Source organism: Colius striatus, chromosome 13, assembly GCF_028858725.1.
Source record: "Colius striatus isolate bColStr4 chromosome 13, bColStr4.1.hap1, whole genome shotgun sequence".
Taxonomy (NCBI): Eukaryota; Metazoa; Chordata; class Aves; order Coliiformes; family Coliidae; genus Colius; species Colius striatus.
The window spans coordinates 7,606,424-7,743,964 of NC_084771.1; the positions used below are offsets into that span (position 1 = coordinate 7,606,424).

At 57.3% G+C, this 137,541-nt stretch overlaps 1 protein-coding gene across 1 annotated transcript; it reads right to left on the reverse strand.

Annotated features, from left to right (window-relative positions):
- Positions 1-40,307: 40,307 nt before the first annotated feature.
- On the reverse strand, positions 40,308-91,733 carry EFNB1 (ephrin B1). The gene is made up of 5 exons (XM_062006321.1): positions 91,473-91,733; positions 62,283-62,560; positions 46,557-46,649; positions 45,524-45,652; positions 40,308-44,683 (listed from the first exon to the last, which is right to left on the reverse strand). The coding sequence occupies exons 1-5, from the start codon at positions 91,586-91,588 to the stop codon at positions 44,295-44,297; spliced, it is 1,005 nt and encodes a 334-aa protein (XP_061862305.1). The 5' UTR covers positions 91,589-91,733; the 3' UTR covers positions 40,308-44,294.
- Positions 91,734-137,541: the final 45,808 nt, after the last annotated feature.

The window sequence follows — 137,541 nt, forward strand, 5'->3', positions numbered from 1 at the left end:
ATGAGAAGGGAGGAATGCAGGAAAGGTTAAGTGGCTTTGATGAGCCGTGAATGGGAGTCCACAGGCTGTACTAAGGGCAGAGGCTGGTGCATGTGGGACAGCAGCCCTGGGCAGAGCTCTTCACTAGGGAGAAGCTGGTAGTCTCTGGGGCAGCAACAGTGGGTCGAACCCCAGGCACAGGCTCCACTCCCCATAGCATTCCTGCCCACAGGATGATTTTCCCCTCATCCTTTCCCTCCCCCAAGGAAAAGCTGTCCCTTCATCTCCAAAAACCTGCTTCTTGCAGCTGCAGTTCCCTGGCCAAGGCTCTCAGCAAAGCCTGGGGCTTGATGTGGCCATGGTGGGGTTTCACCCTCTCTGGTGCATGAAGGAGTTAATGTGCTGAAAGCCCCACATCCTCCTCAGAGGGGTTTCCAGGGATGCAGACCAAATCCTATTACAGCAACACTTACCTGGGGAGCAGTGGGGAGGGCAGCCATGCAGCAAACCTCAGTGGTTTGCTACTTGATTTGTTCCTCACAAGCAGAGAGTTGATGGCAGAGCAGCCCAAGAGCAGCTGCAGAAAAACCCTTGAAGCACAGGAGCTGCTTTTCTGCTCTAAATACCATAATAGGGGCCTTGGAGGTGGCACCCCTGAGAGCACATCGAGCCAGGGTGCTGCAGAGAGTGAGGGGCTATCCCTCCTGGTACTCATGAGCATCCTTCTGCTTTGATTTTGGAAAGCTCTGGACCATCAAATTCACAGCTGGGGCTGGCATTGGTTTGGACCCGCCTGAGGTGCAGCCGGCCTCATGGGGGAGGCACATCTCAACCCCAGCTCAGCAGGGAGGGGATGAAAATAGGGGAAAAAACAAGAAAAATGAGACCAATGGCCCCGAGTGGAGGAAGGGGAAGGTGAAAGCAGCCATCTGCCACATCCATAGCCCGGAGAGACCGGCCAACAGCCAGCGCGTGGGAAAGGGGCTTGGTGAGGCCACGCCGGCCGGGCTGCGGGAGCTCAGGACGGGCTCACAGAGAGCTGTCGGAGTAACTGTCGAGAGCAGAGCGGGGACACAGGCCCCTTCTGGAGAACCAGGCCCTCCTAATGGGAGCCAGGTGGCAATGTCCCCCCGGCCCTGACCCTGGGGCTTGCCAGAGCGAAGCCGCGAGCGTGACCCTGTCTTGTGGGATGAAAGCGGCCGCTCGCACCCTCCCCAATGCCGCAGCGACTCAGACAGGTGGGGGATGGCTCCGTCCCACCCCGGCGCACACTCCCGCACAGACGGACTCCGGCACAAGCAGCAGCTGTGTCCCCGGGCCGTGGCTCGGCTCCTCACGGGCTGAGGGACAAGGGGAACTGCCGGACAGCGGCTGAAGGCTGTGCCGGAATGCCAAGGCCGGAGGGGACAGATGGTCCGTGTCTGTCAGGGAGCAGAGCGGGCCTCGGCCCTGTCCCCTGCTGCCTGCTGGGATTGGGTCTCTGCTCCGGGGCAGCTGCTGGCGAGCGGCAGCAATGGGATCTGGGGACGAGCCGCCCACCACGGCCGTTGCTGCCTCCTGCCCGGTGCAGCACCACAACCCAGCTGCAGCCAGCAAGGTCTTTTGTCCAGAAGGAAGGGTCCTGGGATCAGGCTCACTGTATGGAGACTGGGACCAACCCCCCTGGCAAGGATGCTCGGGAGCTCCCTCCTGGCACCAAAGCCTATGAGATGGCACCAAACCAGATCCCGTTCTGCTCCCCAGCCCTGGGAGCAGTGGGTGACTGGAAAGCAGTATTTTTTTTTGTTAACAACTATTTCTGGAGGTACAGTGATCCAAGAATAGAGTTTATGCATAAAATTGGACTCCTCAGTCAGGGTATATAACACCAGCACAGCAACCAGTCCCATAAATCATGCCTCATAAATCTCTGATAATGCATAACCTGCGTGCTGGCTGCAGATCAGCTCCAGGTAACTCGGCTAGGAGAGGAAGCAAACTTGGCAGCAATGTGGAAATCAGAGACAGGACAGACGTATCCAGCCCACTCCTCTGCCCCAGCACGCTCTGCACGGCAGCATCCCAGCCTGCTGCGAGCTACCCTCACTGCAGCATGTGGGGAGAGGGACAGTGCAGGGATAAACAGACCACAGGCTGCATGGCGAGTGAGCATCCAAAAGCACCAGCACTTGCCCTGTGCATGAAGGCTGGGTGCAGTTTGATTGAGGGCTGTGTTTTATGACATGTGGGCACAGGGGAGAGCAGGATGGTCACCCTGGGCAGGACAGCTCCTGGCTCCAGGAGGGTTCCAGTGTCCGGCAGCAGCTGGTAGGGCTGTGGGGTTGCCTGCAGATCCAGTGCCACAATACATCAGGAAGCAGAAAGAGAACTATTTCTGGGCAGAAAGGACACATTTATAGTCCTCCACCCAGGACCACCATTCTCAGTCAATGAGCATCTTTGGATGCTTCCTTAAAGCACCCACGTGCAGCAGTTTTCATCCAAATCTTCTTCTAAACCCATTTAAGCTTTCCAGCTGAGCTGGAAATCTTGTGAGATTCCCGTTACACCAGATTCCCGGGAGCACACTCTCCCCCACAAGCATTTCCAGTTCTGCTTGTGCCACCACACTGCCTGGGAACACAAAGTAGCCAGGTTATCCCTCTGTTTGGGACAACCAAGATTCCTCTCCCATTTTAGGGTTACAAAGAGAACATCTGTCCCTTTACACACCTTGCACAGTGGTCCGGCGCCACATCCAGGCAGGTTTCCTGCCAGAACCCTCCTGGAATTGCTCTGACCGATGCGTGTGAGGAGTGCAGGACAGGCAGGATTTCCATGGGCATCAGTTGTTGTTTCTGCTCCGTTTCCAGTAGCTCAGCAGAGTACTTGCACTTCCCATCCCACAGTGTCCTCCCACGCTCAGCAGCATGAGAGAAGGCATCACCATTTTCCAGCCCAAGCTACCTTATGTATTGCTCCAAAAAATTGATGTACCTTTGGCTGTCCAGGGCAGGCAGGTCTCGGTTCCTCTCCATGGGGCTCATCCTGCCCTGATCAGCTTCACATCCCACCTGACGTCGCAGCCATACTGCAGAGCTGGAGATCAGAGCTCACCACACTGAAAACCCAGATGGAATTTCCTTACCCCTCTGCCTTGTGTGGGTTTGTTGGGTTTTTTGTACCACGAGGTTAGACTGTTTCCATCCTGGCTTCCAAAATAAATCCCATTAGCATCAGTTGCATCATAGCCGGGACAAGCAGAGCGGCGAGGCTGGCGAGCGGCTGCATGGGAGCTCCCCAAGGCTGGAGGGCCTGCAAGCATGCAGGGCTGCTGGCTCTGCCCTAGCCCTGGGCCCTGAGCAGAGGGCTTGTGCCAGCCAGGCATCATTTTAGATGCAACACGGTGCTGTCAGCACAGCAACCGCTCTAAAGTGGGAACCTGCTGTCACAGGGTGCACCGGCAGCAAAGAAAGGGACATTGGGAGTGCAAAGCTCGTGGCTGCTTTGCCAGATGTGTCCCGTTGCTGTTATCAAGGAATATTAATCAGAAAGGCCTGTGTGTAATTTCAGAGTTTTGATTAGAGAAATCTCCCTTACAATAATAATCACGCTGGGGCCTGTATAAATACCAATGGCTCCAGGTTTGTTGGCTGGATAAAGTGGCACGTTGATTGCTCAGCTCGCCTGTTCATCAATCATCCAGCCTTGCCCCCACCTTAGCTGTCCTCCTGGAAAGTCAAGTTCGTCCTGACTCCCTCCAGTGCCTGTCCTGTCATTAATAGCTGCCTTCCTCCTCCCCTTCCACCTCTGTCCCCGCCACCGTCCCCTGCGCTCGCCCTCGGCCCCCTTCCTCCTCGCCTGCTCCCTGATCCCTGCATTCATCTCAGATTATATAAAGTTTGGCTGCCTTGAGTAAAATAAATTGCAGGCTTTTGAAGGGCTGGGGCTCTGTATATTTTTACGGTTAATGAATCTTCCTGTTTGAGTTTAGGAGATGGGAACTTTGCTTTCCAGCTGCCATGTGCAGCTCTGGCCAATTAAATCAACGGGGGCTGGAAACATCACCCCAGCGTGGGAGAGTGTTGGGTTGGAGAGGGTTGGATGGGAGAGCAGTGGTGAGAGAGCACTGGGTGCATCTTCTGTCTCTCTTCCCACGGGTCCCTTGACAGGCATTCCCCGAGCACTGCCCAATCTGGAGCCACAACAACCCATCGCTGTGAGCTGCACCAGGACAAAACAAGATCAGCCAAGAAAGGTGGGAGGAGGAGAATGAGAGCAGCATCATTCCTGCTGCCTACGGCTCCAGCGCTGCTGCCAGGGTGGGCAGCCACCCGAGGGGCTCTGCGAGGGCTGCTGAAGCACAAACTGCTTTTTTCCACTCATCCAAAGTCCCAGTGAGGAAGCATGCAGCTTGCCCCAGCCTCTAGGCCACGAGGGGAAGGTTTGCTAGGAGGAAAAGTGAGCTCTGGGCAAATAACTGGCAGTGAGTGGTGTGTGTGTGCTGGGTTTTTCTTCCTCATCCTCTCCGAGCTGCCTATGGGCAAACTGTTCCAGCCCCTAATTTATTCATCATTGCAACTGATTCATCATCTACTTTTTATGTCTGGTTTCTTGGCCTGTAGATTATCCGCCAGCAGTTTGTTGAGCATATTTGACATGTGAAACTCAAGCTGTGTTTACTTGTAGTTCATGTACCATGGCGTTTGGGTTGGCCGGCTGCCATCAGCCACGTGGTGCCTGCGCCGTGCCCGGGTTGGCGGTACGCGGCACAGCTCGGCTCAGTTCGACTCTGCTCAGCTCAGCTCAGCTCAGCTCGGCTCAGCTCAGCTCGGCTCAGCTCGCCTCAGCTCAGCTCGGCTTGGCTCAGCTCAGCTCTGCTCAGTTCTGCTCAGCTCAGCTTGCGTGCCACAGCCTGTCCACACTTCCCGCTGCTGGTAGCACTCTCCTCGCTCCTCCTTCCTCTCCTCTGAGTGAGGAAAAGCTGTTCCTGTGAGTGCTGCCTTGCAGGGGATCCCGTGGAAGCCAAGGGCAGCACTGGAAGGGGGCTGGGGAGGACTTGCCAACCCCGCACGCCACAACAGCTTTCTGCCTCCAAGTTTTACAAGCTACACCGAGCAGGAGGGAGTCTCTGAAGGTGAATTTCCACTCTCGCTGCATATCCATGACCTCAAGTAAAATAAAGGAAACCTTTCCCAGTCCTGGGTCCCAAGAAGAGCCGGAGGGGTGCCTTGCCCTGGTTGTGAACCCATCAGTGAATCACTGGCAGCAGGGGGGAAGCGGAAGGACTCCAGCCCTCGCCATGCAGCACAAGGCTGACCCCGCCGGGGAAAGGCAGCTCTGGCACCGGTGTCACACCCTGACAACAACCACCTCACCAACGTGCACACACATCAGAGACAGGCACACGCCGAGGGAGAGGCGAGGGGGTGAGGGAAAAGAGCCCTTTCCGTCTGATAGGCTTCAAAAATATGTATTTGATTTTCAGATGTTAAGCTCGAATTGTATCCAGATGGACTCGGGGTCACACTCCCTGACATTGGCTTCCCATTACACTGATACCAAAGGCAGATATGTTTTATATAGATAGCTTACAAATACAGCACAGTGTCGTTTCGGGTGAGTTTTGTTAAGCCATTTCCCACCTCAGGTCCCTGCAGACATTCCCATGTCTCCAGTACCTTGTTGCAGCCCGCTCATGGTTCCTGGCTGGCCCCAAACCCATCCCGCCATGACAGAGGCATTTTGGGAACAATTCTCCCTACCTTGGGCTGTGGCAGCTCTCGTGGTCTGTTTCCAGCACTGGGTGTATTCCCCTCCATCACCACCAGAGATGGGATGTGATTCTTGGAGGTGAAGCAAACTTCCACGTCCGCCAGCATCATCCACCCACAGAACAGCAAACAAACACAAACAAAACTGAAGCAGGATGAAAAGCAGCGTTTAATAACACGGCAAGATTTGTGGGGCTTAATGTATGGTATTAAATGTGGCAATACAAATATCCAGCTATTAACTGTGTCATCCCAACGCTGAGGGCCTTGAGCGCTTTCAAGCCTTACTCTTCTGTTTTATGGTGGCACCATGATCTGTTGGTGGAATTACTGCCACATTATAATAGGAATAGTAATGATAATAACAACAACAATAACAATAATGATATATTTAGTTGCCATACTACTCCTCCAGACTCTCCCTGGGAATTCTGCAATTGGATACTTGGAGAAGCCACAACAAATATCCATCTCTTCAGCCTGATTCACTCAGGAAAGGAATAGCTATTTCTTCAGGGGAACAGCAGGATTTGGCTTCATCCTGTCTTTTTTCACAACCTGCCTTTCTCAAGAACCCTGGGGAAGGGGATGCAGGAGGCCAAGTCAGCGTTGTCCTTCTGGGAGGTGTCCTGTGCTTGTCACAGAATAACAGGATGGCAGGGGTGGGAAGGGCTCTGTAGAGATGCTCCAACCCCAGCCCCTGCTAAAGCAGGTTCCCCTCACTCAGGGGGCACTGGAACATGTCCAGGTGGGTTTGGAAACCTCCCAAGAAGGAGCCTCCACACCCTCCCTGGGCAGCCTGGGCCAGGGCTCCCTCACCTCAGCACCAAAAGAGTTTCTCCTCCAGTTCCAGTGGAGCTTCCTGTGTTCCAGCTTGTGCCTGTTACCCATTGTCCTGTCACTGGTCACCATGGAACAAAGACTGGCCCCAGCCTCCTGATACCCACCCTTTAGGGACTGATCAGCATTGATGAGATCCCCTCTCAAGCCTTCTCTTCTCCAGCCTTTCCTCCTCGTAGAGATGTTCCATCCTCTGATCATCTTGGTGGCCCTGCACTGGCCTCTCTCCAGCAGTTCTCTGTCCCTCTTGAGCTGGGGAGCCCAGAACTGGACACAAGACTCCAGATGAGGTCTCACCAGGGCAGAGCAGAGGGGCAGCAGAACCTCCTTAAAACTGCTTTGCACACACTTCTTGATGCTCCCCAGGATGCCATTGGCTTCTTGCCCACGAGGGCATGTTGCAGGCTCATGTTCAATTTATTATCAACCAGGTCTCTCTCCCAGAGCTGCTCTCTAGTAGGTCACCCCCAGCCTGTGCTGGTGCAGGGAGGTGTTTATCCCTAGCTGCAGGACTCTGCATTTGCCCTTGCTGAACCTCCTGAGGTTCCTTTGCCCAAGTCTCAGCCTGCCCAGATCTTGCTGAATGACAGCAGAGTCTCTGTTGAATCAGCCACTCAATAAGGATGGTCCCCATCCCTGAGAGCTGTGGATGTGGGGAAAGGGACTTTGTGCATCCTACAGCTCCCAACACACCTCCCGCTGCTGGGGAGGAGCAGATGCAGCTGGGGGTGAGAGCTGCTCAGCCGGTTATTTACAGCCCGTGACTTTGCTCAGCACAGTTTGCTGCTTTTCCTTCTGCTTGTTGAGTTATCCGGGAAAGGATCGCTGTTTTCTCAAATGTATTCATTATCCAAAATTATTTGGGGCCTAACATGGGGGGGATCTTTCCACTGACTTAGCTGGGTTTTGGCCCTTAATGAATAATTTCTGCAAATAATTCTTGGCCTGTGTCTTGTTCACAGGCAGTTTACTGCAAGAATTCAAAAGTCAAGCTGCTTTATTGGCTGTATGGGTCATCTGGGATTATTTCCGTTCCCTGAGTAGATGACTCTTAGCACTGAGTCTTCAGTGCACACATTTTGTATTAATTCAAAATTTGCTTTCTATGAATATTTTACAAGAGTGCCTTAAAATTCACTGTTTCCATGGACATTCCTCCTCGTAACTCACTCTGTTTGCTTAAATATTAACTGAAGGCAAACAGAGCAGGGGCGTGCGGGGAGCCCAGCTGAGTGCACTGGAGGAATGGGTGAGGAGACCAGGGAGGGAAATGCCACTGAGGAGCCCTCCACAAATGTCAGTGCAGGTGAAATAAATATCCACATGCTCCAGGCCCTGGTCTCTGCCCCCTCCTGCCCCTGTGACCTGTCAGCTGCCAGCATTTGCTCCAGAAGAAAGGAGAGCGATCTATTTTCACCTGGTAATCTGGGCTGTGCTTCCTCACCAGAATGGAAGGAGTTGTGGTTTGAAACATTAATAAGGTGTGGAGAATGAGTTCCTGGGGAGCAGTGCTCGGACTTACCTTGCAAAGCCTTTGCCAGCAACCTCATCTACTTCACCTGCCCTGGAGGACCCTCAGCCCTGGGGCACGTGGGCTGCCTGAGGATGGCCAGGATGACCTGCCCAGCACCTTCTGCTGCAGGACAGTGATCTCCAGCAATCTCCAGCAATCTCCAGCTCTAACAGGTTACCCAGAGATGTGGCAGATGAGGCTCGGAGCAAGCTGATCCAGCTAAAGATGTCCCTGCTCATTGCGGGAGGTTGGATGAGATGACACTTCAAGGTCCCTTCCAACCCATACCATACTATGAGCCTATTCTGTGTGTTACTGGGAGGCAATGGGGAGAGGAGCCCCTGCCAAAGCCATCGACACTCCTGCCTCAGGGTCACCTCTCCTTTGAGCCATTTCTGCAGTCTCAAAAGCTTCCCTGGACCTGAGTTCCCTACACCAAGCACTGATGGTGGAAGACCAGTGAGAAGGGAGTCTGCTGGTGCAGGCTGGAGGGGACAGGGAGGACTTGACGCAGGTCCAGACCCTGGAGCATCACATTGCAGGACCAGATTTGCTTCCTCTACAGGACCAGAGCTGGAGGGTCAGCTTCAGCTCCCAGCTAAAGCAAGGGAAAACAGAACCTCCCAGTTGACCCCAGCCCCTTCAGTGTCTATTTCCACCAACATGCACCAAAGAGGAATCTGGCCCGCAGCTTCCAGGCTGTCAAATCCATCACCTTCCCAAGAAGCCCAGACAAGAAAGCACATGTTTCCTGGCTGTCATGCAGCAAGGGGCTGAGTAACGGGGCGGGCTCTGCCTGCTGAAATGTGGATTGCATTTGGGCTGAGATTCTAATAGATTCTGATGCGATTTTTTTCCTGATTTGTACCAGGCCATCTGGATTTGTTTCTGTGAGATGCTGGTTTAATACACTTAAAATTTCCCATTGAGTCTCATGCACCAAAGAGAGGGGGAGGGTGGGGGGACCGAAAAGCAAATTTAATAACAGAAAGACCTGAAATCTATTAAATATACATTAAAATACATTTGGTTTCCCAGTGGGTGCAAAGTGCCATAACGTTTTACTGGGTTTATGACGCTGGCAGAGGCTCTGAATGAAAATGGAGGAGAGAGTCCAGGGTCCCTGCTCAGTAGTTCACGGTGGAGAGAAAGAGTCGTCTGCAGTTTGCTAACGCAGCAGAAACGGAAAAGGCTTCTCGGGTAGGTCCACAGAGAGAGCGTTTCACATGTGTTTCCGTTAAGGATGTTCACAAAACCTGAGCAGCAAGAGATGTTCAGGTTCTCAAATTATTCGGGATTCTCGTTTTCCCTTTCGTGCTACAGCTTTGGCAGGGCCCCTCCACACAGCCTCCCCCTGGCCCCCTCCCCCTGCGCGGCTCCTCCGTGGGACACCGATCCAGAGAGCCCTGCAGACAGGCTCTGTGGCTCCCGCTGCTGCTTGGCCCAGCAAAGGTGCCACGTCCAGAGGCAGGGCTGGCTCTGGGAGACTGGGCTTTCTTGTCCCTGTCAGGAGCAGGGGAGTGCACTGAGATTCCTGCAGCCTGTGCCCACTGTGTACCACCGGGCAAAGAGCATCCCGCACCCCTGCCAGACAGCTATCTCCAGTCCCAGGAGCATTGCAGCTATGTGCAGCAGCTTACATTTTCAGCAGATGACATTCCCCCTGTGTATTGCAGCAGGGAGAGCAATGAACCACCCTGCACAGCCGATACCCTTCAGTTCCATCCCCACAACTCCCCATTCCCAGGGGTACAACACTGCTCCTGCTCCCATCTGTCCTCAGCAGCGGCTGTGCCCAGAGGCATTGCTGGTTTATCCAGACCTTCTGGTCTGGCTGCTCTGTGTCCCAGTCCAGGCTGCGGCTCACTGGCCAAGACCTGCTCAGGGGCTTAATTCTTCCCATATCTTATTCAAGCTCTGGCACCTTTGTCCAGAGAGCACCAGTCCTCTCTGAGCAGACTCCTGACAAGGGGGTGAGATAAAATCCTGGGTCCTTCCAGACGAGACGAAGTAGATGTTGCAGGTGAGTGACCTGCCCCTTGGCAAAGGCCACTCGCTATTTCTGTACAGACTCAGCCCCTCTGCATGTCGGGAATCTGCATTGAGCAGAAAGGGCTTTTCTTGGCATAATTCTACTTTTCTCAGCCTAGTCCAAGTCCACACATGGTGGAGCAAGTCATGAGAAAGTAACAGGAGTAAATACGTGCACCCATAACCACCAAGGGCTTCAAAACAAGAGCTTGTTTGCACTTATTCAAGGCTCCGGCTGTTCCTGCTTTGATGTAGAGCAGTTTGTGTGCCCAGAGACCAACTCTGCTCTGCAGCAGCATGTGTGCGTGACCAGTGAGGAGTGCATGTATGCACAGCTGTGTGAGTGTGACCACTGAGGAGTGTGTGTGTGCACGGCTGCTTGTGTGCATGTCACACTACAGCATGACGTGGCTCAGCACAGCACACCATAGCATAGCATGGCATGGCATGGCATAGCACACCACAGCATGCTACAGCACAGCACAGCATAACATGGCACAACACAGCCCACTACAGCATGACACGGCACACCATGGCACGGCACAACACACCACATCACACCACACCATGGCACAGCATGGGACAACATGACATGGCATGGCACAGCACGGTATATCACAACACATCGCAACACAGCACACCGTGGCACGTCACGGCACAACACAGCACAAGACACTGGCATGGCACAGCATGGCACACCACAGCACAGCATGGCACAACATGGCACAGCATGGCACACCATGGTACAGCATGGCACAGCATGGCACACCAGGGCACAGCTGGGCCACGTGTGTTGCTTTACCTCCGTGCCAGCAGCCCCTCTCCCCGCTGAGCCGGCAGCAGATGTTCAGGGCAGAGCGAGCCAGCGCCCGGCCAACTTTCCATGCTGGGAGGGAGACTCATTCCTCTGCCAAAGCCAGGACGAAGCTTCCCTCAGGATCGGGTCAGCCAGCGGGACGGAGATAATGGGAAGCTGTTGAGGCAGCACAGCTGTCAGCCATCAGCACGCTGCTGTGTGCCGGCCCGGCCGCCCGCGTCCCTCTCTGCAGCAGGGACGGCAGCACACGGCTCCGGCCGGCGTCAGGGCCAGGTCTGCTCGCTGGGCAGGGAGCAGCAACAGGACAGGCCTCAGAAAGGAGACCAAAACACAGCCCGGAGGGGTCACAGATGATTAATCTCACAGGGAGCTGCTCTCACAGCTCCAACAGCTCCAAGAGACCCGGCACTAATGAGCCGGTGGGTGAATCCCACTACGCTGACTTTTAACGAGGAGCTGGATGGCAGCCAGCCCTCCCTCTCCCCCTCTCTGTTCCCACAGCCACCCAAACCCCACTGAGCTGTGCTTGGCCCCTGTAAATCCCACCTCATTTCAGCACCAAACTTGGGAAACTAGGTGAAAGAGGAGAGAGTTAGGAGGGAGTTAGGGGGTTGGATGCGGGTGGCTGGGTTCCGTCTCCTTCTTCCCTCTTGAGCAGCCCTCCATGCAGCCAAGCCTCAAGCAGAGCTGGTGGTGCAGCCCAGCCTGGCCTGAGCATTCCTGTCTTCAGCTCAACAGACCCAAAACAGTCAGATCCCATGGATGTGGGAGGTGCAGGTGCATCCACAGACACAAGCCCCTCCTGCTCATGCCTCCTACCCCAGGAGGCAATGCCACAGAGCAGCAGCACAGCCCCTCAGCCCGAGCAGTACACACAGGCTTGGGAGACGAGCCTCATCCTTGGCTGCATCCACAAAGGAGGGGGGAGAAACATTGTTACCCAGCCACATGGCACAAGGAGCCCACTGCAAGGATGCTGCCTTCAATGCTCTCATCTGAGCTTCCAACCAGAGCAGGAGAACTTGGAACGAGTTCAGAAAAGAGCTGGGAGTGAGTCAAGGCAGTGGAAAATATGCATTACTGTGACAGAGTGAAGAAGCTCCGGCTGTTTAGTTTATTGAGGAGACCAAGAGGTGGCTTGCTCACGGCCTACAAGCATATGCATGGGGAAGAGATTTCTGATAGCAGACGGCTCTTTAATCTAGCAGGAAAAGGCATTACAACATCCCTAGTTGGAAGCCGAAACAAGACAAATCCAGATTAGAAATAAGAAGCACATTTTTAGCAGTCAGAGCAATTAAACGTTGGAACGGATCCCCAGGGACAGAGTGGGATCTCCATCACTTGAAGTCTTTTAATGGAGACCGAGTATCTTTCTAAAAAATATGTTTCAGCCTGAGCATAAGTGATGGGTTTTCTGCCAAGGCAGCGGGCTGTGGAATGCAGGAGGTCAGCCTGGCTGGTCACAGTTGTCCCTCCTGGACCAAAAATCCATCAGTTGTGCTGTAATTTTCTGAAATTGGGCAAAAAAAGAACCCAGGACCAGTCTGGCACATTTATTGCCCTGTGCATTGGGTTTTGAATGCAAAACCCTGGTCCTGCTGCCCAGGGCAGAGCTGCCTGTGTTGGGACGGGGAGGACAAGCCAGGGCTGAAGCAGCTGCTGCTCCTGGCTGGTGTGATGCTCCTGGGCCACCACAGCAGATCCCTTCTGCTCCACTGTGTCCCCATGGCCAGCATCCATGGGGATAGACACTAACCCCCAGGCAGACATCCCTATCCACTGTGCTCTGCAGGGAGCGGGCACAGAAACCTCCCAGGCAGGGCTGAGAGGTGGGAGCTCATGCCCAGCCTGCCTAAGGTGAGACAAGCCCAGATAGAAACCCTGCCAGGGTTAGAGCAACGCCAGTTCCCTTTTCAGCTAAATTAATTTCATTTTTAATGATTAGTTTAAGGCTTTTAGTCCCTAACAAAAGGAGCTTTAAAGTCTCAGGGAGTGGTGACCATTCTAAAGGGGCAGGGGAAGATAGGAAGCCCACGGGACTTCGTTAGAAGGCTGCTGCTGGCCGTAAGCTCAGCGCTCAGCACGCCTCATGCATCAGCCTGGCAATTAGTACAGGCTCACCAAAACACTCTCCTTTCCCAGCCTTGCCCCCTGGTAAGGCTGAAGGATCAGATGCAGGCGACAGGGCACGGGCAGACACAGAGGCACTGTGCCCAGAGGCAGCACTGCCCTGCTCAGCAGCTGCCCAGTCATGGTGGGATGTGGCAAACACCAGTCCCAGCACCATTCGGGGCCACCAGCATTTGCCTCTGTGGTGTTGTCACTGGCCACCACAGCTCTAGCAGTGCCCTGGGCATCTTTGGCTCTTCCATCTCTTCCAGGACCCAGATGTTTGGCCACTGGTACCATCTCAGCCCTGTGGGCTGATACAGGTGTGCTATGAAGACCCCATCCAGCAAACCCCTGGGGCTTCCCATTGTGGGATGATGTCTGCAGCCAGTTACCGGAACGTCCCATCACCAGCTGGGACAAGGCTCAGCCTGGTGGGGACAGCAGTGAGGTCACACGCACCAAAATCCCCCTCCCCAGCAGGGTGTGATGCTGGGGGACGTGGGGCTGCCTGGTGCTGTGTCTCTGTGCTCACTGTAGGTGTGCCCCAAGGTCAGGATTAGTCCACCTACACAGCAGCAGGACAGGCTGGCAGCTCCACAGGTGGAAGACAACCCAGCAACACCCGCCCCTTGCCTATAGAAACCCAAGAGATGGTTGTGACCCCATCAGCTAAGAATTTCCAAGCTTTTATTTAATTTAATGCTCCTCTCCCTCATCCTTAATTGCATTTATCGTCATTAAAACATCAACAGAAGAACTTGGCTCTGGCCCAGGCTCACTGGTGCTCGCAGGAAATTCCCCATTTATTTGATGGATTTAGCCACTGCCCTGCTCTCAGCTCTGCCCTGCTCTGTTTGCAGAGGGCAGAACTTACTCAGGGGTGAAGTAATGCCAAGATATAGAAGCAAATCCCATGGGCACAGGAGTTCAGCCACTCTGGTCCAGCTGGAGCAGGATGCAATCCAGTATTCACAAACCCCATCCTCACCAGGTGAGGGATCTCTGGCCCCATCAGTCCATCTCTGCAAGCTACTCATGTTCAGTATTTGTGGAGCTGGTTTTGTCCTTCAAAAGGAGTGATAAATATGAACTAAAGGCAGAGCAGAAAGGAGTTGATGGTGCTGCTGAGTAAGGAGGGGGCTGAAGGAGAGGCAGGTTAACATCAGCATCCCCCTGATGCTGCTCCCAGGCAGAACTGAGACACAGCCTTCACCTCCTCTCCTCTACAGCCTTCCTTCAGCTGCTTGCCCCACTTTGAAAGCTGACAAAAGGGCAGAGAGGATCCTCCTCTGCCCAGAAGCCAGAGGGTGATGGGAAACAGCTGCCTCGCTCTCCCTCTGGACCCCAGGAGCTGCCTCTGGGGGTGCCTTCGTGGTCCCTGAGCTTTGTCTTACAGTCTGTTCCATCTCCAGTGGAGGGGAAGAAGTTGCTTAATCATTAGCAAAGTTCCAACCAACAGTAAAGGAAGAGGAACTGAGAGGAGTAGTAACCAATATAAAACGAAAGGATCCCATGGATTCACAATGAGGGGATGCCAAAGGCCTGGGAAGTTTGGGAAGGCTGATGTGAATCTGCCTGGGTGTCCATCAGCAGGAGGACACGAGGCAGCTCTGCCAGCCCAAGGACATGCTGCACTACATCAGTGAAGTTACACCCTCAGATTGAGGCATCATATCTCCAAGGACAGGAATCAGCCAGCCAACATGTGCCTAGCTGCAGGGAGACTGGCAGGGGCCCTGGAAACTCCAGTGTCTCGTCTGGGGATGTCTGCAGGGCCTCACATCCAGGGGATGAGACAGCGAGATAATGCAGAGATTGATAGAAGGATGGCACAGCTCTCCCCTTCCCTTCAGGGAGGGCTCTGACTTCCTCTGTGGTACAACTCAGCTGCTCCCTTCTGTCCTCTTCCCAGAAGTCAGACAACACACGTCTTCAGATCAAGCCTCTGCCCAGGGCGGGTCTGTTAACCAGAAAATAGGAGGCATGAAGCTACTTTAGGCTCCAGAATGGGATGCAAAAACCAGATGCACTTGCATTTGAACATTTTGGCTGTCTCTGGAGCAGCAGAAAGGCCTCTCCCTAGACTTCTGTGGTTTCCTTCTGGGTTTGTGATGAAATATGTGGTATGGGCAGAAGTTCATTAGCAAAGCCCCTGGAAGGTCTTGCAAAGCCCTCAAATCCTCCAGCGTGCTCTCACCACAGTGAGAGCTAAAGCAAACTCCCTGGCCCCAGTTCAGAACTGCCTTTATCACAGCAGGCCTTGAAACTGGGCAGGGAGGGCCAGAGCTCCCCAGCACTGCAGAAACACAGAGCTCTGCCAGCATTGAGTCCTGCCCCTGTGGGTGAGGGGACACCCACAGCAAAACCTCCCCAGTGTCTACCAAGGCTGGGGAAGGACAAACTGATGCTCTCAGGATCCAGCCTCTGAAAGAGCCAGTCAGACAAGCCACAGCTTTCCTAAAGCCCTCACCCCTACTCCCTGGCCAGAGGTGACCCCTCCTGCGCCACCATCCCCTGCTCACAGGTCACATCTGCAGCCTCAGTGCTGCAGGGTGGGATGTGGGCTGCACCTGGTAACTCACCAGCTCTTGCAGATGGTGCTTGTCTTCATTGTGTCTCCAGAGCCCTTTTATTCTTCCTCCTAAAAGGAAAGCTTTCAGGTTTTTGTACTGGTGATGTTTGTCAGAGAAATCCCCTCCAGAGAAGTCCCCTGAGGGAAATCACTCTGGTTGCTGGCTCACCTCCCTGCTGCCCGGGTGCTCTCACGCATGCCATGACTGCTCATGTGTGTGGAAACAACACAGCTCGGGTCAGAGGCGAGCCCAGCATCCCCCCCTGAGCTCTCCCAGGAGGCTGCCAGGAGCTGGGACCTTCTCCCAGCCTGGGGAGGGGGCACAGAGAAGCTGGGGCCATGCAAGTCACATGCCCAATGGCACCTCTGAAGCATACAGAAACCAGAGCATTGCAAACACATGTCACGAGAGCAGAGGAGCCTGTGAACAGAGGGCAGCGAAGGGGAGGGCTCCCAGCTTCTGCCTCTTCTCTTGCCACCTCACCTTATAAATAAAGCAGCTTGCTGGTTCAAACTGAGGAGGATGAAAATTTAACAGTCTGGCTCTGGTACAGGTGAATGCTTCTTTGGGGAAGAGGCTGAGCATCAGCTGTTCCAGCTTCAAGTCGAAGATGCACATGTGCTCTCCAAGAACCAAGGCCACCTTGCACAAAGGATGAGTCCCCAAAAGAGCTCTCCCTTCACAGCCTGGCAGAATAAATCCAGGCCATAGGAGCTGAAGCAGCAAGTGCCTCCGTGTCTCCTCCTGCAGCCCAGAGAACAGGAGGTGCCCAAAGCAGTGATACAGGAGATCTGAGCTCTGCTGAGGGCCTCACACCAGTGGCACAGGGCAGGGGAGCAATGGGGCTGGCACAGGGCAGCCTGGGTGGTGGGGGACCCCCAGCAGACAGCCGCCTGCCTCACAAGCAGATTCAGCCCTCCAGATGGCAGGGAGATAACTAATTATCCACTAATTATTAATCAATTCCCTGTGATTTTATCTTAATTGGGCTCTTTCCTACACAGCCTTCTACAGCATCTCCCTCGCTGCAGTCCCCTTGCTGCTGTGCCTTGGCTGTGCCCACCTGATGTGTGGTGCTGGGGGTGAGGGGTGGGGACAGAGCTGTGGGAGTCATTGGTGGGAGCACAGCACCTTGGGCCATCCCCCACCCCCAGCTCTGCCTGTAAAACATCTGAGCATTTATGTTGCAGCACAAATAACAAATAGATCAGAGTTATGGGTAACGGGGAGGGGGGCACACAGCTCAGCTTGATGTGCACAGCGTCAGCGTCCTGCCTCTCCTCCCTTCCAGGCTTTTGACCCCTGCCAAGGAAAGGCAAGACATTGCCTCCCTGTCCACTCCACCACCCTGTGTCTGTTTGCAGCCTCCCCCTTGCCAGACTTCAGACCCCCTCCCCAGACCCAGCTGTCCCCCAGAGTCCCAGCAGGACCAGCTGAGCCGAGCAGCCCCTCACCAGCCCACAGCCATCCCAGCAGACCCCTTGCCCTCGTTGGCATCACTGCCCTCACTCCTCCATCCTCACCTGGGAAGCTCAACTGCATCCACACCCAGTGCACCAGGAAGAGAAACAAACCATGGGCTCTCACTCCTTTCCTGCTAGGAAAGGAATTATTGCCACAATTAACACACACAGACTCTAATCATCCCTTGCAATAATTGTAGATGGGAAAGAGGTGTGTGAAGGCAGTAGATGCTGAGAGCACTGGGCTGGGGTGCTGCCCTGGTCCAGGAGGGTTTGTCCCAGTAGCCCTAGACAGCAGCAGCTGGAGAGAATGGGGGGGTGGAAAAAGACAGAGCCACACAGTTTGTGCTCAGTCCTTTTGCCTCCTCCAGGCACAACCGAGTGGCAAAGCAGGTGAAGCATCACACAACAGCATCTGGGGCTGGGAAAGGGGGGCACGTTTTCCTCTAGGTCCTCCCTAGCAAACACATCCCTGCACTGCTGGCACCCTGCAGGCAACAGCAGCCCCACTGCTGCTGGGATCTGCCCAGCCTGGGCTCTGCCTTAGGGGCAAGACCCCCACCAAGGTGTGCAGGCACACACGGGGCTGAGCTGGGGTGGGGAGAGCTCAGGGACAGCGGGAATCCCTGGGAAAATCTTGTACATGATTTATTCACGTTACAGGTATTTCGGTGCGTTGGCTGTAATTAAAGTTCAACATCTGAGGCAAAATAAGAGCAAAAATCTTCCAACCACTTTAAAGAGAGACTTTGAGAGAGGAAAGCAATAAGACATGCCGTGCTTAAACAAATCCTTTCTACCTTTCATCATTTCCCTTCACAGTCCTGGCTAATTATCAAAGCTATCTGTGTTTTGGGAATGAGCCCCACTCTTAGGCCCCTTCCCCTGCTCCACCCTGCCTTGCAGTCCCTGTCTTTCCTCCAGTGCGTCCCAGTCCTTCCCAGTAAAGCCCCCACAATGCCAAGCCCTCATCCCAGCACCAAGGGCACAGCCTGGAGCCCTCTGGCAGCACAGGGGAGGGGACAGCAGCCCCCAGGGGTGGGGGGATGAGCCTTTCTCCAGCATCCCGCTTTGCCTGTGGCTGAACCTCAGAAGGAAGCCCTTACAGTCCCTGCACGGGCAGGCTGGCATTGTTGGCTGGCATTGTTCACTGGCATTGTTGGCTGGCATGAAATTTACCCTCATAATGATTTATTTTAAAAAATGTGAGCAAAGGCGGGTCCTGACTTGGCTGCGGGACACAGCAGGGAGGGAGGGCAAAGGAGGGCTGAAAGCTCGCATTGAGCTGGGGCTGAGGGCCATGGGGAAGCACTGGGCCCATCCCTGCCCTGGCGAGTTCCAGGCTGGCTCCTTCCCAGGCTGGAGGGCTGGGGGGCTGAGGGGCTGCCTGCCAACCCCACAGCTGCCTTTTCCCAGGACAGCAGCATCCAGACCACGTGGCATCCCACAGCATCCCTCGGAGCAGAGCCTGCTGCTCCCACCTGCTGCAGGACAACAGGCACAGAATCACAGAATCCTTTTGATTGGCAAAGCCCTTGAAGCTACTGCAGTCCCAGCCCTACCCTCACCCTGCCAAGCCACCACTACCCCATGGCCCTCAGCACCTCAGCTCCACGGCTTTGGGATCCCTCCAGGGCTGGGCACTCCCCCAGCTCCCTGGGCAGCCTGGCACAGGGGCTGACACCCCTCTCAGGGGAAAAGATCTTCCCCATCTCCTAATATAAACTTCCCCTGGGGCAACTTGAGACTGTTTCCTCTTGTCCCTTGTTATCTGGGAGAAGAGACCGACCCCTACGTCACTCCAGCCTCCTGCCAGGGAGTTGCAGAGAGTGACCATGTCTCCCCTCAGCCTCCTCTTCTCCAGGCTAAATAACCTCAGCTTCCTCAGCCCCTGCTGCAAACCCCAGCTTGGGACAGACAGACGATGTGGCAGCCACCTGCCTGGCCCCACAGCAGGAGCTCAGCCCCCATCCCCTATCCCACTCTGGCTGGATGTGGCCATGGCAGCTCAGAACACACATCGTGCTGCAGGCTAGAGCAGCAGGAAAACAGCTCTTGGAGTGACAAAGGTGGCTGCTGGGCAGAGGGAATGCATGTGCCTCCAAGGGTCCCTGCAGGTGTTGCTGGATCCAGTGGTCTGTGTTTCAAAGCATCCACCAGACTCCCAGCAGCATGGGAAAAGCTATCTATCTCCCACACCTGCTCCCAGCACTGATTTATCTATTTAGGTTTCCCCTAAAGCCTGGCAGGAAAACAAAGAGGGGGAAATATGAGCACGATCACTAAAATAACAATCACTTTAATGCATTATCAAGCAAAACGATTTCCTACTGGCAAAAAGGATGATGGAGTGAAGCCGTCAGGGCTTGTGGGAAGGAGGGATGAAGCATCCCCGGAGAGGCAGCGGCAGGGCTGGAGCAGCCCCAGGGCTGCAGGGAGCTGCCTTGAGAAGACTCGGTGCTACAGGAGGGGCTGGGCCAGATTTTGGGAAGAAAACACTAGTAGAGGCAGTGGAGTGAATTAACTCTTCCATTTGGGGAGCGAGGACACAGGCAGAGAGGGAGAGCTGCTCTCTTCGTGGTAGGAAAGCACCCTTCCTATTCATGCAGAAGGGCTCCCAGAGCCAGCTGTGCCCCCTGGAGCAGCGGCTGCTCACCAGCAGATGAAGGGAGAAATATGGAAAGAAGAGAAAATTATATGAAAGCCCTGGAGTGCAGAGTTCAGAGCACCTCAGCAGCGTCTGCAGCCACCTGCCACAGTCTGGGGATTCCCCTTCCCCTCTCCAAGCAGCTCCTGAAATAGCTGATCCCTGCAGAAACGTCTGCGCCCTGGGAAGGGCTGGATGCACTCTGCCCAGGTGCTGGTTGGCAAGAGGGATGCACAGCACGGCAAGGGCAGTGCATGTGGAAAGGGGAGACCTGCAGCTCTCTGCCCCCTCCTTCCTGGGACCAGCAAAGCAGAGGGAGCTGAGGATGGAGCTGTCAGAGCTGCAGGCACGTGTGTGTGTGAGCTGCTTTGGATGCAGCAGCACTGTCATCATCATCCCACCCACGGGCACCGAGGCAGCACCAGGAAACCCTCCAGCAGCTCATGGTGGGCGTGCAAGTGGGATCAGAGAATCACAGAACTCTGGAATGGTGGGTGCTGGAATGGTGGGCCCTGCAGAGCTGCTCCAGCCCCAGCCCCTGCTAAAGCAGGTTGACTCAGGGGGCACAGGAACGTGTCCAGGAGGGTTTGGAAACCTGAGCAGGAGCCTCCACACCCTCCCTGAGCAGCCTGGGCCAGAGCTCTCACCTCACTGTTGGCCCATCCTCCTGACACCCACCCTTTATGTACTTATAAGTGTTGCTGAGATCCCTCCTCAGCCTTCTCTTCTCCAGGCTGAACAGCCCAAGGTCCCACAGCCTTTCCTCATGAGAAAGATGTTCAAGTCTCTCACTCTCCATCCGACCACTGGCCTCCAGGGCTCTGACAGGGTGTGTGCAGGTAGCCCCAGGGCTGAGAATCTGGCTTGCCCCTCTGTGACCCTCATCCAGCACCCATCACCTTCCCACCCCAAAACCCACCCAACCAGCCAGCTCTGTGTCCTTGTCCCTGGAACACACACCGAGCTCACTGCCCCAGGGCCACCTGCACCGAGCAGAAAGTGATGCTGTTCTCCAAGTCAGCATGGGTTTTGGTCTGGGTTTCTTTTTTCTCTTTTCACCCAGCTCTGAGAGGCTGTTGGCAGGTCAGTCCTGTGGCCATGCCAGCACGGCAGGCTGCTTGCCAGCTGCCTGCTTGCCACTGGCTGACTTCTGGTTTGAGTTACCCAGGCTGGTCACATTCCAGCGTAAAGTGCATTTTTTCCCCCTCTCTTCCCCCCGCTGCCCCTTCCCCCTTCCAGGAGCCCCCTTTGATTTAGTGCTTGTGAGAAGCTGCAGGACACGGCCCTGAGCTGCAGTTCAGGTATAGAGCAGAGCAGCAGAGCACAAATTGCTCTGGATTAACCTGCACATGGGGCTCAAGCATCTCTGCCATGCCAGGCTCTGCTTGTGCCCTGGAATCTGATGGTGAGCTGGGCTGGGAGCAAGAGCACGCACTTCAAACCCCCCAGACAGGGGTCAGACAGCCCCAGTGCCATCTGAGACGTGAGCAGTGTGGACAAAGGGACTGGCAAAGGATGTGCCAGGGAGGAGAAAGGCTGCTCTAGCCCTGGGGCTGCTGTTGAGGCCAGACCACAAGAGCCAGGAGACCTTTTCCCAGTTGCACATCTCTTCTTTTCAAGTTCTGAGAGTTTTCTGGTTGTTGAAAAACTTCATAGTCCCCACACAAATGCAGAAAGCCACTACAAATAAACCAGCTACACCTGCAGAGAGGGAGGAGGGGACCAACACAGCATCCTTTGGAACATGCAAATTGGTATTAAACAGGAGCAGTTCTGGATTTGCAAATAAAGGTAGGAAAAGTGAAGCATCAGGCTGAGAACTATTGCTCTCAGCGTGTCCCCATGCAGCCAGGAGCTGCCAGTGCTGTCAGGATGGATGGGCAGCAGAGGAGAGGAGGATGCAGTGCAGGAGCATCCCTGTAGCTCCATCCATGCAGCTCCATCCCTGCATCTCCCAAACAAGTCGGTTCCTGTGCAATCTCCAGCCCAGCTCTGCGGCTCCAAGGGCTCAGGACTCTCCTGAGGTGCAGCCACACGTCGGGATGATGCTTTGGAGCGTTTGAAATTTGACCACCACTAAGGAAAAGATGAGGAAGCTGAACAAAAAGAAAAGAAGGGCTAATGTGAAAATAATAAATTGCAAACATTCCTGTGGTGGAAGTGGATTCTCTGCCTCCTTTTATCCTGCATATTGTCTTCGCAGCAGCCGTCTGTGAAATTGCGCTGTTATTGAAGTAATTCTGGGGGTAATTAGAGTTAATAATTCAGTATTTTATTTCTATTCTCCAGTTACTGCAGGGGGAAAAACACACAGATATATATAATCTGGGGAGCAAAGGCGGAGTTTTTCCTTCTCATGGTGAAAAACAGCTTTGTCTGCATCCAATCCTTCCCTGTGCCCACCCACTGCCAGCAGCACCCACCTCCCGCCCACCCCAGGGGCTCTTTCACCCCAGCCTTTGGGGTATCCCTGGGTGAGATGTGGGCTACTGGAGCAGGAAAGGCAGGGTGCCCACCCAGACCCCGTCCCCCAGTGTGTCACGGTGTGTGCCAGGGGCTGCCCGAGGCAGGGGACACAGGCAGCCAGGCAGAGGCACCGCTGACCCCACGGGCCGATCCCCAGCTCGTGGCTTCTGCCCCTCTGAAACAGCAAAGAGCGTTTCTGTTCGAGGCTCTGCAATGAAGTTTGGCAGCGGAGCCCTCGGGGAGGGATCGGGTTGATTTCCTCAGTGAAATGAGTTTGGAGAGGACTCAGGCTGGTTCCTCGCGCTAATTACCCCGCACAATAATTAAGCCGTCAGCAGTTTGGGAGATGGAGCTTTGGCTGGGGAGGGGAGGGGAAGGTGAGCCCACCCCGGGGGCTCTGCTCCGGCCCAGCACCACGCTCAGCCTCCCCAAACAGGATTAGGGCAAGAGACAGGAGTTATTAGAGCAGGAAATTTCAAATTATATGGAAATAATCTTCTGAGTGAGAGTTTATTTTGGAACTTTAGACTTAATAATTCAGCACTTCTGGGGTTTGACAGGCGAAGTGACAGAGATTAAAGGCTGGCTGTCAGGTTGGCGACTCGCTGTGTTCCAACAAGGCCGGTCCTTCCCTGGGGCACAGACACGGGGGCACTGGCTCTGCCCCGCGCCGAGTCCCACGTGGAAGGTCCCTCTGCTCCCGCTGAGCCACGGGGATTTCACAGCCTGGACAGTGCTGGAGCGAGGGCTCGGATTACTGAAGCTAAAGTATTCCTCAGAACATGTGCTAGCACATTATGGAGTATAATCATAAATAATTAAAACTTAGCTACACTTGTCAAATAAATGAACAAAGTACATTTCGGGATGTATTATCCTCGTCTTCCCTCCGCTGTGTTTGTCACCAGCTCTCCAAACCGGGCAAACTATTTATAGCAAACAACTTATTCAAAGCATTTTGCCCTTTTTCTTTCTTTCTTTCTTTCTTCCTGCTTGTGGATTGTTCACGAACAGACTCTGATTCTTTACTAATTTGTTCACTCTTCATAATTGCTCACAATACGTTTCATGTGCATCGACTCCAGCGTGCAGGCTGATTGCAAACAGCTTCCATGACATCCACTCGCTATTTTTGCTGCTTACAGACATGGGATTGTCGCTTCAGCACCATTTCACCCTCGGTGCAAGACAAAGGGAGCAGGGCCCAACGTTCTCCCGGCAGCCTGAGTGTGCCGGAGGTGGGGCAGCCAAGGACCCAACTTCAATTGCAAATCCCCCTTCCAGCAGCACGAAGTTCAGCTTCTCCATGAGAAGAAGAGTTTTCCCTGGCCTCCACAGACAGATCCCGTTGCCCACTGGCCAGGAGGTTGAAGGGGCAGTGAGCCACAGGGCTCAGCTTCTCCTCCTCACTCCCCATCTCTCTGGGCAGCACTGGGCTCAGGCACAAGTGCCTGGTAGGTCCAGCCTGAGATGTGCCTTGGGAAGCTGAGGCATCTGTGGTAAAGTGGCTCAGGGGTATCTCTGCCTTGGGCTCTGGCCACTTCAGCAGGATTTTACGTGATCCAACAGTTGTGCTTTGTGGCTCTGTTCATGGCAAACGTGCAGAACAAGCTACACAGGGGAGAAAAAAACAGGAGTTGAGAGCAAGCTTTTAGCATTCAGGTGGTTCTCCTTTCATGGCTCAGGCTATTTTCATACAGAACTACGTTGCTTTGTTTGGGTTTTTTTAATAAAGGAGAAATCACCTTCAAAGCAACATTTCCGTTAAGTCCTCACGGTCTGGGAGCCCCAGCACTGTGGGCAGCTCCGGTGCGCAGCAAGGCAGGGGTGGGGGCTTTTGGCAGGCAAAGGTGAGAAGAAAGACCAGAAGTCCCTCACTTCCTAAAATTCAAGGGAACCCCAAGTCTCCACATTGGCTTCTGCTGCCAGTGGAATCACTGGAGCAGCCAACACACAGACAGGGAGCGTCTTGGCCGCACAGGACGAGGTGGGTGCCGTGAGTGAGCCCCTGGAGACCTGCTGCAGAAAAAAACCCAAACCAAAAGCCCAGCCCCGACTTGTAAGACAGATTTTGTAAAAGAAAAGAACTAAATTCAACCGGGATGTTTCTGAGACGTCGAGAGAGGAGCTGAGAGAATCACAGAATCGTTACCGTTGGAGAAGACCTTGTGCTCATTGAGTCCAACCACTCACCTCACACTGCCAAGCCCATCACTGAACCAGCCCACATCCCTCAGCACCAGTGGCCAGGGAGGGAACATCTGTGTTGCCCAGGCACAAGACAGCAGTCCTTGCTTCCAGATGTGCCCCATTCCCATACTGGCAGGAGCAGCCCGTGCCAGCACGGTGCCGCTGCCAGCTCTGCCCTTGCTGCTGCCAGGCGGGGGGTGACTCAGGAGATATGAGCCAGCCGGGCTCACCTTGGCCCGGGGGGGAATGTCTGGCATCTCACCTCCTCCGAGGCTGTGGCAGGAGGTGTCGAGCCCATCAACCCACCCACCAGCGGCCATGAGAGCGTAGCTGGGGGTGGATGAGATGAAAGCGGGTTGTCGGGGGAAGGCACCGCAGACAGCGGGGTGCGGCACGCCCCGTGCCTCGCTTCCCGACTCGGGTCCGCACCCAGGGCAAGACAAAGAGGCTGAGCAGGAATTTGACTGCAGGCTGCTGTCTCATCAAGGCATCGTCACGCCGGCCTCGTCTGGGATGTGCACAGCTCACGGGAAACTTCCAGCCGCATCAGCGGCAGCCCCACACCTTCCCCACCCCATGAGGATCCTCCGTGACGGCCTCTGCATCCGCACTCCCTCCTCACCAGCAGCTTTCCCAACACTTTCCCCTCTGCCCCACTCCAGACAGCCAGCTCCCAACACAGCCAGAACATTCCAGGTATTCCTGACACACCTTGGTCCCGAGACCTTCCCCTCCTCCCGTTCCCTGTGGAGCCAGGTAGGAAACGCAGCCCTGAGCCCAGCCACAACCCTCCTCCCAGCACTGCTGAGGGCTACAGTGATGCTGAGGGATTTGGGAGGATTTGAGGCTTTTCTGTGTCTTTCCTAAACGCAGAAAATGAAGAGGTACTTAAGAATCTGCTGTTTATACTGAAAGCTGAAATCCCTTTAGAATTTAATCTCCTGGTGATGGATTTAAAACTCTCGCAGGCAGGCGAGTTCTTTTTTTATCACAGGAGTTGTGGCAACATTCTGAAGTGGGATTTTATTGCAAACAGGGGGTTTTTGTCCCTGAGGCCCCATCAGGGTGATGTCCATACCTGGCTGTGTGTGACAGAGGTGGCTGGGGACTGGGGGTCCCACAGAGGACACCCCTGTGCTGTGACATGTAGGGGTGCAGCTGGGGATGTGTGCAGCAAGACCAGCCCTGCCAGCACCAGACCTTTGCTTTGCCCAAGACCCCGTGCCAGACCTGTTCTCCAGGGAGCCAGCGATGCTCTGGGCTCAGGGGAATACAGCAGCCAGCTTTAAATGGGTATAAAACCAAAAGAACCCCACACATACCTTTCTTTCTAACAAGAAGGGAATGGCTCAAAATGCAGGCAGCACCCCTAGCCTGGCTGAATCAGTCCCAGCCCCGCTGAATCAGCCGCCCAGCACTCGCCCACCGCAGCTGCCCCACTTCCCGGGCAGATTATCCACCCATGCCCGCAGGGGAGGAACGACTGAGATCATGTCGATGTGATGCAGAGGAAGAAGGATGAGGACAGACCCACAGGGGTGGGTCAGGCCTTGCTGCACCCACCGTGGTATCCCACACTGCCCTGGGCAATGGGTGCTGCCTGCCACAGCCATGGTGCCCCATCTCTCTGCCACGAGCTGTAGGGTGGAGAAAAGCACAGGAAGACAGATGGATGGAGGGGAGTAAACGTTTACCCAGCCCTCCATCCCAAATCAACCCATCTCCTTGCAAGGAAGCACTGCTCTCCCTCACCCTATCAGCACCCCGCAAGCTGGGGAGGTGCAGATGCTCCTGTAGCATCCCTGAGAGCATCCCTGCCAGCACTGACAGCTGAGCCTGGAGACGAGCTCTCACCCCTCCTCGGCAATAAACGTACCGGCAGGAGCCGCTGACCTTGTCCCCATCTTTCAGCTGCTGTTTCAGGAGACTGAGAGGGGAGACACAAGGTCACTGTCTCTCGCCCAGCAGCGGCTGAGTGGCCGTTTCATCACCGAGGAATAGGCTGGTGCTGAAGAACGCCTTGGCCAGGGCAGAGGAGCTGACAGACGGGCAGGGAGCTGCGAGGAAGGGGGGGCTGCAGGGAGCTGCGGGAAAGCTGAGACCCTTTGTCTCCATCCAAAGACCCCTTTTCAATTCCTACCTCACAGGTGGCCCCGGAGCAGCCCTCTCAGATCATGGGGTGCAGCAGATCCATCTCCTCACAGCTCCTTCCCCGCTTTGAAACAGCAGCTCTGCCCTCAAACCCCTCTTGACGTTTTCCTCAGCGCTGGAGCTTCCCACCGGGGAGCTGCCTCGCTATCATGCATCGGCTCGCTGGAAACTTGCTGGAATGACGTGCTCGAGAGACCTGTCAGATTTGGTTAAAATGAGCCAGTGGCCTGAGAGTGTTCCCAGGGGACAGGCTGGTGCTCACGTGCCCAGCAGCTCTTGGGAAGGCAGGTTCCAATAACCCCGGCGAGCCCACGCTCGGAGAGGACAGGGGACCAGAGGCTGAGCAGGGACTGAGACGTGCCAGGGTGGGTTTGGGAGATGGAGTCTGTGGCAGAGGGGCTAGAAACGGGACTAAAACCTGTGCTGGGGAGGAAGCTGGCCCCAAGCCATCCTGATGGCACATTGTGCCGCTGCTTTCCCCAGCCAGAGGAGCCGAGGGTCGGCTCTACACAACACAGGAGATGCTCCTGAAACCCTTGCTAAAGGAGCAGGAGAGAGCAAGCAGCCCCACCACAGCCTGGCAGCCTTTTAGCAGCCCTCATTAAGGAGAGAAAGAAACACTCAGCAGAAAAGCCTGTCATTTGATAACAGCTGTGAGAGATAAGAACCTCCTCCTGTTTCCCCATGGCCAGCTGCAGGACCAGGAAGGACAAAAGCCCGTCTCTGGCCAGGAAGCATGCCCTGACCGTCCTCCTCTCCAGAGGCTGAGAAGAGCTGTTTGGAAAGCATACGGGAAGAAGGAGTGGAGAGACAGGACAGACAACCCACTCCAGGCCTGTGCAAGCTGGAAAACCCTCTTTCTGCAGGGCTCTGCAGTGAAAGGGGCTGCTGAAAACCCCAACCATCCTCTCAGCAAGGAGGATCCACATGGGACACACGTCAGGCTCCTGCATCAGCTGGTGAATTCCCTCCTGTGGCATGTCCCTCAGGCTGCACCCATCCCTGAGAGCATCCCCTGCCCCAGCACAGGCACCCGCTGCCGCCGGAGCCCATCAGCCAGAGCTGCTCTCCCGCTGGGTCTCACACCCCGATACCTGGCAGGCAGATAATTACAGTCTCCTAGATTGGGCCCTAATGAGCCCAGGTGCTCATTTCCCATCCAAGCAATTTACTTGGCAGATCCTCCAGCAGAAGGAGACCCATCAAAGGGCCTGGGAGAACGGCTCTGCCTGTGATGGATGTGTGGGACCTCTGGGCAGAATTACCTCCCCAAGGCAGGGAGTGGAACGACAGATAAGCAAAAAGGCTGGAGAGCAAGGGGAAGGGGGAAGGAAGAGACAAAGAAAATAAAGTGGAAAATGCAGCCTGGGTAGTGAAGGAAAGGGAAAGCAGGAGAGACTCTGAAGGGTGTTATTCCGCGGTTCCCTATGCCCGAGCCCTCCAGCACCTCAGCAAATACAGTCCAAAGCAGCATCCTGTAATCATCAGCCACGTGCCTGTAGGAATACCAGCAACCAGTGAGCTACAAATGGTGTCAAAGCACAAAGAGGGACCTCAAAGGAAACACTTTAGACACTCAAATTCCTCTTGAACTTCCCCATGTTTGGTGGGTTAAATGTTCACCCACAAACTTGCTGAGCTCCCTCCTGGATCCAGGCAGGGCCCTGGTCCCCAGGCAGCACATTCTCCTCCCCAGAGACTGCTCCAGGCTTTCACCTCTCAGCTTTTCCTCATTTTGAGCCTAAATTAATTCTTCTCTGATTTACAACCATTAGATCTTGTGCTGATGCTACGACTTAAGGTAAACGGTTTGTCTCCCTCCTCGGTGTTTCCTCCCCTAATCCCTCCCTTTGGTGGGGCTGGACAAAGCACCCTCTTTCCATCTCTTGCCCTGCAGCAGATGCAGTGGGTACAGAGCTTGAAATCAGCTCTTTCAGCCACAGGCATCAGCCTTCAGCAGCCAAGTCTGAGCAAGGCCAGATCCAGAGCTGCTCTGCACATCACACTGCCCTAGTTCTTCAGATTCATCTCATTTGGAAGTGGACATTCAATCCAAACGTGAGCAGACCCAGAACAACCAGTTCATTGCCCCCAGTCCCCCAAAACGGGTCTTTTCCTCATGACTGGGTTGCAGAATTGAGGCTCAGGGGTTAACAGGGGAGGGAGCAGTAGCTGGGGAGGCCCAGGCAGAGATAAAACACCATTAAAAAAAAAAATCAAATTATCTGAAATGTTGAGGGAGGAAAAACTTAATAAATTAAATGTAAATCTATTTTTGTTACATCTGTTCGGATCCTTTAAGGAGCTTTAGGACAGATGTTTCTATATCCCATTTAATCTTGATGTTATTGTAATGAGCTAAGGCTTGGGGTCTGAGCTGATTGTCTCTCCAGGCAAGTTCTCCAGCACTACTGAAAATGCTGCTGCCAGCTTCCTTAGCTCCCTGCCTTGGTGAGGTGATCCTCCATGTTCCTGGACAGCCCTGAGGCTGGGGTCATGGCAAACACTGGCACTGAGTCTCCCTGGCAGCTTGGCCCTTGGAGGATGGTACATCCTGGGCACAGAGTCAGGGACCAGCAGCTCCCCAAAACTGGGGTTCAGAGGGGACGCACCACACGGCTGATGGAAGGAGGGAGAAGAAGTGCAGCACTGGGGTCCCCATGGTGCTGGAAGGGCTAAAGGAAACGGGCTCAAGTTGTCCCAGGGCAGGTTGAGATGGAAGCTGAGGAAGAGCTTTTTCCCTGAGAGGGGTGTCAGCCCCTGTGCCAGGCTGCCCAGGGAGTGCCCAGCCCTGAAGTGATCCTAAAGCTGTGGAGCTGGGGGCCATGGGTTAGTTCTGGGCTGGGCAGGGTGAGGGGAGGGCTCACCCCGGGACTTCAGCAGCTTTAAGGACTTTTCCAACTGAAACGATTCTGTGACTCCATGAAAAGCAGCACCAGCCCCCACCAGGAGCTGAGGCTGGGCCACAGCCCTACCACCAGCCAGGTACCCACTGCTCTCAGGCAGGGGGGCAGAGGCAAGGGCTGCCCCAGCCTGTGTGTGCCCAGCACACCCAGGAGCCCCCAGGGCTGAGCCCCAGCCAAGCCTAGCTTCCTTCTCTCCCCCTGCTCCTCGATCCCTCCTCCTGGCTCTGAGCACTGGCTATTCCACAGATTCCCTTGTCCCAGGTTGTCCCATCCCCCTTGGCTCCTCAGCTCTTCCCCTTGTTTGCTGGCATAGTTATTACTCCAACATTAGAGGCTTTGTTTTTAATTTCCTAAATTACAGCATAATTTAGGCTAATTATTGCTTTGTCCCTCTGATCTTATTAAACCTTTAATCCCTCGGTGATTCCCCACCCAGAGCAAAGTCTGCTTTTCTCACATTCATTCCTGCACTGGGTCTGCTCTTGCCTCTCGCCTGAGGCAGCCTCACCTCCAAACAGGCTGCACATGCCCTGGATTCTCCCTCCCCAGCTCCCCATTCCTCCAGCACCATACAAAAACCTTCTCCAGGCAGACAGGGGCTTAGCACCAGTACACAGGCACCCCAAGAAGGATGTGCCATCCTGCTGGCCTGGCCACCATTTCTGTCACTGCAGTCATAAACCTTCCTGGCTTGTATTTTTTCCAGGTACCTTTCTATCCTGGGCTCTTTAGCAGCCACAGCAGCTCCACTCCTCCCTTCTCCAGCCATGTCCTGCAACGATGGGTAACCACTGACAAAGATCCTCCTCACTCCACCTACTGATTGCTTTTAATTACCCCCTCCTGCCTCTCACCCAACTGCTAACAACCTGCAGCCCTGAGGCCTGGAAGGCTCCTGTAGCCCCTGCAGAGCCCAGCACAGGAGTCAGGACCTCACCTCAGCAGCTGGGGAACCCATGCTCTCCCAAACCAACACACCTGGAGATAGGGAAGAACTTACTCCCTGAGAGGGTTGTCAGCCCCTGTGCCAGGCTGCCCAGGGAGCTGGGGGAGACCCCAGCCCTGGAGGGATCCCAAAGCCGTGGAGCTGAGGTGCTGAGGGCTGTGGGTTAGTGGTGGGCTGGGCAGAGTGAGGTTAATCTTCATGGTCTTTTCGAACCAAAACATTTCTATGCTTCTGTGGTTCTGTGTCCGGGGTCTTTGGGTGCCCTCAGCATCCCAGGGACACTGAGCAGCAGAGATGGAGCAAACTGCTGGGCAATAAGTGGGGACTGGTGCAGGGGTGACTGTGTCCTCAGTGTTCCCCCATACACCTTCTCCCTACTCACTCAAAGTGTTTCCTCAGGACCCAGCAGGGACAGAGCTGAGGCAGAGGGAAGTTCCCAGGGCCATGCTGTGAGAGCATCCTGGGAACAGGGCAACGTGGCCCAGGGGATCCCCAGGCCCCTGCAGCCGAGGTGCCAGCCACGAAACAGTCACGTCCATGTGCCTGGGCAGAACTGATTATAGAAACTTGCTTTTTATAGCTACAAAGTTGAAGGATTTTCTGACCATAGGCTGCAAAAATCCCCTTAATGAAGCCCCACAGATCTCCAGGGCTTTAGGAAGAGCTCTGGCCCTCACCCCCCCTTCTCCACTTGAAGTATTGTTTCTGTCTTCAGTCTCCTGCCAAGAATCTCTTCAGCTCTGCAGCTGGATTTGATACACGGGTGGGGAGAGGAGCTTAATCACAGCAATAAAGAGATGGAGAGAAGCTGTTCTGGGGGAGCCTTTCAAGGAGCAGGGTTTAAAGAGCCCCCGAGAGCGAAGGGAGCTCCCAGATGCACTGCCCAAGCTGGAGGAAAAACACCCAGAAAGGCCAAACAAACCTCTCCCAGGCCCTTGCTGCCTCTGATTTACCTCAGTCCCTGCATTAAAAGTAGGTCACTAAAGCGGCCGCGGGCCCGAGGGTGAGGGCAGTGCTGCTCGTGCCGGTTACACGATGGCAAATCATGGCCCATGGTAAGTCACACGGTCCCTGGCCTCAGCAGAGGCTCCTGCTGCCTGGAACGGAGCTGAACCCACACCCCAGCGCCACAGGCACCGCAGCAGCACCGAGCCAGGGGCACGGGCTGATGGGGACAGCATGGATGCCCAGAGCCACCATCCCAGTGTCAGCAGAGCCACCATCCCAGCATGACCAGAGCCACCATCCCTCCGTGAGGGCTGCCTGCTGCTGGCAGCCACACAGGCAGGCACAGGCCTCGCTGGCTCTGAGCAAGGGAAGAAGGAATAAGGATGGTGGGACCTGTTTTTGGGGACTGAATCGGTGGCAGAGCTCCAGGGACAGCCGCAGCCATCGCTGGTGTCACACACTCGTGTGCTTTGCTGCTTTTATTTCACGATTGTCCCGATTTGTGCAAATTAAAGGTGTCAGGGATGAGAACCCTCCATGCTGAGGTGTAAGTCAGCAGGGGAAGGCGCCAGCTCTGCCACCAGCCCAGGTTCCTGCCTCTTCCCCTTCGCCGGGCACAATGCACCCGCATCCAGCGGGCACAGCGGCTCCAGGCCTGGGGGACAGCAGAGCTCGTGTTGCTCCCGACTCAGCACAAAGAAGCTCTTACATCAGCTCAGCAGCCAACGTGCACTGCAGAGGGGAACAATTGTATTTTTATTCTCTTGTCTCAGCACTTGTGAACGTTCCCTCACACAGCAGCCAAGGGCCAGGCCAGAGCCGGCGGGAGCTGCAGTAACAATGTACATCCAAGATGACAGGAGAGAAGGGATCCAACCTGCTCCAAACCAGGCTGACTCCTGTCGCCTTCCAGGTGGCCGAGCTGCCAGCCAAGGAGGCTGCTGAGAGCTGCAGGAGCTCCTGCTCCTCCTGGAAGGAACTGCAGCCTCACCCCAGGTGTGAGCATTTGGAGGCCAGGGATGAGGAGATCCGTGGGGACATCCAGCACCCCCATCCCCTTCTCTCTGCATTTCTGTCCCCTGACAGCTGATGGCTTGTCCCTGGGCCAGCAGGATGGAGCTGTGCTGCTCCCTCCAATTAATATTTTATGCCTGCAGCTCAGACAGCTCTGTCCAGGTGTTGGAGATCTTCAGCTGGCCGTGAGCACCTCATGCCCTGCTCCAGCTCCTGCATCACCCGCTCAGCCCCCGCCGGCAGCCTGGGGCTAGGGGAGAGCAGAAGGGGGTGCAGGGAGGATGGGAAGGGCTGTACACGCTCTCCTGCACCTGGGGTGACTCGGAGGCATCTCTGCCCTGTACCCAGGCACCCCAATCCAAGGGGCTGATCTCTGGCTACGGGGCCTCTTGGGACGGTCCCGGTGCACTGTCAGCGCTAACAATAGCGAGGAAAAGCTGGTTCCCGCTGGCGCCGCGGAGCCTGGGCAGCTGGGCTTGCCACACACAGCACAAAAGCAATTAAAAGTTGCACACAGAGGCCACTGTGAAGAATGAGGGCACGTAGCCATGTCCCTGCTCCAGCGTTCACGCCTGTCACACCAGCGGAGCCGGTCCCAGGGGATGCAGCCGGCCCGGAGATGCTGGGAAGTGCCGCGGAGGTGCTGGGCTGATGAGGCTGTTGGGAGCGGGTGCAAAGGGGCTTGTGTAAGCCAGACATAGGCAGAGCTTCCTCCTCCACCATCCTCTTCATCAGTCATGGCTCAGGTACTCCCAGTCCGCAAGGGCAGTGACCGGCAGAGCATCCTTCAGTGCCCATCACTGCATCCTCATGGAAACCCCCAGGGAGAGGAGCAGAAAGCGAAGCAGCAGCTCGGGAGGATGCACAGCCCTTGGTGACCTGTCTGTGGGAAGCCCTCCCGTGTGCCTCCATCATGTAGCACCCACGCAGGAGAGGGCAGTGGGTTCAGCTCACACAGGAGCCCCTCATTCGCTCTCCATGGAGCGTCACCCAGCACCTGCCCTGCCACCTTCCAGGCCCCAGGGCACCAGGGTGGGAAGGGGGGCGCTGGGGAGCTCCCCAGGGAGAGGGACTGAGTTGTCAGGGTAGCGGAACACATCCCCAGGGACCCTCATCCCCATCACCCCCATCACCTCCCTTGCCAGCTTCACTGCCAGGGGGTTTCACATATGGTGGGGGCAAAATGCTGCGCACCCCAAGCCCCCTGATCACCCTGGGGGGTGAGGGCAGGCTCCCACTGCTTCTCCAGAGGGGCTGGGAGCTCTACCACCACAGAGGACAAGAGTCCCACGACCCACTAAAAACCAACCAAGCACCCCAAGAAGGAGCTGTCTGCAGGAACCCTCACGGGAGGAAAACCCACTGCAGCAGTAACTGGGAAAAGAACCACTTTGGGGTTTCCTTCAGCAACCAAATAATAACAAGACCCAAATCGTTTTGAGCAAACAAGAAACACCACAAAAGCAAACGCCATCGTCTCCACGAGGGTAAACAAACAAAGTGTGCATTAAATACAGCCCAAGGAGAAGCAAAGTTTATCTGGGGGAGAGCTACCTTTCAAACAGCAACCCACAGAGCTCAAGCTGATGTCCCAGCTCCGGCTCCAAATGACAAAGCAAAACACTTTAAAAATGCCAAAGTAAGACGTTTTGTAGTTTTAAAAAACCCCCAATTTTGGCCAGGAACCCAGAATGTATGAATAGCCCAGGCCAGTCCAACTCTGCATATTTCTGTCGAGCAAAGCGCCCGTCGGAAATGTTTCACCCCGCTCTGCCAGGAACAAAAGCGGCTGCAGCGAAACCGCTTCCATCATCCCCCATGCGAGAGGGGAACGGGGTGAGGGAGCCCCAGCACCAGCCCAGGGTGGGCTCCTCACAGGAGGGAGCATGGCAGGGTGGGGGGGGGGCTGGTGGGGAGCTGTGATAGGTGGGATTTATACAGCAAAGTGTTCCTCTGAAAACCCACTGGCTGGAGAGGGAAAAGTAGGAGGCAGAAGGATCCTTTCACCCACAGTTGCTTTGCAGGTGTGGAGGGTGAATCCAGGGCCCACAGAGACACTCCCGCTGCCTCAGCACCTCTGGGATGATGGGGAGATGCTGGGGCCAGTCCTGGATGCCTGGTCCTGGCTCTGGAGACCGGGTGAAGCGAAGCTCATCTGGACAAGCACCAGCATCTCACCCACAGCATGTGATGCTGCAGCACTGGGGGGGGGTCCCCAAAGTGCTCAGCCTTGGTGGCTTTTTCAATGGGTTTTGGGCACCTTTGTGCCACTGCTAGAGCCAGGAGGAGGCTGAGAAGCAGCGATGCTGCAGGAGGATGCAGCAGGGCCACCTCACAGCCCTGGTGCTGATGGATGCTGCAAAGCACTCGTCTGTCCTGTGGCAGCTGCAGGTCATGGGCCTCCATCTTCCCTCGCCCTGCACATCTCATTCCTCCTGGGGCTCACAGACCCCCCTCTCTGTGCATCCAGCCACAGCGCAGGGGTGGGGGGGCATGGGCCAGTGCCCACCTCGCTGCCCGCGCCGCTCGGGGCCCCGGCCGCACTGCCTGCATGGCTGCACTCCCTGAAAGGCCCTTTCTCTCCTATTCACAGCCGCCACGGCAGCATTCGGTGTGGGTCCTCAGCCCCTCCCCGCCCTGCAGCACCGGAAGGAGGAGCAGGAGCAGCGTGGGGCACGGGCAAAAGCATCTCACTGTGAAACCCACCACACTTCCTGGAAGCTCTTTATGGCTGCTGCTGAGCCCCCCACCCCATCCCCAGCTGAATAATGGGGCTGCCAGGACCCAAACTGCACCTCTGGGAGGGTGAACAGCCCTGCAGCCCCTCTCAGCCTGCACGGGGTCCTGCTCCCACAAACCCACCTTCAGAAGCTGGGACCACGGGGGAAGATGCAAAATTGACTCTGGTAGCACATAAACCCCACAGATGGGAACAAACCCATCTTCCAGCCCCTCAGGCTTCGCTGCCTTTGCTTGAGCTGCAAACAAGATGCTCAGTACTTGGGTGTTTCCTCGGGGTGCAGGATGAGGCCCAGCTCTCGGCTGCTCTGGGCACCACACACCCCACAGACACCGGTCCCTTGGCCCCGCTCAACATTGCTGCCAGGGACAGCAGGGCTCATCTTCCCCTTTTATTAAGAGCTAATTATCACTCTTATTAGTTTGGGTAAGGAGAGTGGTGATGTTTGCAAGAATCAGCATTCATTAACCCTTTCAGCCCAGCCTGGGATTGGTTTCCCGCTGCCCGGTGCTGGGCAGCGCGGCCGCCGCACACAGTGGGGCTTTGTTGGGCCGTGGCTGTGGCAGAGGATCGCCTTTCCAGCCCCACTGCCGGCCTCCACCAGCGGCAAAGCCCAGCAGGCACCCGGGTCATTGTTGGAAGTCTGGGAAGGATGAGGAGAGGCGTCAGGCTTTGGTGAGGCTGTGGCCGTGGGCTGGCGGGAGGTGGGAGCGGCTGGAATGGGGAGGGGGATGGGCAGAGCCAGGGGGCAGCAGCAGGACCCACACAGCCCTCTGCCTGCCCAGAGCTGCCTTGTGCCACTGGGATGAGGCTCAGCCCTTCCCATCCATCCCCTGGAAAACCTCTTCCCTCATTGCACAGCTCCAGCTTCATGGCTCAGCCCCCTCCGTGCTCCAGTCTCGAGGTTCCTCCACAGCCGCTTAAGGACGTAATTCACAGCTGACACCTTGTTCCATTCAGCAGCAGGATGCCAGAGCTGGTCACACATCTCCCTTACGAGCTGCTTTTTCATTTAGACCCAGCAAAAAGCAACACAGGGAGAGGAGCTGCGATCCTGCAAAGTCCCACAGCCCTGGCACAGCCCCGGCATGTGCAGCGAGTGGGGCATCGGCCGAGGCCACACCAGGGCGACTTGGGGCTGCCCACAGGTAATGGCCCAAACCCTCTGCTGGGTGCTGTGGGCACACCATGAGACGTCTCTTCTTGGGAGAGCAAAGCCCACGGCTTCCAGCACTGTTCTGCCCCATGCTGTGCCCTCGGCTCCCCACCACGGCTGCTGCCACGTGTGGGCGGGACTGTGGGGTCCCAGGCTGGCAGAGGCAGCAGCCCTCCAGCTCAGGGGTGGCCCAGCACCCACGTTTCACGTTTTACCCCCCATCCTCCCTCAAGGCGAGAAAAAGCAAAAGCCACTCCACTTCCCCTCAGCCCCTGCAGCAGCCAGGGAGCCTGGCCAAGGGTTGTGTTTCAGGAACATTAAAACCTTGCACCTAATTAATTCACGTTTGCTGGAGTGATACTTGTATTTGTTCCTTTCTAACGAATGAAAACCTGCTGGGTTTGTCCCAAAGCTCCCGTTTCGCCCAGCCTCATCCTGCTGGAAGAAAACCCTCTCCCTCCTCTCCCCCCAGCTTTCCAGCACCCTTCTGAATGTGTGCTGCCTTGCTCAGCCCTGCTGCACCTCTCCTTGCTGCCAATCCGGGGGGCTGATGCTGGCCCCCCTGCCTGGCTCTGCCCTCCCCACTGGGCTGTGCCCAGGGAAGGGCTGTTCTGGGCTGCTGGAAGCTCTGCCAGGGGAACATGGCTGCAGCCATCATCCTGGCTCTGGGCCTGCCAGCGGAGAGCAGAAATCCTTGGCAGCACGTGAAGCCTTTCTGAGAGCACTTGAGATCAGCTGCTCTGAGGTACAGAAAGCTGCCGGCCCTTTGTGTGCAGCCTGGGCTGTTGCTGCTGCTGCCCCAGATTCGCTCTGCCTGGGGCACAGGCGGCTGTGCTGCCAGGAAGGATGGTGCTGCGCGTGAACACGGAGCAAGCGCTGCACCCCAACACGCTGCCTTGGCATCCCCAGCCACAGGGAAAACAAGGGTAAACCTCCCAATCCTCATTGCAGCAGCTGCCCCAGACGAGGTTCATTCAAAGGGATTGCTGTTGCACGGGCTCCTGCAGGAGGGGCTTTTCGGGTGCTCCCGTTGGAGGAGGCTGAGCGAGCTGGGAAGGGCGGCTGTGTCTGGAAGGGGCTGTGGCAAAGGAGGACCATGAGGTGAGATAACACAGAGGGAACTTGGAGCAGCCATGAGAACTGGGGCTGTGCTGCCCTGCTGACCCTCGGTGCAGCCCAGACCCAAGGCAATGGGGGCTGGAGGCACCAGTTGCTCAGGGCCTTGCAGGAAGGTGGAAGATCCAGGGCTCCAATGGAGGTGAAATTGCAGGTTGAAGATGAGCTGGGAGGGCAGGTGCAGCTGTGAGGGCACCCTGCAAAGCCCCAGTGCTGCCTCTCCCCCTTGCTTGCACCCCCGCTCGCCAGGATGAGTTGGGCCATCCTCGGGAGGCACCTACACAAATGGAGGGATCAGAATACACCAAACACATCTGAAAAGCATCAAGCCTCACTCTGCGGTCTGCTTCCCATTCAGGGAGGCTGCTGCCAGGTTACATGGGCCCGCTGGTATGTGAGCCTGTGGCCACGAGGCCAGAGGTGGCCCGGGAAGCCTTTGCTCTCACATCACTGTGTGTTATGAGCCTGCTGAGCTCAGGCTCAGCACAGGCTGCTGGGGCTGTGTGGAGGGAGAGCGGATGCTGCAGGAGTGGCAGAGGGGATGCTGCAGCCCCAGTGCTGAGCTGTGCCCTGAGCACGCAGCTCTCCCACAGCTGACAGCCCCTGGACACCTCTCCACTCTGCCCCAGCTGCTCCTGCCCTGCACTCCCTGCGCCAGGGCTCAGCCCGGGCCCCACAGCAGCCCTGTGTCCCCTCTCCACTCAGGCCTCATCTGTAAACAGCACTGGGAGCGCTGCAGGTCTGTCATTGATCACCCAGTGCCACGGTGAGTTGAGCTTCCCAGAGTTTAAGTGGGTTATACTGGTGCTGCTCCTCCCATGGCACAGGTGGCTGCTGCCCTGGCCACGCTGCTGGCCCGTGGTGCCACCAGCACTCAGCCATCCCAAAGCCACCGGCTCAGCCGACTGGCAGCCGCCTCACACCCCAGTGCGTGAGTTAATAAACTTGACAGAAGCCTCTCCTCTTGCTAAACAATTAACATCATTTCTCCAGTCCTGATGGGCATCCAAGAGCATCAGCAGCTTCACACCTTTCATGAACTTTCCAGACCTGGAGGCTCCTGGCTGAGATCCCACCAACCCCTTTGGAGCAGAGACACGGCTGCCATCGGCTCCTGTGTCCCCATGGACACTGCTCCCCATGGGCACTGCTCCCCGTGGGCACTGCTCCCCACAGCTCCATGTCCCCTCCCCACCACAGTTGAGCCCAGGGATGCTCACAAGCACCAGCCATGGGTGCCTGTGCAGGGCCATGCATCAGAATGTGAGCAGGAGGGAGGGGGATGATGCGGCTCTGTGGTACCCATGGGACCCCCTCGGCACACAGGGGCAGGGGCAGATCTCCAGGGCCCTGCCAGGCCCTGCTGTGGGGGTCCCTGAGCCTGTGCCGGGTCCCTGAGCAGCCCCAGGGCTGGGGGAACCTGCCAGGCCCCCGCTCCCCAGCCGGGTGCTGTTACAGGAACCTGCTGAAGCACTTTTCTCTCTCTCTGGCAGGTCCGAGCAAGTTTGGCACTTACAGTTTTACCCTTTGGGCATCAGGGACCAGCAAAGCTGTTTAAAATTAAAAGCATTATTTAATTCACACTGGGATCAAAGCATGCAGAGGAGAAGGATTTTCAAACCAGCAAACCACATATAAGCACGTCTGTCACACCCCAAGGCCCACTCCCCCCCCGACCCCGATCCCAAGCAGCCCCTGCTTGCTCCTGCAGACGTCTTGGCACGGTCCCTGCGGCTCAGGCTGTGCCCCAGCACCCCCGAAGCAGCCCGCTGCATTTCATCTCCTCAGCCCACCTTGTCTCTCACTCCTGATGTTGGCCAAGCAGCAGCTCATCCTCCACCCTCTCCTGGTGCCTCGGCCTCATTTTCCCTCTGAGATCCCACAAACCAGAGCCACCCCTTCACAGACCCCTGCAGTGACCCAGCACCCACCACGCTGGATGGCCCTCAGCACCTCAGCTCCACAGCTTTCCCAGCTTCAGTGATTCTATGATTCCAAGGTCAGAAACAGGGCTTCAGGCTGAGCGCCGTGTCCCAGCACCCAGCCAGCGCTTCCCACCCGCCCCCCTCTCCTCAGCGCTCGGCAGGAGCCGCGGTGCACACAGGGACAGCTGGTCCTGAGAGGCAGGCGCAGGACCGGTGCAGCCCAGTTTGGAACTGGTGAAAGCACCACCTGTTAAGGATTTATCACCACCCCCTTTCCTAAAATGGCTTTTTAATAACTCACCAAAGGAAGGTACGCTGAGGAATGAGGAAACGAGCGCCAGTCGTGAGATGGGCTGAACGGGGCTGTCCTGTGCCATCCAGAACCAGCTCCCGCCAGGCTCTGCCGTTCCCCTGTGCAGCAGCAGCCCCGTGAGCTCCCCATGGGCCAGCAGCTCTGCTCCCAGGAGCCCAGGGGGGCTGGTGGCCTCTGGGGAGCCTCCAGCTGCCAGGACAGCACCACGGCACCGTTTAGGTTGGAAAAGAGCTTGAGGATCACTGAGCCCGACCATACCCACCCGTGCCCAGGTCAAAGCCCACTGAGTCGCTGGGGCTGTGGGGAGGCTGCAAGTATTGGACAAACGTTCCACACTGACCAAACCAAACCAAACCCAACCAAACCAAACCTAACCAAACCCAACCAAACCCAACCAAATCAAACCAAACTTAACCAAACCCAACTAAACCCAACCAAACCAAATCAAATCAAACCAAACCAAACCAAACCCAACCCAACCAAACCAAACCCAACCAAATCAAACCAAACCAAACCAAACCTAACCAAACCCAACCAAACCAAACCCAACCAAAGCAAACCAAGCCAAACCCAAGCAAACTCAACACAGTAGCTCTCTCCGGCAGGGAAACCTGTGAGCCAGCTTCTCCCAGATCCCTTTGGACCAGGCTGCGGTTTCAAGAGACAACCTGTGGCAGCAAAAAAGCACACGGGAGACAGCCAGGCTTCCATAGGAAAAAAACCCTTTTATTTAACAATATATCAGGTTCCATCACGGCTCCATGGAGTTCAGCTGCCACAGAGCTGGTTACCGATGCCGATGATATGCTACTGGGCGGGAGAGCTGGGGAGAAGGCGAAAGGAAGCAAAAAGAGGAACATGACACAAAGAAACGAAAGTCTGCGGCACCGGGAAGCGCGGCCGAGGGGACCCCGGTGCCCGGCACCGCCGGAGCCCCAGCGGGAGCCGGGGATGATCAACCAGCGCGGGACCGCCGAGCCCCGGGGCGGGACGTGCCCTGCAGCAGCCTCCCCGGAGCTCCTGGCACGGAGGGAACCAGCACCTTCTGTGCCATGGCCGGAGCCCCGCATCCCCCGGCAGCTCCTGGCCCTCGGGCCCTGCGCTGGGCTCCGGGTCCAAACCCGCCTCTGGGCTAATGGCAGTGCAGGATGGGCAGGGAGGATCTGGCAGCCCTGGGGAGGGTAGCGGGCAGGGGCAGCAGCCCCGCGGCTGGTTGATCGCACAGGGATTTCCCACCCTCATCCACCTCTCCGGGGACGTGGGACCGTGGCGAGGGTGCGGACGCAGGCCGTGGGATGGAGACGTGGTCACGGCTCTGAAATGTGGGTGTGCTGGCGTGCAGCAGGGCTCCGAGCCAGGAGCCAAGGAGGGAGGGAGGAGCAGCCTCACTCCAGCACCTCCAAACCCCCCCAGGGCAGCCCCCCTCACCCTCTGCTGATATAATGCAGATTCACCGACAACCACCCTGCTCCTGTGAGCAACTGGGAGCACAAGGCGGTCCCAGCTGCCTCCCGAGGAAGTGCCAGGTGCTGGTGATACCGGAGATGGCTTTGATGGGCATGGCCCCCGGCACTGCCCACGGGCACTGCGGAACAGCAGCCATCCCCAGCCCCGGCACCAAGCAGAGAACGGGCTACAGAGCGCCTGTGGCTGGCAACTGGGAAATGGGGACAGCTGGGGAAAGGGAATTGCGAGAGGAGCAGCTCCCCAGGGCTGGGAAAGCACATCGGGGGCTCGGGATGCTGCTTGGAGTTCTGCATCCTGAGGTTTGGGGTTTTTTTGGTTCAACGTAGCAAAGGAGATCAATTTGATGCTCCTTCCGCTCACCTTGTGTTACCAAGTCTCTTGCCCGTGCTCAGGCCGGGGCTGAAAGCTCTGCCCAGACCCAGCACAGCCAGAACGTCACCGGGAAGGAGCCGGGTCTGACCGTGCCGGGAGCGCCGGGGCTGTGCCAGCAGCGAGGGGCATCACCAGCCCCGCTCCCGGCCTTGCTCTCTGCTTGGGGCCTGGCTCACTCTGCATTACACAGCCCCGGCTGCCCCGGGGGGCCACCCGCAGCATCCCTCCCCCCTTCCTGCATGCCAGCACAGCCCCGGGGGCAGCTCGGGGCCGAGCCTCTGTGACAATGGTTCACACCCGTTCTCCTCGTTACAATTTCGTCTTTTTTCCTTTTTTTTTTTCTTTTTTTTTTTAGTTCTCATTTGTTTTTTTTTTTCTAAGAAAAAGCAACCAGAAAATAATTCAGAGTTTATACAAAACATCTTTACATTATTTCTTCCAAAAAAGACTAGTATTTACACAAACAAAACCCAAAAAAGAGGGGAAAAGCCAAAAAAAAAAAAAAGAGGAAAAAAAACCAACCAAACTTCAATGTTTCAGTGACAGAGCCGAAGGGACACGCTCTGCTCCGGGAGGGACACGCTCTGCTCCGGGACCCAGCAGCCCCAGGCGCTCAGCAAAACCCAAGAGTCCAGATTTCACCCTTTCTTCACGTATTTACAAGGTTTCTCAGCCGCCCCCAGCAGCGGGAGGGGAGCTGAGGAGGCCACCCAGCACCCTCGCCCTGCTGGTGGTACGACCCACGCACAGGCTCCTTCCCAGAACCGAGCCCCCCATCGTCCCCGGCCGTGAGCCGCCTTCGCTGCCACCTCGCCGTCGGAGCCCTGGGTTTGCAGATGGCAGGAAGAGGGCACTGGTGAGGGAAAGGGGGATTTCCTTTAAGACACAACTTTCTGTGAGTTCTGCGAGCAGACCCCAGCAGGGATGGGGGGTCCCGGCCCGCCAACAGCAGCCCGGGGTGGGCAGTGCTGGCACGATGCCATGGGGGAAAGGGGGACTGAAAGGTGCTTCCAGAGGCCAGGCGAGCGGAGAGAAGGGCTGGGCTGGGGGCAGCAGCCACTGTGTCTCTTCTCTCCCCAGGGCAGTAGCCCATTGAGGGCCCTGGAAGCCCTCCTCACCTCGGGATGCTGAGGGCAGGGGCAGAGCTGGCTCAGCCCAAACTCCTGCCTCCGAAAAAAACCCAACCAGCAACGTGACACAGCGGGACAGGCCCGCTGCTCCTGCTCTGCCCCTCCTGCCCCCCTGCCCGCTCCTCCTCAAGGCACTTCTGCAGAGCAGCTCTCTCGCTCTTTGGGCACTTCCTAATGTGAGTTTTGGGGCCCTGGGGACAGGCGAGGACGAACCAGGCCAGGCAGCCTCGTGCCACCCCAAACTGCTCAGCCCACGCTTGCTCCCTGAGCAAAAGCAGCTACTTCTGAAAGGAAAAGAAAGCGAGGAAGGAGAGGGACAGCCCGAGGAAGGAGGGGGACAGCCCCAGGACAGGCGAGTGGCAAAGCACCACTGGCCCCACTGCGCTCACCAGCATCAGCCGCCGGGCTGGCGGGTGCTCTCGGGAGGAGGAAGCTGGTCAAGATCCCACCAGAAGAGCCCAAGGCTCAACCCCTTCCAGTTTTGGGAAGGAGATCAGGGCAGAGCAAGGTTGGGGGCTCAGCAGAGGAGCCCTGGGCCATCCCCATGAGCCAGGTGGGAGGCCAGGCTTTGGTCTCTGCTCCCAGCCCAGCCAAGGACGGTGAGGGCTGCCAGCCCCAGCACTGCCCTTCTCCCAGCACCCCCAGCTGCCCCCGGCACTGGCTGCGGAGCGCTTGTTTTCCACTTTTCCTCTCCAAGGACAGCCTCCCGCAGCATCACTGGCCGGAGGCAGGGACCAGGGGGACTGCAGCCACCCCCCTGGCCTCCTGCCCTCTCCCACTGCCCCCTGCTTCCCTTCCAGCAGGCTCAGCCCCAGCCCGATGGAAATCCTCAGCAAAGGCTCTTCCCTGCACCCTCGGGGGTGTTGGGGAGTGGGGCAGGGGGAGGAGTGCCCGCACCGAACACTGCACACGTGCTACACACAGCAATACCCGCGGGGTGTGGGGTTGTTTTCTTTCTTTCTTTTTATAAAGAGACTAAAACAAGAGTCAACAGCTACGAACACAAAAGTTCCCAAGGGCAGCGCTGGGAGCGGGGGCTGTGCCCCGCGGCCGGTGGGACGGGCGCCGGGGGGGGAGGCGAGGGGCGAGCAGCGGGTCCCTCCCGCCAGCCCCACAAACCAAAACGGTACAAAAACATTAAAATAATTATAATAATAATAATAGTAGTAGTAGTAAATGGGGTTTGGCAGCTTCCTCCCCGCACAGTCGTCTGCATCTTGGCACCCAGGCAGCAGCATCCTCCTCCTCCCGCCGCGGCTGCTTGCTGCTCCCCGGCGCTTGGGCACACGGGCACCTGGCGCGAGGCCGCAGGTGGGGACGGCACAGGGGAACCCCCAAAAACCAAAACGGGAGGTGGAGTGTCCGGGTTTGCCGGCGGTGTCCGAGCCGGCATGGAAAGGCACGGCGCCCACCCCCCCAGCCGGCCGCAGTCTGCCGAAGAAGAGGAGGAGGACGCTGAAGGCTCACCCTTGAGTCTCGGGATTACAAAAGCTGAGAACTACAAAACTAAATACAAAGGGGAGGGGGGAGGGAGCGTGCGAGTGAGCCATCCATCCGCCCCGCTCTCCGGCGCCGGACCCTGGCGCTCCCCGCGCCGCGCCGGGGGGGTCGTTTCGCTTCCTCCCGGCGCCGGGGCACCCGTGGGGACAAGCCGGGGGTGGCCGTTCCCCCCGCGCTCGGCGCTCCCCTGCTCCTGCATCGGCGGCTTTGCCCAGGCTGCTCCTCACACCTTGTAGTAAATGTTGGCTGGGCTCTGGGGGGGCATCTCCTGGACGATGTAGACGGGGTGCCCGTAGTCCCCGCTCACCTTCTCATAGTGCGGGCAGTAGTTGTTCTCTGTAGTCCGTAAGGGGATGATGATGTCGCTGGGCTCCGAGCCCGCGTTCCCGCTGCATTTCGGGCTGGCCAAGGTGCTGAGGGACAAGGCTGCAGCTCGCTGCTGCGTGTGCTTCCGGTGCCGCTTGCGGATCTTGATCAGGAGGACGACGAGGAAGATGATGATGAGGATGAAGATGACGCAGCCGGCGCCGATGGCCGCGAAAACGGCCACCTTGGAGCTCAAGAAGCCGTCGCTGGGGCCTTGGGTCTCCTGGCCATCCTGGTTGACGGAGCCTGCAACACAAGGTTGGGGAGAGGGGTGTCAGACCCCGGCATCAGAGCCCTTCCCACCCCAGTCTGCCCCACACATCCCTCTCAGCCCTGCCTGCAGGCACTGGGACAGGGCAAGCAGGAACCCTGGGCAGCTGCAGAGGAGGAACCACAGGCCCTCCCCCTACTCCACACCCAGCTCCTGGTCAATGGAGCAGAGCACTGCTCACGTCCTAGAGCAGCCCAGCCCAGACCCCATCAGCCCTCGCTCTCTGCAACAGACTGGGATGCTCTGATACCTGGAGCCCCACGATATCTGATTACTGACCCCCCACCTCCTCCTGACCCATGGCCGGGGCAGCCCCAGCCCCCCAAGGGGAGAGTGCTTGGCCGGCCATTCCGGGCAAGAAGAAAAGAGCAACTCTTCCCCGCTTCATCTGATTTCACTTTTCTCTCAGCAGGGTCAGGAACTCAGGAAACCACCTTCAAAGGGCTTTCACACTGGCTCAGCTCAAAAACCCAAGGACCTCACCTCCGCCAAGCCCTCTCAGATGTACTGCGAGGAACAGATGGGCAGTGAGGAGGAGGAGGAGAGTGCTGAAACAGCACTTCCCTGCAAAGCTCCTGCCAGAACATACCAGAGCTGGAAAAAAAACCCGAGCTGCTCTGCAGCCTGGCTGTCTGCACCCTGCCCAGAGACAGGGGGCTGGGGCAAGGAGGTGCTGCAGGATGTGCTGCAAGGAACCTCAGTTGGATCCTTGCTGCAGAGCACCCCTGGGATCTGGGCAAGGAGCCTGGCTGGGAGTTGCCCTGCCTGTCCAGAGCCCCAGGCTCTGTCTGAGCTGTCCCTCTGGCAAAACCCACCCGGCTTGCCGGGCTCCTCCACAGCCGGGATCCTGCTGCGTGGGCTCTGCGTGACGATCTTCACCGTGTTGTCGGCCTCCTTGCTCGGCCGACTCGTCGTCAGCTGCTCGGGGATCACAGCATTAGGATCTGTGGAGGAGAGAAGCGGATCAGAAACTCCCAACTCAAACTCACTCCCCTGCCTAAAGAACAACCGCCCCCAAAATCCCACCCAGGACACAAGAGAGACACCGAGAGCAGCAGAGCAGGGCCGAGCTGCCCCAGGGCTTGTGGGAAGCAGCTTCCCCACTCTAATCCCCCCGCCCCAGCTCTCGTGTTCTGAGCTGCCGTGCGTGGGCTGGGGCAAGTTTCTCGCCTGGGCAGCAGGAGGAACGGGAAGGGAAGGAGCCTGCCAGGGCTGCAGCACTGCTTCTTCTGTTTATTATAAATACTGTCCTCAAAGGGAAAACACAATAATGAAAAGCAGCCACTCGGAGCTGTGCAATCGAGTCAGGCTGAAAAGAGCCCAGAGCATGGCTGGGGATGAGGATGGGGGTCTTTGGGGAGCTCCCTCGGGGCTGCGAGCATGCTCTGCCACAAGCAGTAACACTCTCAGTGTCCCACTGCCACCATGGGCTTCCTTGTCCCCATACCATGGTAGTCATTAGTGCTGAGATCTGCTGGGACCCAAGCACTGGTGTGTGTGTCCAGCTCAAACTGTCTGTGCCAGCTCCCAGGGGCACCACCTGTGCCAAGCGAGGCCCTTGCACTGCTCAGGGGTACCGTGCTGAGCTGGCTTCCCACCAGGACATCAACCACAAGGCAACACTGAACAACTAACTCCACTTCAATCCCAAAGAACCAAACATGTGCAAGTGTTGGCAAAAGAAATGAGAGGGAAAAAAACAAAGATCCTAAAAATGGAATTCTGCTGAAGTAGTGCAGGAGGTCTCCTGGGCTCCAGGGATCAGCTGGCCTGGCCTCAGTTTCCCCACCACAGCAGGACAGGGGCCCGAGGCTTTGCTGGGAGGTGTCTGGGTGCAGCAGGACTCACCCTGCCCCACTTTCATGACAATCTTCATGGAGCGTGTCTGGCAGACCCCTCCTTCCCGGTTCTCCAGGCCATCCAGCGTCCCGTTGGAAGTGGCTGAAAAGCAAACAGAGGAAACGTGAGGCCGGGATCACTGGGCAGGTCCCTGCTCTCCCCTGGCACCACGAGGGACGTGGCAGGGGCTCAGCATCTCCTGCCACAGAAGCTCAGTCCCGTCCCCTCACCACGGCCACCTCCTGCCCCATCCCTCAGTGCACCCTCAGCGAGTAACACATGGAGCTCTCGGTTTCTGCACCTCCCAGAGCTGGCTGCAGCGCTGAGGACGTGATGCCTCTGGCTTCCCCTCGCTGCCACATCCACACAAGCGAGCCATTCTCTGCGCCTGCAACCTCCTCCCCCTTTAATTCCTGGATAATTTCCTTTGCTCCTTGGTGTATAATGGGAGCACATGCATATGCACAGCTTAAATTATACATATATAATTACACACTGTGCCTCAGTAAAGAATGTAAACTCAGAGCCCCAGTGGGGTTGAGTGGCTTTAATTGCAGGGCAGAAGTCGGTTCCATTCACATTCAATTTCTGCTTTAGCCGGCACAGATCTTTAAGCCTTTGGCTCCTGGAGGAGCAGGGGGAGCTGCACATCTCCCCCCAGCACCACACAGGATCCCCCCCACCACGCACCCACCGGCACTCTGCCACGGCAGGGTTGGCTCTGGGTGAGGGGGCTACACGGGAAGGGAAAAAAAACAAACCAGAGGATTACAGGATTAAGCACCCAAATGGCAGATTCTGCTAAACATACTCGAAACACTGCCTTCTGACCCCAAAATGGGCCTCATGGGAGGCAGCAGCGGGCGCAGGGTGGATGCTGTGCTGAGTGGGGTGCGGGGGGCTCCGGCGCACAGCCGTCCTCCCCGTGACAGGGAGGTGACAGGGATGGCTCTCCAGTCAGCACCTCCATCCCTCACAGCCAACACAAATCACCCCAGTGCTCCAACTAATCCAGGCCCCAGGATTTGTTCAGCCAGGGAAGCAACAAGGAGCACAGCAGCAGCACAGGGCACGAGTGGGGCTTTGGAAAGGCGATGATACACAATCGTGTGAGGCTCCAGGGATAGTCTTCCAGAGGCAAGGCAGTGCAGCAGGGTTTGGCCAAGCACAGCACAGCAACTCCTACCCCAAGCCTCAACGTCAGAGCTCAGTCCCAGGGTTTCAGGTTCCCTGTGGAGCCCAATTCCTGCCTCTGCCCTGCAAAAACTCAGGTCTGAGGAGCGTGACTGGTGGTCAGTGGGGAAGAACCCATCAGATCCCACCGAGGGTTGAGGAGGAGGTGATGGGAAGAGGCTGGGTTGCACCCTCTGCACCTCCCTTCCCACAGCAGGACCCTTGGGTGCCTCGATGAGGACCTGAGGCTGAGCTGCTGGAAAGCGAGTCTGGCTTGCATGGGGATGCAGGCTTAAAGGCCATCAGCTCCATCCAAACGCCTCTGTGCAATTAAGGCTCCCGTGTGAAACACCAGCAAATGTTTTCCTAATCAGAGAGTGGTTGGGCTGTTTGCTGAGCTGCGGCCTCTCCCCCTGCGGGCTCTCGCCTGCCAGCAGCTTCCTGGCCGGAGCTGCACATGCACGCAGCTGGGACGGCTTTGACAGGAGCACTGTCAGCACAAACCCCGGCAAAAATGCCTGGGAAACAGGAGAAACGCCCTCCTGCAGTCTGTACAAGCTCTTCCCACTGTGAACCCGAGTCAGGGGCCTGAGCAAAACCCCCCAGACAGACAGAGGGAGCTAACTCTGGCAGGAGGCACAGCAGCCCGCTGCTCCCAGGCCACAGGCGCTGGCCTGGGGCTGAAATAAGACGATACCTTCCAGCTCAGGGTCCCAAAGCCCTTCCATGAATAGCTTCCCAGCACCACTGCTCCATCTCAAAGAGACCTCACCCCTTCACACTGCAACACAGCAGGCAGGGGGAAACACAGCAGGCTGTAAAAACCAGCCTCTGCCAGACCTCAGAAGGGCCCATTTAAAAGGGAATCATGTAATTGTACCAAAATGATCACAGAATCATAGAATCCCAGCATGGTGGGGAGTGGAAGGGACCTTTAGAGATAATCCAGTCTAACCCCCTGCCAAAGCAGGTCCCACTTAGATAAGGTCACGCAGGAACTTGTCCAGGTGGGTTTGGAAACCTCCCGAGAGGAGCCTCCACACCCTCCCTGGGCAGCGTGGGCCAGGGCTCCCTCACCTCACACTGAAATAGTTTTTCCTTGTTTAAATGGAACCTTTTGTGTCCCAGTTTCTTCCCATCACCCCCTGTCCTGTCACTGGATACAGAGATCTACAGAGGAAGTACATGAGGAAGCAGGAGAGCGTGCAAAGGTAGAGCACATGGCAGTAACAGGAGACAGCAGCTCCTCCGGAGTAACTACACAGATGTTGCATTTGCATATGACAAAAAGGTGCAAATAAGACAGAGGAATGGCAGCTGAGATCAGGGGAGGGGACACAGCCGAGTACCCTTCCTCCCATGCCATGGTCTTTGCTCAAGAAGCCTCTTCTTGTTCTGATCATAACAATGACAAGAGGAGAAGGTGGCTTTGAAAGGGAGCTGCATAAAAACAAATGAAGCAGCTACTTGAGGGAACACAAAAAGAGTGAAACGTTTGCCAAAGCCATGTGATGCTCTCCGGGACAGCCTCTGGAGACGAGGACATGCTGCACACTGTACAGATCCAAAACGGGCCACAGCGAAGAAAGGTGCTCCACACAGCCAGGCAGGCTTCCCCAGGTCAAAATCCCATGCAGAGGGCTCCAAGAGCACAGGCCCTGCCGAGTTCTGTATAGACAGGCAGCAGGGACGGAGGTGGCGCTGAGCAGCAGGTCCGGAGGCAGCAGGGGGCTGCAGCCGGGGGTCCCCACTGACCCACGGCAGGGGCTGCGATGGTGGCACTGCAGAGCTCAGGGATGGAGAGCTGATCCTTGCTTGTCCAGAAGAAAGCCAGAGGATGAGGCTGGCAGAAGGGCAGAGCATGAGGCTGGCATCGCTGTGGCAGCCGTCTGATGCAGGAGGCACCGAAGCCCCAAGCGACGTTGGCTGCTGAGCTCAGGGAGGCACCACGAGCATCACAATCCAGCCTCAAACGCAGGGTAAGGCAGGGGAGGTACAGGTTAAATCCCCAGGCACAGCAGTGGGCTGCGAGGAGAGGCGAGAGGCAGCCCTGGAGCCTCGGAGCACGAGGCAGAGCCGGAGAGGATGAGGGCAGGGAGCTGGGGAGCCAGGGGAATGGGACATGGACTGAAACCACGGCTGCCATACCACACGCTGCACTTGCCACGTGCAGCCCTGTCACATCAGCAAGGCTGGCTGCAGTCAGCCCCAGCGGCTACAGCTGCATTTTCTTGCCCTCTTTCCATTTTGGAGGGACTTACGGTTTGGTGGTTGGGCTGGGAGAGCAAAAGCAGCCTCTGGACAGATGACTTCTACTCAGGCTTATAGAAAAGGCAGCTCCCAGCCTGGAGAGCTATTAGATGCCTTTGCCCTAATGAAGCATTAAGCCTCAGGCTGCTGAGTGATGAGGATTTAACATTGATACCATTAACCATGTAATTGCTTGTCAATTTAGAAGAGATGCTCAGCCTGCACCAAGGCACAGGCAGGCCCTCTGCTTGCTGGCACAACCCAGCCCGGGGCTTCAAGCAGTGAAACACCATGTCCCAGCCCAGTGACACCCAGCATCCAACTGGGACAGACGCTGCTGAGAGCCCCAGCAACCCCCCAGCTCCCACCTCCAGCAGCAAGCGGTGCAGCGTGCTGTGCCCGGGGCAGCAGGCTCTGCACTTCGAGTGTCACTGTGGCTTTTCTTCCTCCCATACAAACATTTCAAACGAGAGCTCAGGCTCTGGCAGATGGGAGGCTCTGGAAGCAATCCCTGGCAGGAGATGAAGGCAAGGCTCTCTTAAACGGTCAGCTTTGGACAAGGCGAGACGTTTGGTTTCTCTTCTGGATTCCCTCTAGCAGGACTGTGTTACGATTCGGGCCCCAAAGCACCATTAATGTGCTGAGGCTGTAGTGAATCCAAGCCTCTTTCCTTTTATTATTCTTAATTACTCTTCCATCTGTGCAGCACAGCCCTGCTCCAGGCCCAGCCAGGCGCTGTGTGGATGCAGTCCCACCGCCATCCCCCTCACCGTCCCCCCCTGCCTCCTCGTCCCAGAGTCCTGTTTCCACCACACAGCTTCAGGTGGAGGATGCAGGATCCCACCAGCACCCACTGCTGCTCACTGCCAGGGCTTTGGGGTGTCCCACAGCCTGACTCCATCCCACCAGAGCAAAAAGGGTGGTGGGAAGGCACCAACCAGCCCTGTTGAGGGGCAGTTGGTGCACAGCAGCCTCAGATCAGGATGCCCACACCATGTTAAAAGCCTCTCTTGGCACACATGACCCTACGTGTTGCCCTGCAGATGCACCCCACACACCTCGGGCACACTCACACCCTGTGCCAGCAGATCCTTGCATGAATCCACAGGCATACTCCACAGAAAAGAAGAATCTCTCTCATCCCCCTTCCCTCTCTGACCAGACCTTCAAGCTGCTTTGTGTCCTCTCAGCACCGAGGTGCAGGTGCTGCTACATCAGCAGAGCTGTTGCAGGGCTGCCCAGCCCTGGCACAGCAAGGCTGGGGGGCTGCACAGACAGCATGGCTGGGCTGCAGCCCCTTCTGCCTCTGCCCAGCCACACAGGGCATGCAGCCCCCTGCCCACCCAGCTCCCTGCTCACAGCCCACACTATCACCACTGTTTTGATTACCATGATGATTATTTCCTGGCTGGGTGGTGCTGAGGGGGGCTGAGCCTGCTGCACCCCCCCACCCCTCCATCAGCTCCACACGCTGCCTGGGGCAGCTGCCAGGGCAGGGGCTGCAGGGGGGCTGAGCCCCTCGCTGTCATACTGCCAGTGAAGCCAGCAGCAGCCTTCCAGCCCAGAGGCAGCTGCACTGGGAAGGGGCCCTACAGCCCCAGAAATGCGTGTGCAAGCCAGCCCAGCCCTGTCCTGTCCCTAAATGGCTGCAGGAGGTGCAAGGCTAAGGTTTCACACACCCTCCCTCCAGCTCAGGAGCTGCTCCAGTCTTCCATGGAAAGAGAAGAGCTGAGCAGCCTGTTCCACCTGCAACCCTAACCCCGAGGGTGCCCTGGGGTGCCAGGTCACACCCCATGGTCCCAACTGGGATTCCTCTGTCCCCCACACCTAACTGGGCATGCCCAAGAGCCTGTTCCTGCAGGTCAGCCTGCAGACAGCCCATACAGCCCATGTCCCTTCTCCCCACCATCCCCCATGGGCATCAGGAGATGAGCTACCACAGGCAGGGATGCTCAGCCTGCCTGCCTCCTGCCACCATCACCACAAAGTCCCTTCTGGCAGGAAAAAGCTCTGTTCTGGGCTGCTCCATGCACAGCGAGGGCTGTTGCCATGGGGTGGGAAACACAGAGCTCCTCAGAGCTGGGGACATCCACCACAACCTTCCTGCTCTGTCCTGCCAGCTTCCAAAGCCCCAAACCCAAGTTTCACAGGCACAGAGCTGGTGTGGCACAGGGCAAACACAGCTGCTGGCTGGCAGAAAGGGCCCGCTCATGGCCCTGGTGCCACAGGGTTTCAGCTCTCCCAAGTCCCATGTCCTCCTGGGATGCCCTGGAGCACCTGAGCAGGAGGGGAGGGCAATGCTAACACCCACCAGCACTATGTGCCCAGCCCTGCAATTGCCTGGCTAAATAAATACACCTGATATATAAACCCAGGCCACTGTCCTGCCTCAAGCCTCCCCACCACAACCTCAGACTGAATACTCCTGCAGAGGGGGAGCGAGCAGGTATGGCCAAGCACTGGTGGGTCTGCAAGCAAGACATGAGGAAACCACCTCATGGTGCTGATTCGGGCTGAACAGGTTATGGTAATCACTCTGTGTTGTTGCAAAACTCTACCAACTTTTGCTGCTGAAGGGAGAGCCTGGCCAGCTGCTCCAACCAGCTCACAGCAGCTGGGGAGGAACCTGAGGCTTCACCTCCATCCTCCCCAGGCACACGGCAAGCAGGGGCCAGCCAGGGTGACTGCAGAGGATGGACCACTCACCACATGCCCTGGGGAGCCCAAGAATCCCACCCAGCCATCCCAGCCCATGCTTTGCTCCAGCAAACACACTGCAATGTGACAATCAGCAGGTCTAAATAGGCTTCTGGAAACAGGAACAAAAACCAGAGCACTGGGTCTGGCTGGGATGGAGTTCACCTCCTCCTGCCAGGGCCTGCCTCCAACCAAGACAAACACCACTGTTAAATTAGCCCCATCCCTTAGAGAGAGCAGCAGGTGTGGGAGGACATCATCACCCACACTCATTCCCCCAGACCTTGGGACTGTGTAGGGTGCTTTCCTGGGGCCAAGGGAGAACAACAGGCACATTGAAGTACTGCACAGACTGACACAAATAGCACCTCAGTGAAAAACCTCATTTCCCATTAAAATGGCTTTCTCATGTTAAATCTACAACAGCCCCAATTAGCATTGTAATCATGAGTCACAGCTACTTCACAGGTAATCTCATCAAGGACAGAAAGCACTTCTTGCTCAAAAGACCTCTGCTTGCAAGCCCCTTTGCACCTCTGCTGGGAGATGCCCATGCAAAGCCCTGCGAGCTCCCCACAGCCCTGTCCCAGGGAGCACAGGAGGCATTGCCTCTCACACAGCTCAGGGGGACCAGGGCACGAAAAAAAGCCTCTATCTTCACATTGTCCACCCCTTCCCCCAAAAAGGGAACGTCAGTGGAAGAGAAAGGTTGCTTGCCCAGCCTCTGTGGCAGCCCCAAGCAGCTGGCTGTGGGTCAGGGAAAGTGCCCTGTAATTCCCCACCTGATGCTCTGCAGAGCCATTTGTGGGTCCTGCTGGGAGCAGGGGCGAGGAAAAGCACTTAGGACATTTTAACAGGGTGTAAATCCTTCAGTTAGGCAGCAAAACATCTGAGCCTGACTGAGAAATCTGTTGTGAATGGGATGGAGAGGGGACCATCGTGGTGCCAAGGTCCGTGGGGCCAGAGCTGCCCACGTGCCAGGTTGGAGACAGCTCAGAGAAAGACCAAAGTTTTCAGGGGCCAGAGAGGCTGATTTATGTGCAAATCTGCCTGGGAGATGATGAGGTGCAGGGCAGCAGGGAGGGACAGGAGCTCAAGATGTGCTGTGGGACAGGCAGGAGGAAACCCCACTGCAATTAAACTTTGCATAAGCAGCAGGAATCTGCTGGCAGCAGGGAAATTCACCCTGGTGCAGCTCCTGGCCTAGAGTTGCAAATAAGCCCAGGGCTGTGCCAGGAGTCAGCTAAGGCACCACTTTGCAGGGGGAGCAGCCACTGATGCTGTGCACCCACACAGAGCCCAGAGCCCATCCTGGAGCAGGACCACCCCTGGCTCACAAGGCCCAGGGCAGTGGAGCAGGAGCTCATGACCCCTCTGCAGAGCTGTGCTAAGGGCTCACTGTGGGGAAGGATGGCAGCACTCACACTGCCCCAGCAAGAGGCTGCAGGTATGATGTGTGGCCCTGGGGTCCAGCAGGACCCCAGGAGGCGGCCTCAGCCCTCTGTTCCAGGAGGACACCAGCACACAGACCTAATGGGCTCCAGCAACACCCCGAGTTATAGGATTTGGGTATGTCCAGTACAGGGCTAAATAAGCCCTTGGCTACCCAGCCCAGGACTCGTCCCCTTGCTGAGGATGGAGGAAGGAGCCCCTGTGCCCCCCACATTGGGCTGAGCCCCATTGCAGAGGGCTCTGCTGCCCCCCATTAGCTGTGTGAACACCCGCTCTGTGCTGCCAGGTGGGATCAAAGAGCACAGTCATTACACAGCAGCATCAGCAAAACCATCACTCCTAGGGCAGACACTTCAAATGGTGAGTAAAACCAATTCTCCCCAGGCAGACAAGCTGTTAAAGGTGCCACACACAGCCTGAACAGCCCTCCCTAGCACAGCCCGCCCAGTGAGAGCCCACCACAACACAGAACATCAGAACTCAGGCATGGAAAAGCACTGTGCATTGTGATGCCAAACCCGCTTCCACTTTGCCTGTCTCATGCTCCAAGCACCCATGGTTGCCCACAGCACCCGTGGCATCCCAGCTGGCAGCTGAAGCTACCACACGCAGCCTTTCATGCATGGGGGCTGTGGTGGTGCCTGGAAGCCTCTTCCCTGGCAGCCAGAAAGCACTGTAGGTACACGAGCAGTGGAGTGCAATGGGGATCCCAGGGGAAAAAGGTCTTGATGAAGAAGTGGCAATTCAAAATAGATATGCAAAGGAAGTAGTTGGCTGCACTTATCTGCTGCACTCCCCTCCCAGCCACTCCTGTGTGCTGGCATTGCTTTCACGTCTTCATCAAGCTGAAGGCTTCTTCTGCCTTCCAAGTCTCTTACTGCAAGTTTAGTCCAAAAAGGGCCAAGGTTGAATCTCTCCCAGTGCCATGGAGGAAGCCCTTGAGGTGACATGGCTGAGGAGCAGGGTCCATCGGGGTCCAGAACCTGCAGCTCCAGAGGACTCCACGGGGTGCCCATGTCCTGCTGCTGCAGACCTGCCAGGGAGGAGGACGATGGGGCCACAGCATCCACCACCAAACACCTTCAGCACTGACCCTTCAGCACAGCTGCTGTGGGAGCGCCTTGTAGGGGATGCAGGAGGAGTGGCAGTGCCCCAGCAGCACAGGGTGTGCAGAGCAGGGCCAGGCAGGCGATGCAGGGCTGCCAGCTGGATGTCCTTGCCGCCATCTCCCAGGCCGCATGTCACCACTGCACATCGTCACCTCAGCTGTCTGCAGTGCTGAGGAGTGAGATGCATTTCATTTCCCACTAACAGGTCGTGTCAGTGTTCCAGAAATGCTCCTGGAAACTGCTTCTCCTGGGGAAGAGCCTCCTGGTGTGTGGGCAGCCGGATGCTGGGGCTGGCACAGCGTGGTGCCCAGCTCCCACGGCGGGGACAGCCCTTGGCCACTGAAGCTGCAGGTAGATCCCTGCTGGGTGCAGCCAGGGGCCCAGCAGCCAGAGAGTTAAGTGGGCACCAGCACCCCTGCCTGGGGTCTTTGTTGCAGGCAGGGCCTCCCTTTCCCAGCCCAGGAGCAGATCAAAGCGCTGGGTATTTACCTCCTGGCTGGGTGCAGGACACTGGCCCTTTCTGATAGGGCTTTTCATCCCTGTTAGGGCCGTGAAAGGCTGAGCTATGAGATCAGCTGCCAGGGGCTGTTCGGGGACAGCACTGAGCCGAAAAGGTCAGGAGGGAGGAGGAGAAGAGAAAAGAGGCAGAGGCTTAAGGGACAGGGCTCAACAAAATCACATTTACGTGGTCACGGTCTTCAGACAAGCCTCCAAGACAAGGAACCGCATGTTGTCTAAGGGCCATTATTTGGGTTTGACACGTCCAGAGCCTGGGCTTTGAAGTTGGGAGAGGGGCACTGTTAGAGACCCGTTTGTCTCCGGCACAAGCCCGCCAGCTCCCACGCAGCATCTCCTGTGGGGACAGGCTCTCACCCACCCTCTGCCACCAGCTCCCGGCAGCACAGGGACAGAGGAGGAAAGCCAGTGCCCCAAACCAGTTTGGCTTTGCTTCACCCAGGTATGTCACAAGGCATGGGGACCAGGACGTGCTGCACCCGCAGAGCATGCAGAGCACCCGGCCCCATTTGAGTGAGGAATGAGGAAGTGGGTTAATTGGGGTTTTATCAGCAGAAGTTCACAGCTCTCCTCACAGCATCAAACGGGGCACTTTTGCTTTCAACTCATCTTCACCAAACAAGTTGTGGGATGGAAGATGAGGAGCACATGAAAGTGGCCACATTTAAATGCAATCAGCAAAGAAAGCCAGCAAAGAGCTGGCAGGCTGACAAACCCCCCCGGGGAGGAGCTGCACCCGCCCCCCCCTCCCCAGCACAGCACCCATCACAGAAGGAACCAGGGAGGAAACCATTACATACTCAAAGGCTGCACACAGAAGCTCAAGTGGCTCTGCAGACACTCTCACCCCGTGCTGGCAAGGGCTAAAGGCTTCCCAAACGAACGGTAGCTCTTTCGGAAGCTAGAGGAGCACAGCCAGAAAAACAAGCATGGCAACGTGTCCCCAGCAAAAGAAACCAAAGGAAGGAAGGGTGATCCTGGCAGTTGGCAGTACAGAGGTGACCCCCCCTTCTCCACGCCGAAGCTCCAGCCACAGAGAAACGCTGACACAGAACGGGCCAGGGACCAAGCCCATATCGCAGAGGCAGCAAGGGTTTACAGCAGATAATTCTTGCCAGGTTAAGTCTAATTGCATCTAAAAACAGAAGTGTGAGACAAAGGGTTTAAAGAAACACTCGGGGTAATATATCTGGTCTTGCTGAATCCTGCTGCCAAAAAGCATTAGATTGGATTACGAACGTTATTACATCAAAAATGGATTGAAGGGCTTAAAGACTCACAATAAACAGCAAACGTGTTAGATTTATGGGGCAAACAGCTACAGGGGCCTTGCTCTCACTGCAGTGTTTTCAGTAAACGAGGTCTCCTTGCCCCAAACAGGCTCTAGAGAGGCCAGCACAGAGCTACCGAGATCTGAAGGGGACTGGTATGTGTGTGAGGAGGAAAGGCTGTGGGTCCTGGGGCTGTTCAACTGGAGAAGAGAAGCCTGAGCTCAGGCGCACCCCAGCAACACTCACAAGTACCTAAAGGGTGAGTGTCAGGAGGATGGGAGGACACTTTGTTCTGTAGCATCCAGTGCCAGGACAAGGGGTGATGGACATCAGCTGGACCACAAACAGTTCCACTTAAACACCAGGAGAAAGTCCTTTGGTGCTGAGGTGAGGGAGCCCTGGCCCAGGCTGCCCAGGGAGGGTGTGGAGGCTCCTTCTCAGGAGGTTTCCAACCCCACCTGCACACGTTCCTGTGCCCCCTGAGCGAGGGGAACCTGCTGTAGCAGGGGCTGGAGCAGTTCTGCAGGGCCCTTCCACCCTCACCATTCTGGGATTCTCTGGGAGAGGTGGGACACTGCAGCCATACCCAGGGACTGGGCAGCAGGATGGGCAACAGATCCCACCTGGAAAACCCCCCAAGGTGCTGGTGGGCCAAGGCACGGCCCGTCACAGCTGCAAGGAGAGCATGGAAAGGCTGTGACAGGCTTTCCTCGAGGGCCTTTGCTCTCCTGTGCTCCATCCAACACAGAAAGGGCTGCAGGGACCAGCATGTGTGGGGCTGAAGCAAGCGTATCAGCAGCAGCAGGCAGGGCCATGCTGGGCTGCAGCTGAGCCCCTGCATGGCAGGAGCTGCGCCGGGAGCTCCTCCCCACGCCAACCCGCTGCCAGGACAGGGGTTCATGCAGATCTATCTGGGCACCTCATTACCAGAGATAGAAAACCTGGAGCAAGTTCAAAGAGTAGCAGCAAACACAATTAAGAGCTGGAGTGAATTAGGAGGGGAGGTGTACAGAGCTGAACCTGCACAGCTGGCTACACCACAGGGGTGGCCAGAGCTGCTCACGAGCATCCCAGGGGCACAGACACCAGGGAGCAGGAAGGCTGCTCGAGTGGGACATGGACAGCACACAGACAGCCAAAGAAACACAGAAAACCACTAGAAACTGGTAAAAACGAAGGTTGAAGAGGATTGTTGGCTCTCAGATGTGGGGCAGACGACTTGCAGGTGCAGAACAGGACCCTCAGCCCACCTCTAGCATAGCACCTGCACAAAGTGCTTCTGTTTTCATCTTCCTCTGGCCTCCTGCTAGCCTCAAAAGCATTCAGATGGATCACTTTTAAGCACTCAAGACACATTCTTCCCTCCTATTTCAGCCATTCATGAACAACCAGCTTCTCTCCCAGCTCAGCAGGGATGGAGGGAGGAGTACCCACATGCTCCTCATGACAAAGAAGCATCTTCTGCCCTGATGAGGATTGTTAATGATCTCACCACAGGCCCAGGGGATCTGCACACAGCTCTGCAAGTACAGACCATGTTGGAGTCTCTACTGACATCTCCACCAGTCTGCCCGTGGCTCTGTGTTTGGCCGAGGAACCCCCAAAAGGACACTATTTTGGGGCACAAAGCGAGAATTCATTCCTGTTTGACCTCACCTTCCTACCTCCCACACAGCACAGCAGGAGGAGGCACCCAGGGAAGCCAACCCCATGGTGTATGACAGTTTTGCAGGGAGGGGACAGGACACTGGGGACAGGAGATTCCCCAGGGCAGGCGGGGAGGCAGCTGCAGGAGATGGAGGACAGCAGAAACCACAGGCTGCCCTGAATACAAGGTCTGATACGGAGCAAAACACCCAGTTCCCAATTCTCCACCCTCTCAGGCTGTCATCCCGGGGTCAGTGGCCCATGTCCTGCTGGAAGCCCACGTCCTCCACTAAGCCTCTGTCTCCAGCATGGACCTGCAGGCAGCAGCTGCTGCAGCTTGTTCTCTATGAAAAGGCTTTGGAAGCAGCCTCACCTTCTCCTTGCAGGGGAAAGGATGTTGAAGGGGACGTTTGGATTGGCGCTGACGAAGAGCTTTTTCCCTGGCAGGGGTGTCAGTCCCTGTTCCAGGCTGCCCAGGGAGGGATCCCAAAGCCGTGGGGCTGAGGTGCTGAGGGCCATGGGACAGTGGTGGGCTGGGCAGGGTGAGGGGAGTGGACTCAATGAACCTGAAGGTGTTTTCCAGTTGAAATGGTCCTGTGACTCTGTGATGCTTTCAAGGGAAGTGTGAGGCTGGCACAGAGGGGCTCGGTGAGAGGCTTCAGAGAGGTTACATTTGCTTTCAAAAGCCTTTTTCATTGCTAAGCCGAGGGCTGGGGCCATGTCCCTCCCTGATAAAAGTGATTCTAAACGAGGCTTGGCACATCCAAGACGGGGGGGGGAAGGGACCCCAGGACCCTCCCGGGCTGCGGTGGGGGCCAAGCGGCACACGTCCCGCTGCCACCCTGCTCCCCTCGCTCCGGCACCGCTTCCCCGGCCTGGGCCCACGGCAAATGAAAGGGAAGGGAAGAAAAACCCCTTTTGTGTGTGGAGGCAAAGCCTGGGGAGAGGGGAAAATCCACCAGAAAAAAAAAAAAGACGTGAAGTAAAGGAGAAAAAAAAAGCAAGCCAGCACGTGGGTGGTCTGCTGGGGAGACTTCTGACTGGTTTTTTGGCTATTTTATTTCTGGGCAGAAAGAGCTCCTGGGGGCTGCTGAGCAGAGGGTTTGGGCAGATCACAGCAGCATCCTCAGCCCACCCAGGGGCCAAAGTTCAGGTGGCAGCAGCCGCCCGCCCCACGGGCCGAGGGGGCTCGCATCAAAGCACGGAGGAGTCAAGAGAAATTAAAGTCAGAAACGGTAGGGAGGGAGGCAGAGGGCCCTCCAGGAGGAGGAGGAGGAGGAGAGGGGGGGCTGGATGCTCTGAGCACCCCAAGACAGGCTGTGAAACGCTGCAACTGGGAGAAGGAGGATAAATAGGATTTTAGGGCAGAGTCGATGCAGGGAGGGGGATGGTTGCAGGGTGAAAGTAGGATTGCTGGACAAATACAGGGAGGATTTAAAGATGGGGGAGAAGATTCCTATTGCTGGTGGCAAAACCATATAAAGAATGATTGGGCAAACATGCAGGGGGTTAAAGAAGATCACTCAGACCTCCGACAGGACGTGCAGACAGGCTTAGACGGCACAGCACAGCTTGCAAAACGCCGTCTGCACATCCCATCGGAGCAACGTTGACCCAGGTGTGTTGGCAGCGTTGGAGGGGATCTGGCACTGGCTCAGAGCCACGGCAGGTCCCTTGGAAGTTGCCTTTGTGGTCGGCAGCGCCGTGAAAATGCCACCAAAAAGCAATGGGAGAGTTGACGGCTTCGCTTCAGCAAGAGACCTGGCACAAAGGGACCCTCGTGATTCTCCTCCCTGGCCCCTCCTCCTGTTGGTCTGTCTTGGGGCTGTTTTCGGCCAGGGGGATGGAGTGAGGGGGGATTTTTAGCCCTCGTTAGCTCGATGACTGTGCTGCTGCTTGAACTTGAACCCCGAGCATGGAGGAGCCGCTGACCCAGTGATTCAAGCTGTTGGCCTGACATACAAAAGGCAGACTCAGGGCTGTGGTTTTAGCCTCTCTCTCTTTGCCCACTGCAGAGACAGCTTCCTGTTGAATTAAATCAGCTGAGGGACAGCAGAAGGGCTGACCTTTCTGCGTCTCAGAGCGACCATGCTGTTGCCAGCTATGGTTACTCACAGCAAGGGAGATGGCCTGTGCCATCTGTGTCCTGTGCCAAGGCTTTTGGCATTCCCAGCCCATCTGGGCTTGCAGCCAGGGTCATCTGCCCCACTGAAGGCTGCAAAGCTGGTGACCCCACCTGAGTGTCACTGGGCAGATGTGGGGAGCGAGGAAGATGGAGTGACAGCAGCTCTCAGCAGAGCCCAGCCCTGCCAGGGGGTGACTCAGCCCCGTGTGGCCATGGTCTCTGTGGCATCGCTGCCACGCCAGCCCAGCACAGCAGGTTGTTGTGCCCCATCCTCCTCACTGTCACTCGCTCCTCCAACCATGCAGAGCCCAGAAACCCTGTGAGCCCCTTCACCAGCACCCCGTGCTCAGCCACACGTTGGGAAGCAGCGCAAATTTACCAGGAAGGACGCACGGATGGGCTGGGGGCTGAGCTGCCAGAGCTTGTCCCAGCTGCTTTCTGTGCACAGGCTTTCAACAAATCCCTCTGCAGCACAACACAAGGCAGCCCCAGCCCCGGGGAGGCTTGCTGAGGAAATCCAGGCTCGCAGCACCGCTGTGGCACAGCAGCTCATGCCCCACCCGCCTGCAACGTCCTCGCTGCCCCCTCTGAGGGCAAAGATTTGGGCCTAAAAATACCTTGTTTACCGAGTGGAGAGCAGCAGCTGCCCCGGCTCGACACTCACAGCCCCGCGGGCAGTTGCTCCCTGTGCCCAGCCGCTCACCAGCGACAGGAGCGAGAAGCCACGTGGCCACCGTGCCCTTTGCCAGCCACTGGGCCACAGGCTGAGACAGCGAGGCTGAGGAGGAGATGAGCAGGGGGAGAGCGAGCTGGCAGGCACTGCTGAGCCCAGCGCTGCCAGACTGGCTGCCAAGGGACGGCTGAGCTCCCTGGAGTCCCTCCTCCATCCACAGCGGCGCAGGCAGAGGCAGATACATCCCTGTGCAACGGTTCCCTGCACGCACGGACCACGGGCTCCAAGAACATTCAGCCTCCCCTCCACAAAGCCACGTTATACCAAGAAACAACAGGAACAAGCCAGTACACAGAGGTTTACAGCCAATTAGACCACAGCAAGCCCTGGGCAGCACCCAGGGAGGAGGATGAGCATCTTCTCGGTCACCATTCCTCCAGATCCCAACCGCGCCATCAGGAGCTCCCCAGCCCCGAGGCAAAATCCTACATGACATGCCCTGCAACACCTCCAGCAAAGGTGGTAGACAAAAATAAGCTCCAGGTGTGACGAGGCTCCAGACACACACTGCCCCTCGGTGCCAGGGCTGCCCCCGGCTGCGGGCAGGGCAACGGGACACAGCACAGCAGGCAGATACCAGCACAGCGGGCAGACACGGGCCGGTGACCCGCTCAGCCAGAGCCACATTCCTCCCCTTTTCTCTCATCCAGCAGGAAATATTTTCCGTAAGTGTCAGCTCTTTGCACCCGCCGAGTCGCCAACGAGCGCCTGGCGACACTCTCCAGGCCCCCGCAGCCCCCGGGGAAGAGGAGGGCCACTCACATGTGATGAAGTAATCCTGCTGCCGCTTGAACTCCAGGCCCATGTAGTTGGGGCTGAACTCCTGAAACTTGATGGTGAAGCGGATCTCCTGCTCGGGCCGGTTGCATGTCACCAGCACGTTGGGGTCCATGACGGTGCTGCAGGCATCTGCCTGGTCCTTCTTCACCAGGTACAGCTTGTAGTACTCGTAAGGCTTGGATGGCTCCGCCTTGGGGCAGATAATGTCCAGTTTATCCCCAATCTCCGGGTAGATGACCAGCCCCTTCCCAGACATGAACCTGGAAGAGAGGAGGGTGAGAGGTTAGGCACGTGCCGGAGTGCAAGGCTGCCAGGTTCACGCCAGCCCGTCCCACCCCACTCAGAGCCCCACTGTCACATCATCCATTCTGTGCTTCTCTGCTGCTCTCCCTTTGCCAGATGCTTTTGGACACTAAAATAAAGCTCTCCTCTTCCTTCACCACCACTGCACGCGCCAGAAGCCGGTGCAGGCTCCCATCCACAAGGACAGGGGCTCGCTGCCTGGTCCTGCTGCCACAACGATGGTGAGCAGCCTTCCCAGACCCATGCCTGGCAACCTAAAGGCACCGGAGCCTTCCCACAAAGGGCTGCTGGAGACGCCGCGGCTCTGCCCGACGGCCAGGCAAGGAGCTTCCTGCAGGGACAAGCGGTAATTAGGCACGGGGAGAAGTCCTGACAATGGGGTGCAGGGAGGGATCCCTTCCACGCCCCGGCTCCCCGAGGAATTCCTGTCCTTAAATGGAAGGGAGGGAAGCATCCTGCAGGACAACTTCTACCCAGCCGGGCTCAATGGCGTGCCCAGGAGCGTGGGAGGACCGGATGGAGAGGAGCAAGGAGGGAGGAAAGCTATTTGAGGCTGGAAGGCAGGGCATTGCAAGGGAAGGAAGGTAATATGCTGATAATTAGCATTCAGATTTCATTATTGTGGAGCAATACTCTTTTCAGCATGAAGTAGAGGATTAAGGCAGCGAGGAGGGAAGCAGCAGATCATCGACTTTGATGTAGGCAACGTAATGTAACGCGTTCTTGATGGAAGATAAGGTGGGAATGAGTGTTCCTGCAAAGTTCTCTCTGCCGCAGCTCCCGTGCACGGCACAAGGGGAGCATGTGCTGCAGCAGGCTGCACATCCACAGCCCTCCCTCACCTGCTGGGCACGGCCAGGCCCTGCCCTGCCCCATCCCACCCCGGCCACTCACAGGAACAGCGGGTACGGTCCCCTCGCCCACACAACTCCAAACGTGGGAGCTCAATTCAGTGCATTACCCACCCCACAGCTCCTTCTGGGCTGTGGCACAGCCTCCACCGTGCCACCTCCATGGCACCTGAGAAGCACCATGGCCATGAGGCACTGCACGGAGTGCAGCTGAGCACCCCAAGCCCAGCACCACCAGTACAGTGGCTGTACACGCAAGCTTTGGGGAAGGAATCAAGTGTTGTAAAAGCTGTGCCTTGGACAGTGCAGCCTCCCCTAACCCCTGATGGGGCCGTGGGGTGGGAGCTGCCCTGCGCTGCCGTCGCGACAGGGCCCGGCCCCGTCCCCAGGCTGCCGGCAGGTGAGTCGCACTTTGCCTCCTGCTACCAAGTAGGTCAGCTGGCCCCGGGCCACCACAGAGCCTGGGGAGCGATAAAGGCTTCCCCCACCCACGGCCCGAGCCCTGACGCAACCCCAGAGCCGTGGCAGGAGATGTGCCGGAGCCCCTGCCCGCCCTCCCGGCCCCACGCCAGGCCACGCTGCAGACGTGCAGCACAAGTGAACACTTGCATGCTCACGGGTTCCCACCCCAAGAGGCAGCTGGATCCCACACTCGTTTCTCCATGGCTGGGCTGAGTCAGAGGCTTTCTGGCACAGGACTCCCAAATGACTCAAATTCCCTCCTCCAGCTCCCTCCTGCCCAGAAGATGCCAAACAGGAAGCCACAAACAAGTCGAGCAGATGTCTTGCAACGCCGGAGCAGGAGGAGAAGGCTCCTATCCATCCCCCATCTCCATACCAGGAGGACCTATCACACCTCCTTGGCTACAGCCTTGGCCAACACCTGCAAACCAACCAGCCCACACACCCCCAGCCTGTGCCAACGGCACCGCCGCCCAGGAGCAGGTCAAGCCGATCTTTAAGCAGAGGAGAGGCCGTAAAGCAATCGAGGGAGCTGAGAGCATCCCAGCACCACATCCTGCTGGCACTGCTTCACCCTAGGACATGCAGGAAGAAGGCCTACGGTTGTCTCATTTGCTTCAAGGACAAAAGGACGAGATGAATTCCTTCCATGAACTCTCAGCCCCAGAAGCACCCAGCTTCTGTCTGGGAATTAGCCCAGGAACATTTTCCAGACCTACATGAACATCAAGCAAGACAGAGCAAACCAGCCACAGCAGGCAGCCCCTGGAGCCATGCAGGGCTTTTGGGGTGCCCCCTCCCACCACATTCCTGCCCACAAACACGCCTCTTACCCTTGGTCCTCCAATCTCCCCGATTTTTTCTCCTCCATTTCCCCCCTTTGCATCCTCCTTCCCCTCTCTAGAAGCAGGGCTGCTTCCCAGCCAAGGGGCCAGGCAGCACGAGCAGTGGAGATGAACTCCAGAAGCCCCTGTGGCTGCTCTTTTGAGCTCTTAACCACACATCAGCCTTTTTTTTTCCTCCAAAAAAAGCAACAGCTTCTGATGACTGTCCTAGGGAGGAGGAGTGGCACCAGTTCCCGTCGTGAGAGGCCAGAAAATTCTCCTTTAAGATAAAGAAGGTGAGAAGCAACATGTATCACAGGAACAGCAGAGAAAAAAGCCTCCAAGAGCGGGTGTGAGTTGCCCATATGCAGTGTTACAGCCAGTTCTGGGGAGAAGACACTTCTGCTTCAGAAGAACAAAACCCTTGACTTATCTTTGCAAAGACACATCTTCAAATTTCCCCTCCTTGGGAAGAAGGAACAGATCTTCTTTTAACCGAGCAGGGAAATGCAAGATGCCCGCAGAGCACGTGCCGTACCCACCACACATCACGGCTTCATTTCCCCCATTCCAAGGGAAAACGGAGGAGGGAAAGAAAGAAAAATCAGAATCCAACTCAACCTGATTGCTGGAACTAAGATTGACACCTGCAGACTAACGAGCCCTGGGACACAGCCCCAGACACGCACTCAGACGTCCTGAATTTGGTCTGGCAGAGCAGCGGAGCCCTGAGAGGGACGACGGCTGCTGCTCCAAGCCACGACCTCCTGAAAGCCCAGCTCCCAACCCGTTCCTCCCCTGCCCATGATCTGCCCCGGCTCAGCATGGCCCTTGCAAGGGGAGGGGGATGAGCGACCCACCAGCAGCGCCTCACTGGTGAGTGCTCAAGCACTTGCAAACCTGACCCTGCACAGCATGGCATCACACTCCAACCTCCCTGGCGGGGACCCGGTGGGGACCTTCCCCCTAACCACCCCCCTCCATCTCTCCCACCTGGGAGGAGGACGATGGCCCAGCTCACAGAGAACATCTAAGTATCTCTTCTCCTGGTGTCAAAGGTGGTGGGAAAGATTAACTAAAGCCATTACAGTTTAAAATGAAACCCAGTTTTGCTGGTGCTGCAAAGTGCCCCCGGGTGAGGGGAGTGTGCCAGGCAGGGAGCACCAGCCCACACTCCTGTTAGCAGCAACAGCATCGCTTACAGCCCCTCAGGGTGATTCCTGGTGCCACCTGCAGCTGCCCACCCGCCGAGCTGAGCCGTGCCGAGGAGCATCCCCGGCCAGGCGTCCCCCCGCCGGCAGCCCCGGCCCCCAGCTCCCGGCCCCGCGGGTTCCTTGGGAGCGATCAGGTAGCAGAGTCCAATTTCCTCATTGTTTCAGGAGGTGTTTTCTGATGGGAAAGGTGAAAAGGGTATTTGTGAGCCTTGTAAAACGATTCCTCCGAGTTGGGTAAACAAGGGGAGCTCTGTTGGCAGCGGGATGCCGGGATGCCAGAGCAGAGAGACGGGATTAAAGATCAGCCTCTCCCCTGCCCAGAGCTGGGGGGCTGCTGGCGGGGACCCCTAACCCCCTACAGACCCTCACACCAGCACAGAGGGCTAGTTTCCCCTCAGGGCTCGGAAAAGTTCCAGTGGGACCTGATAAAGTGACCCAGGGGCTACAAGTGAGACCTGTTCAAAGTGGCACGGGCTTGGCCAGTGCTCAATGTCAGAAGCGGCCACTCTGGTACCACAGAGGAGGTTTGCTGGGAAACAAGAGGAACAGGGCAATAAAAGATGATAATCCCTGGAAGGAGCAGAGCTGCCCATGCTCCAGGGAGGGACTGCAGCCCCCATGTCCACACACTGCGTAGGCAGGAGGTCTGGCCACAATGCAGCACCGGCACGTTCCCCTGGTGAGCGCAGCTTGGCTCTCAGAAGGAGCAGCCACGTGGCTGGCTGGTGGGGCTTCAGGCAACCACCTGCCAGATCACAAGCCCACAGCTTCCTGGGCTGGCCCTTGGGACACCAGCAGCCATGCTGAGAAGCTCTGGCAGCACCACAGTTCTTGCAACCAGCAGACTGCAACGGGCATAGCACAGAGCCAACCTGCCCCATCCCACCGCGGCTCAATGGGCCCAGGAACACGGGGTGAGATGGGAAACCACAGAATTTGTCTGGAGCAAGCTCAGGGCTTGCATGGGGCATGATACCTCCCTTCTCCATATACACTTCACTCACAGGGGCTGCTTTGCTCAGGTGGGCATGTACAGTCTGGCTGACTGGGGCACGGTTACACACGGAGGAGCTAACACCTCCTCAGCCAGAGCTGCAGACACAAGTTTCCTGCAGTTCGGGTGTCTGGCACCTTTACAGACAAGTCAGAAGTGCTTCTGCTTGTCCTTAGGGTGCACAGGACCAGTACAGTGCTTGAAAACACAATTTTTTTCCAAGAAGGGGCTGATACACTTTCCAACAACCTCTCTCTCCTCAAGCCCAGGAACTTTTTGCACTGTATGAAATACAAAATCTCTGGGGCAGCATCACTTCTGCCCCATGTCCAAGAAACATGACGCACCTCACACCTTGTTTCAAGGCGACACAGGAAACTGAGCAGTGAACAGTCTCCTCCCTTGGAGAAGACACTCCAAAGCATTAAGGCTGACATACATACAAGACGACACATGCTAAATGCTGTTTTCTTCAAAGAAATCCAAAAATAGCTGGATCTCACAAGGAGGACGTGTACTTGTGGCAGTGAAGGCTGCAGGAAGGCTGCCCATGCCCAGCAGTGAGGACAGTGATAACCATGGTGCACCTGGCATCCCCTACAACGCCGGAGCTCTGTGCTCTCCTGGTGCCCGTGCAGCTGAAGCCCATGTTGGCACAGCTCTCTGTACCCAGAGCAGATGGGTAAATCAGTCCTGTCCCCAGAGGAGTCCTTCAGACTCCCTCGACACCAGAGAGCCAGCTCATGCTCTGGCCATCAGAGGGTCCCTCTGGAGCTCACGCTCCAACCACCGCTCCAAAGCTCCTCCGGTGATGCCCAGCCACCTCTGTGTTTGCCAAAAAACAAGCAAGAGACACCAAAGGGTTGGCAGCAAACACTGAGACCTTACTTGGGTGGTACCTGACTTCACCACAGCTGAAGTCCATCAGCATCATCAGACAGGGACAACCCACCCTGTGAGCATCAGATATCCCACTTCAGGAGAACAGGGGGAGGTTTTCCCAATGGCACCTCAGGCAGGGCTGGGCTGCCCACAGATACCAGCCCAGCACCCAACTCCACCTCTCAAGAGCCAAGGACAATCAAAACAGAGGAATGACATGCTTCACCCAAAGCCCCACCTCTTCCAGTACCGTCCCAGTACGCCGGCAGCATCCCTTTCCCGGAGCAGTGTCAGCATCCAGAAGCACAGGACTCTTTCTCCTTTTCGAATCTCATTAAATTCTTGGGAACAAAGATATCCCAAGGAAGGAAGTTAATTACAACTGGAATAAAAAGGTTCCCAGCTCTCCTCTGCCTCCCATCTGTATCTGTCGCCTTCTCACTTGCTCAGTTGAGTTATTCGTCACCACGAGAGAGGGTAAATAGGAGCACGCGAATCCCCACGCTTTTACATCCCACTTCTTTTATGTGCTCTTCTATTATTAGTCTCCATTAAAAAAGGGCCTTCAATCTTTTCTTTTTCCCCCCTGCTAATCTAAGTATCATTACTTTCCTTGCCCTTCTGCAGACCTCGTCTATTTCTGCTGCGTCCTCCTGGAGCCGGGCTGGTCAGCACAGCACCCAGCACTTCCAGGTAACTCTGGAAACACCCTCACAGATCCTTCACTCCGTTGGCCTCCACTGCTCAAAGAGACGTTTTTCAGCTATTCACAGCAGCACCTTGAGCCCCCCTCCAGCTCCTCATCATCCCCAGGCAGGGAGAACTGCCTCTGCTGAGCCCCCGCAGCCGCCCCACAGGGCTGACCCAGCCCGGCCCCCTCCCAGACGTACTCTAAGGCCCTTTTTCCACATCTCGGGTTTAATGAGGCCCATTCAACCCTTCCAAAGACAAAAGACCCTTCTCGTTTCCAAACGGATTTACACGACGCATCAGTGAGGCATAAACGAGTCGCCATGGCAACCCGCAGCCCGACCCCCCCCCCCCCCCCCCCCCCGGCGCAGGGATGCCATTTGCTAACTCCACTGCTCACCAAAACCCCCCCTGGTGCTTTCCTGCCAGCTGTAAGGCTCGGCACAGCCTGCTAAAAACACCCACCCCGCTCAAAAGTGACCCCTCGGGGCACCAGGGATGCGATTTTTTGAGGTGAAGTGGAAGGATGCTGGTGCCAGTGTGCCCCTGGCACAGGGTCCCCCGCAAGCTCTGTGCCGTGACCCACACCAGGCCATGCTCAAGCTGGGGTTCCAGTTAAGCAGAAGGAAAACCAGCTGCAGGGGCAAAAAGAAATAAAAATCCCCCTCTCTGCCCAGAAAAAGGGGTGATGCTCAAGATCACGCAGGTGGGTCAGTGCTCGAGCGTCAACCCAGCCCTAGCATCAGACTGCAGGGCAGCCGGTGGCTCTGGCAGTGCCAGGAAGCCTCTCCAAGGCCTCACATGGAGGTTTAGTGACCAGGAGTTACATTCAACACTTGGGGACTGTAACTCTCCCAAACCAGCTTCAACCACTGACAGCCCACGGAGCGTCTCGCTCACCCAGCACAGAGCTGCTAGCCCTGTCTAGGAAGCAGGACTGACCCCATCACACCTCTCCCAGCTCCCTTCAGAACCTGCCCAGTTGCTGCTGTGACTCTGAAGACATAAAGGGGGACAGCACAGGACTTGAACACCAAAAAGAGAACCTCTTTTAATATGGAAACACAGCTATGGGTCTTTCTGCAATGAGGGGGCAGGAGGAAGGACCTAGGCTCCCAATGCAAACCTGCAACCTGGACCAGGGTCCAGGCTCCCAATCTCCAGCACAGACCCTTCTCCTGGGAGTGCCACCAACCCCTGGCTCAGGCTGCCCAGGGAGAGTGTGGAGGCTCCTTCTCGGGAGGTTTCCAAACCCTCCTGGACACGTTCCTGTGTCCCCTGAGCGAGGGGAACCTGCTGTAGCAGGGGCTGGAGCAGCTCTGCAGGGCCTTTCCAACCCTGACTGTTCCAAGAATCTAAGAAATCCAGAACAACCCCACGCAAGGGCTGACTCAAAACTTCACCCACTACCACTGCCCAGGGTGTTTCCACTCGTGGAGGTGCTCTTCAGCCAAAAAAGCCACTCACCACGCCGCAATGCAGTCCAGGAGCCTGCAGAGAATGGGTCACCAGCCAGGCTTCGGGAAAGCAGGCACGGGTGCCATGAGGTGCTGGCCACACCTGGGCAGCCATGCCCCAGTGACTCAGGGCCCTCTTGCGCCACACAGGACTGTGGGAAGGGCTTTCTCCCCAAACCATCCAGCTAATCACATGCCACCAGAGAGCATCCAAGCCCCAAACTCCCACCAGCCCCAAGGAGGTTGGGCAACGGAGACTCATGGTGCTAGCTGACCACGGGTGGACATCAAAGCCCCCTAGAGCCAGGCAGAGAGCCCACGGAGAAAGCTCTGCCTGCAGCAGGGACCAGCAGGTCCATGTTTCCAGTCACCTCCACGTTATCCCATCCACGGCCCATCAGCTGCCCACAAACACCTAGGAGAGGTAGGATGGTGGTGGCTTTGGGCTTCATCCCACAGAGGCCAGAGCGTGCATCAGCGATAGCAGTCACCACAGAAACCACTGGCATAGGGCCGGGGCTGACTGGAGAGGGAGTCCCATGCCAGTCCTCAAGCCACTGGGTACCCCCCCATTCACTGCCAATATATCCCCTTGCTCAGGATGGGGACCTGGGGGTTTTAACGACCTCCCCAGCACCCTACCTGGGTGCTCACTGCTTGTGAGCAGTGAGCTGCTGTGGCTGGAGAAGATGTGGTGGGGGATGATAGGGGATACCCAGCCCATTGCCAAAGGGAAGCACCCACAACATGGGGAATGTTTTCCCTTCTTCCCTCGTTTCCCTTTGTCCCTTTGGGCACTCAGCCAGAATCCACTTAAGCTCATCCACCACTTAAGGAGATGGCTGCCGACCACCTCAACGCCCTGAGGAGGAGGAAGAGGCAGAGGAAGGCTCACAGGCCTCACAGGAGCCACGTGCTGCTCCATGTCCCCACCTCCATGCAGTGCCCAGCACCTCGTGAGCTCAGACGCTGCACCCAAACCACGCGACCGAATGACACGAATCCGAACCCTGAGAGACACAGAGGAGGGTGTAAAAAAGCTCCAGACCAAGCAACAAAAGAGCTGCTAATTGAAGGAGCTTGGAGGAGATTTAATTGGGGCCAGAGCAGTGGCACAGGCGGCTGCTGCCACCTGCAGCGCTCTCGGCAGCTGGTGGCATGTGGCTCGGGGGACCCCGTCTCCTGCCAGCGCCGGCCCGGGGTGCAGACACCATTTCAGCAGAGTCAGGAGCACTGGGGTCCCCCCAGGCTCATCCTCCGCCCCACATGGATCCCTGTGCACTCCTTATTTTTCAGCACAATAAGCAACTCCGCCAGCGAAGGAACCAAGGGCTTGGCCGAAAAATAAAGGGGGAGGGGGGAAAAGCCATATTTTCTGCCACAAATCATATCGTCCCGCACCTCCCTTTGGAGAAATAAAGACGAGCCGAGTTATCTAATTAATGCTGGCAAGAAGAGGGGAGGCTGGGGGCTGGGGGGCTGGTGGGGGGCAGCTGAGGGGGCTGCCGGCGGCCCACAAAGGCGGCGTGGGGAGCAGTCTCCCCGCCGCCGCCGCCGGCATCTCCCGTCAATGGGGCCCCACGCTGGGAGTGAGGTAAGAGGGGATTCAAAGGGGGGTTTGTCAGGGGTTTTGTTTTTGAAAACGGGGGAGGGGAAAGGGACAGGGCTTGACAAGAGCTGACAGACAACTGAACAAAACCATAAGGGCCATGAATGGCAACACAGCTCTTTAATTGGCGTAGGAATGGAGAGAGAAGTGAGACAATGAGGCGCGGGCAGCGGCGGCGGGGGCCGAGGTGCGGGCAGCCAGCGCTCACCTTCTGCCTACCCAGCCAGAGGCTGGCAGCTGGATCCCGCAACCGCCACCACCAGCCCGCAAAGTAAAACAACCCCGAAACCCCAAGCAGACGGGAAAGGAGCCCAGAGCAGAGCCCGGCTCGCCCCGGCGGGCACCGCAGCAGGCTGACAGCAGCCGGCAGAGGCACCAGCCCAAGCCCCTCGTGCCGGACGCTTGGGCGGAAGCGGATCGGGTTCCCTGCTCAGCCCCGTGTGCTCTGGGCTTCGCTTCGGTTTGGACGCTCGTGCTCTGGCTGTGGCCCCGCTCATCCGGAGGACAGGGGGCCGGGAGGGGGAGAGGAGGGTTAAAAGGGAACAAGGTTGGATCAGCGGGGTTCCCGCTCCTTCCCTGACCCCTCCGAAGTAAGACGGAGGAGATCTCGTCTCCCAGTTCCAAAGCAAAGAATTACTTTGGCAGGGGCCGCGGCGGCTGCGCGCCCACTTGGAAGAGAGAGCGGCAGAGGCAGAGTATTGCCCAAGGAACCCAAGAGCAAGAAGTCCCTGCCAAGTCCTACTAATTGTCATGCAGATTAATCCCCAGTGCACACCGCAGCCCTCTGCAGCGCAGGGCTGGGGGCGCAGGGCAAGGTGGAAGGAGGAGGCTGAGCCCACCAGACCTGACGCCAACGCCGAAGGCCTCCCCCCGCTTCCCTCCTCTCACTTTTGCAACTCAGTTGGAAAAATGAAGAACTGAAAGCAAACAGCCAAGAGGTGAAGTTACAGCCTGTGCTTAGTGCTTGGGTGAGAAGAAGCCCCTTCTTCCCCACGCCCCAGTGCCTGACACCCCGGGGCTAAACCTGCACCCCACAAATCCAGCCTGCAGCCACCTCCCTGTGCCTGGGTGTCCTCCCGCACCCTGACCTGGCCAACACCAAGAGCTCAAGCTGCTGCACCCACAGAGGCACAGGAGGGGTCTCCAAACCCCTCACCTCCCCACTTCACACTACACCAGCTACACACAGCCATACAGCCACTGCCAAAGCAAGGGAGAGGGGTCACCAGCCTCAACCTTTTCCTGAGGACTTCCACAAACAGAAAGTGCTTGTTCACTCTGAGCAGCAGCAGCAAATGTGAGGGCCTCCTGGCTTCAGCCAGACCTCGGGACGCCCCCACGGTGTGCCAGGGCTTGTGCCTCCATACCCACCAAGGGCTGGGGCTTAGCCCCCACACACCAAACAGGACTCCAGGAGGGCTGTGGCTCAGGATTGAAGCGATGCTGTGGGTTTGAAGGATTAATCCTCAACGTTAGGACCTGGGCAGGGAGGGGAGAAGAACCCTGCGGCTGGTTACCCACTGCCCGGCCGCCCTGCCCTGCACCAACAGGTCTCCCGGGTTCCGCCAGCCACGCTGGTGGCTGCTGCCAGCCCTGCCAGCCCCAGGGAGCAGCGTCACCCTGGCCACGCCACCCTGACTCACTGGGGCCCTTTGATCTCCAGGCTCCTGGATGTGGCCGAACGAGTTCTGTCCTCCTGGCTCAAGTTGGAAGTGCCATCTTCCCAGGCAGCTGCAAATCACCACCCCTCACCGGGAACTCGCTGGGCTGCAGCCTGCCCTCTGACTTAGCAAGAGCTTCCTGACCACCCCATTATAAACAACCCCAACCGCTGTCCAGTAACTGCCCCAGTAACCAGGTCACACAGTGCTCCCCACCTCTGAGTCAGCCCTATCACAGTACTCGGCTGTACAGGACCTTCAGCCCCACACCATGGGGGAGAATTGGTCTAGTTTAGGTCTAGGAGAAAAAGCTAAAGATGAGTCACAAGACCTGGAAAGATTATTCCCCACCCCACCTCCCTTTTCCTTTCTGCACACGAACTGTGAGTGATCACCAAAGCCTGGTGAGCAAGCTCTGCAAGAAAACATGAATACAGTCTCCACCTCAGGCCATGCTCCTGGATGTCACCCAGCATGGAAGAACACATTCCCTTTCACCCCAAAATCTCTTCCTGTTGCTGCTCATGTTCCCTCTTTACTGAGAGGTCCCATTCAGGTACAAAAGCCTCATTTTTTCAACGTATCTACAGCCTGTGGCAAAAAGAAAGACCCTCTCCTAAAGGCTTCATGGCCAGAAGGGCTGGGACCCGCTGTGCTGCCCGCTGCCTGTCCCTGCACTGTGCCCAGTTTACCCAGTTCAGGGTTGTCAGCACAACATCAGCCGAGAGACGGGCTGGGAGAGAAGCCAGCACAACACAAGAGTGTCAGGTTTAAACCTCTCTTCCTGCCAAAAGAGATCCAGCTTGTACTTGATTTTATTTTTAGGCCAGATACACGTACAGCTGAACTTTAATAAAGTGTCCAAGCTCTTGCTGGGAACAGGAGAAGGAGAGGATCCAGAAAGCCCACTGCTGCCTTGGGTGTCACGGATACTGCCAGAGCCAGAGAGCTCAGGACTACTGCTCCGTTCCAACCCCTTCCCCAGGGATGTCCCCAGACCCCATCAGGACACAGAGCAGACCCCAGGGCCTGAGGAGGAGGAGGGCAGAGTACCCAGCCTGCCTCCCACTCCCCGGCCACCCTCACTGCTGCTCCAGCACCAGCCCAACACGCAGCAGCTTCCACTTGCCTGCAGACAGGGAGTGTTCCCAATCCTGCCCCCCAGGACGAAACCCTCTGACATGCCACCCACTCACATGGAAGAAACCAAAGTCTCCCCTCAACCACTTCCTCCCCACCCGCTTTGCTGCCGACACGATTCCCCTGAGCCTTGTCCCACAACCCCCCTAGCTCAATTCCCCGGAGCCTTGTCCCACAACCCCCCTAACTCGGGCATTCCCAGCTGCTGTCCTCGCCCCATCACACGCTGGGGACACGTCCCCGTGATGCCACTGTGCCAGGAGACAGAGGGGTGATGCCGCCAGCTCTTTTGGGAGCTTATTGCGAAGCACCCGCTGCAGGCACAGGGATGCTGGAAGTGGCACGGTCTGCCCTGCTCTGGGCACGGCCCCCACACCCCACCATCCCCTTGACACGCAGGGCTGTGGGGCTCAGGCGCAGGGAGGACAGATGCTGGGAGGGCTGCAGCCCAGGGGGTGCAGGGAGGATGGGTGCAGGGAGGGCTGCAGCTCACAGTCATCGGCTCCAAACCCACTTCCCACCACAGAGCACCAGCACGCAAAGTGCCCGGAGCTGCAAGAGCAGACACAGATCTGCACGCACAGGGAGTGACAGTTTTAGGGCAGCCACCAAGACAGAGAAAAATCCCAAGGGAGTCCAAGTGCTGCTGTAGAACTGTCCTGGTTCTGTCCCACAGGCCCTGGTCCCCTCCACATAAACGCCACTGCCAGATCCCAAATTGCTCCCCTGCTCTCTCTTCCCTCTCTGCCTCCATCTCCCAGTTCATAAAAAGCTGTTCAGAAGAGCTCCCTCCTCCAGCCATCCCACCTCACTCTGGCAGCTAAATACATTTTGGTCCTGCTTTGCATTTACGGTGCTCTCTTATTGTTTAGCTTATTGAGGAGAAAGTTCCCAATGTTTGCAGCAACGGCGACACACCAGCTTGGAACTTACTGCGGTGTCGACATTGCATTAAGCATTTCTGTCAACCGTGAGGACACACCATGTCTGGGTAAGAAATTACACCAGCAATTATAGCTAAAGAGGCATGTAAAATCTCAGGGAAAAAAAAACCCCTAATGTATGCAGAAATGATAACTGACATTCTTATTAGGATTAATCTAATTTTAGTGGAGTCATTTCTATCCTGCCTCTGGATAAAAAAAAAAATGAATGTCAGTTTTAAAACCTGGGTGAAAACTGGCGTTTTCAAATGTGCTTTTAGAAGTCACCCCGTGTGATTAAGCACGATGATCATCACAGAAAGCTTAAGAGAAAGCTCTGCCATTACAGAAGGTATCTGTTAGATAAAAGGGAAACAGAGCTACTTGTCAACCCCAGTAGACCATGGCAGGCTAACTGGGGTGCTGCTTGGGAGGCACTTAGCAGAGAGCCAATGGCAACTGCAGATAATGGGGAAGGGCCAGGAAGATGCTCAAGGCTGGGTCTGAGTTCTGCCTCTGGAGCAGTGGACACATCCTGGACCTGTGAGCAGGGGAACATCTGGGATGTGCATGAGGAGGAAAGGCTGTGGGACCTGGGGCTGTTCAGCCTGGAGAAGAGAAGGCTGAGGGGGAACCTCATCAGCACCTCTAAGTACCTAAAGGCTGGGTATCAGGAGGATGGGGTGACACTTTGTTCTGTAGTGGCCAGTGACAGGACAAGGGCTGATGGACATAAACTGGAACACAGAAAATTCCACTTAAACACAGGAAAAACTTCTTTACCGTAGCGATGAGGGAGCCCTGGCCCAGGCTGCCCAGGGAGGGTGTGGAGGCTCCTTGTCAGGAGGTTCCCAAACCCACCTGGACACGTTTCTGTGCCCCCTGAGCGAGGGCAACCTGCTTTAGCAGGGACTGGAACAGCTCTGCAGGGCCCTGTCCATCCCTACCATTGGGGGATTCAAAGGCTAGAAAAAATAAGGGGAGGGCAGAAATGTTGGGTTGGTTTAGCTTATCCACAAGCTGAAAAAGTAGAGATTTAACACCAAAGACCTTTGCAAGGAGAAGCTGTGGGGCAGCAGGGTTTGCTCTGCCAGCGAGCAGGGCTGTGGGCAGCTCTGCAGAGATCACTTGTCTGGCAGAAAGCGCCCTTGGCCTTGGGCACTGATCTGAGGCTCTTGTAATGCAATGGAAACGTTTGAATGAAAGGTCCTGGCAGCCTCCATCCCCCAGAACCAGGAAGGAGGGGCAGGACAGGCTCCACATCCCATGCCAGGCTGGCCACAGATGCCAGGGTGGGCACAGGGAGGTGATTTGTTCCAATCCCCAACACACCCCAAGGAAGATGCTTTCCTAGAGCTTACATTTCCCGTTACCTACATCTTTTGACGACAACAACAAAATAGCCCCCAAAGCACACTTCACTCACTGGACACAGATACCCCAGGAGAGAAACAAGTCGAGATGCCTCCTCCAGGCACGGATGTTGTTCCATGTTCCCCAAGCCCACATCCTCCACAGCAGTGGTGCTGCCCCAGATGTGCCCATCAACACCACACATCACGTTACCCCAACTGGAACATGCTCAGCCTGTGGATAGGGAGGATGAGGAGGCAGGAGGGCATGAAGGGACAGGAGGGCATGGGGAAGCTCCTCCCAGCCAGGGATGGGACTTGGAGTGGCCTGGCACCAAGCAAGGCTGGGACACCTTCCTCTCACTCACAGTTAGAAAGGCATTAAGCATGTAGGCAAGACACAAAATGATTTAAGAATGTGTGGAAGGAGTCAAATGTCAAAGAGAAAAAAAAACCCTCCTATGCTGATGATTTTATTTTGCACTGACAGTTTCAGCCACAATGGCCAATAAATCCCCATTACGGATTTAAAAATGCTTCCTGCAGACACTTGGCCCATCAAGGCAATCCTGGGCTCCCATAACTCCTGCTTTATGATGGTCATACACGTCAACTCTTTGCAGAGCCCAGCATTTCAATAAAGATGACCATAAACCTAGATTAGAGATTAAAGGACTGACTCAGAAGTTTGTCAGAGGAAGAAACAAGTTTCCCCTTCAATTGCCTCACCATTTTTAGCAACTAAGAGCTCAGGTTTTTGATGGTTTTATACCAGTAGTAAATTTTGGGGCTGCCAACAGCTCGCTGTGCAGTGACAGCGGCTGAAGGGAGGCGAACACGGCAGCTGGAGGACGTGAGCCCAGGCAGGGGCTCGGCCGACATCGCAGAGATGAGAAGTGACAGGTCTCCTCTCAGGCTGCCGGCCGCCTGTGCCGGCACGGGGCCGCGCACGCCAGCGCCGACCGACCTTCCTGGCTCTCCCCCACAGCCCCCAACCTGTCACACTGCTCTGCCAGGAGCAGCGGTGCCGCTGCCGTCCCCATTGCTCCTTCCTTTGCCTTGGCAGGGTCTGGAGCTGCCAAGTAGAAGCACATGGGAAGGTGACAAGAGACTAGTGACCCCTCCCAGGGCTCCCCGCTGCCAGGCAGGAGCAGGGCCCCAGGGTTGGTGAGCTCAGGGGTGTCCCCGGCCCCCCACCACTGCCCCCAGCTCGGCAAAGCTGCAGCGACAGCCACCACAGAAATGCCTTTTCAACTGCAAACACCGTGTGTTTATTGTGCTCTCGCTTCCTGGATGATTATGCTGCTTCCTTTTAATAAGTGCTCTCTTAGGAGGGGGGAAAGGGAAAAATAAAAAAGCAGCAGAAAGGAAGGAGGATGACTCACGGCAAGGCCACATCTCCACAACACAGGAGAGCTGCGGAGACGATGCCAAGGACGAGACGATGCCAAGGATGAGGGCTGGGATCAAAGGGATGAGAGTGGATCAAACACACACCCTCCCCAGGGAGGGCACAGGCTGCGGGAGCTGCTGGGGACAGGAGAAGGTGGGATGCAGCCGTGCCCTCCCGGCCACCCCTGGCTCGCAAGAAGCCACCTCCCTTTCCCAAGGTCTAGCCACTACTGTCACGCTCTCAGCAGGACTCTCCAGCTGCTCGATTGCACTGAGGTGAGTACACGGGGCTGCCGCACGCCAGGACACGGGTGGTTCCGAGGATGAGGAGGCCCAGCAGGAACTGTAAGTGCACTCAACAGAAGATGAAAAAACACCCTTTTCCTGAGTAAATGAAAGAGCTGAGCCCAGAGCCCAGCACGCTGAAGGGGGCCGGTGCCCTTTCTGCCCATGTCTCTCAAAGTCTCTCAAAAAGTCCCATTTACATCAAAATGCCCTTCCAGACATGCTTCAATTTTACTTTTCCCCTTTCATCTCCTTCCTCCCTCCCGCCCCACCTCGCAGCCCTATTGTACTCGCAGCATCCCGTGCGGTGCAGAGGGCCGAGCCAGGCTGAAGGAAACAGGAGGCAAAGAAGAAAAGCTTTTAGCGAAGGGAGAAGCCGGAATCGCTCCTGGTCCCGCTCCAGCGGGAGCTGCGAGTGCCCCGAGGGGATGGCGCTGGCCGTGTCCCCATGGCAGGGACAGGATGGGCACTGGGGCTGCCCAAGCCTGCGCTGCTGCCCGGCCTCTGTGCTCAGGCTCTGCTAACCAGAGATGCTTTTCATGAGCTTTAACAAAAGCCTCGGGCAAGGGTTGCAGCATTGCCAGTCCTGCACTGCACAGCACCCTCCGCTCAGCACCACCGCCATCCCCGGCCGAGTGGCACCCAGTACACCCTGCCCCCAAAAGGTGGTACTAGTGGCACTGAGACAGCCGGACAAAGCACTTAGGGCATGGCTGCGCATCCCAGCTGGCAAGGAAGTGGATGGAGTTCAAGTCCCTCCCTTCCCAGATCAGTCCTAAAAAATGCCAGGGGAGTTGGAACGCTCTCACTCCAGGCCAGGCTCCCCTCTGCCCTGCATCAGCCTGGATTTAAGGAGCTGCTGTCCTCTCACAGCCCCCACAGTGCAGCATCCTCACTCATCAACTTTTGCAAGACCCTTAGAAACAGAAGCCCTTTCCCCAGGTTAATGGACTGACATCCAAGCTCGAGAGTGAAATCCGCTCCAGGTTACAGCCAGTGCAAACAAGGTTTAATTTTGGTTCGACCCATTAAAGCCCAGGCCTTTCGTCAGGCTGTCCACCTCCCCTGCCCTGACACGGAGCTTTTCCAGTCCTCCCTTCCTATTGTCAGCATCTATTTTTAACCCCAAGCATTATTTCTCCCTGCGTGACTTCAGACACTCTCCGGGGACGAGGTGGAATTGCTGAGCTGGTACCAGGCAAAGTGACTCAACTCTCACCTTCAGAAGCACCACAGAAATCACAGGAGTAAGTAAATACTCCTCTGTCCAACATTTTCCTTTCTCCTTCCCACCAAGCTTTGGGGCTAGAAGCAGGGGAGACTGTGAGGAAGCAAAACCTGCGTCCATCAGCAAGCAACATGCTGCCAGGCCATTGCGCTCCCTTCTCTTCCCCCAGCACCAGATTTACCCCTAGTGCAGTTACCCGGGGAAAAAAAACTCCTGCACGGCCACCAACTGCTGGTGTAAACCAAGGTCAGAACCGTAACCTTAAAACAGGTCTTGTGAGCGGCGGCTGTGATCTGCCAGGCACGGGGAACCAGATGGAGAAGCACGCAGAGAGAGGCACAGATCCGCGGCGTTGTGCTGGCGGGGCCCTGGCCGGGCTGAGCGCGCCGGATGACAACGCTTCATTACTCCCTTTCAGCCCGTCCTCCCGGTGCTGCAGAGCCATAATTAACAAGAAGGTCAGCAGCGAAGCCCTTCAAGAATCTCTACCTTCAGGGGAGTTTATCAAAACAACCCACCATTTGCCTTCTCCTAGTTCAAGGAGCACCCGAGCCCAACGCGGAGTGCTCGGGGAACGCCCGGCCGCACAAGTATCAAGAACCAATAAATAATCACTAATGCTGCTGCTCGCCACACCGCGAGAAGGTCCCGCTGCCAGAAAACACCGTGACTGTGGCACAGACACCCCGAGGCAGCGTGAGCCACCTGCCACACGCAGCGCCGACCATGCTGACGGCACCCCCGGTCCCACGGCACTCCTCATCAGGCCCAGCTCGGTGCTGAACTGGGAGAGCCCCAGCACACGGCACCGGCACCATCCAGCAGCTTTCATCCCACTGCTCTGGTGACTGTCACCTGCTCCCCACCCCGGGGTAAGGAAACCATTGGTCCTATCAACACATCTCTTTAACAACCCAGGAGGGGAAACCTCGCACCTCTCCCTGACAAGAAGCCAGAGGCTTTCCTAAGAGAGGGCACAGGGCCGGCAAGGTCCCTCCTGTCAGGTCACGGCACACGGGGTGAATTGGGCACACACCAGGGATGGGCACCCGGAGGTCTCTTAAGGAGAAAGTGCTCTCAAGGCAAGACAGAAAAAGATGTCTCTGCTCCACCTGTGCACTGGTACGATGCCACGGCACGTTCATGCTTCACTTGGCAGTCTGACATCCCACAAACCCCCAGCAGAGCTACGGGCATGGAGGAACCCCTGGAAGCACTGCCCATGTGCAGGATGGTGGCCCACGTACCTCCATCCTGTCTGGAAGGGCAGGAGCTAAGATAACCCCACAGCCCTTCCCCATCCCAGACACCCTCTCACCAGGCTGAGGACCAGTCAGCAAAGTCCCTGCACTCTCCCCTGCCACTGTCCTGTAATGTGCCCAGGCAAAATATGCAGTCTGCACCCCAGAAGGAGTCAAACCCATCTGAGAAGGGATGTCAGGTTCTCTGGCACCACCAGCAACCCCCCAGCCCCACTGATTGGTTAGTACCCTGAAAGAGGGGGCAACTCCCACCCACCTTGCCAAGCCCACAGGCTCCAGGCACAGCAAAGGGAGGTGGTTCTGGAAGGCTTTCGTGCCTCTCTTGGCTGTTATGAAACCAGCCAAGGAGCATGAAACTGCCTGCCGTGGGTGGGAGCACCCAGGGCTATATGAAGAGTGCTGTAGGATTGCTGGGTGCTGTGGGAAAGCACGCGGGCCTCCCCCACCCCACACACACCCTGCCAGGGAAACTGTGGGCTTTCTTCTTGAGAGAGACACTGGGTAAGCACAAACAACCAGCACAGCCCCACATGAAGGGGGTAATTAGGGAAGCAGCACCCATCGCTCACCAAGTCAGGGCAGAGATCAAAAGCATCATCAAGTGTTGAAGGTCCCTGGGATCCAGGAAGGGTCTCACATGGGCTCCCTCACCCTGGCCCAGCAGGATGGGCACCAGGGCTGGTCTCTGGGAGGGCACTGGTGTTGCCCCAGGGATGCTGCTGCCAACCTCTCCCTGCCTGTCAGGGAACAAAGTTTAACTCTGCAAAGGAACACAGGGGAAAGCGCCCAAGACACAAAGACAGCCGACTGGCCTGTGCACCACCGTGTGCCAGCCCAAGCTCTCAGGCAGGCGCCGTGCCCCTGTACTGCTGCACACATTGCTCATGGGGAGGGAACACCAAGCCAAGGCAGTGCTGTCATCCCCACCATCCCACGAGCCGGCTTTCCTCCACCCTCTGCCATCAATAACCAGTTTTCCTGCAGCTCAGACAAGTGGAAAAAAAAAAAACAGGAAAAAAGTTGCTGTTTTAGGGAAGGGTCTGGCCCATGCATCAGTTACTGCAGCAACCCCACAAATGAGCACAAAGTGGGATGGGGCAGAAGAGTGCTGGGGGTGCAGGAGGCACAGCCACGCAACAGAGCCTCCTCTGCCCTCCCTCTCCTGACCCCGGCCCAGCACTGCTGCCCTGACAGGCTGTTGCTGCCCCAATTACTTCAGCAATTAGCTGCAGCCAAGGCACTGCTACTGGGGTGCAAGAGAGGGAAGCTCACTGCAGGGAGCACAGGGGTGCACAGGCAGAGGCAGGCAACCAGGCCCCGTCCTCACAGAGCTTACATGAAGAGAAGAATAATACAGATTCAAAACCAAACACAGCTGAAGGGGAAATTCCAGCTGCCTCCAGCCCTTCGCACCTCCCTGAAGCTCAGCCAGATCCCCTGCTCCCCATGGGCAGTGGCCACCACAGGCCACTGCAGCTCTGTCCAGCGAGAGGGAAGGGAGCTCTGCACCCCCCAAAAGCACTGGGATGGCTCTTCCCCACCTCCCAGCTAAGTATCTCCTCCTCTCCCTGCTGGGAAGGAAGCTGGGAACAATGGGATGCACCAGTGCCAGCTCTGGGGAGGGGATGCTCACAGACCACCAGCCTGGCTGCTCAGGGACAAGGGCCACGCTGGGGGAGGAGGGATAGCCAAGTGCAGGGGGCACAGGCAGCTGTCAAGACCCCCTCTCTTGCTCGGTGCAAGGGGAAGCACCTCATCTCACCAACACAGGGGCTCTGGGATGGAGCTCAGCAGCTCTGCTGGAGGTCACCATGGCAGGGGCCCTGCCGAGCCCCTGCAGCTGCCCTCAGCCCGGCCCTCCCGGCAGCAGAGGGGCCGCTGCCTGATGCATGGGCCAGACCCTTCCCTAAAACAGCACTTCTTGTTTTAAAATTTCCTCTCCTAAAATAATTGACCGATTGTCTGAGCCCCAGTTCCGTGCTGGGAGTGGATCCCAGGCTCGCTCTTGCATGAAGTGTCCATTGAAGGCAGCAGAGAAGGAGGAGGGCATGGCAGAGGGAGGCAGGTTGGAGAGCACCCACAGCCAGCAGGAAACTTCCCGTCACCCCAGAGGGAGGAAGCTCAAAAACGACTCCAGGCTTCCCCCCTCCTGCAGCAGCACACCCCAACCTCGCATAGGGCTCCAGTCAGCCGGGACCAGCAGCCCAACCCCTGCGCCCTGGGGAGACAGCAGGAGCACATGCGAGGGAGAGGGGCTGCACCCCCAAGGCCTGCAGCCCCCTCACCTCCTCCCTTTAATCCCCAGCCCCAAAGCAGAGCCCTTTTAGGGGAAAGTGTAATGCAATACCTGGAAAATCTCTCCCACCCGCTCTCCGCTGCCGGCTGCCAAATTTAAAACATATTTGCTGCTCGGCCTTGAAGAAACGTAACCTGCTGCTTCATTCCAACACGGCGAGTCTTTGGGGGCAACGAAAGAATTCGCACTGCCGCTGGTGGCTCCTCTCCTTACACCCCACAGCCCTCAGGGGTGGGAGCTGCCAAAAAGCTGCCTGGGAGCCGTCCACCAGCACGCAGGCAAGCAGCAGGGAAGGGCAGGAGTCCCGCTCTGCCCGAGGCATCGGTGCGGGCAGGGCAAGACATTTTTGATGGGTGAGTGGGTGCCTTTGAGCCTTGAGCATCAGCTGAGGGGGCCACGGGCACAAGCACGTAGGATGAACAACATCCAGGGGAATGAAAAGCTCTGGAGCAAAGGAAGGGGCAGGAACCACCAGCCACCCGCAGGGAGAGAGTCCCTCCTGGGACACGGGGCCACTCCATCCTCCCCTCAGCTTACAGAGCCCCCGAGGCTGCCCAGGCAGCCCCCAGCCCTCGCCCCAGCAGCCAGGCTCCTGGGCAGGAGGAATTTTCCAGCAGGGCCAGGTCTGTGAGGGGAAGCTGCAGCGGTGGAAAGGGGCTGAGGGGTGGGGGGAGGGCACAATGTGTTTAACAGACTGAGCGATCGGACAGGGCCCATTAAAGGAAACAATTTGTAATACAATAATTATTATGTCGTTTCTCTGGACTCTTTCCTAAGCCTCTCTTTAAACAGTTAGAGGCTCGACGTGCCTGCACAAAGCAGACATGATCTGCAGGGCCGGGGATGCTTAAGTGCCCACATGTGCCGAGACGAGGCAGACAGGCAGGCTCAGGCCACGCACTTGCCCAGAGCCACGGCAGCTCACCCTGCTCCGCTCGCAGCCCTCGAGGGAGGGCAGGGGGCAGCACGAACCGGGCGAGGGCAGCCGAGGCTCCGCAGCTGCGGTGGGAGACGCCGGCCTGTCCCCAGCGGCGTCGGAGCCAGGGTCCCCTCCCTGCATGGGGCTGGGGCCGGAGCCGCGCTCGCTCGGGATGATGGTGGGGGCCGTGTCCTGGCAGCGTGGCCGGGACCCGACGCTGCCCTGGCTCTGCTTTTGTGCTCTGAAGTTCTCGGCCGCACATCTGAAGAAAGTGGCGGTAGCGAACAACAGAGCGAGAGCAAGCAACACAAATCCCCGGGATAATGAGCCCAGAGGAGGGAGACGGTGGGCTCTGTCTGAGGAGGGAGCCGTGCTTTTATTGGAGAGGCCTAAAAGGGCTATAAATCCTCAGATTCAAAGGCGAGCTCGAGTTCTTTCAAGTCTGAGGAAGGCCTGGGATGTGTCAGCTGGGAGGACTAACCACGCCGCGTCCCCTGCTGAAGTGGCCTCTTCAGCAAAGCCGCGCTGCAGCCCGGGATATTACACCCAGATCCTTTCCATATGCTGCCCGCCCGGCTGCAGGCTGGGCATCCCCACAGCACCAGGCAGCCCGCCCCAGCCCCTGCCCGGCACAAAGCCCTCTGCTCCAAGGGGGAAGCGCCTTCGCATCCCTTCCCCCTTTCCAGTTTGCCCCCCGAAATCCCAGGCGGGTGGGGGGAGGGGGGCTGTGGACCTCCCCCTCGTGTTGGGCTGCGATACTACAGCGAGCGCAGACAAAGAACGCCGGAGCCCGGCACCACGGCAGCCCCTGGCAGCACCACAGCCGCCGGCATCGCGGCCGCCAGACCCAAGGCTGCCGTCCCCCAGCCAGACCCCCACACCACAGAGTGCTCACACCATTCACAAACCCGCTCTAAGGCCTGAACTCGCAGCAAAGAGAAGATGGCGTCGAGTCTCGTCCAAACGCGTGTGCAACCACAGACGTGTCCCCAAGAGAAGGGAAAACGGGAGCACTTGGTGGTCGGTGCCAGTGCTGGAAGGGTATTTACAGCTGATAAGCCAGGAAAATGCTCCTTGCTTGTTCTGAAGTACCTGCTCGGAAGCCCTGGGATGCTGAGAGCCAGGCGGGGCAGACGCTGGCCAAGGCTGGGCTCATGCCGCAAGCCAGGGAGCTGCCGTCACTGCTGGGGACAAGGAAAGGGGTTGCCAGGAAACATGACCCTCGTGTCCCATCACCACACGTGGAGTGGTGAAGCAGGCCCGGCTGCCACCAAAACCAGCTGGGATCTCTCTGCCAGGGAGGGGGCCCACCCCAGGCCTTTGCATGGGAGGAAGACTCAGCACTGCGAGGAGGGAGGTTCTGAGATGCCAGCCTGGAGTTGCTGGGACTCAAGAGAGCATTCCCTGGGCATCTCACCCCCAGTGCCCCCTGTGCTGGCACCAGCCACAGCCAACCCTCGTCAAACCAGGTTAACACGAAGCCTCTCCCCGAGGCGCGGCCTCACAGACACACAGCAGAGACGGAGCCCTTGGACACCGCTGAGGGAAGAGCACAGGCACTGATCAACCCTCTGCTCCGGGCTCCCCACGCAGCCCCATGGCAGCCCGGTCCCACGGCCCCGGCAAGCGGCAGCAGCCCACCTGGGAAGGGCAGGCTGCGGGTAGGGAAAGGTTACTGAAGCGGAGCCGCGCCAGGGTTATAAATAGCTGACATTTTTGCAGCGCAGCTGCTGGGCCCGGCCGGGACGGCACTGCCACGCCGACACCTGAGCCAGGCCGCATCCCACCCCACGGAACAGGCAAGGAGAGGCTACTGCTCCTGAAACGCCACAAGTAACCCCCCTAAATCTGCCCCATCGCCTGCGTCTCTGCAGGGACGAGGGTGCTGGAGGCCCCCGACTTCCCCCGCTCCCCTCCGGGCATCACCCACAGCTTCAGCAGCATTTGGCTCCAGCCCCAGAAGAACAACTCTGCTTCCCAAAAGCACAGAGGCCACACTGACCCCACCCCGGGCACAAACCAAGCGGGACGGTTAGCCCTGGCTCATCGGATTCCCGTGGACACAGCCTGGGTGGCTGGCTGAGCCAGGAGCGCCAGATCCCGAGGCTCTGGCACAGCCCCGAGTTGGGCATCGCTGCTCCAACCAGAGACAGCACACAACGGGCAAGAAAATCCTCCCTGAAGAACTCCAGGTGTGCACCGAGGGGCACCAAACCTCTCTGCCACCCCCACTGCTTGCCAGAGCGGGTTTCTCTGCCATGCCAGGCGCTCCAGAGCCCGGGACAGAAGGGGAAAAGCAGCAGAAAGGAGCCCGGCTCTTCCGAGGAAGCACAACAAAAGCCCCGCAGCACGGCCGCCACATTCCTGCCCAGATGCGACGCCGAGATAGCGCTGAGCCCAGAGTCCTCCTGCTCTCCCGATACAAGCAATCATTAATTAGACACAGAATGGATTTCAGCTTTGTTTCTCCCCACCCTGTTTCGGCTGCCAGACTCCAAGTAGCATGCGCTACTGATCGGTACAAGATGTTTTCCCAGCGGAGCCCGGTGCTCCTCGGGCAGAGCGGCTTCCCGGCAGCACCGCAGCCACGGCAGGGACCACGGAGCCACGGGGAAGCCGAGGGACAGGTGGGACCACGGAAAGAAGGGCTCAGGCCTAGTGTTCAACCCCCAGCTTCCTGAGGGTGACCCAATCACATCCCATCATGTGTCATGCAAGGGGCTGCGTGTGCATCGCAGCTCTGGGAAACCCCCACAACTGGTACAGACGCATGTAGGGTTTGGGAGGGACCTGTGCCCACCCAGTAAAGCTGCTCAGAGGAGACCCCTGCCCACTCAGTTCCAGGCAAAAGCACATCTCAAACTACAGCACGCAGCCTGTCTGGGTCTGGTGTCCAAGGAGCAGCTTCCACACACCAGAAGCGTTGAAGACGCTCAGGTGCAGCGGCGGTTGGTGGAGGGGGAAAGCTGTGCCCACCGGCCCCTTCCAGCCCTCCACGGGCAGAAAGGGCACAAAAGCCCCGTCCTGTCCCTGCTGCCACGCGGCCCCGAGGAGTTGCAGCAGCTGTTTTGCTCTGGAGAAAGCTCCGGCTCCTTTTACAATCAATCAGCCACCCCATCACAGCTCTTTTTTTTTTCCTCCTTTTAAAGGAAGCAGTTAAATCCATTTTATAGAATCCAGCGGTATTTACCCAGCTACTGCACCAGCCGCAGCCCTGCCTCCACTTTGGGGTTGTTGTTTCTTTTCTTTAATTTAAGTTAATGAACTCATTCCCAAATGACACGCAAGGAGCTCTGGGTGCTCCTTTCCCCCAGGCACAGCATGCAGGGGAACCTCACCCTGCAATGTGGGACGGGCACGGGGGCTTCTGCCTTGGAGGGAGCGAGACAGAGAGCCCTCCATAGCCTGGCACCCAGAAAAAGGTCCCCTCGGCACTCTCCCAGCCATGACCTCGTGGAAAGAGCTCCTTCGTTCAGAGGGCAGCTCACACCGGGCTGCAGACCATCCAGGCTCGCTTAACCCCAGCCAGCCCTCAGAGGCTAAGCAAAGCCCCAGAGAGGCACCGATGTGCACGGGGGCCACCGGATCCCTCTCGGGCCCATGCACGCCCCGCCAGCCCCGGGGAGCCCCCACGTCCCAGCCCCACACACTCCCCAGGAAGGGGAAGTTCCCAACGACTCCACGAGCCAAACGTGGCTTTTAATTAAAAGCCAAGCAGCGCGTTTTCACCATTTCCCAACTCCTTCCACCGCCAAGAGCCTCACGCGCCCATGGGTACGGTAATTACATCTGCTCCAGCAAGCGGGAGCCCACCGCCGGGGAGCTCCAGGCCAGCCCTTCCCCTCGGAAGCAGCCTTCCACCAGCACTCTGTCCCTTCTAAAAGGCGTTCAAAAAGGCAAGAGGTGCGCCAGGCTTCCAACCCGCCGCTTACGAAATCCAGTAGGACACCAAAATGTCATTAAAGGCAGAGTAAAAATACCACAAAGGATTAGACTTTTTTGCCTGGGGTTTTTTTCCCCCTCCCTTTCCTCCTGTCTCTGTATTTTTTTTTTGTAAGTAAATGCATTTATCTGGGTTTTTAGGAAGCTGCCGGGCTGCTCTGCAGAGCTGGTGAGGGAGCTGAGCTGGGCAAAACTTTCTAAAAGGGAAAGAGAGCAAAGCAGAGGCGAAACGACCCGCTCCTCAGAGCTGTGCGGATGATGTGTCCCATTTCCCCCACCTCCTTATTAAAATACTTTCTGGAGAGGCGAATTCCAGCCTGAAATGAATTTTCCAAACCATATTTTATTAGGAATGCTTCCTTTTAACGGCCGGCACAGGAGTCCACCAGGGTCAATATTTCTCCAAAATCACAGCCAAGGGAGTTCAGGAAGGATTTAGCCAGAATTTCTCCGGCAATTCCCGGCTGTCCAACAAGAGCACGCTCCCACCAACCCCTCCCCAGCAGCAAAAGGGCTGATTTAATCCCAAAAACACCCTCCAAGCCCCCCATGAGACCCCCCCCCCCCCCCCCCGGAGGCAATAGAATAAAATCAAAGCCACCTTGGTGCCTGATCTCCCTCCTGAGGGCTCAGCCGATGTCCCAGGGAAAGCTCCCTCAGAGAGCATCTAATTCACCCTCTGCTTGTCCCAAGCAGGGGTTTGGGACAATTAACACCTTTTAGCCAACAAAAGCACTTCCAGGCCTGCTTTTTTCCCCCTCTAAAGGCACAGAACTCTCCACAACAAGATTTCAGTGCTGGTTCTGGGACACACACCCATGGGAAACGTGGGCTCATGCCACAGAGAGTGCCACAGCCCAAGCTGGTCTCAATTCCATGAGGAAACGGTTCCTTGCGTTGAGGTGTGACCGGCGTCCCTCCGACAGCCACCACAGTGCCAGGAACCTGCCAGTGACGCCCTGGTGAAGCTCTGAACCCACGCTGTGCCCGGCAACCCCGAACTGCCCAGGCCAGGAAAGAGTAGGAAAATACTGCCACTATTTCGAGTGCCAGCCCCAAGGCCAGAGAGCCCAACGCACGAGGCTTTCTCCTTCTATCTGTTGGAAAATTCCACTCAGCGCTGTTATTTTGAAAGGCTTCGTCTCTCTTTACTCTAAAAGCAAGCGCAGGAGCTTGGTGGAGCGGGGCTGAGAGCTGGCACCAGCACGGCACTGCCCATGGACTGCTGGAGGAATGGGCTTCGACACCCCGAGCGCGGTGGCAGGCATGCACACGGGAGATTTAATGCATCTACCCAGGAGAGGAAGCCCAGCTTAACAAAGAGCAGAGCCTTCCCTCAACCTGGAACCCAACTTTCCCCAGCTGGCTTTGCTCTCCAGCGCTGGCTGGCAGGAGCGGCCGTGCAGAGGCCTTGCCCACCGCCACACAAACCAGCGGCCGGGGAACCACGGGATGAAAGAAAGGGAGAGATCCCAAAGAGAGACCCTGGAGATGAGGGTCTGGGGTCAGGTCACACAGGCATAGACCGACGGGGCGCACGTGGGAACACGGCCAGACACCCACAGCCCCCATCGTGGCAAACACCAACCATGGCTCCTGCCCCGTCACCAGGAGCCCTCACAGCTGGTTCCGGGTGGGAACACCAAACTTTCCAGCACTTCCCACCTTCTCCCATCCCTGTGGACATTGCTGCCCCACGTCACGCATCTACAGGAGCACTCCCCACACAACCACACCGAGGGCAGACAACCAGCCAGCTCCAAACCAGGGGAGAACCAAGAAACATCCCAAGCTGCCGTGGACCCCCGGCCTGGGAGGGATACCCCTGAGCCCACGGCTCGTTGGTGCCGGGTCTGGCACATGGGCAGGGGGTGGGAGAGCCACTGACGTGCCACCCCCGGCTGCCAGCACAGCCACCACCTCGCCTCCGCCTCACCGCCCAGGCCTCAGCAGCTCCACGAAAGCCAAGGCTAATGAAGCGAACTGGGGCGACATGGCGGCCCCCACCACCACCCAGCCACAGGCATTTTCTACCTCCAGCCGTCCTTTCTGCCAAGAAAAAGGTATTTTTCTAGAAGCAACTTGCCTCCCCGTCACCGACACCACGGACTCACAAGCACAAGGGAGGGTTTTCCTGAGGGTTTGGACTCGCTCTGCTCGCAGCCAACAGCCTCAGTTCCAAAAAGGAAGAAAACCCATCCCAAGCAGGAGGATGAAGTGCTGGGGCTGTGGCTCAGCCTTCCCCAGGTGCTGAGCCAGACCCCAGAGCGGCCGTACATGCACCCTGACACCAAAGTTCCCTTTCCCCCACCCAAAACAAGAAGAAAACCCCAGTCTGGCTGGAACAGACACGTCCAAGCAGGAAGGTTGGTCGCATTCTTTCCCTTCGACCCTCAAAAACTCCAGTTTCTTTTTTTCCTCTGAGAAATGTGGTGAGGAAAGAAAAGACAAAAAAAAAAAAGAGGCTAAAAGCTAAATTGTCGTTTTAGAAACCGAAAAGGGGCCAAGAGAAGCAAACGCTCTGTTATCTACATGATAAAACCCAGCAAGAGGGCTACCAAAGCCATCCAAGCCCCAAGTCAGCAGTGACCACTGAGCACCTTCCACTCCTCCTCCTCGCTCTTCACCCCCTCCTCATTGTTCCCGCACCTCAGCCGGGGCACAGACACGCACATACAACAAGGACATTACATATCTGTACAATTTAACCGTACATATGGCCCGAGCAGGAGAAGCCCCGCAGCCCCACCGCCGGCTTTGTTCGGTCCCAGCTCTCACCGCCGGACCTGGGGGGAGCTGGAGGGGGTCTCCATCGCCAGCCGAATCCCTCCCACAACCCGCGGCTCGCTTTTAGAAGAGAAAACCCAGGGGAAAAACAACCCAAAAGCCATTTTAAACGGTAATAAATCCAACTCTATCGTCGGCGTGACACAGGAGAGAGGCGCGATCCGGCCCCGGGCGAGGGGCGGCGGCGCCGCGGAGCCCCCGCAAATCCCGGGGAAAGGTGCAAAAATGCGGCACAAAAACACCTTCAAAATTACCAAAAGAAAAACCACAAACACCTGGTTTAAAAAAAAAAAAAAAAAGGTAAAAAAATAAGGTGAGGAAATCTTAAAAAAAAAAAAACAAAACAAAAGGTTTTATAAAAATCGGGCGAAAAAGATTAAAAGTATGTTAAAAAGAAACTGAAAAGGAAGGTGAAGGCTGAGGCAGGCGCCAGGGCCCGCCGAGGGTCCGTCCTCCAGCCTGGGGTCGCTGCTGTCCGTCCGTCGGCCGCAGCCTCCAGCCGCTCCCGCCGCTGCCCGGCACCGATCAGCGCTTTTTTCTCCTTAAAAATCCTGCGGCTCCGGTTAGCTCGCACACCTCTACGGCTACACACATTTCCCCGGCTTTCGGTCACTTCTGCGTGTATGCATTTTTTGCTGCGAGGCGCTTTCCCCTCCCCGTTTACCCCCGCGCCCATTCCTCCGCCGCCGCCGCACGTACTTGGGGTTAGCGGAGCTCCACGACACCGGCTCCAGGCTCTTGGCGAGCGGCGCAGCCAAACGGCACAGGGCGAGGAGGACGCCCAGCAACCACCGCCCGCCGCGGGGCCACGCCATCGTCCCTCGGCGGCGGGACGGGACGGGCGTCAGGCGCCCATGCCGCTTCCCCGCCGCCTTCCTCCGTCTCCCGTCCCGCCGCCGCCGCCGCCGTCCCCTCCCGCACAGCGGCGCCGCCCGCCGCGACGATCGCTCTACTCCTCCGCGCAGGCAACGCAACGGGCAGCCCTAAGGCGGGAGCGACCAATGGTTGAGAAGCGCGGGGGGGGGGAAGGCAGTGAGGGGCGGGGATATGCCCCCCCTTCCTTCTCTTAAAGGGCGCGCGTAGCTTTTTGCCTTGTGGCTTTTCGGCTGCTGGCTTTATCTGTGTGGCTAGTGGCCACCGGGTAGGGCGAGGGGACAACGGGGGTGGGGATGGGGACGGGCCGTCGGGGCGCCGGGACCCCGGCGCCCCGACGGCCCGTCCCCATCCCCACCCCCCCACCCCCAATTTCCCGCGTCCCGCCGCCACTCAGCCGCGGTCCAACAGCGCCCCCCAGCGGACGGCACCGGCCCCGCCCTGCCAAGCGAGGGAGGGGGGCGGTGGGCACGGCCGTGGGGGCGGGACGGCCCCGGGATCCAAGGATCGAACCCTCAAATACCAGCGAACTTCAGCTTCTGGGGAGTCGTGTTTCTTCTGCTTTGATTTTTGTTCTTTGTCTGAATTTGCTTTGAAGTTTTGGGGGTTTTTTTCCCCCCTGTTTTAGGGGGGTTTTTGGGGAGATTCGGGGGATTTCGGAGCTTTTTGGAGGTTTGTGGGGGAATTTCTCCGCGGTTTTGGGTGGGTGTTTGGTTTCTTTAAGTTTTTTTGACGTTGATTGACTTTTTTTGGTTGGTTCTGACCTTTTTTGAGGGTTGGGGTTCCTTCTTTTTCTCGTTTTTCTCCTTTTTTTGGAGTTTAGGGAGAAAAAGAACTTTCTGTTCTGTTCAGAACAATTTCAGTTTAGAACAATTTCAGTCAGGAACAGTGTTTTACACCTCTGCAGTCCGTTCTCTTTCTGTTACAAACTTTTAGTTTAAAACTTCAGGAGTTTGTTCCGTTTCTATTCACAGCATTACACACCCCCCTCCAGGGATGCTTCACTTCTTAGTAAGAGATTTTTTTTTCTAAATCCCCAGAACTTGAGCCAGTTTGCTTCATGTGACACAAATAAAAACACAGAGTCACAGAATCTCAAGGGCTGGAAGGGTCCTGGAAAGCTCATCCAGTGCAGCCCCCTGCCAGAGCAGGGCCACCTAGAATAGGGCACACAGGGACTCATCCAGCTGGGTTGGAATGTCTCCAGAGAAGGAGCCTCCACAGCCCATCTGGGCAGCCCCTGCCAGTGCTTCCTTACCTCAACAGGGAACAAGTTTGTCCTTGTGTTTCTTTGGGACCTCTCCTGTTCCAGCTTGTCCCCATTGCCCCTTGTCCTGTCATTGGCCGTCACTGAGCACAGCCTGGCTCCAGCCTCCTCACACCCACCCTTTTTGTATCTGTGAACATTAATGAGGTCATAGAATCCCAGAATGGTGGGGGATGGAAAGGCCCTGCAGAGCTGCTCCAGCCCAAACCCCTGCTGAAGCAGGTTACTCTCGATCAGGTCACACAGGAACATGTCCAGGCAGGTTCTGAAGACCTCCCGAGGAGCCTCCACACCCTCCCTGGGCAGCCTGGGCCAGGGCTCCCTCACCTCAACAGTGAAAGAGATTTTTCAACCTCAGTCTCCTCACCTCCAAGCTCCAGAGCCCCAGTTCCCTCAGCCTTTCCTCACAAGGGAGATGCTCCACTCCAGCATCTCTGTGGCCCTGTGCTGAACTCTCTCCAGCAGCTCCCTGTCCTTCTGCAACTGAGGGGCCCAGAACTGGACACAAGATTCCAGATGTGGTCTCCTTTGGGGTCAGTTTCATTTGTATCACTGTTATTGTTATTTATGTTATTTGTAACATCACTATTTTCAAAGCAACAGCTCGGAGCGGCTTCGCTTTCCATTACAGACATAAACAAAACCCACCCCAGAGTCAGTTCCCATTGAGAAGATCGAAATGAAAGCTCAAATCTGTGCCCTTTCTGTTACAAAGAGTGGGAAAAAAAAAAACCCCTTTGGAGTCAGCTCAGTTTCTGTTACAGAAATTCAAAGGAATAAACCCAAACCACTCTGGACCCAGCACGCTCTTTGTTAAGAAAGTTCTTTATAAAACCAAGTCAGTTCAGTTTCTGGCACAAAGATGGAAACAAACCCTCTGGGCTCAGTTCACTCCAACCACAGAGATGTCCAACGCCCTTGTTCTGCAGCACCCCCACACCCATTTCTCTCCGTTACCTCCTTCATCCTCCTCCCTCTGCCTTCCTCCCGCCCTGGCAGAACCTCACTGGCAGATCTGGGTGGAGGTTTGGTTGGTTACTGCATTTCAAAGGCTTGTGGAGGCTCTGGTGGGTGCAGGTCTGTGACAGGGGCTGGTGCCCTTGGGTGACACCCTGACCCAAAGGAGATGAAAGCATTCGAAGGGGGAAAAGAGGAAATAAACCCATCTTTTCAGGTTTTGGCAGGAGAATAGAGAGGGCCCTGTCCTGGCTCTGCAGGGCCGGTGGCTGAGAGCAGGGGATGCTGTGCCTGCCCTCTCTGCCCATTTCTTGCTCTCCCTGCCCCATCATCCCTGCTGCTGACATCAGGAGCAGTTGCCATGGCGATGCCGGCTCTCCCAGCACAGGCTCAGGTGGGCTCCAGAGCCCAGGAAGCCTCCAGAAGGAAGATGTTCTTCCCTTGCATCCCCCAGGGCCTCACCCACTAGGGGGACAGGAGGCAGGAGCTCTTTGGGATCACTCTGGGATCAGATCCCCTCACCTTGGACCCGGTTTGGTGCTGATGGGTGCTGGTACACCGTGGGGATGAGGCAAATGGGTGAGCCGGGCGAGCACCATGGATCACCAAAGGCACCAACAGGCATCCAAAAGTCACCCAGCAGCACTTCATTGTGAGTTCAACTGGCACAGCCACGCCTGGAATGTCCCAGCAGACACCAAACCAAACACTTGCAGGGTGGGAAAGGCACTGTGGAGGGGAGAGAGGTCTCACTCGTGGCAACAGGCTCCTCAGGGAGCTGGACTGGTCTGGGAGAACAGGAAAACCCCATCCTGAGCCTTCCCCTCTCACCCAGTGAAGCAACGACAAAATCCTGCTTTTTCCACCCAGCCCTGGTCAGGAAATTGGAGATGTTGAACCAGGGTGATTCCTCAGCTGGTTCTGGGTTAAAAAAACCCCAATAAACCAATTGGAAAACGTTTCCCAGCCTCAGCTGTGCTGATGGCACCAGGGAACCAGGCTGAGCTCTAGACAGGAGCAGCACCTGTGGATCACTGCCCTGGAGGGCTGAAGCAAGGATCTTGCAGCAGCTGTGGAACATCTACAGAGGGTCAACAGCAGCCCATCCCTCTCAAAAAATCCTGGGCTTTGTCTGCCACCTTTGTGCTTGCACAAGGAGCTGGCCATGGGAGAGCAGCTGCTCCATGCCCACATCTGCATGTCAGCCCTGTAGCAACGGGATTCACATCTCCCCATTTGCTGCCCTTCTGCTGCTCCAGAGCACTCTTGGGGGTGGCAGGGACAACCCTGCACTCTGTGCCTGGCTGGGGAGCGTGGGCATGGCATGTGAGTGGAGTGTTTATGGAGAGCACACGCAGGACGAGCACTGGGTGCAGAGGAGGCAAGGTGGGATTTGGCCCACACTGCCCACTCTGGCAGCCAAGGACAGCTCTGGTTGCCTCTGGTACGCAGAGCAGGGGCAGCTGCCCAACAGACTGAATGATCATGGGTGTCATGAGTTCCAGGGGACTCAGCTCCCCAGCAGGGTAACGTTGAGCTGAGCTCCCTAGCCAGGAGGAGTGCAGGGAACCCACAGACCTGGAGCTCCCCCAGAGTCCTTCGCTACAACCAGGGTGGGACCTGCAAGGAAAGAAAGCAAATTACTTAATTCCCACATTCTTCCCCGTCTGTGCATCACACCCTCCCCTTCCTACACCGTCACTACATGTGTGCTCTAGTCTCTTGGTTTCCACCTGCTCCCTCTTCCACCTCCCTTGAAACTGAACTGAAGGAGCAAATGTGATTTTCGGGGGTGATCTAGGGGACTCCCCCCCCACCTGCTTCTTTCTAAAGGAATATGGTGAGAAAGAAGTTATTGAGAGTGCTTTGGGAAGATCCAGCATCACCTCCAGGACGTCTCTCCAGCAGCTGCCTCTCGCCCCTGCTCCTCCCGGGCTCTGCACTTTCTTGCTGTGCACAATCACCCCCTCATCAAACAATGATCTGCAGCCCAAAATGTATTCCACAGCCTCTTCATATTTAAATTACCTGCGAAACCTGATAGCAGAAGAGTGATGGGATAAAACAGGGCAAAAGAAAATTGAGGCTGAACACCGGGAAAAACTGCTTAGTGCTGAAATCTGTTGGGCTCTGGGACGCCTCCCCCAGGGAAGCGCCTGAGTTATTTAAAACTCACCTAAAATAAGAATCGGCGGGGAATAAACTTCAGGCGTCCCAGAGGCACAGACACTGGGGGACCTGGCAGATTTACCCCCCGTTTTCTGGGATGAAACAGATGAGATCTCACCAGGCTGAGCTCGTGCAGCACGTGGGTCCCGAACGGCTTTCAGAGGAGCAGCCCCTCTCCCTGAGCAGAGTGCGGAGACCAAAATTGGGGCCAGAGCTCATGATTCATCCAACGCTCTTTAAACAAAAACCAAACAACAGAACACACGAAGGTCTTTGAAAAGCCGGGCCATGGGATGCGTGGAGGTGCCTGACGAGCCTTGAACCTGTGAAACAGCAAACAGCCAGGCAAAACGAGTGCCAGAAAGGCAGCGTCGCGCTGCTAAATCAGAGGAAAGTGCAAGAAATGAAGGGTGATGTCAAGGGCTCGTCTGCGCCGTGATTTATACCATCCCTCTTGTTCTCAGGCTCCTGGAAACTTGCACCTTCTGCAGATGTGCTGCCTGATTAAAATGATGCAACGTATTTCCTAGCTGTGTAATAGGATTTAAATTAAAAAGCCCATATTCTAACTGAAAATCTGCTACAGCTGCCTCCGGCCCCTCCACCGCCTCCAGCCCTTCCCACCCGCATGGGGTGCTGCGGAGCGGCAAGGGCTGAGTGGGGAAAGGCAGCAGCACAAGGCGATCAGGTTCCAGAAGGTACATATTATGAGGCTGACAAGTCTACTGCATAATGGTCCAGGGAAGGAAGTATTAAAATCCTTAACCGGTTTTCAGAGACGCGATAATGAAGGTGGTGTAAGCTACAACCGCCTGGAAACAAACACCGCCAAGGCGAGGAAAAAGATTTGTATCACCCCAGAAGCGGCCACTCGTGGCTACGAGGTCTGCAGGGAAAAAAAGGGGAAATAAAGGAAAAACAAGTCCTGCAAGAAGAAGAAAACGTAAAAGGGTCTGTGCAGGGGCTGTGGGGAAGCGGAGGAGCAGGCAGCAAGAGGTCGGTGTGCAGCCGCGGGCGCTGGGAAGTCAGGGACCCCGATTCAGGGAAGCACTTAGCATTGTCCCGAGCCCAGCCTTTCACGGCTTTCATCAGGCGCCTTAATGGAACTTGAGCACAGGCTTAATGCTTAAACATCTTCAATGGAGCTGCTCTCTTTCATCAGGACCTCTGGGGAGGAAAGAATATTGGCTTAAATTAATGAGGCCTCAGAAATGGGTGAGAGAGACTGAACTTCCCCGCTTTGCCTTCTGCGAGCGATGAGCTGAGGCAGAGAAGACGGCCGCTGCCCGTCCCTCCCGCGCATCCCTCCCGAGGGCAGGACAAGGCACTTCCCCACCACGGCACGAGCAAATCCATTTCTTTGGCTGTGCCCTGGACAAAGGGAAGAGCAGAGGCACAGAGCTGGTGGGCTGCCAAGGGAGAGACGGTGACGGCGCTGAAAGCTGCATCCCTAGCAGGCGGCTGGCATCTCCCCAGAACAACACAGGGAGAAAGGTCTGGAGCACCCAGAGGTCACCAAGAGCCAAGCCAGAAGATGGCCTTGCTCTTCCAAAGAGTAATGGCAATGGGTGAGAAGCAGTAGGGAGCTATTTTTAGCTCTTTGAATGATGCTGTAGGAAACGACTCAAATTGGCTGGAGCATGAGCGGCCCTAAACTGCACAGCAATGCATCCTGACAGCAGCGTGGGATGGGGATACACAGATGAACGCGGGGCAGCAGCCTGCCCACCTGTGCAGAGCTGGCTGGAGCAGGCAGGAGGTGGAGGTGGGAGTATCTACCGGGGTACTGCAGAGGTCATTCCTTAACATCTTCCTTAATGACCTGGCGGAACACGTAAACAGCGCGTTAATGACCTGCCAGAGAAGATAAGCAGCTTGTCCATGAAATTCCTGCGGTCCCCGGATGCGCTGGGGCCGTGCAGGGCTCCCACGGGCAGGGAGACATGAAAGGGGCCTAAAGCTTAGAAATGCACACAGGAAACTTGGTGATTTTGATGGGGGGAGGAGGGGGGGGGGGATCTAATCGGATCTATCTGGGGCAAGTGATTAAAAACTTGTCAGAGGGGGGAGAGCAGCAGCTCAGCAAAGGCTGCTGGGGACGGCAGCGGCAGCAGGTCGGGTTTAATATGCAGCTATGCCAGAGCTCTTCTCATCTACCTCTCCCGGGGAAAACATAAAGTGCATTTTCAGGTCACTGATCCACTGAAAGAAGGAAAAGCCCCAAAAAGGAGCAGAAGCTGGAGGAATGGTATGTAAGATGAGATTTTAAAACACATGGATCTGTTTTCTTTGGACCAGTAGCGGCTAAGGGGAAGTCACAACTGCATGCAAATATCCCGCAAGGTTTTAACACCAAAGGAGAAATGATTGAGGGTGGCAGAAGAACAGAAGGCGACCTCAGGCTGTATCCTACCCAGGGGGAAAGTGCCTGGAGCCTGGAGGCCGTGCTTCACACCACAGCATCGCGCCGGGGCACGCGGCTGCCGGCGGAGGTGCCCGGGGCATCGCACCTCGGCTGCTCCCAGGGCTGCTCTCCCACTTCCCACAGCCTCAGCCCTTTGGCCAGGGCAGCAACTAAAAGCTTTCATCTCCAAGGTCAGATCTGCCATCCTCAGTGGCAGATCTACTGTCCCCAGCCTCAGACCTGCCATGCTGAGGGTCAGACCTGTCATCCCAAAGGCCAGATCTACTGTTGCCAGGCTCAGACCTGCCATCCCCAGGGCCAAAGCCACTGTCTCCTCATGAGAGTGGGTTTCTGCTAGCTGGCTGGAAGAAGCTGGGCGACTGCTGTTCTTGGCCACCTAGTCACGATGCTGCTGAAGGAGGGAACTGGAGGGAGAGGGACTGGATGGGCTGAGATCTCCTGGCTCCCAAGCTGTGGGCAGGGTCCCCACAGAAATCCCAGCACGTACCTACCCGTGCAAGTGCCCCGAACAAGACGGTGATCTCACGTGAATGAGCTAAGAGCTGGCTGGGTCCTGCCAGGATTTACATGGGAGGCTCCAGAGAGTCTGTGTGTACTCACAACCCTCCCGCCGAGAGCCACAGCTCTCCCCGAGGGGAGGAGGAGCGGGGCTCCCTTTCCTGCTTCCCCACCCTGCCCTGCCAGCCCCAGCTCGCTGGCAGCCATCCTGCGCCGAGCAGCCCACGCTGCCTCCCCGGGCGGCTCTGCGGCCCTGGGCCAGGGACATCCAGCACCCCACACCCCTGCACGCTGCATCCCCTTGCCAATGCACCTTTGCATCTCTGCACTCCTTCACCCCTGCATCCCTCTGCCATTGCACCTCTGCATCTCTGCACACCTTCACCCCTGCATCCCTTGCCACTGCACCTCTGCATCTCAGCAACGCTGCATCTCTGCACTCCTGCATCTCTTCGCCGCTGTGTCCCTGCATCCCAGCACCTCTGCATTCCTTCACCCTCCATCCCTGTATCTTTGCACCCCTGTATCTCTGCATCCTCACACTCCCACATCTCTGCATCCCTCTACTCCTGCATACCCGCACCCTGGCACCCCACAGCCCACGCCCAGACACCCTGGATGTTGGGAGAGGACCCCAGTCTCCCACAGAGTACCAAGGCTGTAAAACCCTCCCATTTAGGCAGATCATGGTGTGATGTCACCTGCTTGGAGCCCCACTCCGTGCCCTGTGCAGGTCTGGCTGATGCAGCCCGGGGAGCTCCGTGCTTCCCCAGCCATGCTGAGACATCAGCTCCTGTCGAGGAGCAGGACAGGGCCCAAAGGCAGGAGGGGAAAGCGGAGAAGTGATGCTTTATCTCGGCAATCACTGAAGGGATGAGCTGACATCATGAGGAGTTGCACAGCAGCGTTTCTTTTGTGGGGCTGGTAATTTGTGACAGCTAACATCACTGAAAATATCTTAATTAATGTTTATTTTGATGGCTGTGTAGGTTTGGGGTGACGTGTCCCTGAGCCTGGAATGGGGAAGGGGGCAGGGTGGCAGGGAAAAAAAAAAAAAAAGCAGATTTTTTTGACTAGCTGCCCAGAACCACAAAAATGTCTTGTAAAAGGCTCCCTCCCTCGCCCTAACAGGCTCATCGGGAGCAGAGAGCAGATCATGGAAAGAAGAGAGATAGAAAGATAGAAATTCAGAGGAAGGGGGTGAGGGGCAAAGACATGGGAAGGAGACAGACAAACACACACAGAGCAATTTGCATGTTTTATGAGTCTTTGATTTCAGTGTATTTACAACCTCAGTGCTAACACCCCGGTGGGAAGTTCTGGAGATTACTGTATTTACCCTCTATTTCGCTTTACATCTTTATCGAGCGATCTGTCTGTCTCGCCTCCAGCCAGTCGTTTCAGCAGCTGCATCGACAGCAGGTACCGGCCCCGTTCAGGGCAACTCCTTCCCCGCCAGCCCCCGGCAGTGGCTCCTTGAGCCAGCCCAGGGCCAACAGCCACCCTGCTCACCATGGCTCTCCCCATCTGGCCTTGCAACGTGTCTGTGAGCTGCTGCTGTACTATAAGGTGCCACATCTGCCATGGGGTGCCACGAGGTGCTGCATCTGCCATGGGGTGCCATGGGATACTGCATCTGCCACATCAACAACTGCACCAGGCCCAAGGGTGGAGGAGGTTTTACTGGGGTGCTGCTGGAAACACAAAGCCAGTCTTCAGATCTCATCTCCCCGTTGCTGTGGTTGGCTTTGCCATCTCCAAAGTGGAGCCCATCTCCATGAGTGACAGCATTTCTGGGAGCAGGTCGGATGGTTTCTGGTTCAGCACAGGGGAAGGGGAGCCCAAGCACAGAGCTTTCGATTCCCACGCGGGAGAGACTCGAAGGGAATGTAATTGCTTCTGCCCTGTGAGCATCCCATTCTTCTGCCATTTCTTTTCCGTTTCCTCCTCTCTCTCAGCTACTTTCTTCCTGTGATTCCACTGAGAGGATTGTGTTCCCTGCTTCAATGGTGAGCCACAGAAGCAGGATGGCAGGCAGGACAGGCTGGCACAGCGGGCAGAAACATCAATTTCCAGCTCCAGAGCAACTTCTAGAAACCGCTGTGTGGGAAACGTGTTTCCTACCACGTGCCTTTCTGCTGGGAGAGACAATGCCCAGCAGGAATTTCAAGCCTGGGGTGAATCTGTCATCTCTCCGGAGAGCCCCCGTCACCCAGTCGCGGCTGTTGGCTGCACAAAGAGCTGTTGGCTCGCGCCGGGTTTCACAGCACCAGCCTTCCAAAAATCACGCCGTGACCCCAATTAGCGCTGTGGAGAGGCAGCTAATGAGTGCTGCTTCTAATGCCCTTCTCAGTATGTTTGCTTAGGATGAATCTTACGATCCGCCTCCATCAGCCGAGGCTCACCCGTAACTCTTCCCTTATTCCCCGAGCGTCCCGAGTTGGGATCAAGGGAAGTTTTCCCGATGCATTTTGGCTTCTTTTCACCCTTGGATTTCCCCCAGATAATCATGGGGGCTTTTTTTTTTTCCCCCTTAGATTTAGACACCCACACAAGAAGAAAGGATGTGCCAAGAGCAGAGCGAGGGCAGCCCTGCGCCCGGCAGCGGTTCCTCCCTGCCTGGCAGGAGGGTGTTTGCTACCATGGCTCTGCCGTTGGAACCGCGGGAGCTGGCTCCAGTTGCCTGCAAACCCCCCAGAATCGTTTCCACTCCATAATTGGGCAAGAGCTGCTCTTCCTATCAGATCTCCAGCACAAGCACTAACTAGTGTCTACAAGTCTTCAGCGAACAATAAGGAATATTCAAGGAAAAGCCTCGCGCGTTTTCCCATCTCCGTTCTGCCAGGAAACTCATTCTGGGGGATACCTGTGGGAAGCGAAGGCAGCTGAAGCTCAGGCAGCTCACAAGCACGGGCAGTTCTTGCATGATTATTCATGGACAGCCTTCAGAGTATTTGCTTAAATGCAAAGCAGATTGGGAGGGGAAAAAAGAAAAAGAGGAAACCTGCAAGGCTGCGAAAGGCAGCGCCGGGGGAGCGGCACGACAAGCCTCTGCCGCCGACTCCTCGCTGTAATTCCCTGCTGCTGCTCAGGCTCATCACAGCGCTACAGGAAGCTGCTCTGCCAGCTCCTTCAGCTCATTTATATTGCTTCCCCCCCTCCCCGACATTATTTAAATCTTGTTCCTTAATAACTCTACAACTAAAAGCAATTAAGGAGTTCAGTGAGCAGCATCAATTTCAGCAGTGTCTCCAAAGCATGTCCAGCCTAGATAAGCTTTGCCTGAAGGCAGCGGGAGGGTAGGAGTAGCCCGGGCAAGTGCCCAGCTGTGCCAAGCCCCACTTCATGGGGGGCACGGGGGGGTCCTGGCTGCCCTCAGCAACCCCCAGGTCCCCGCAAGCCTTTTGCTCAGAGGGTGGATGGCTGGTGGGGGGCACAGTCCCAGCCCTTTGCCCACACATCTCTTTGCCAGAATGTACTGCTCCTCCCATAACTGAAGCTTAAAACAAGATAGGGGAAACGATGGGGTTTTCTTTTCCAGCGAGCAAATGATCAAAAGCAACTGTATCTGTGAGACAGATGATAGTTACTGGCAATAACCTACCCACAGCCACTGCTTGGGAAGCAACCCTGAGCAACACACGGGCCGAGGAGCACCTCAGAGGGACTGGCTCAGAAATGCAGGGGACAGACACCAACAGGGGCCATTCAAAGGCCATTAGCTTCACGTTTGGGGAGCTCACTGAAAACCAGCCCATCTGACAGTCAAACCTGCAGAAAGGGCGAAGCAGTGCAGATCCCGTTCCTCCCTTCTGAAGGCAGAAGCCTCTGCATCACTGTGGGCAGCCGATGTGGACACAGTCAGATGCTCAAGTGCCCTCCCAGGCACATGGAAAGCCCTTCCATTCACAAGTACTCCACATTCCCTCCAACAAAGGGCTTCTGCTTCCATCTCGGCAGTAATAAACACCCAGACGAGAGAGGTAACCTCTTCCCACAGCATTTTAATGAACAAAACACCCACTGAGATGCAAATGGCAGCGGCAGCTCAGTGCCTGATGCTCTGCCTTCCACCTGGCCTCATGCAGGGACGTGGCTCATCACGCTGCTCCTAACCTAACCACGCTGTCCCTAACCATGCTGCTCCTAACCATGCTGCTGCGCTGCACGCGGCTCCCCGGTGGCGGGGCTGCTGGCCACACTGGGCTGCTGGCCACACAGGAAGGTCACTGCAGATCCCACGAACCGTGGGTTCTTTGACACCAGAGAGCCCAGCATCCCAAAACAAGGTGCTGCCACGCGCGGGTAGCAGGCTGGAGGGGGGCTGGCAGTGGGCACAGCTGGGAGGGGAGCCGGCAGCAGCACCCAGAAAGGGGAGGAGATCTGCATAAATGAGCAGGAGGCAATTTTACACTCATCTCCTCATCACCTGCTGCACGCGCCGCTCCACAAAGCTCATAACAAAGCAGGGTGGGTTTAGTCCATCAGCGTGCTTCAACAGCACAGAGATACCCAGCTCCCAATGTCAACACAGCCCTAATTACCAGGGAGCAGGTACCTGATCCGGATAAGCCCATGCCAGCTTTCCAGTAACAGGGTTGTGCAGCACAGCCCGGGCAGAACCAGTCCCACAGCACGGTGCCAAGCGCCTGGGGCCAGGGCCTGCCCTCCCCCTGGGACCTGCAGCCCTGCCCCTGGGACTCACAGCCCTGCCTTGGCCCGGCTTCATCAGATGATGCTGGTTTAGGCTGCTTTCCCTCAGCATTGATCCTGCCTGCCTCCATTCAGTGTTGAGCTTGCAATAAGCAGCCCTGGCTGTTGGGCCAGTGGGATGAAGTTTATTTCCCCTGTAGCTCTGGCCTCTGGGAACCTCTCTGAGCTGGAGACTCACTCAGTGCTCAGCAGGACTCACCACATCACTCGGGTGTGAGACGCAGCTGCAGTGTGTACGGTTAGTTGTGCTGTGCTGTGCTGTGCTGTGCAGGGTGTTGTGCTGCTTGTGGTCAGAAAAACTGTGAACAAGAGGTGTGGAAGGTGTCTGTGGCTACCGTAACACCTGGCATTGCCCTGCAGCTCCCTCAGTCTTGGCAGACCCCATTTCCACTCACGCCCTGCCCCTGCCAATGAGTAGATGGGAGTCTTCTCCAAAAGTCAGCTAGCAGCAGCTCTGATGCCATCCTCGAGTATTGTCTGCAAAAGAATTCAATAAAACCAAGAATGATTTATTAAGATGTTCCATTTTTCACTGAAAACACAAAGGATTTTTCCTCCCAGAAATGTGGTTTGCAGCTGGAGGTTTCTTTAACTGAAAAAACACACAAAAATAGACAATTTGAGGGGGAAAAAAAAGACCCTGACCTAAAAGCCCAAATATCTGTTGGGAAAAACAGTGCTGGGATGTTTGGAAACCCCATGAACAACAAACACCGCAGAGACAAAGGCCCCTAAACACTTGGGTGAGAGCAGGCCAACTCAGCCCTGGCAGAAAGCGGTGGCCAGACAGGGGACCAGGGGAGCAGCTCCGTGCCCCTTCCCCAGCATCCCCAGCACACAGGGCTCACCCCTCACATGTAGCTGCTGCACCCAGCACACCCAGGGCCGTTTGGTGTCAAAACCAGAGCCAGGCTGTAGCGTCACCAGGGCTGGCAGCAGCTGCCTCTCACACTTGCTCTGCACTTTGCTGGGGTTTGGGGAAGCGCGGGGCTGAGGGAGCCCCGAGGCTGCGGGCGCTGGGGAGCTGCGGCTCGCGCCGGGGAGCACGGCTGGGTGAGGCTCACTGCTGTCAAAACATTTCAGAATAACAGTCATAAAGCACAGACAGATCAAAACAAGTTAAAACAGAGCCGCCAAGGTCTGGCCACCTCATAAACCACAGATAAAGCCAGAAAGGCCTCGCTAAAGCAGGTTTGATCTTCCTCCCTTCCTGTATCTCTTTCATAAACATCTTTGGGAGCTGCAGGAGATGAGACTTATTGATGAAGTCCAAAAACTAACATCCTATGGATGCTGGGGAAGCCCAGCTCACTATCTCACGCTTAATCCCCCCTGTCCACGGCAGCACCAACCTCAGCAAATCCTGCCAGCTCTGCATCTGCCATCCCACCCCAAAGACTCCTCTGTTTACTGTAAGCTGATTCCTGTCAAGCTCCTCACTCAAGAAGAGGGAAATTCAGGGGGGAAAAAAAAGGCCTTTTGCTCCCTCTTTTCCTCTCATCTGTCTGACCTCAGCAGGGTGTTGGTGGAAGGAGCAAGTACCACTGACAGCAGGGGAAGCACCTCAAGAGCTTTCATCAAGCCCAAGGAGCTGTTCCAAAAGCCCCCTCTACCTTCTGCTACCCTTGTGCTGCTGTTCCTGGAAACTGTTAAAGAAGGATCATCCCCTCTGGCCCTGCTCAGCTCCTCTTTGGCCAGGCTGAAGCTGTACAGCAGAGCCCTGAGAAGCATTCCGCAGGGGGGCTGGACTAGATGATCTCTAAAGGTCCCTTCCAACCCCTACCATTCTATGATTCTATGACACAGGTCCCCTGAACTTCCAGGCCCCTTAATTCATGCACCATTTGGGACAGAAACCTCCAAAGTCTCCAGCTTTGGATACTCTGGGAGGAATATGGGGTGAACCCTGGGTCCTGGCAGGGATGGAGTTGTCCCTGAGCAGCTCTGCTCCATGCGTGGTGACCCAGCTGCCCTGCAGCCGCTCACCTGGGCTGGGCAGGTCTGTTCTGTGCTGGAACACAACTGGCTAGAGCGATTGAGCTCAGCTCTTGGAAGAGGTTTGGAGCAGAGAGAGGTTGCTATGTGATAGCTGGGTGTTCTAAAAGCTTTCTACAAGGTCATTCAGCAGAGGCTGGTGAGGCAAGAGAGCTACCCTGGGTTAAATGAGAAGGTCTCATAGATTAATCACTGGTTGAAGACAGCAGGCAAGGACTTGGCATGAACAGCCTGTTCCTGCAGCCCAGGGGACTTTCAGGAAGGTCCCAAAAACCACAGGAACCTGGCCAGGGACATCCAGAAACCGTGTGGGAGAGCACAGCAAAGCAGCGAGCTCGGACGCGGCACCAAACGATTCAGGCAGCCAAATCTAACGCTGACACTGAAGAATTGCAGAGAAATGTAATGATCGTGTGGAACAGGGCAATAAAATGGCAGATGAACTTCCCTGCTCATAATTGCAGAGTAATGAACATGAGAAGCGTTGCCCCCACTGCACCCGCACGGCAACGGGCTCCGTACCAGCAATTACTGGGCTTTAAAGAGATCTTGGAGACGCTGCAGAGAGCTCTTTGAAGGCACCCTCTCAGTGATTAGTGAGAGTCAAAAAAGGCAAGTGGAATATTAAGAACTCTCAGAGCCAGAAGAGAGAACAAAAGAGAAAATGTGGTTTTTATCCTTCGTCTGGAGCTGTGGAGCTCCTGCAGCTCAGCTCCCGCCGCCCCACGCAGAGCAGAGGAGCTGCTGCAGAGGAGCATCACGGCACCGGCCACAGGTCTGGGGCAGCACCTGTACGGACAGAGTTAAAACAGAGCAGGACCCCACAGGCTGGAAAACGGGAGGGAGGGACAAATAACTGCAAATTGCAAAGGTTTACAAAAGGGTGAATGGAAAAACTGACCAGGCAAACCTCAGCCAACAGCTTCGATGCAAAGGAGCAGAAATGCTTTTCCCACAAAGTGGCTTCATCGAATCGTGGGACTCCTGAGGGCTCCCTGCAGCCCCAGAACAGGCAGCAAGAGCAAACAGGATCCGCTTCAGATGAATCCTGCCAGGGCCCAGCCTTCACCCGGCTTTTGCAGGCGGCAGCTCCTCCTGCCCTGACAGAGCCCTTTGATGTGCCACGTCTGTTTGGCCATCGCAATCAAACAACACGTCAAGGTCCACGAGACAAGAGAGCCGTGTCTCACCACTCCTGCATGGCTTTCCATGAAAGACAGAGAGCTCACAGCAAAGTGAAGAGGATCAAACAGAGCACCTCAGCTGAGTCCTTCACCTGGACTTTGGGAAATGAATGGAGTTTGCCAGGAACCCACTTGTCAGTGGTTTTGGGAGGTTTTTCCTAGAGCTATGAATGTGGGGAGGAGGATGCCTCTCAAATCCTTCATCTAGATCCTTTCTCACAGTGTCTGTTTTCTAGGAATTTTCCACATCTGCCTAAGAAATCCTCAGCCTTTCTATATTTATCAGCCCTCTTTCTACAACTTGTGTCTTGAACATTTCCAGGAACATTCAAGGGCTTTGTAGGGCTTCTTCAATCTGGAATATCTCAAAGAAAGGCCTAGAGTTTCATTGACCTTCCTCCATCTAGCAACTTCCCAGGAATTTTCCTCTTTTACAGGGAGTTTTCCTTCTTTCAGGAGTTTTCTGATATTTCCTTATCTCCAGCCAGTCTAGGAGCATCCCAATGCATGTCAGGAATCCCACGAGGGCTCTCGAGACATTCCTCAGCTGCAATCTTTTTATGAAATTCTCCAAATACTTTTCATACACTTCCCCATCTCAGAAACCCTCACTCTAGGATTCTGCTCAGCCTTTGCCACTGCCTTCTAGAAACCCCTCAGGAGAGGACCTATCCAGCAATTTTTCCTGGTGGTTTCCAACCATGTTCTTTGTGCTTTCCAGCACATTTTCACCCACACTGCAGGGAGACCTGAGGAATTTTCCAAATGCTCCTTTTTAGGAATTGGCCCTTATTTTGTGGGAGTCTTCCCAAGCCCTCCAATCCCTGCAGCGTGCCAACTGGGGTACCAATCTCCCTGGGCAGCACAAGTCAGCATGGAGGAAGGCAAGTCTCCCCTTTTCTATCCCACCCCCCTGATCGGGTGGAGAGTGCAGCATCGCAACAGTGGAGCTGACTCCTGCAGGATGTCAGGGCAGCCCTGCCAGCTTGCACCACCTCCGATGGTGCCAGTTTTGGTGGCACACAGAGGGGTCAAGCTCAGAAGCCCCTGCCGAGGTGGGAGGGAGGGACCAGAGAAGCATCTCAGTACCTGCTCTTGGCAATCGGATTGGTCCCCCGTCTGTCCCCCCCCACCCCGAGCACGTCGGTGCTGTCCTGGGACATCATCTGCAAATCCCCCGAGGCTGTGCCCGAGGGAGAGGCTCAGCCTGAGCTCCGAGGAGGCCGATCTGTCACTGTCTCGCCTAGAGCCGCATTCTGGGCCGTGAGCCACTCTTCCGCTCCCTCGCTCATTCATCAGCGCCAATTAGCGCCTGGGCTGCAGGCACAGGGCGCTGCGGCTGCCAGCGCTGTCACAGCCACGTGTGGCCAGATGTGTGGGGAGAAGGAAAAAGCAAAGGTGTGAGCAAAGCAACATAAATCATGGTGGAAAGCACCCAAGTCACTGCAGGACATCTCCCGGCCGGGCCGGCTGCTCTTGCTGCTCCCGATGCCATCTGTGGAGACACCCCTCGGGCAGCCCCTGCTGAGGTCCCTGAAGGTGCTCAGAGCCTGAAGCCCCTCCAGATGCCCTGGAAGCTGGATTTCGGGTTCCTGGTTCAACAAATTTAGCGACCACTGGACCAAGCATCCCCTTCTCGGCTCTGCACCAGAGGCCACAGAGGAAGCGTTTCCCGGGGGCTCCTCGGGGAGCTGGAGGGTCTCAACACCCACCCTGGGGTGAGGTGACCTACAAGTCCTGCACAATGCTGAGAGGTCTGCAAGAGCCCTCCCTACACACAGACCTCTGGTAACCCAGACCCCTGGGTGCCCACCACCCACCTCCCTCCCCATGCCAGGGCTCTGTTGCCAAGGCGTGTGCCGCAGGGCAGAAAAGTCCCGGCTGCCCCTTGACGGCTGCAGAGGAGAAGCGCCGGGAAAAGACGGGTGCTGCACCCCGGTGCCGGTTTTGGGGATCCTCCGTGGGGGTGGGCAGCGTCCCCCCAACCATCCCCCGTCCCCAGCCGCTGACTCACGCCGGGCGGGACGGGCGCGCCTCGAGTGCAAATACTGTGTGAAGGGAACGAGCCGAGGCCGTGTTTGCTCTGTTTATCTTTCTGACATTATTTATTTCCTACCCGCGGGTCGGAGGCTGGGGCAGGAGTGGGGAGGGGGGCAGGGGGAGCTGCGGGCAGCAGCGCTGGGCTCAGCCCGTCCCCGGTGCGTGTTGACTTTAGCAGAGGGAAGGGGAGCCCAAGCCAACCCCTCTCGGCTGGGGGGAGCACACAGCATCGCCCCATGGCAAGGAAGAGGAGATGAGGAAGAAGCAGGAGGAGCTGCGGTGTGGAGGGAAGGGAAAGCTGCCTCTGAGTCTCCTGGGGGCTGCAGGGACAGCACAGGGACGGGTGCAAGGGACAAGGTGGGGACGTGTGTCCCACAGCCCCGTTTTGCAGGAGGCAGGGGAGTGATGCAGGCAGGGACAGGGGCTGGGGCAGCAGAATGTCCCTCTCCTCCTGGCCAGGGCTAATTCTGCAGCCAAGTGCTCCTCAGCCATCCCCGAAGAGCAGCGGGGATGGGGTTGATGGGGAGTGAACGTGGTGCTTTCTCTGCTCGAAGCAGCCTCTGCACCCACCTTCCTCCTCCTCCTCTCCCACCTCTGGACCCGGAGCCTGGGCTTTCTGCTGATGACAACCCCGACTACAAAGTAGCCTGAAGGACCCTGAAAGCAGCACCAGCTCTCTGACCTCGGAGAAGAGCCACCCTCCCACATCCAGGCGTTTCACATGAGCTGCCATCTCACACAGGTGATGGCTGTGGCTGGGGCCAGGCAGAGGGTGCAGCACCCATGGCACCGACCTGGAGGCACCTTCTTGTGCAAGAGGCAGCTTAGAGAGGAACTGGAGGATTTGGATCCTGTTTCTTGCTTAATTCCCCTGATATCCGATCCCTGGGGAGGAAGAGAGGATTCCTCTAGGCTCGGTCAAAGGGGACTTAAGACCTAAGACGGCAGACTAAGCAGGGCTGAAGCACCCTCGTGATGAGCTCTGAGCCTCTCCTGGCGCCCTGCTGCTGGGGGTGACACTTCAGGCTGGGGTCCCAAAGCCCTGGGGCTGCCTGGGACAGCAGGGACGAGGGGACAGTGGCTGCTGGCCACCCCTCCCTGCTGTTGCAAGGAGCAACCAGCTGGTTAGGGAAGTGGAGCTGTAACACAGCTGAGATCACGTTGCTGTTTAACTTAATCTAAGGCCATTTTGTCTCCAAATCCTTCCTAATTCCTCGCAGGTATTAATTACAGCGTGCTGTACCCAGGCTTCAGGAGCAGTAGCTCCTCCCGACATCCCACACCGAGAGCCTTCCCCCACATCCCGATTGCAGCCAACTCTCCCCAGGCCAAATAAGCCCCTGGCCTAATGCACCGACTTAAATTAGATTTGGGCCCTTGCTCCCTTCTCCAACACTTGCCTCTCATTTCCCTAAATATGTATCACAGACAAAACAGAAGGGATCTGGAGAGGCAGAGTTGGCTGCCTCCTGCAGCTCGTGGGATGGGGCTGTGCTCCCTCTCCCAGGACCAGCCACGTGCTGCCTGCAGAGCAGCGTGTGGATACAGCTCTGGTGTCCCCAGTCACCTCCTTGCTGCAGGGCTGGGGATGCTGCAGCCCAGAAACTGAGTTAAATTAAGCTGTTTTCAGCTCTTATGGGGCTGTTCCACCCTGAGCAGCCTCACCTGGGACTCCCCCACACCTGCTCCCCGCCCCCCCCCAGCTCCATTTAAGCTCAGCCTGGGGCCAACAGGCTCTTCCTCTTCTCAGTGTGGGCATACTCAGTCCTGGTCCTACCTCCAGATGGACCCTAGCTGTGCCAGGCAGGTAATGTGGCAGTGGGGTGAGACTGTGGGTGCCAGCAGGGCTCGTCTGCAGCCTCAGCTTGGCTTCAAGGGGCTTTGTAGCCATGCTGCAACCGTGCCTCCAGCCTAGCAGTGGGCAGAGCAACCCCAGATGTTGTAGGGGCATCCATGGCCATGGTGGGGGTACTGTCCTTGGGAAGCCCATGGCTTCTGTGACAGGGACAGTGGGACTGTCTGCAGCAGCTGCACCCAAAGGTGCTGGAAGCCCTTTGATGGCAGCCGAGTGGTCCAACCACCACAAGCAGGATGGGAGATTTGGGGCTGTCATCACTTCTGCCCTGTGTACACAGACATGCTGCCTGTTTCCCTGGCAGGGGGGATGCTGGGGGTGTGCAAAGGTACCCGTGGTGTGAACTGAGGAGAAGCTGTTATTGCAGAGGCACTTCCCAGAGCAAACACAAAGGCCTCAGGCTGTGCCCTTTGCCCGCAACCAGTGACCTGTGGGCAGCACATCACTGCAGCCCAGGCTTTGCAGAGAGCTCTGGGCTGCAGATCCCTCCTTGGGGCAATGATTTATGGCTGTCTCTGCCTCAAGCAGGCAGAAACCATCTGCCTGGCTGTCCATGGAGCCTGTCCCCACCTCACCACCCTGCTGGGACGGGGCTGGGGTGAGGGGCTGCCTCCCACCAGGCTGGAAGGCATGAATCAGCTTTGGAAACGGCCTTAGAGAACCCCCCAGGGCTCCCCATCCTTGCAGGCAGTCAGACACATGGTGCTGGGGTTGGGCAGGGGCTGCCTGACCCCGCTGCTGCCCTGGGGACTGTCAGGGTTTCAGCCAGGGGATTGGTTTAGAGGCACAGCTGCTCCCCACAGCACCCTCTGAGGCAGCTCTGAGACACCTTTGCTCTCCTCTCCCTGCCAGGGTTCAGTTAGATACTGGCTTTTCATCTGTTAATGTGCACACTGCTCTGTGCCCCAGCCTGCAAGGGCAGGTCAGAGACACCTCCCCAGGGCTCAGGGGTGCAGGGAGCCCCCCTCACCCCATCCTTTGGCACCCAGGTTTGGGGTGAGACCCCTCCCTGGGCAGGAATTGCTGACTGGTTGGAAACAAGCAGCTAAGCACAACTGGTTTCCTCTCACCCAGGTTTTACCATGACCTGGCTGGTTTTGGGGAGGGGAGGGTCTCCTGCCATCCTGCCCAACCCACTGCTGTGCCCATGCACTGTCCCTGGGCTGAGAGAGGCCACTGGGCATGGCCTTACCCTGCCTGTCCCCCTGCCCAGGCAGCTGCTGGGGTTTGCTGGGGGCAGAAGCCCCTTTCCCATGGTTGCACACTCAGCCTGCCCCCTCCTCATCACCCCACAGCCTGCCCAACCCCTCATTGCTCATTAACCAACACTTGCACCAAAGAATAATGAGCCATAAATCATGGCAGCAATCTGCCTGGACTTTAACCACCAGCCCTCAGTGTCCCGTGGAGGGAAGGGGGGGATTCCCCTGAGCATCCCCACCCAGCTCCTCCAGCTGCCTTTCCTTGGACTTTTGCATCTTGCAGGCCCTGACTTAATCCCGAAGCAAACAGCTGTGGGAGATAAGGAGGCCAGGTGACCTGCTGAGCCCCTCTCCCTCCAACCCACACATCACCTTTGTTTTCCCTGCAACTGTGTGTTCTGAGACCAGCCCCATTGCCCTGGGATACTGGAGCAGCCAAAGTCTCTGCTGGCCAAGTTGGACCAGCACTGGCCCATGGCACCCTCACATCCACCCTTCATATCTGGATGCCCCTTGCCAAGGCTGTGGGCTCTTGCCTGGTATTTACCCCAGCTCAGCCCAGTCACAACATCCAAGGGGTTGTGGACAAGGTAAAACATGTTCCCTTCCATCCTGGGTGAGGAAATCGCTTTCATCTCCTCCTTTACCAGGGCCCTGTCGATGTGGGGTAGCTCACTGAGCAATGATAACACTGCTTCCTTCTGGCAGGGCTTCCATGGGCACCCATGACTCAGGTAAATAAAAGGGGTGAGGTGAAATGAGGGGGCTGGAATGGTCATAAAGCAGCCAACACCTCCCTCACGTGTAAGAAAGATGAGGGGGGTGGGAGGGGAAAGTGTGTTCAGTGTTTCTTGGGAACTGGGGGAGACAGAAAAGGGAGATTTGTTTCTTGGAGCAAAAAAAAGGGAAGAGTAAAACTTTGCCCAAAATCCTCATCTTGGGAATTTGCTGTTTCTCCACCCAAACTCTTCCATGTCAGCTCTGACATACGGGAGGTTTCAACATCAGCATCTGTCCAGGGCAAGGTGGGGAGGGCTGTGTGTGGCAGTCCCACAGAGACTGGACTTGTTTGACTTCTCCCTTTTCCCTTCCAGCTGCTGAACCTCCTGTCCCCTCTCCCCAGCCCTGGGGCCCTGCTGCACCCCAGGCTGCTGTGGAGGGGGGCTCTGGCTCTCCTTTTGAACCTCTCCCTTTGAACCTCCCCCCTGAGACACACTGCTGTGACACCTGAAAGACATTACCTAGCAGATGCTCTGTGGGAAGGGGAGCGCTGGGGTGGCTTCAGATGTGTTTACAAGCCTGATCTATCTTTGATCATGGCCTTTGCCTGCTCCTCTAAGCTTCCCTGGGTCGATGCACAAGGGCAGGGCTTGGCAAAGCCCTGTCCTGTGCCTTAGAGCTGCTCCAACGTGGGGGCATTTCCCCCCTCCTGGATCAGGCACTGTCCTGGGGACCTTCTGGGGCTGTGCCCCTGCACAAAGGGCTCTTGCACACCTGAGTGTCGGGCTGAGGATATCAACAAGCCCCATGCTTTCCCAAAGAGTGACAGCCCAGGCGAAGGCTGGGACCCCTGAGAGGGCAGAGAAAGGGGCTGCTGCTATGTGCCCATGCCTGGGGGCTAAAGGATGCTTCCCACTGCCCATTCCCCAGCTCGTGGGGTGTGCTGCTCTGCCAGCTGATCACATCAGCCTCGTGTCAGAGGAGGGTGAAACCACAAAGCTCATCGGCTGCCCTGGACGAGTCAGGTCCTTGATCCGTGTGTTGGGCAGCAGGAGCGCTGTGGCAGCATCCCCGCACCGCTGGGACGGGGTCAGGACAGGCACCCGAGCAAGGGGCGTTTTCCAGGGCAGGAGCCGCATCCCCCCCAGCGCCGAGCAGGGTCCGGTGTGCAGCGGCGGGCACCGAGTGCACGGATGGGTGTAAGGGGCTTTGCAGCCGACTGCATCTCCCTGGGAGCGAGCCCCGGGGCCGTGTCGGGAAGGATGGCCGCGCTCAATCGTGCGTCCCCGCCACACAGGCTGCTCCGCTCCCCCCGCCCGGCCCCGCTCATCCTCCCGGACACCCCCCCGCCCCGGCCCGGCCGGGGCTCTGCGAGCGCTTCCAGACACGGGTCAGGGCACCGAGCCCTTCCCCGGCCTCCCGCTGCAAAGATGGGAAAACAATCCCCCGCTCTGGCTCTGCTTCGGTGTCCGGCCGTGGCTGCTGAGCGAGCGGGGCGGGATCTGCCCGCAGCGCCAGCCCCCTGCCCACCCCGCCACAGCCTCACCGCCCCTGGAGAGGGTCCCAGGCACTGCCAGGCGGCTGCAGCCTCAGCCTCCAAGAGACGCTGAAATCCCAGCGGAAGAAAAAGGATGGGTTGCTGTCAAGAGCCCGTGGATGGGGTGAAGCTGCTGTCTGTGCTCTGCCCCCTCCTTTCCTGCTGCCTGCAGCTGGAAATATGAGGCTGCAAGAGGGAGCACCCTGTTTTGGGGAGGAAGGAATTGCTAATGCTCCCATGGGGACTACAGCTTCTCACTAGCTGCCACATAAATGTCCTCTGATGTTGCACAGGGACCCTGGGCTCGTGTCCCTACACCCCACTGCAGTTTCCCTGGCACAGCTGCCTTCCCCAGCATCGCTGCTGCTGCTGCACCCGACTGTGCACACATGGACGTGCCCTCCCTTGCATGAGGCAGCAGAGCCGAGCGACTTTTGCCTTGTTGTAGGGGATGTTCACAGCCCTGCAGTTGCCCTGTGCTCTTCTGAGCACGGCACAGCTAACTGAGCATCCTTCTGCTGCCCAGGTGCTCACCTGGGAGCAACTCCTGCTCCCAGTGACTCAAGCTGTCGGGTTCTTCTCTCAGGTAATGAGTGACAGGACAAGGGAAAATGGCCTCAAGTTGTGCCAAAGGAGGTTGAGATCGGAGCTGAGGCAGAACTGTTTCCCTGAGAGGGGTGTCAGCCCCTGTGCCAGGCTGCCCAGGGAGCCCGGGGAGTGCCCAGCCCTGCAGGGATCCCCAAGCCGTGGAGCTGAGGTGCTGAGGACCAGGGGTTAATGGTGGGCTTGGCAGGGTGAGGAGAGGGCTGGGACTCCAGGAGCTTCAAAGGCTTTTCCAACCCAAATGATTCTGTGATTCCCCTCCTCCGCTGCAAATCCCTTTTCCAGAGGAGCCTTGCAAAGTACCTCAAGTCTTTGGGTTCACCTCCGTGTTTATAATGAATTTGTCCCATGATTAATCTTTCCAAGAATCCTCTGCAGATCCCCATCCCACTGGGGAGGGGACATTTCAGCGATTGCTCCAAATTTCTCTGGATTAGTAATTAAGACATCTTTTCTCACTCTCTATCCAACGGAGACAGCTTCTGCTAGAGCCATTACTGCTTCCACACAGCCTCACTCTTTGTACAGGAGATATTTCCTCTGCAGTATTTTCTCCAATCTTTCACCAGGGTGTTATTTTTTAGGAACCACAAGTTTAATTAAAGCATTATTCATTATAACTTTAGCACCGAGTAACGCCTCAAAGACTTTGTAATCTCTTTGTGGAAAGTCACGGGTGCAGGATACCAAACGGTTCCAATTTTGGCTTGAAAGTAGTCAAGGGGTGCAGCTAAAACAACCAGCTCGCAGCTCGACCTGCCCAGTGCCATGTGCCACAATCCATCCTCCTTCGTGAGCTCTTGCCACCCACCTTCCTCCCTGCTCTTTGCTTCCTCCCACAGCTCCTCGTAGGAGGGTTTCCAGCCTACCCAGACCCCCCCAGCCCCATCTCAGGGGCTCAGGTACTTCCTCTGGGCCGGGGCTCCTCTGTCTCACCCCTCTCCATCCAAAGGCAGCCACAGCTGCAGAGCTGGGCAGCGAGGACATCACATTCCCCTGGAGCAAAAAAAAGAATTAGGGAGTGGGGGAAGGGGAAATAATTGCAAAGCAGAGCTCAGGACAATCCAAACGTGCTCTCCCAGGATTTTCATGAGCTTTTGTTTCAGTCCTGATGGCCGTTTCTTTTTAAATGTGTTTTCCTATCATTAACTTTAATTTCAGGATTTTTGAAGCAGAAAAGAACCAAACACTCGGTAATTGGGAGAGTTTCTCTCTTTTTTTTTGCAGTGAAAAAAAAAAAAAAGCAAGCAGAGCTGATCTGCTCGTGGCAAAGCTGATGAGTCGGCATTTTTAATAGAAGGGTTTTTTCCCCTTGGCCAGTTCCCAGCCCAAGCTATTCAGTCTCACAGCTGAGCTGCTTCATCCTTCTGCAGTCCTGGAGGAGGCCAGCCATCTGGCCTTCATGCTCCCGATGGTTTCAGGAGCCCTTTCTGGCCTGGCCCGTGGCTGGCTGTGCTGGCATTGCCCTCACACATGTGCCTGCTCTGAAGGAGCCCAATGCAGAGAAATCCTCTCTCCTCTGCAGTGTCCTTCCTTCCTTTGCTTTGCTTTCACTGCCTGTGGGTTTGTGGCAGAATTCCCTTGCAGCCCTTCTCCCTCTGATGTGTGAGGACTTTGTTCCCTACCCTTGCCTCAAGTCTCACCGTATCCCCCCTAAGCTACATCTTACAACTGACCTACCAGGTTTTCTACTCCTTTCTCTTGCCTTCAGGCAAACAGGTCTCCTTGGGGCCGAAAGAAGCCTTTTGAGGTCCCTCCTCTGCCAGCCAGGCTCCAGGGCCACGCCGTGCTCCTGCTGTCCAGCCAGGCTCAGGCCTCCTGCGTCCTCCCCGCCGGTGCTCAAGGACTTTGCCTTTCCCACAGTGTTGTGGCTCTCACACCCCTGTCTGTACCCCCCACCCCGAGCCCAACACCGCCGCTGAGATCCCGCCTGGGGCATTTCTGTGCACTGGGATGGTTGTGTCTCATCCCTGTCAGAGTGTGGGGCCACGATGGGAGGATGTTGATGAGTGGGAAGGGGCTTCCACGGAGGGTTCTGTCACTCGGTACCACGGGGCCAGGACCCGCAGCCCCGGCTGGGACTCCCTGGCACACCAATCCTGCTCAGCAGCGCTCGGGAAGGGCATCAGCCTCCAGCACAGGAGCAGAGGATCTGCAAAACAAGGGCACTGCTGAGCACATCAGATGTGAGGGCAGGGAGCTCCTCCTGCCTCGGCAGAGACTGGCCTCCCAAGGACACTTGCTGCCCTATGAGGGGGTGCTGGGAGCAAGAAACGGGGCCACCTTCTCTCTCCCCTCACCCACCCCCAGGGTGATGCTCCAGAGAGTCGATCCCAGCTCTGAGACTGTGCCCCCATCGCCTCCCAGGGGGAGAGGGCTGACACTGGACAGCATCGGAACACAGCCTCGATGCATCAGGAGAGGCAGAGACCCCCAGGGTCCCCGACCTTTCAACAGCCAGATGCAAAATACCCACTCCTGTTACCCAGGTACTTATTCATTTCCAGTTGATTGAAACATAAATACATGTCCTCAGCCTGATGAATCGCTTCTGCTCCTCGCAGCATTTACCTTTGAGGGGGAGTGAAAAGGAGAGGAAATGGCTTCCTATGTGCTTTGCACCCAGCCCTCTGCACAGAGAGAGCACAAAGCACATGGAAGACATCATTCCTCTGCGGATAAGATACCGATTCGCCTTCCAGACCTGCTGGTACGGTCGTAGGAAAGTCATTTATTTCATCCCTTTCCACCTCAGCTTTTCTTTTCACCATTTGTCCTTTCTATTTAAATTTTCAGCACTTGTGGCTGGTTTTAACCATTTGTTGCCAGCTGGAGCATTGTTAAATCGCCCTTATGCCAAAAGGCAATGAGAAGACTGTAGAAAACCCCAGCTGTGAAGCGAAACCACCAGGACCCTTGCTGAGCCCCAACACTATCAGAACCCTTTCCTTCTGGTGCCTCCATGCAGGAACCTGTACTCCTGCCCCAAAACCTGTGCCCCACAACCCTGCACTGGGTTAACAGCCAGTGACCCTGGGGAGGGAGGCGACGAGCCTGGAGTGCATCAGGGCGATGAAAGAGACCCTGGTGGGAGAGGGCACGGCCACCACGATGCTCAGCCCTTTATAGGGCCAGGACAGCCAGGCCGAATTCCTAGATAACCCCGGGCAGATGGATATACGGCCGGGCTAAGGGGACCTGCCCTCCTTCCTCTGGTGAATTAAAGCAGCCCTGGCAGCCCGAGCCCCAGACATAAATTAGGGACGGAGATCAGAGATAGGAGCCAGCCCTTGGCTCGGCGGGGCCGTGAGTGGGGTCCTCTGGGAGCTGCGGGGTGCGAGGATGCTCAGGGATGCTCCTTCCTCCCCAAAAGCAGCAAATTCCTCGGCCCCATCAGGCATGAGGGGATCGTTAATACCTGCTGACACCGGGGTCACGGGTCAGGCACCAGCCCGTCCCGCCGGGCCGGGGGAAGTGGCCTTTGCAGTGACACGCAGCCGCCCGAGGCACCGCGCGGTGCGGGGGGACACAGCCCGGGCTGCGGCCCCGGGACCCCGCGGCGCTGGGCTGGAGGTGCGCCCTGGCTGCCGGGCGGGCTCTGGGAAGGGATGCAACTGGCAGGAATTGGAGAGGAGTAAACTGCGTCTAAACGCTTCCTGTGCACACGCAGATGCCCTTTTCCTCATCCCTTCCTTGCCCACAAGCGTTCCCCCTCTGCTAAAACCTTCGCCCTTCCCGTCGGGAATTTCCCACCGCAAGAAACTCGGTGAAAGAAAAAATACCCAAAAAGGCATTTGCAGCCTCTGCCCAGATGTGCCTCTGGCTGCACGGGCCGGTGAGCACAGATCACCCCGGACATCACCCAGAGCATCGCCCGGGGCTGCTGAGGTCGCCGCACGAGCTGTCCCCCTCTTCCTCCCCACAAGGTGTTGGGGCACTTTTGCACCGGGTGAAGCCCCGAGGTCCGTGCAGGGATCCTTCAGGCAAAGGCTTGGGGGAAGGCAAGTGGAAAACTGCCAGCAAGCCGGTCTGTGAAACTCCTCCCGCCAACGAGACCCCCGCCCGCTCCCCGCCCGCCCCGTGCCCGCGGCTGCAGCGCGTTAATGACCCCGGCGCCGTCCCGCGCAGCGAGCGCGTGGGTCACTAATGAGCCCCAGCGCTCATTAGCCCCAGCTGCGGGGCCCCGCTCGGCAGCCGTGCCGGGGTGCGTTCCGTTAGTGTCCCACGGGGAACTCCCCCGCTCCCACCCGCCACCCCCTAAGAGATGCGGTGGGAAGTTACAGCGAGTCCCAGGAGCGCTCCCAGCTTCGGCCCCGGCGCGGGCAGCGCTCGGGGCAGGAAAAGCCCCCGCGGCTCATCATCCCACCGCGCTGCTCGGCCAGAGCGAGGACCCCGCTGATTCACCTGGCCGGAGGGATGAATGTCACTGTAACGAACCCAAAATGGAACGGGCCACAGATTTCAACCAGCCCCCACCCTTCACTTCTTGCACTTCTCGAGTGCATGAAGCCCAGATAAGAACAAGTTAAATTTATCTTCAAAGAACCCCCAAAAGTGACTCTCTCTTAACCCCCTGCTCACCGCCTCCCTCCCCGCCCGTATAAATCTTTCCCTTATCTGAACTTGCAAGGCACGGGGCTGGGCGGGGGAAGGAGCGGGAACACAGCAGAGCTCTTTAAGCCAAAAACCCCTCTGGTTCGTATTAACGAGGCAGGATAAAAGAGCGCGAAGGGTCCCGCTGCGAGCATAAATAATGCAGGATGGGCCCTGTGCAGAGATTTACACCGGGCGGTTTTCTTAGAGAGGGACAAAGCCCAAAACAACAACAAGAGAGGCACAAGGGGAGGTTTGTGCCCCGGAGGGATGCGGGCGGGAGGCACCGGAGCGGCATCCCGGGAAGGGGGTCTGCGGGGGGGATGGGACCCTGCGGCGCTGCGCTCTGGCACAGCACCGTCTGCTGACCCCGTCCCTCTGCAGGAGAGAGGGTCGGGGAGGGGGAAAACGGGGAATGAGAAAGGGAAAAGGGGAAGGAGATGGGTAAGAGGGAGCGAAAAGTGGGAAAGGGGAAAAGGAAAAATGGGAGGAGGAAGGGAAATGGAAAAAGGGGAAAAGAGGAAGGGAAAAGGGAAAGAGAAGAGGAATAGAAAGGGAGAAGTAGAAAGGGAAAAGGGCAAGAGGAAGGGAAAATAGGAAAGGAAAGGGGAAAGGAGAAGAGGAGGAAAGGGAGGCCATGGCCTGAGCTGTGGCACCCTCTCCGCAGTGACCCTCGTCTCAGAGCCCAGCACACCCTGGGGCTGGGACAGAGGAAACTGGGCAGACACAGACACATTCCAGAAAATTATTTTTTCATTTTCTCCTTTATTAGTTTTTTATTAGAGGAAAAAATAAACGTAAGCTGACTCTGCTCAAGTGCAATCTTCACCAGTAAAGCTCCTGCCTGCACAGAGGCTCCCCTTGGGCTCTGAGTGCTGCGGGTCTGGCTGCCCCCTCCTCCCATTTTCCCTCCCCCTCTTCCACTTCCCCATCAAGCCTGGACAGGGAGGGTGCCCACTGACTCACCTGAGGGTGCTGAGAGCAGGTAGGAGCTGCAGCTGGGCACCCACATGTCCCTTGGAGCCAGGAAAACACTCAGATGTCAGCCCCGGGCTCTGCTGAGCTGGGAAAGGTATGTCCCTGCTGCCACCAGTCACAGAGGAGGTCACAGAGGTTCAGAATAGATGGCTGTGGTGGTAGTCAGCAGCCACTCAGGAGCTATGGGGCTGCAGGTGTGGGTTTTGTCAGGTGGTCAGTCCTGTCCTACTTTTCCCAGCCATGGTCATTCCTCCCTTCCCTCCTGCACAGGGGATGGGACATCCCTGAGGATGTGCAGGGGATGAGGCTCGTGGCTGCTGCAAGAGGAGCAGCCCTGTGCCCCTCACTGGCTCCTGAGCCCAGCCTGGGATGGTGCAGAGCCAGGCTACAGAGGGCCCCTCTTGCACTGCTGATGAGTGTCAGGGGCTGGGGGCAGCTTTCCCACACACACAGGCTGCAGGTGTTCTGGCTGGGGGTGTCCAGAAGGGCAGATCCGAGGCATCACCCCCAGGATCCACGTGCTGGATGAGACCATCCCAGCCAAGGAATGAGCTAACATGGGGTCAGACCATGGTGAGTAATGCAGATTCCCTCTCCTTGATGCAAGCTGGGGAAGACACAGCCCCTGAGAACCATTGGAAAAAGTCTTTGACCTTCCTGAACTGTGGGAAAGCTTGAAGCTGCACCTCCGGCCCGGAAAGCTGGGGGGAAAGGGAAAAGCACCAGCAGATGTCCCCCCACGTGCACAGCCGGGGGGGATCAGCAGGGGGGTGTTCCTGCAGCCTCAGCAGGCAGGTCTGGCAGCATGGCACATTCAGTGGCCACCCTGGCATGGGGAGCTGGTGCCCTGGCCTCTGCCATCCTCCCCGCAGGTTCCCCGTGTGCTGGAGGTGGGAAGGGCTGCCAAGATCCACGCCCTCCTGCAAAAGCGCTCTGGGATCTGGAATCAATTATTCTCTGGGCCCAGGAATTAGCACGTTACAAAAGCAAAATGACTTCAAGGACCTGGAATGGGATCAGTTTTTGCTCAAATTGTCACCTGCTGACCCTGCCCCTACCCTCGGTGTGGGGAGGGGAGGCCGTGGGGCAGCTCCACACCTCTGAGAGCGGCAAAACCCTCACCCACAGCCAGCAGCTCCGGGCCACGGCTGAAGAGAGGTGTCAGTGCTCACTCCCCACGTCAGATGAATTTTTCTCGTTCCTGGATGAAGTTCTCCAGAGCTCAGTCCAAGGTGAGGAGTGACCCCGGGGCTGCCACGTGTGCCCTCCTCAGTGTGCTCTGGAAGGATGTTGCTGCGTCGCACCCGGCCACCTCCCACCCGAAAGCATTTCCAGGTTATCAGCAACGCATCCCCTGGGCCCTGAGCTGCTGCTGGCACTGGCTCTGCTCTCTGCTGCTGAGGGATCAGAGGAGAGTAAGTCCAGGCTCCCAGGCTCAGCGAGAGCTTGTGGAGCTGAGGAGTTCATCAACAGGTGACTTGAGCCCCGGATTGCGGGTGGAGAAGCGGCTTCTGCCTGGGATGGCTGTGGGGGCTCGTAGGAAGCTGCCTGTACTCCTCTGTGATGCTCCTCTTCAAGATTCAGCCCCCATCTCATATTTCTGCTTAAGCCTGCAAGGAAAGAAAGTTTCCCAAAGATGATAAGGGAAGCAGAACCCTCTGAAGGGGGAAAGAACGTTTCCTAACGATGATAAGGGAAGCAGAACCCTCTGAAGGGGGGGGAGACCCACTGGGTGGGCTATGTCTCAGCCTCCCTTGGGTACAGCGCGCAGCTCAGGCTGTGTCATCTCTCTTTGGGGCACAGGGTGGGTATTTATCCCCTAGATATTGCCAGCAATTTGGAGAATATGATCTCCCAAGCCCAGCAAATACACCAGAGGGACGAGAAGACCCTGGCGGGGTCCTCCTCAGGCTGCCCGGGGTAATGGCCCCGATGCTGTTACCCCAGCCTGACCAGCCCCCTCCTCCTCCTCCCCCCCCTCCAGCCCTGGCTCCTGGCTCCAGCTGCAGAAATCCTGCTTGCTGCCTTGCGACCGAGCTAAGCGAGCTGGAGAAAATCAACACGGGATTTGCATTAACAGCAGTCGCTACAACAAGACTGTGGCCAAGCACAATATTAGAAACTCAGTTTCCCCTCCGTCCTTAGTGCTTCCAGATGGAGCCCCTCGCGCAGACCAAAGGGTAGGGGCAACCCCCCTCCCTTTCTGCTCTCAGCACGGACTTTTCCTTCGGCCCCAGGCTCCGGAGGGGGCGAGGAGGGACAGATCTGCCCTTTGTGTGAGCCCTGAGCCCGGAGCACCGAGGGCACTGGCAGTTTCCCCGCTGCCACAGCAGCACATTTGTTTCCGCTTACATCACAGAGGCTGTAGGAAAAACACCCCATCGAAGCTCACAAAAGAGAAAGAGATCAGGATATTCTGTCGGTCGCTTGGGATCTGTGTAGGGGAAGACATCCTTGAAATAACATGAGCAGCCCCAGCACCTCCTTCTGAGGCTGCCCAGGAACCGGCCTCTCCGGGCACTGAAATCGCTATAGCAGAGCGCTGAAAGTATTCACGGCCCAGGAGGGAGTCGTCAGAACTGAACAGGCCCCAGGTATTAAGTAGGTAGCAAGACCTGGCATGGGCTCCTTGGCTTACACCTAGTCACACACATTTGTGTTTGCCATTAAAGCTTTCAGGCCGAGATGTTCCCGAGGAGCAGCCAAAACCCAAGCAGTTGGCTTGTTGTGTGTCCCCCCCTCGCCCTCTGCCTGGAGACCCCCCTCTCATGGAGCTGTCAGCTCGTTTATTTGAGCTGAAGCAGTTCACTGGCGCTTGGGGCTTTGCCAGCTCGTTTCTGATAAGAAAACACATAGCTTTGTGCAGCTGAGTGGGGTGTGGGGGGAAGCCCTACCTGCCTGCAGAGGTCAGCAGCACCCAGACCCCCTGCACCCATCCGTGCTGCTCTCTCCCCTTCCATAGCTTGGAAACCCAAGTTCTGCTCATGACCTCCTCCTGTGGGAAGCTCATTAAACAAGCTGGCTTATTTTTGTCCAGACTTTGCATTGGCCCAGTGGTGCCTTGAGCAAGGGCTCCTGCTCTTACTATACACAGCAGCATGAAATGGGTTTTCCTGCTTCCTCCAGGTAGCCCGAGAGCAGGTCACCAGGCTCATCTGTCAGCACGAGGGCATTGCTTGTTGGGTTTGGGACAGGAACTCATGCACAAGAGCCACTGCTTTCTTCCAGAGTAGCAGCAGCTCCTGTCCGTGCTCACAGAGGATCACCAGCCCCAAGCACCTCCACACCGATGGGAAAACCAAACTGAAGGCAGGGCTTTGTTGTTTTTCACCTGCAGCTTTCTCAGCTGCTGCCTTCCAGCCTCCCTTGGCATCTGCAAACTGTCCTGGCTGCATGTGGAGCTGCAAGGGCAGGGGCTCAGCATCCCCTGCACCCACAGCACCCACCCCATTTTCCCCCAGGGACTGAGCCCACAGCCCAAGGACAGATGCAGTCGGTCATGTCCTGTTTAGCCCTGGCCTGTTTATGGCTGCCAGCGGTGTTTACTGGTGCTCCCGGCCCCTCCGCAGAGCAGAAGCAGCTGCAGCTGAGGGGGGCTGCAGCTGAGGGGCTGCAACACTCTCTGGAGCTGGGTTTGCAGGCAGCCAGGGGAACACAGCCTTGTTTATCCTCCTGTGGGTTCCTCAGCCAAAAGCCCCCAGCTGAACTCTGCACAGGGATGCACAGAGCACTCCAGCTCGATGCTGCTGCGATCTGTGCACATGGAGGCCTCAGGAAGGACAGATGTGAGGGCTGGGACATTGCTTGGACCCTTCAGCCAGCAACCCCAGGCATATTTTTAGCTGGCAGCGATTTCCAGTGCTAAATTTGAAGCTGGTAGTGTTGTGGAGAGGAACCCAGCCCTGTGCCAGCAGCCAGGGCTGGAACCTGCAGCACCCACTGGACCTGCAGCATCCTGGGCTGCACAGTTATGAGCAACAGATTTGCTCTGTGTCTTAAAGAAAAGCCCCTCGTAAAATCTGCCAGCCCTGCAGAGAGATAAACGGTGTCTCAGGGGGCCCTGGGCTCAGAAAGGTGCTGGGGAAGGAGCCTGTCTGATGGAGAGCCAAGTGTGAGGGCAGCTGAAGGAGAGGGAGGCTCTTGGGCTGTCACAGAGCCTTTGCCAGCCCTCAACCCTGTTGCTTTTGGAAAGTTGTGTGGTGGGAGTTAGGGTGGCACATGGAGCATGAAGCTATGCTCCTGTCACTCACCCCCTCAGCTCCCCAGGAGGGATTGGGGCCAGCAAGGAACCCCAATGGCCCCCAAAGCCTCTGAGCCTCCCTGGACTGGTGCAGCAGCTGCCTTCCCACTGGTTTGTAGAGCTGGACTGGAAAGGCAACAGAGAAACATGTACACACACAGACACACACAGGCACACACACAGGCACACAGAGCCATCACAGCTTATGGCACAGCCCTGACCTGGATTTGGAGCTGCTGTGTGAGAGGCTGAAAGCAGTTGCCCCTCTTTGCTGTTCCCCAGTGCCTCATCCCTCTGTGCCTTCCTCAAACACAGCCCTACCTGCCTTCAAGGCCCTACTACAGGCTGATAAGGGCTGATATGAAGCTCAAGGAAGGAGCAGGTGTCATCCCAACAAGTGATGGAGGGGAAACCAGCTGTGGGAAAAAGAAGCATTGGGGGGAGCTGAGAGTACTCCCCACCACCTGAGGCCTCCAGAGGCAAAGCTGCTCTTCCTCTCGTGGGGTGAGTGGACCACGGGGCAGCTTCGTGTGGTTAAACAGTCTTAAAAGCTGGGCTGGGGCAAACTCCCTGCAGGGCAGCAAGGGCAAAGGGCAGCTGGGGCAGCCCTGCCATGGCTGGTGTGGGCAGGCATATTCTCCCTCTCCTGCTCCAGGTTACCTGATGGGTCAGTTTGGACAGGAGTTGGGGCAAAGGTGAGCCCGTGCAGGGGGCTGCCAGGGGGGCTGCAGGTGATGGCTCTGGGGAAACAGCCACAGCACTCAGGTTAGAAACTGCTGTGAGTGAATGCCCCTACCCAGGGCTGGTTTCAGGGATGGTCTGGATCCTTCTGATTTGCTACTCAGACTTGGAGGAGGCTGAGGGGAGACATGATCCCACTCTGCAACGACCTGACAGGAGGCTGTAGTGAGGTGAGGGTCGGTCTCTTCTGCCACGTAATAAGTAACAGGACAAAAAGCAGCAAGCTCAGGCTGCACCAGGAGACGTTGAAGTTGGATCCTGAGAAGAACTGTTTCCCTGAGAGGGGTGTCAGCCCTGTGCCAGGCTGCCTAGGGAGCTGGGGTAGTGCCCAGCCCTGGAGGGATCCCAAAGCCGTGGAGCTAAGGTGCTGAGGGCTGTGGGGTAGCGGTGTCTGTGGCAGGGTGAGGGGAGGGCTGGGACTGCAGCAGCTTCAAGGGCTTTGCCAACCGAAATGATTCAATGACCCTGTGACTACACTCAGCGAGGGCAGGGGGAGCTGGGCTCTGATGCCCGGCCCGGAGCTGCCCGGGAGGCGGGTGAGAGGAGGGGGTGGGAGCACAGGGCGGTGGGAGGGGAGGCAGCGCTCCCCGCAGATAAGGGAGGATATAATGACTGGTTTTACACGCACGGAGATACAAAAAGGCAAATCGCGGAGGATAATTGCTCAAAAAAACAAAGGGGCGCTTCATATTTCTTGGCTCCCTGACAGAATTAGCACAGCCAGTGTTCCCTGGCTTTCCTTTCATTCTTCTCCAAAAACATCACTTTCCTCGGGGGGGCACGGGCGAGAGGGAGTGAGTGGGAAAGAAATGAGCATCGCCGGAGCCCGGCAGCGCATCGGCGGCAGCTGCCCGCACCCCGCACCCCGCACCCCGCACGCCGCATCCCGCACCCCGCACCCCGCTGCCCTCTCCCAGAGCCCCGCGCACGGGGGGCAGCGGCCACCGAGCCCAGCCGGCGTGCGATGGTCCCCAGCTCAGCTCAGCCTGTCCCCCCTGCCCCCGGCAGCCCCCGGCAGTGCCCGCGGTGCGCGCTCCGCTGCGGAGCAGGGCGCGGGGCACAGTGCCAGCGGCGGGGGCTCATCCGCGGCTCTCGGGGTGGGGGGGTGGGCAAACAGCTGGGGAAGAGCCTCGAAGGCTTTTTCCCAAGCTCGGGGAGCTCTCTCTGAAGCCGGGTGCCGCTCGCCCCCGTAGCCAGGTGTCTTTTGAAAGGGAGCAGCAGCCCCGGCAAGCCGCGGCACGGGCAGCGCCGGGGAGGTTCCCGCGGGCGAGCGCGCTGCCGGCCGGGCTACCGGGGAGTGGCGGCCAGAACGGGCCCTTAAGGTGTTGCCAGGCTTTGAGGTGGGAGCTTCCCCCGCTGCCAAAGCCCCAGCCTCAAAAACCAACGCTTAGAAACGTGCAGGATGGGGTTTGGGTGCTTTGGTGGAAGAAACGGCGCAAAAGGAGGGCGGCAGGTGAGGAAGGGAGAGGAAAGGACTGGAAAAGTGAGAAGGCAAAGGGGTGAGGTGAAGAGGGGCTGTGCTGGAGACCACCGCACACCGAGCGAGTGCTGAGGCACAGGGTGACAGGTCTGGTGCCAACACCCCATCCCAGCAGCGTGGGCTCAGCACTCCGGGCACCCCTTGCGAGCGGGAGCCAGGATCCACAGAACTGGCTTCCCTCAATAAAAGAGCACACGTGAAACCCTTTTGTCTACCAGTCCCTGCTGCCCGGGTCTAGTTCAAGGCCACCCAGTTGTACCCTTCCCGTGTTCTTGTCACCGCAGCTCCGTTGCACCTCCTGCTCCCCCCACGCCGTGCCGCAGGGTTCCCGTGGGCACCGGGGATGGGTCCCCCCGCACTCCCCGGCAGCCCTCACCCTCTACCCGGCACCGGGAAGGCTGCTGCTTTTCAGGCCTCTCCATAAAGAGTGTTATTCAGAGCTGGAATTAAAAAGCCGAAGTGTAAAAGGGCTCTGAAGGGAGCAGTGGAAGAACCGGATTTTCTTTTATTCGATTTTTTTTCTTCGCTGAAGGATGCTGCATTGAGCCGAACATGACAAATATGCCAGGAATGTTTGCCCTCGGGGCCTGGGAGAGCAGGGAAAGGCCCAGAGAAAGGCACCGCTGGCACCTTGTCAACCCACCGGCCACATTGTTGGCGCAGAAACAAGTGCCAGCGGCAGGTCCCCGGGGCAGCAGCTGCCCGCACCCGGAGCACCCGGAGCACCCGGAGCACCCGGAGCGGGGTGCAGGCGGGTGCAGTGCGGTGGGAGCCGGCTGCACGGCCACGACGGGCACGGGGCAGCCCCCCACCCGAGCCCGGGCTCATCCTCGCAGAGAGAAGCGGCGGCAGCGGGCGATGTGCCGCGGGGTGTGCGGCTCCCCGGGATCCCGCTTCCATCCTCCTGAGCCCGACGGCAGCAGCAAGGGGTTGTGTTGCACTCTGTGGGTCCAGCCGTCGGAGCAGCATCTCTCCTGCCCGGCTCGAGGCTATCGAAGCTGCGGTCCCAGGCACAGCTACATCTCCAAAGAGAGCAGCGGGACAGAGGGCTGCGGCTGGGCACGGGGCTAACATTTGCCAGGTCACAGCAGCAGAAGGGAGAGCACCGGGACTGTGCCAGCAGCATGCCAGGTCCCCCGTGGAGGAGACTGAGGGGAGACATAGTCATTCTCTACATCTCCCTGGCAGGAGGATGTAGTGAGCTGGGGGTCGGGCTCTGCTCCCCAGCAATGAATGAGAGGACAAGAGGAAATGGGCTCAAGTTGGCCCATTGAGGTTGGAGCCTGGGAAGAACTGTTTCCCTGAGAGGGGTGTCAGCCCCTGTGCCAGGCTGCCCAGGGAGCTGGGGGAGTGCCCAGCCCTGGAGGGATCCCAAAGCCGTGGGGCTGAGGTGCTGAGGGCCATGGGGTAGTGCTGGGCTGGGCAGGGTGAGGGTAGGGCTGGGACTGCAGCAGCTCAAAGGGCTTTGATGATTCTACAATCCTACAATCCCTTCTGAGCTCCTCCACCTCATCCCAGGAAAGCCCTTCCCAGAGGGGTAACCTTTAGGGAAAGGTTTAAAGCCACCTTCTTGATGCTTATCAGGAGCTTGATGTTTGCACCAAGGAGGGAGCTGCCGCCGAGCTGCCAGGCTGCTCCTGAGAAGCCCAGCCTGAGGAAGCCATGCACAGCGGGCTGGGGCCGGGGCTAATTAACAGCCCTCGTTAAAAATATATTGTGGTTGGTTTAAACAAAGTTCCCCCAAGCCAGAGGAAGCCAGTGAGGGACTGCAGAGAGATAGTGAGCGCGAGAGGCAGCGGGGAGGGGGCAGAGAGGCCTCAGCACGTTTATTTCTTTATTTACTTCCATTTCTAAAATAAAATGAAGTGCCTCTCGGAGCTGCAGGCGCCCTGACGGCTGTGAAAGCACCACATAGGAAATTGTAAAGTACAGGAAAACAACCCAATCAGCCTGACCCCTTAACAAACTCCAGCCATACCCAAAGTTGCAGAGTAAACAAAGCAAAGCTGCCGCCACCAAACCTCACCCGGGCACTGGGGCTGTGCTCCTGGTCCTGACAGCGGCTGGAAGACCCCACAGCCCTCATTCTGGCCCCACAGCCCTTATTCCAGCCCCATAGCCTTTATCTCAGATTCACAACCCTCATCCCATCCCCTCAGCGCTCGTCCCATCCCCTCAGCCCTCATCCCAGTCCCTCAGTCCCCATCCTAGCCCCACAGCCCTCATCCCAGCCCCACAGTCCTCATTCCAGCCTCACAGCCCTCATCCCGGCCCCTCAGCCCTCATCCCAGACCTACAGCCATTATCCCAGTCCCTCAGTCCCCATCCTAGCCCCACAGCCCTCATCCCAGCCCCATAGCCCTCATCCCAGCCTCACAGCCTTCATCCCAGCCTCACAGCCCTCATCCCATCCCCACAGCCCTCATCCCAGCCTGCAGTCATGGGCCTGCCCTGGGTGCTTGCCAAAGATGCTCCCACAAGCCACCTGCCCCAGCCAGGGAAGCTCTGCTGCCACAGCTGCAGTGTCACCCAGGGGGCAGGGGCTGGCAGCAGACACTGAGTTCAGCAAAGCCCCCTCCTCTCCCCCCAGGACAGCACTCATGGCCCCTGCCCCTCTCCAGGCTGTGAGGAGGCAGCTGGGCTGCAGCACTGCCTGGCCACATGCTTCCAAGTTCTCCTTGGCCAAGAAGGGGATGATGAGTCAACAGTTGGCTCGAGCACTGGGGTCGGGAGGGTAACGATTCCTTCAAAGTGAGACTTCCTCTCCTCCTCACTGGAGACGGTGATGCTCTGGGCCAGCAGTGGGTCTCCTCTCTCTTGGCCTGGCAGGATTGGTGTGCTTTTGAGCCCTGGGGTTTGTTCCAGGCCCCCTGAGCCCTCCTGACACCCAGAGAAGGGCCTGGCACCGCTGCAAGCCACCAGCACCAGTCCCAATGGAGGTATTGCTCCGTTTCCCTGGACACCGATAATTCAGCCAGAACCTGAACAATTTTCTGTGCATAATAGTCAGAAATTTGCTCTCAGCAGCAGGCTCTGAAATCAGCATCCCAGCAGAGGCAGCCTGGATTAATCAGGCTGGCCACAACTTGGAACAAACCTGCTGATTAAGCCTTGGCAGAGGCGATGGTGTGTGCTAAAGGCCCTCCCTTTGCCTCCTGCACGGACGCAGCACGAGGGCTCAGAGACCTTTAGGAAGCGATTGACTGCATTCTTCTGGAGCTGCCTGTCCTGTGCCCCCCTCGGCCCCCACAGCCCCCACCCCAGGAGCAACGTTGGCATTCAAAGCACAGGACTGACAGGTACTGCCCAGGGCACCCTGCCAGGCAACGCAGCCGCAGACCCCAGCCTGAAGGTGCTGGTGCTCCTGCTCAGGGGAGAGGGAAGGAAAGTCTCATGGGATGCTGGGGAGAAACCCCACAGGCTCACTGTAGCCCCCAGCTCCAGGTGCTGCTCTCACCTCTCTGAGCCTCGTCTGTGCAGCCCTTAGCTGCCCACGGGGTACAACAGGTACCACACCGGCTGGTGACATTTCCTTGGACCATCTCAACCTGCTGGCCCCTGGACATCCCCCCTCACTTCCCCCCAAGAAGTACTATGCAAAGCCACCCCAACACTCCCCTCTCCCCAGCTTGGCAGCTCCTGACTTCAGGGGGGTGCACAAACCACTTTTCTGCAGTGAATTTGGCTGTTGGATGCTATGCTCGGGACTGGCACTGGCAGCAGGCTGTGGCCACAGTGTCTGCTGCAGTCCCAGGGTCCTGTGGGGTCATCTGTGCACCCTCTACCAGCCACAGGGACCTCCCTGAGCTGAGGGGATACATCAGCAGCCTCAGGGGCTGCCTGACCCTGCAGTGTGTGGGTGAGTGTGTGTGCAGCCCTGCAGAGCAGGAGGCAGGACACGTCCCACGTCCCCACTCTCCCTCCCACCAGCAGCAGGATGTTTATGTGATGGGTTCTGGCTGGTGAAGGACACACAGAGCCTCAAAAAAATACAATGAAATAAAAAATAAATCCCCTGTTGTTGCCTCCAGCAGATGGAAAGTAAACACAGCTGCTCCTCTCACCCCAAGCAGTGTCCTCACAGCACGGCCCCCAGCCCTGCTCACCCCGTGGTGGTCCCGGGCCTGAGCCGCTGAAGATGTGCTGCCCCACGCCTATGGGACAGACCCCACGGGAGAGGGTGACAGTGTGAGCATGTCCCAGCCCTGAGGAGCCATCCCAGTGAGGTACCTGACCAATGGGTCCAGCCTTGGCTCTTTGAGCCCTGGCCCAGGCTGCCCAGGGAGGGTGTGGAAGCTCCTTCTCGGGAGGTTTCCAAACCCACCTGGACACATTCCTGTGCCCCCTGAGCGAGGGGAACCTGCTGTAGCAGGGGATTGGGCTGGGGGAGCTTTGCAGAACCCTTCCCACCCCCACCACCCTAGGATTCAGCAGCCCCCAGGCTTGGGAGCCCTGCAGGAGGCTGGGATATGCTGAGGGCAGGGCATGCTCTGGGGTGCAGGGATGCTGCCAGGGGTACAGGGATGCTACCAGGGGTATGGGGATGCTGCCGGGGGTAGAGGGATGCTGCCAGGGGTTCAGGGATGCTGCTGGGGGTATGGGGATGCTGCCGGGGGTGCAGGGATGCTGCCAGGGGTTCAGGGATGCTGGAGGCTGGCAGGGTGTTCAGGACTGCCAGGGATGTTCGGGACTGTGGACGTGTGGATACTGTCGGGGCTGCGGGGTGTTGCGGGATCGGGGCAGGCAGGGCAGGGCGCTCGGGGGCCTGGGGTGCGGGCAGGGCAGCGTGTGCTTGCGTGGAGCTCGGCTGTCCTCTAGCGCACAGCCGGCTCCATGGCAGGGCACGGCGGGGCTGGGGCCGGGCGGGGAGGGAGCCCTGGCCACCAAACCACACCAAAACTCACCGCACTCCTTTCAGCCTCCCCCAGGCAACCGCTGCATTTTTCAGGGCTCTCATATCCGAATCTTTGTCCCCCCGACATCCCCCTTTGCTTGGCCTCCTGGGTTTTTTTCTTCCCAGCCTCCAGTCTTTATTGACCTCTCACTTTTGCCTCCCACTTCTTTGGGGTGGTTTTTCCCACCGGTGGTGAGTCGGGTGTGCAGAGGGGCACAGCAGCCACCTGCCCAGTGCCTAGGAGCTGCCACTGGCACATGGATGAGAAATGCAGAGGCAAGGTGAGGCTGGAGGAGGGAGGGCAGGGGCAGAGGATGTGAGCTGTCAGCACTGGGGTTGTCGCACCCTGAGCAGCCTCACCTGGGGCTCCTCCACACCTGCCCATAGCTCCATTTAAGCTCAGCCTGGGGCCAACAGCTTCTTTCTTTCCTCGGTGTGGGCATGCTCAGTGCTGTTCCTGCCTCTGGATGGACCCCAGTTGTGCCAGGCAGGTAATATGGCAGGGGGGTGGGACTGTGGGTGCCGGTAGCGCTTGTCTGCAGCCCCAGCTTGGTTTCAAGGGGCTTTGTAGCCACGGTGCAGTTGGGCCTCCAGCCTTGCATCCTTTGGAATGGAGCCTGGCTGGGTGTCTGCCATGCTGGGGCTGCTGTTGGAGAGGGCTGTGTTGCCAGGTCCTGGCCCTGCCCACTCTGGGGGGCTGCACCCGGGGCGGAGGTTGGTAGTGGTTTAGTGGGAATAACTCCCTGGGGCTTCTGGCAGGGGCTGTGTGTGGCTGAGTGGGAAGGCTGAGTTGTTCATATGTATGATGCATGTTGCAGAAATCAATCCTCCCCTGCAGGGCTGGGGTCTCTCACAAGAGGGGAGGGGGCTTTCTTCCTGCCCTGCATTCCCCTGGTAGCACCCTGGGCTCCTCTTTTGTCCCCTACACAGCTTGTTTTCACCACAGCCTTCTCCATCCCTCAGCTGGTTCCTGGTGGAGCCCTCCCTGGTGTCTCATTCTCCTCCCAGGACCATTTCCCCAGCACCCCTCATTGAACTGGGGCCAAAATGCCCCCGTAGAGCAGCGCGAAGGCTCTGACCTCTGCGGAGCAGCCAGGGTGTGTGAGGGGGCTGTAGCCCGGCTGCGGGGTCTCGGGGGTGGGGTGGGAAAGGGTGAGGAGAAGGGGAAAACAGAACCTACACAACAGAGGCGTTTGGTTGGAAAAGCCCTTGGAGTCCAAACCCACAGCCCTCAGCCCCGGGGTTTGGGATCCCTGCAGGGACGGGGGTCCGTGCACGCCGAGCCCCCACGGGTGGGCGGCGGGCGCAGGGTCCGCGGGAGCCCGCCAGGGGGCAGCAGCGCTCCGGGCACGGCTCGTGCCGCCCGTTCCCCCCCGCGGGGACCCCGGACGGGCCGGGGGGCTCCTGCCCCTGAGCGTGTGCGGGGGATGCTGCAGGCACCCGGGAGGCACCCGGGCTGCCCGGGGCCAAGGTGCCGTGCCCAGAGCCAGCGGCTCGCAGACAGGGGCAGGACCCAGTGTGTCAGTGGGCACCGGGACGACCCCCGTGTCACCGTGACACTGCCCGCGGCTCGGGGTGCCCGGCTGGCAAGGGAGGAACGCGGGGACACAGCCAGCTCCAGGGGCACTGGAACCAAGCGTGGCCAGAAAGGTGAGGAGAGGGGTTGGGGGGGGGGAAATCAATGGATGGGTGTGGGGTCAGAAAGCCTGCTGTGGGGGGCTGGGGATGCTGGTCAGCATCTGGGATGATGGGGAGGATGCTCTGAACAAGTGAGGTGCTCAGATTCTCTCTCCTTCCAAAGCAGCTCCAGGACAGCACGTTGATAACGAAGCCTTCACCGCCTTTAACCAAAGGAAAGGGAAATGGGTAGCCACCAGTGTCTGTAGGTATCCCCTTCCCTCCTTCCTCTCCTGGCCCAGCTGTGGCTGAGGAGCAGATGTGAGGACCCTTGCTCCAGAGCTCTTTTGCTCCTCAGGGATGAGTTTCCCAGCCACAGTGGCCACCAGTGCAGGTCTGGGGTCTGCCAGCCTGGCTGTGGGACGTGTGCCCAAGCCAATTGATACGTGTGCACAGCCTCCCCCACGCTAGCCCCTCTCCCACCCCCACAGTCTTCAAAGCCAGCACCCTGGCAGTGGTTCTGAAACCAGGGCAGAGCCTCCATGCCATGGCTTGGCATACAGCTCAAAGGCTCAATTAGCAACATCTGCTTTTGTGGGCTGTAAAACCCTCTCCCTGCTCCCCTCCCTTGCTCGGAGGGCTCACAGCTGGGAGCAGCATGGGGCTGCAGCCAGCCTGAGCCAGGGAAGCTCTGTAGGCAGCCACGGAGGCTGCCCATGGCCCTGAGGTTTGGCACACTGCTACCTTTGCCACAGCTCTCCTGGCCCCTCAGATCCAGTGCCTGACTGCAGCTGAGGGGAAGCAAGCTGGGGGGCAGGGGGAGGCAGTCAGAGGGCTATAGGCAACCTTGGGAACAGAGACCTCTCACACCAGGTAAGTGTAGGAACCCCATGGAGGCTTTGGATCCAGGTCTCTTGCCAGGAGATGGTAAGAAGTGTCTGGGAAGAAATGGTAAAGGCATGAAGTGGAGGTCTACAGGGATAGCAGAGGGTGCTGCATCCCAGCCCTGCTCCCCACTGAGGGTGGGGATCCCTTGCCCATACTGGGGTGCAGGGCAGCAGGATCTGATATGAGATGGACAGAGGCTGGGGCTCACACAGGGAGGACTTACAGGAGGCACTTGCCCAAAAAGCAGTAATGCCAGGAGGACAATGAGGTCTCTGTCCCCACTCCTTCCTCCTGGAGATTCCAATCTGGGGCCAGGCTGGTTGCTTCACTCCTTGATGCCCAGGCTGCAGAGCGAGCGGCTGGGACAGGCTGGGCAGAGATGACCATCCTGGCAGAGCTGGGTCCCAGGGGCTCCAGGTTGCTGGGCCAAAATGCTCTCAGCAAAGCCTTGGGGCAGGCAGAAAGGAGAGAGTCAAGTGAGGGTCAGAATGACCATTCTCCTGCAAATACAGGATGGAAATAAAAACTGAATCCTGTCTGATCAACAAAGGAAAAGAAGGACCCAGCAAGAGGGCAGGGAATGAGGCAGGTAACAGGGAGATGGGGAGCTCTGCCATACCCTTCTGTCCAGGCTGGTGCAGCATTGTTCTGGCATGACACAGGTGTGTGAGGTCCCAGGCAGCTCTTTTCAGTGGCACAGGCTCTTGTGAAGGTGCCACCATTACAGGTCCCCTCATGGTAGCACTGGTGGTGCTGGGGGCCCGATCCTGCAGGCTCTCATGACCGACTGACTCTGCTGCTCTACCTGCACCCAACAGCTTCCCTCTTGCCCAGGAGGAGCGGGGTGTGAACCTGGCTGTTCCCAGGAAGGGATGTGAGGCAGCCTCCTCTATGGTGTGCAGCCCAGGGTCCCTGACACAGGGCTGTGGCTGGAGGTGACATGACAGCACCAGCAATGGGACCTGATAGGAAAAGCAGCCAGTACCCCATAGGCCAACTGAGTGCTTCCCCTACTGCCTATTGTTTGGGAGCTGAAGCAATAGGAGCCTGGCAGCCTGGCCAGCCCCTGAGCTCTGTGGGCTGAAGACTTTCCCAGGAGGGCCATATAGAAGCAGGGCTGGACGCTGTTGACATCATCCTGGGATTGTCTGGAAACACGGCCAAGCGATGCTGTGCAGGGGCTGCTGAGGTCAGGAGGGCAGGGAGCCAGCTGGGGCTGGGAGGTATGAATGAGAGCAGGATGGGCAGTGCCACTGGGGCTCTGTCAGCTGCTCTCCCTGCCCACAGCCCTCCCCTCATAGCCTGGGGTCCCATGGGTAACGTCAGGCAGGGGACTATCTAGGTCTGCCACCAAAGTGTCAAACCTCAGGCACCAAGGCATGGCTTCCCTGCCTTGTCCAGGCCTGTTGCAAGAAGGTCCAGGATGTACATCCACTTTTTCCCCAGCTCCTGGTTGGTATCTCTGCACTTGATTTACTCACTGCCAGAGCAAGGGCTGCTATGGCTGGGGAGCTCTCAGGGCCTCTCTACATGAAGCAACCTCTGCTGCAATCTGGCTGCAGCAAACCACCCCACACTGGAGGCACCCCTTAGGAGATCCCCTGAGAGCCCAGCAGTGCCTGCCCTGGCTGTGGAGTCCCTCCTGGCTGGGAGCTGGAGAGCAGCAGGGCTTGTTAGGTATGTCACCAAATTGCAAACATAACACAAGGCTCATTCCAGCTCAGCACATGTAATGCTCTTGCTGCCAGTCCCCAGTGAGAGTGCAGGGGCTGTGCTTCAGGGGAAGTCCAGTGACTGGGACTGATGTTAGTTGTTGCAGTCAGGTGAGAAGGGAAGGGGCCAGAAAGGAGGGTTCACACACACACATATGTGGAGTTGGATAGAAGCTTGAGCCCAGCTACCCTGTGCTGAACCCCACATTGTGGAGCTTGGCTGCAGGATGAGCAGGGCCGGGATTGTTCCTGGGTCAAACCCTGGGGCAGCACTGGCACCCTTGTGATTCCTCTGGCTGCAGGTCCTCCCTCTGCCCCATGAGGCAGGGCTGGTGGTGACCTTCCAAGTCTAGACTTAGGGACATGTGGTGGACAGCCCCACACAGAGATCTGGTGAAGCCTTGTCACCCACAGCATGCAGTGAGAAAACACTGACCTTATGCTGGTTGTGACTTCTCTTCTGGCTTATCCTCACTGGAGAGGCTGCCTGATTAGCCAGCCAGCTGACTAGCATCAGGTAATGATGGAAACTCTCCAAATCTCTGAAGGTGCCCTGTGGAAGTCTCCTGAGCACCAGGGCAGAGGCTGGCCTGGGGTTGCCTCTCACAGTTGAGAGCCAGCCTATGCATCTCTGCTTGGCTAAGAAAAACATCAGTAAACCACATTGCCCTTTGAATGCCAGGAGCAGCAGACTGAGCAAGGAACCTGTTCTCTCCTGAAGGGCCATGTGTGAGCTGCTGTTTTCACAGTGCAAGAGCAGGGTGTGGGAGGAGCAGTTAATGTTTTCCCAGCAAGGAGAAACTCCCTGGTGGAAATAGCACCGTGCCCTGGAAACACAGCCCTTCACCAAACAGGGCAGTGCTTCTGCAGCCCCAGGTCTCCCAGCTGAAGCTGAGCAGGGTGAGGGCTCTGTGGTGGGGGGAGAATTGCTCCCAATGGGTTTTGGAATGGGTTCCTGTCAAAGCCCTGCTTGAGCTCACAGGGAAGCTGAGGCTGGGGCTGAGCTCAGCATGAATGAGCTTCCAGGAAGCCCTCCCTGCTGCCTGTCCTCCTGGTTGCGTTCAGCTCACAGCTACCCACAGCAGGATCCAGGAGTGCAGAGCCAGGTAGAAAGCAGAGTCCTGGGGCTGAGGAAGAAGATGCAATAGGATGGGAACGATGGGGATTTGTGGGAAGTGGCTCCAAAGAGGCTTAAAGAGTAGCTCCCTGTTGAAGACAGGAGAATCCACTCTGTTGACACAAACAGTATCCAAAGTGCTGGGCTCATGCGGGAGCCTTTAGCAGGGCCACTAAAGCCACTGTTGGGAATAGAGGATTTTGTCTCCCAGCACCATTACACAGAGCACTGGAAGGGAAGGAACCACCTCCAGCAGCCAGGGCTAGAAGACAGCTGTCAGATAAATAACAGGGTGTGCAAGGGTTTGAGGGGCTCTGATAGCCTGATAACACACAATGCTGATGGCCCCCTGCCTGCAGCTCTCCCTGAGTTGTCTCAAATTTGCACAAGATAAAACTTAACACCCCTCCCTCGGGCTGAAACTGCAGTGCATCAGCATGAGGAGGTGACAGCCCTTGGGCAGCACAGCC

Excerpts from the sequence above, each read along its gene's own strand:
- EFNB1 (XM_062006321.1), bottom strand. The coding sequence starts at position 91,588 with ATGGCGTGGCCCCGCGGCGGGCGGTGGTTGCTGGGCGTCCTCCTCGCC. Across the intron at positions 62,561-91,472 it reads TGGAGCTCCGCTAACCCCAA|GTTCATGTCTGGGAAGGGGC; the intron begins GTACGTGCGGCG and ends CCTCTCTTCCAG. Across the intron at positions 45,653-46,556 it reads TGTCATGAAAGTGGGGCAGG|ATCCTAATGCTGTGATCCCC; the intron begins GTGAGTCCTGCT and ends TCTCCTCCACAG.